Genomic DNA, 140,647 nt, shown 5'->3' on the forward strand with positions numbered 1-140,647 from the left:
CCACCCCGCATCTCTGCTGTGTTTTCTCTTTTGTTAATGGGGATTATACCCAGGGGTGATCTGCCTCAGAGCTATACCCCCAGCGCTTTTTATTTATTTATTTATTTATTTAATTTACTTATTTATTTTTATTTTGAAGCAAGGTCTCGTAAATTAGTCTACACTGGCCTCAAACCTGATATCCTCTGTCTCAGCCTCCAAAATACTGGGATTACAGGCTTGTGCCACCATGCCAGGGTTCTTCTTTCTGAGCACAGCTAGACCACATTTCCCAGCTTCCCTTGCAGTTAGGTAAAGGCAGGTGACTAAATTCTAGCCAGTACTTGTGAGAGGAAATGATCTCATCATCTCCAGGACTAGTTTATAAAAACCCCAATTACCTCTAAGTTCTTCCTCCTCCTGGCTTGACGTAGCTTGCCACCATACTGGAGATGGCAGAGCACAAAAGGCAGGAAGCCTGGGTCCCAGCATTGACACCCCACCAAGCAGACCATGGGTTTCAGATTTTATATCACTGAGAAATAAACTTTTATGGTGCTTAAGCCTTTACACTCTTTTTTGGTTTTTGGTACTGGGAATTGAATCCAGGGGGTACACCACTACTCCTTCTATTTTTATTTTATTATTTATTTTGGTGGAACCCAGGGGCTTTCTACCTCCGGGCTATACTCTCAGACCTATTTTATGTTTTATTTGGAAACAGGGTCTCACTAAGTTGCTGAGAGCCTCACTAAGTAGCTGAGGCTGGCTTCGAACCTGTGTGATCCTCCTGTCTCAGCCTCCTAAGCGCAGGCATTACACGCGTGCGCCACCACGCCCGGCTCTCCCTTTTTATTTTTGAAACCAAGTCTCAGTAAATTGCTGAGGGTCTCACTAAATACTACAGGTGTGTGCCACCCCGCTCAGCTCTTACATTTGGGGGTGATTTTGAATGGCAGTTAGCTTCTGCTGAGGAATGCTTACAGATGAGCAGAGAGTGAGCAGAGTGAGCCTCAGAGAACCACTAGAAGACGCCCAGCCCACATTCAAAGCCCATTCTTGACACAGCTCTCTCGCTGCAAGAAAACAAAACCCAAACCAAACCAAACAACATGAAAACAGAAACCCACCCAGTCACAGACAGATCAATGGGAAAGGTACTTCCCAGCCCGCAGGACCTGGGGAAGCAAGGACAGAGGCGCACCAGAGCCTCCGAGGGGTGTCGTCAGGTAGCCCTGTCCCCACACACGGCGGCCCCTGTCCTTGCACGGCAGCCCTTGCTCCTGCAGGCAGCCCTGTCCCCGCATGGCAGGCCTGGCCCCACACGCACATCTCTTCTCAACTGCAGCCTTCCTTTGCTTTCTCTCTGTCCTACTCACGGTGCTGACCCTGCCCTCGAGCCAGCTCTGGTCCAAACACTGCGGCCCCAGGGCCAGGCTGCACAGCGAGTGGTTTGGCTTGGCTCGCCTGCCGTGGCGGAGCTATCCCGGGTGGGAGCCTCCCCTGTCTACTTGGAGGGGTGCGGTCACACGGGCAGCTCAGGCTGCCTTCGGGGATCCCTCTCTACGTGGTCCTCGACACCTCCACCTGGACTCCCTGGCCCTTGATTGGCCTCCACACCTTGACCTACAGCCCCTCCAGAGCTGAGCCCCTCATCTATCCAGATCTAAAGCCAGAAATTGGGGGTTCAGCTGTGGCTCCTGACTGTCCCTCACCCCAGCTTGATCCCATCTCCAAGGCCTGTCCATGACGGCCCCACTCCCACCCTGGCCCCGCCTCTCGGTCTTCTCAGTAACCTTTCAGCCTCGGTCCTTCCCCTCCATCCCATCCCACACCAGCTTGTGGATGCTGGGGATTGAAACCAGGGGCATTCTATCTCTGAGCTACACACCCAGCCCTATTTCATTTTTTAAAATTTATTTATTTATTTATTTTTAATTTTTTTGGTGGTAGTGGTACTGGGGTTCCTGGAAGCTCTTCTACCTCTGGGCTACAATCCCAGAGCTATGTTTTATATTTTTATTTGGAAACAGGGTCTCTTAAGCCAGCATGGCTGGCTTCGAACCTGCGCGATCCTCCTGTCTCCGCCTCCCAAGCGCGGGGATTACAAGCGTGCGCCACCACGCCCGGCTTCATTTTTATTTTGAAACAGGGTCTTCACTAGGTTGATGAGAGTCTTACTACTTGCTGAAGTTGACCTCAAATCTGTAATCCTTCTGTTTCAGCCTCCCAAGTACTGGGATTACAAGTGTGGGCCACCATGCCTGGCTTCCCCACACCAGCTTCTATGGGAGATGTTTTTGGAGGGCAAGTCGCACCCCATCTCTCCATTACTTAATAAACCTCAGAGATTCGAGCCCAGTTTCAGTGACTTAATGAGGCTGTTTCAAAATTTAAAAAATTGCCAGGGTGGTGGCACATACTTGTAATCCCGGCATTTGGGAGGCTGAGACAGGAGGATCGCAGTTTGTGGACAGCCTCAGTTACTATTTAGTGAGGCCCTCTGAAACTCAGTGAGACCCTGTTTCAAAATAAAGAATAAAAAACAAAATAAAGAGTAAAAAAAATAGGGCTTGGGGTATAGCTTGGAGGTAGAATGCCTTTGGGTTCCATCCCCAGGACAGCAAAACTAAACAAAGCAAAAACAAAACAAAAACCTGGATGAGACAGGAGGATCACAAATTGGAAGCCAGCTTCAGCAACTTGGCAAGACGCTATTTCCAAATAAAAAATAAAATAGGGCTTGGAGTGTAGCTCAGAGGTAGAATGTCCCTGGGTTAACACACACACACACACACACACACACACACACACACACACACACACACAGCCTCAGTATAAGTTCTAGGCTGTTAACCATGCAACCAAGGTTCTTAGAGTCTGGGCCTCGCCTTTCCCACCTGCTCTCGGGACCCTCCAACTCTTCTTCCTATGATGCAGCTGTGCTCCAGGACTGACACACGTCCTTGGCACAAGGCTGAGGTTTCCTACCTCCTGCTCAGGTTGCTATCTATTCCTTTATTTATTTTTATTTTGTAGTAGTAGGGTTTGGAACAAGGGCTTCACACATGTCAGGCAAATGCTCTACCTCTGAGTTACACCCCTAGCCCGCCTTTCTTTCTTTCTTTCTTTCTTTCTTTCTTTCTTTCTTTCTTTCTTTCTTTCTTCCTTCCTTCCTTCCTTCCTTCCTTCCTTCCTTTCTTTTTTTCTCTCTCTCTCTCTTTCTTTTTTTTTCTTTCTTTTTGTGGTACTGGGAATGGAACCCAGGGGCATTCTACCTCTGAGCTACACCCCCAGGCCTATTTTTTTCTTTATTTTTGAAACAGGGTCTCACTGAGTTGCAGAGGGCCTCACTAAGTAGTTGAGGCTGCCTGTGAACTATGATCCTTTTGTCTCAGCTTCTCGAATGCTGGGATTTTAAGCATGCACCACCAAGCCCGGCTTTTTACTTTCTACTTTGAGACAGGGTCTTGCTAAATGTCCCAGGGGCTGGCCTCGAATTTATGCTTCTCCTGCCTCAGCCTTCTGTATCTCTGGGATTAGAGGTGTGTACCATCATGCTGGCAACCCAGGATGCTTTTATTTTTTTGGTATTGGGATTGAACCCAGGAAATTCTACCTCTGAGCTATAGCCCCAGGCTTTTTTATGAAACAGGGTCTTACTAAGTTGCTGAGGCTGGCCTTGAACCTGCGATCTTCCTGTCTCAGTCCCTCAAATACTGAGATTACAAGCGTGCACCCCCATGCCTGGCTATAAGCTGCTATAGGCTGCAACACCCTCTTATCCAAGCTTCCTTGTCCTTATGTGGGAAGATCTGCCTGCCCTCCATGCCCATCCTGGCCCCCTGGAGATAGGCAGGCAAGCAGGCAGACCTTCCCAGGGAGGAGGTACTTTGTGCCAGTCTGTAGAGTCAGGGAGTTGGGAAGAGCTCTGGGTCCATGGCAGCTGGGATGTGGAGAGGACAGACCCGCCCTTCAGACAGCCTGCTGGAGTCACATTGCCCTGGCTGCTTGTCTGTTGGGGGCAGGCCGCGGGACGACTGGGGCACAGGAGCGACTGGACAGTCAGTCCACTCGAGTTGGACTTGAGTGACTATTGGTTCAGGGGGAGCCTGCAGGGTAGCAGAGCAGGTAGGCTCGCAGACAGGTGTGTCAGCCTGCCAGGTGGGGCCACAGTTGTTGAAACTGCGTTTCCAGCCAGTGGTGGTTTAGAGTTAGGGTGTGGTGGGCTGGAGAAAGGAAACGGCCAGGCTGCCAGTGCAAACAATCAGGCCTTCGGGCCCTACCTTGTAGCAAACAGCTGAGGGCGGGGTGGAGTGGGAGAGCTTGGGATTAAGGTCCCTGGGGTAGATTAAGGTAGCCCCGAGAGGGGTAGAGGGATGGTTGGCCCCCAGAATGAGTGTCTGGGAGTAGTATCTCAGGTATTCAATTGCCTAGGGCTCCAGGTGTCTGGGAGAGAGGTGTCTAGTGGGGAGGAAGGGGCTCTGTCCTCAGCCTAGTCCTGCCTAACATGGTTCCTAGCAATGCAGCAGGACTGTCTGTGAACTGTGGTGTGGGAGGGAAAGGGACAGGGGAGAGATGCTTGGAGAAGCTGGACTTGAGACTTCTGAAATGTCAGGTTGGAGGCAGCACCGCCCTATGTCTGCAGCAGCAGGCTGAGACCCAGCCCATGTCCTATGCTGTGGCTGGGTCTGGATGACCCTTCAAAAGTGCCAGGCGGCCAGGTGTCCTCATTGAGTGTCTCGGTGCTCAGGAGCTATGCAGAGGAAGAGGAGACCAGTCCTTCCCAGAGAGCAAGAGAAAAAACATCAAGGCAGGCTGCGGGTGCACTGGTCAGGCTGGCTGGGAGCTGAGGCTGGCAGGAGAGGGCGCTGGGTGCAGCCCACCCCGGAGCTGCGGTCCTTGCAGCCCTAGTGAGGAGGATGCCGACGAGGCTCCCGTGCAGAGGCCAGCTTGGGGCCAGCGGGTTCCTGGTTCCAGCCTTCCCACCTCCTCCTCGAACCTGCGCCCCTTCTCCTGGCACCCCTAGGAGAGCGCACGGGGTGGGGGCTCTCCCTCGTCCCAGGCGCCTTGTATCAGGGACAGAATAAAGGAGGCGTGAACCCCCAGGACGGCCTCAGGGGCCCCTCAGCAGGAGACCCGCCGGTTCGGGGCTTTGGGCTCCCTGCAGCGCGGGGTCATCGGCTCAGACCGAGTTGGGAAGCGGGACGCCCCTCTGTGGACGGAGAGCGGGGAGGGATGGGCTCGGAGCCCCCCCGCGGCCGGGACCCCGCGGGAGGCGGCGGGCGGGGCCGGAAGGGTGTGAGCGCGGCCCCGCCCCGGGGAGGAGGGCCGCCGCCGCCGTCGGGGAGCCCCTGCGCCGCCCCCAGCGCCCGGCGAGGAGGCGGCCCGGACGGCGCGGACGGCGCGGGCGGCATGGAGGAGGCGCACCTGCTCCGGGCCGCCGACGTGCTGCGCCGCTTCTCGGTGGCGGCCGAGGGCGGCCTGAGCCCGGCGCAGGTGGCCGCCGCGCGGGAGCGACACGGCCCGAACGGTGAGCGCGGCGGGCGAGGACGGCCCCGAGGCCCCCGGGGCTCCCGGGGCTCCCCAGACTCCCGGGGCTCCCCAGACTCCCGGGGCTCCCGGGGCCCCCGAGGCTCGCCCACGCCGGGCGCCCCGGGCTGGGAGGCGGCCGCTGGCTTGGCAGGTGCCGACGGGACCCCCCCCCCGCCCGTCAGGGACGGCCTAGCTGCCAAGCTGCCCAGCTGGCCCGGGTCTCTCCCCAGGGCGCAGTGCGACGCCCTGCAAGGTGCAGCTTGTCAGCTGGTGGCTTTGGAACCTCCACCCGCCCCACCGCCGGGTCTTCCTCTTTCTGCTACCCGAAAAGGATGTCGCTGGTGGGAGTCGGTGGGGCCTTTGAACTGCTGCGGCCAGAGGCAGGAAACCCGCCTTCCCGGGTGGAGGGTCCCAGGGAGTTGCCCCCGGCCTTTCCCAGGCCGGTGACCTGGAGTGCAGCCCGGCCCAGCGTCTGCAGTTTGGCGGTAGGGCTGTCTCTCCGTCCTCTCCTCCTCCAGGGGAGTGTGGGACTCTTTTTTTCTGCTAAAAGGCACGGGCAATGCTACCAGGCACTGTTTAGATGTAGCCTCTAACATTTGGAAACTCCTAATGTCCCGCGGTCTTCTGTCCGGTGTCCTTTTTGGCAAGACCTGCCACCCCCCACAGCACTGGACAGAATCTGAGACATCCACAGAGAAATGTCCCCTCCGTTCCCAGAGTGCAGCCTGGGCTGGCGTGGTTTTGAGACTTGGGGACCTCACCCTTTGGGGTTCCCAGCCGACTGGAGAGGAAGGTACTCTGGCCTATGTCCCTCTGCTCAGGGCTGCCTGGGAAATTATAAATTGCTGTCAGAAAGGGCGCTTTAGTTTTGTATTGGTTTATGAAAACCACCTCTTATATAAATATTATTTTTCTGGAGCAGAAATCCTTTTTTAAAAAAAAATTAGTTGCTATATTTAGTTGAGCTGTGGGAGGAACTGGGGAGATAAATATTATTTAATACCCCTCATTAATGACTTGGCAGGGAGGATGCCCTTAGCTGCAGGAGGAGAGCAGCAGGGCCTGTCCCCTGGCTCTGGGGGAGGGGTCACAGTAGGCAGGTCTGGGGTCTCACCGCCTCTCTGGTACTGGTTGTGGCCTCCAGCTTGGGACTCTTGATTCCCAAGGGAAGCTGGAGATCCAGCCCTTGGTAAAGTCCACCCTTGCACAAGCCTGTCCCGCATCTTTCCAGCTCTGTGTCTCCATCATTCTAGTGGAGAATGAGCTGACCAGAGGTACCTAATCTCTTGACCCCCCCACCCCCCGTAGTTTTGTCTGGGTGAGGGGGGTCTTGGGGTGCCATGGTCCCTAACATTAGTGTGAGCCAGTGGGCAGAGAGGTTGACCTGGTGTGGTGTGCAGGTCCCTAGGCAGGTGGAGGCATGCGGACTTGTAGGAAGAATGGGGCGTGCATTGCTGGGCTCCCATGGTCCCTCTGTTCTCTGGCAGTATTCATAATGAACGCGCATGTTCATGAGTGCTTGCTGTATGCCGGGTGCTGTTCTTGGCGCTCTTCATCATTATTTCTTCCCTAAACGACTCTGAGGTAAGGACGACATCACTCCCCTTTTTAGAGGAGGTTGCACAACTTGACGGGATCACACAGCACGTTGTGGTGGACTTGGTAACAGGTGCCCAGCCCTCTTTAGGCTTCAGTTTCCCCTTCTCTGCAGGGTTTGGGACCCTGGTGTCAGTGCTGATGCTAAATTTTGGGGTGGCTGGGCAACAGTTATTCCAGCTTTGTCACCAGTCCCCAAGAGGCCCCAGGGGGGGGTTGCTCCCTCAGCTTCTCCCTGAGGGAGCATCTCAGGGCTTTGGAAATTGTCAGGTGAGCAGAAGGGAGCCAGCTGCCCCTGCCTTGTGTTCTCCTGGCCTCTGGAGGAGGCCCGGTTGCCCCTCGGTCTCAGTCGCTCAGCTTTGGGGATGGGGTTCTGTGCCGTAGTTCTGCCCTTCATAGCCGTGTGGTTCCTGATAAGACACTTGGCCTCTCTGGGCCTCTATCGTGTCATGCGCTTATAGTAAAATTCATCTCTTAGGGTTGTTTGTGCATATTTAGTGAGGCCACTTACACCAAGTCCTGCAGCAGAGGAGGTGGGGCGGGGCTCCTAGCCAGAAGCTGGTTGGTAGGGTTGTGAGGTCTGTGGGTGGAGGGAATACCCCAGGGACTAGTATCCCCCCACCCTAGACATCTATGCACCTGCAAGGTTGTTAGGTCTTGAAACCACAAGGAAGTCATTTGCTTAAGTCTAAAAGTTTGCAAATTCTGCCGGGGTGGGGAAAATGGAGGCTCCTTGTACTCTCCTGTGGGTGGAGCGGGAGTCTGGGGTGGAGCATCACCAGCACATTCAGTAGATGTGCAAAGCGGGGTCCTCGGTGCACACAAAACACCTCTGGCCCCACCTCATAGTAGAGATGGGTCCTCTGAGACCCCAGCAGGGTGGTGAGTGAGGAGGCACTTGGCCCCAGCACCTCTTGTGAACCACATTGGTAGATGCCAGAGGTGTGATTTATTTTTTTCCAGCACTGGAGATTGAACCCAGGGATTTTTTTTTTTTTTTTTTTTTTTTTTTTTTTTTTTTTTTTTTTTTTGGCAGGACTGGGGATTGAACTCAGGAGCATTCTACCTGAGTTATACCCCTAGCCCTATTTTAATTTGGGTCTTTCTAGGTTGATGAGAGTCTTACTACTTGCTGAGACTATCCTTGAATCTGCAATCTTCCTGTCTTAGCCTCCCAAGTGCCCAGGGATATGGGGTCCAGCTGGGACAGGCCTGGTACTGTTCCTGGGGGAGGAGCGAAGGCAGCCCAGCAGGGGCCTATGGATGTGAACATGAGGGTGAAGCCTGGAAGACACTGAGCTTCTGTTTCAGACCCAGCCCAGGCCCTTGGGACCTGAGGTCTCATTTCTGCTGTATTAAGGGGAATATGGGGGCATAGAGAGGCAAGTCGGCCCGAGTCCACTCTGATGGCCCCTCATCCTGCTTACCCCATTCCGCTGACCTGGTTTCTTGGGGTCATACCTCTGTGTTTCCCCATTTCTGGTGCCAACTGGGGCCTCGGCTGAGGGCAGGAAATAAGGCCACAGTCAAGACATCACCAGAAGGAATTCAAATCGAGGCCAGCCTGCCCACCCTGGGGACTTCTCATCCTTTGCAGACAGGCATTGTGAAGCCAAGAAGGCGAGGTCTAGGCTCAGCAGCCCCTCCATAAGCTCCCCTGAACAGGGACCACCTGCCATCTGGCCTGGCCCGGGTCAGCCTCTCCAGGGTCTGTAGGTGCAGGGTGGCGTGACAGGACATACCCAACCCGGCCCTTGGTACATGTCCAGCAACGGAATGAGCGGCCTGTTCACTGACACATCGAAACTGGATGGCTCCTAAACCTACAAAAAGACATCTAACCTCGGCCGTAAAACAGAAAAACATAAGGAAATCCAAGAGAGGACACTTCTATCGACTGACACAGACCAAGATGTCAGCTGACACGCCTTGCAGGATGGGCAGGGCTGTGGGTGCCAGCCTTGGGGACAGTGACTTAGAACAGCTGTCCGGTCTGCAAACATACTCCTTGCACACTGTCATTCCACTCCTAGGAATTCACACGTGCATGACATGATGGGGGACAAGAGTATTTCTCATCCTCTCTGAGTGGTCATAGCAGAGGCTGTGAACAACCCAACCGGCCCCTCAGAAGTAGGGGAAGAAACGCTGGGGCAGGCCATGACGGGCCCCTTGTGCTGCAGCAGGAAGCCCACAGAGGGCTTATGGAAGCCTCTCAAGAATTCTGCTTCCAGCCAGGCATGCGGCACACTGTAATGGCAGGACACACGGATGTTTAGTGAACTGTGTCTAGTGCCAGGTAAGCTGGGGGCCCGGCAGGGCCTCTGCAAGCAGGACCCACTTCTCAGGCCTCCCCGGTGCCCCCCACAGAGCAGGGCCAGGCTGTCCACTCTGGCTGGAACCTGGAGACCCAGGGAGGGCCAGGTGGGCTGAATGGGCTCATCCTGGCGGGGCCTGTCCCTGCCTCTGAAAGTGATGATTTAATTGCTCTGTAAATTTACCTTGGAGGAAGACCTTGCCTGGAACTGACATTTAGAAGCCGAATTTCCAGTTTCCAATGTGGAGAGAAGGAAGGCGTTCAGGGGGATTAGGAAGCAAGTGGTGCGTGGAGCCTGGGGCGGCCCTGGCCCTGTACCCCATTCTCTGTGGCTCTGGGCCATGTGCCCGGGGGCCCCATCCTGAACCCATGAGGCAACTGAATAAACAAAGGCCAGCAGGGCTCAGTGTGGACCTGGGGATGACTCAGCCCTGCCTGCCCAGAGGCGTGCCAGTCTGTAGCAGGGAGCCCGCGAAGGGCAAGGCGATGAGGTGGCAGAGAAGGCTTCCCGGGGAAGTGGGGTTCAGATGCTGAGATAGTGGGGTCCTCTGGACAGAAGGAATGACGCCAGCAGAATTTCAGTGGAAGAAAAGCTTCAGCAAACTGGGTGGTGGCGGTAATCCTGAGGCATCGCCCTGGCTGGGCGAAGGGACCCGCAGTTAAATATGGGTGTGATTCTGGAAGAGCTGATTGGCCACATCAAAGCCGTGAAGGCCGCACTGAGGTTGATTGTTGCTCCTCAGGCAGATAGCTACCGCGAAGGCGTCAGGACCCCATAGAGACAGCAGCACCCTCTTGTAAAAGCACAAGCCTTTACTGAGTACCTACTATGTCCTGGGCACTTATGGTCTTATGACTGTTAACGCTAATGCCAGCTGACTGTGGGCTGCGCATTGGGTACTTTGTGCGTGTCACCGGACTTCCATAGTTACTCTAGAAGGCATTTCTGTTATTACTCGTTTTGTACAGATGGGGAAACAGACACAGGGGCTTGATGGCTGGCTTGTGGCCATGGCACTACCCAGAGACAGGGCAAGGCTTGAACTCAAGCCCTTTGGACCCAGTTCCTTGCTGAAAGCCACAGAGTTTTTCTTTTTTTTTTTCTTTTTTTTTTTTTTTTTTTTTTTTTTTTTTTGGTGGTACTGGGGATGGAACCCAGAGGCTTTCTACCTCCGGGCTATACTCCCAGACCCAATTTATATTTTATTTGGAAACAGGGTCTCACTTAAGTTGCTGAGAGCCTCAGTAAGTAGCTGAGGCTGGCTTTGAACCTGTGTGATCCTCCTGTCTCAGCCTCCCAAGTGCAGGGGTTACAAGCGTGTGCCACCACGCCCAGCTCACAGAGTTTTTCTAATGACTGCCCTAGGTCCACAGGCCAACTCCCAGGATCCTCAGGAACAGCCCACAGGAACATCAGTGGGCACGGGACTGCTCTGTCCACAATAGTGACTGGAAGCAGAGCAGGCTAGGAGAGGTCACCATGTGAGAGCCCCAGACAAGGGGAATGCTTGGGGTCACATACCCCTGGGCCAAAGGAGCAGTACTTGTTACTCTCTTTCCCAGTAGACAGCATCAAGGTGGGCATGGCCAGGCACTCCCTCACTCAGCAAACGGGACATCTGGCACCGCTTAGGGCCCAGAGCCACCATTTCAAGGGAAACTGGCTCAGCCTCCATCTTGGAGTTGGAGATAGCCAGGGGCACAGGGGCCCAACAGCTCTGTGTGTGTGTGTGTGTGTGTGTGTGTGTGTGCGCGCGCGCGCGCGTGCGCTCATGTGGTGGTACTGGTATCAGGGACAGAACCCAGCAGCATTCTACCTCTGAGCTACCCCTCAGCCCTATTTTTTATTCTTTATTTTGAAACAGGGTCTCACTAAGTTGCAGAGGGCCTCACTAAGTAGTTGAGGCTGGCCACAAACTTGTGATCTTCCTGTCTCAGCCTCCCAAGTACTAGGATTACAAGCATGTGCCACCATGCCCAGCCTTATTTTTAATTTTGAAACAGGGTCTCACTAAGTTGCTGGGGCCTCACCTAAATTGCTAAGGCTGGCCTTCAACCTGTAATCCTCCTGTCTCAGCCTTCCAAGTACTGGGATTATAGGTATGTGGCACCATGCCCTGCTCTAGAATTGACATTTGAAGCTTATGGGCCTGGGCAGGCAGGGCCTAGTGGCCCCAAATACCACCTGTGTGGTGTCATTTGGATAGGATGATTTTGATTGGTGGCTCTGGACTGGCTGAAGGGATGAGGGCATCTAGCCCAACGATCAGGACACAGGGCACCAGTTTTTGTCTGGTGTCCTTAGCTGGGTGGTAAAGGGGCCAGAGGAGGGAAGGCAGGAAAGTCGAAGAGTTAACATGGCAGATTCAGAGTAGGGTTTTGCGAGCCGGGCTGCCTGAGCTCAAAACCCTTCTCTGCTGCTTCCTGGCTGTGTAACCAGAGGTAGTTACTTAATCGCTCTGTGCTTTAGTTGTATACTCTTTAAAATGGTGATAATAATAGCATCCTCCTTCTCAGAGCGCTTGAGACTCATAAAAGAGTTGGGTGCCCTGGAAGTTAGCATGGTGTCTAGACACAGTCGAGGCTAGTTGCTGCTGTTGCACCATGTCATACATGCCGAGCACCTCCTGGGTTTGGTCCCAGTGTCTTCCCACTAATCCTCTGGACATATGTGGGTAAGTCCCTGGTATACTGCTTGGCACATAGTAGGTGCTCAATTAAGTGGTTCCTGAAGACGATGATGGGCACAGAGCCCTCAGGTGGTTGTGGGCCCCCCCATTTGCCCAGTGGGGCTCAGGGCCCCACAGGGAGTCTGCAGCTTCAGCAGGATGAGAACCATGTGTGTGCCCTCTGCAGGAGTGGCAGGGCACGCCCTCTGACTGAGGCAGACCAAGCCTCCTGCGTGGAGTAGAAAGGCCCTCAGTGGTAAAAGCCAGGTCTGAGTAGAGACGAATGTGGCAATAACCACCATACAATCTCAGTGCCTGGCTGGGCATGGTGGTGCATCCCTGTAATCCCAGCTACTTGGAAGGCTGAAACAGGATTGCTACTTCAAGGACAGCCTGGGCAATTTAGCAAGACCCTACCTCAAAACCAAACCAAAACACCAAAACTCTCAGTGGCTTAAAAGAATATAAAAGAATAGGGACTCAAAGCTGGGTGTGGTGGTGCACTCCTGTAATTCCAGTACTTGGGAGGCTGAGACAGGAGGGATTGTAGGTTCAAGGCCAGCCTCAGAAACTTAGACCCTGTTTCAAAATAAAACAAAAATTAGGGCTGGAGGTGTAGCTCAGAGTTAGAGTGGGTTCAATCCCTAGTACCGGGGGAAAAAATAATAAAACAGACTCATTTCTTGCTCCCCTTGTATGCCAGTGGCAGGCTGGTGAGCAGGGGCTCCGTGCCCTCTTTGCTCTGACGCAGGATGACGGAGCAGACGCCACTTCACAGCTTGCTGCTGCTGCAACAAGGTCACAAGTTCCAGACCCGCTCAGTCCAGTGTGGCAACCACCAACCTCATGTAGCTGTTTACATTTAAACAAACAGAGCAAGTAAAATTTAAAAAGTAGTTCCTTGGTTACCCAAGACATGTTCCAAGTTCTCTGCCCTATAGTTGCATGGGGCCTGGGGCTGGTATACTGGCCAGCACGGGCAGAGAATACCTTTATCATCATACAGCATTCTACTGGCAGTGCCTTCCTGGAGAGTCTCGTATCCCAAGTTCAGTGTTCCAGGCTGGAGCTAACACACATCCTTCTGGACATTCACAAGAGGACAGAGACGTGCAAACTCACTATGTGGCCGTAGGGTAGGGAGAACCAGCACAATGACCTCCAAAGAGTGGGCCCCGGGTCAGGGAGCATGGAGGAGTGCCAGGTGGACAGGTAGAGGCCGCCTGGGACAGGCAGGCGGTGTCTTGGGGAGAGGGGCTGGTTGTGTATCCCTGTGACATCGCTCCTAACCCCATGCCTCACCTTTCCCAGGGTACCTGTCCCAAAGAGCATGGCAGCCTAGGGCCTTCATGCCGCAGGGAGGGCGGGGCTGGGGAAAGCAGGAGGGATTCAGGTTAGTCTAACAAATGAACTCCGCCATGGTCGGGATCACAGAGAAGGTGAATGTGTGCCACAAGGTTGGCACCGTTCTCTGTGAGACTGGGGCATGGCTGCGGGGACCCCAAAGGACCCTGCTGCATCGGAGGCTTGGCCCAGAAACCAGGCCTGGCCCTGCCCCCGCCTTTCCTGTTCGCCTCGGTTAAATAGATCAGAAGGAAAAAGTCTGTTTGATTTTAATCTCGGCGCAGGACACTGGAGATTACATTTTCCACGGAAAATGTCAGCCGCTGCCTAAAATAGGTCTGTAGAGAAAATGCTAGAAAGTGTATTTTTAGGTTATATGTTTTCCTCCTGGATTCCTGCAGTCCAGTGGGCTGATGATTCTCACCATGGTTCAGCTGCCAGGTGCAGACCACAAACCTTCCAAGCAGATGGTCTGGAGAGAGAGCTCTCAAGGGAAAACTTAGCTGATGGGCCAAGAACAGGTGGGCAGATACAAGGACCTGGTCCAGGTGTCAGGAAGCGGCGGGGACCTCAGTCAGCTTGCTAGCCAGTTCCTCGGGGGGCGAGCTGATACTGAAGAGCGAGAGGAGGCAGGAGGCACCAGTCAGGCTGTGGCCAGGAGGTGCTGGCTTGGGAGTTCACCCTCCGAGGCCCCACTCCCAGCCCTTGCACAGCCATACATGCACTTGCTGTGTGACCAGGCTCCAGTGTTTGTCCTCAATGTGTGAAGTAGGTCTAGAATTCACATACTGCCTCCCCTTCAGGCTACTGCAGAGATTCAAAGACAGCCAGCTCCAGCTGGTACACAAGGTGCTTCAGGAAATAGAAGAGATAAAAAAAAAAAAAAAAAAAAAAACAGAATCAGCAGGTACAGTGAGGTACTTCTGGTTTTTGGAAATAACATTCTTCAAAATGTTGTGTGGGAGCTGGGCTTGGTGGCATACACCTGTAATCCCAGTACTTGGGAGGCTGAGACAGGAGGATTGCAGGTTCAAGGCCAGCCTCAGCAACTTAGGGAGACCCTGTTTCAAAATAAAAAAATAAAATAGGAGCAGGGTGTGGTGGCTCATGCTTGTAATCCCAGCATTTGGGGGGATCTGGGCCGTGGCTAGCCTCAGCTACTTAGTGAGCCCCTTTGCAACTCAGTGAGACATGACTTCAAAATAAAGAATAAAAAATAGGGCTGGGGTGTAGGTCAGAGGTTAGAAGGCTCCTGGATACAAGCCTCAGTTTAAAAGAAAAAAAAAAGTGATGTTGTGTAGGACTGGGCATGTGGAGAGGGGTTGGTGTCTTCCCTGAGCACGTCCTGGACTCTGGAAGGTTCCTTGCTGTCTGGGTTGCTGGTTGCTGGAGGCTGGTCCAAGGGAGCCCTGGGTAGGGTGGGGCCCCATGGGTGTGTCTAGCTGCTGACCTTGTCCAGATGGCCCCAGGAGGAAAGGGAGCTTAGGCGCCCTGACCGTTAGAAGGGGCTCCTGAAGGTGGGTGCGGTGCACACACTTGTAATCCCAGTACTTGGGAGGCTGAGACAGGAGGACAGCAGGTTAGAGGACAGCCTCAGCAAACTAGCTGGACCCTGCTTCAAAAAAAGCCAAGTATGGTGGCTCATGCTTGTAATTCTAGTACTTGGGAGCCTGAGACAAAAGGATCCCAAGTTCACAGCCGGTCTCAACTCCTTAGTGAGGCTGTCTGCAACTTAGCAAGATCTTGTTTCGAAGTAAAGAATTAAATAGGGCTTGGGGTATAGCTGGGAGGTAGAAGGCACCTGAATTCAATCCCCAGGACCACACACACACACACACACACACACACACACACACACACACACACACACACACACACGGGCTGAAGGTGTAGTTTGGAGGTAGAATGCCCCTGGGTTTAATCGTGTGTGTGTGTGTGTGTGTGTGTGTGTGTGATATTGGGGATGGAATGGAACCCAGGGGCATTGTACCTCCAAGCAACACCCTCAGCCCTATTTTTTACTCTTTTTATTATTTGAAACAAGGTCTCACTGAGTTGCAAAGGGCCTCGCTAAGTAGCTAAGGCTGGCCACGAACCGTGATCCTCCGGTCTCTGCCTTCTGAATGCTGGGATTACAAACATGTGCCACCAGGCCCGGCCTCCCTGGGTTTAATCTGTAGTTCCAAAAACATATATATTAGAAAATTAGAAGGGGTGTCTCTGCCTCCCTCTCTCTCTCTCTCTCTCTCTCTCTCTCTCTCTCTCTCTCTCTTGTGGGTCTGGGGATGGAACCCAGAGGCATTTGACCTCCGAGGTATACCCCCTGCCCTATTTTTTATTCTTTATTTTGAAACAGGGTCTTACTAAGTTGCAGAGGCCTCACTAAGTAGCTGAGGCTGTCTGCGAACTGCGATCCTTCGGTCTCAGCCTCCCGAATGCTGTGATTATAAGCGTGCGCCACCACGCCCGGCTAGAAGTGTCTCCATTACCGGGATGAGGTAGAGTGACCAGGACAGGGGGGCGTCTGTGGAAGAACTGTACAAGGGCCAGAGAACTAACTGCCTGCTCTCTGTGCAACTTCAGGGGTTCCTCTGTCCTCCAGGCCTCAGTTTCCCTTCTGTGAATGGGGAGACCTCATCCTGAGCTGAGCCAAGTCACACTAGCCTCACTTAAGCAGAGTGGGGCGAGGATGGAGGTGGAGCCTGTGGCTCTCTGGCTGTCCATTCAGTGACCTCCGACAGGTTGTGAGGCAGCTGGGCGGCAGGGTGGCGAGGAACCTCGAGACTAACCCTGTCTCTTATCTCTCCACGCTCCCGGCTGCTGGATCCTGCAGAGCTCCCCACGGAGGAAGGTGAGGCAGACAGGCCAGGCTTGTGGGCTGTTCACTGTCAGGTTGTGACTCTCCCTGCCCGGCAGGGAGGCCTTGCCAGGCCCTAAGCATCGCCCCCCACACACCCCGGAGCCTCCAGGGCTCCTCTCTTTGAACTGCAGGTGCCGGCCGGGACCTGCAGAGAGCGGGGGCTGGGAGGTCCCCACTGCCCTGGGGCTGGACCTCACGTGGCTCTCTTGTTCAGGAAAGTCCCTGTGGACGCTGGTGCTGGAGCAGTTTGAGGACCTCTTGGTGCGCATCCTGATGCTGGCTGCCCTGGTCTCCTTTGTAAGTCAGCCCTGCCTGCCATCCTGCCTGGGAGGGAGAGCTGGGGCCGGTGGCCCTCAGAGGCCTGGGCCCTGTCTCCTCCGGCACTAGCGCCTGCTCCTGGCTTCTCTCGTCTGAGCCTTCACAGTTCCCACCCTGGACCCCAGCTCCTCTCTGATCTTCTAATCCATCTTACACACTGGCTGAGCCAGGCATGGTGCTACACACCTTAGTCCTATGTACACTTTAATCCTAGTACTTGGGAGGCTGAGACAGGAAGATTGCAGGTTCGAGGTCAGCCTCAACAACTTAGGCCCTGTTTAAAAAAAAAAAAAAAAAAAAAAAAGCTGGCCATGGTGGTGCTTGTAATCCCAGTACCTGAGAGGCTGAGACAGGAGGACCACAGGTTTGAGGCCAGCCTCAGCAGGTAGTGAGACTTTTGTCAACCTAGTGAGACTCTGTTTCAAAATAAAAATAAAATAGGGCTGAGGTATAGCTCAAAGGTAGAATGCCCCTGGCTTCAAACCCCAGTACTAAAAATAAAGAAGGAAAGACATTGGAGCTTTGCCCTCTCTTAGCCTCCCTCAGCTGCTTCTTTCCTTGACTTCCCACCTCCACCAGTGCCCCCACCCCATTCCTGCTGCCCAGACCCCTTCTGGAGTGGGCCAGGCCCAGGGCGGACACCTGGCAAGAGACCATGTTTGCCTTCTGTGACTGAGGAGCAGGGACTTGAGGTTGATGCAGGCTGGAAAGTGGCCTTAGGGTAGACAGTGGCCCCTGCTCCCACGCTCACAGGCCCTGGGGCGGGTGATTAGTGCTCCGGTAGAGGTGGGCAGGCTCTGGGCTGGGGTCATTCTCCCAGGCCTGGGCTCTGTAGCTGGAGTGACACCCCTCCAACCCACAGGCCTGGCACATGAACACACCTCAGAATCACCTGGCTTGTCAGATTATTGCCCACCCTCGAGATTTTGACTCAGGAATCTGGGCCAGGCCCTGACAGCCGTGTTTCCGCCTAGGCTGTCGGGCTGGGGACCTCACTCTAGAAGTGCTGGTGCACGGGCTTCTGGCTGCCCGCCCTGGAGGGCAACCTGGGTGGGATGTGGGCTGTGACACTCGTGTCTATGAGGTGGGCATCCTCAGCCAAGACCCTCTCAGGAGAGTGGCCCTCCGCACCTCAGGCCTCCCCTGGGGTGTCTTCCCAAGCAGCAGCGGAAGCAGGGGTCCCAGGGTGCCAGGAACACAGAGGACAGGCCGGGGCCCCGAGCGCCACCCCACTGACTGGCTCTGACCCTGCAGGTCCTGGCCTGGTTCGAGGAGGGCGAGGAGGCTTCAACAGCCTTCGTGGAGCCGCTGGTCATCGTGTTGATCCTGGCGGCCAATGCGGTTGTGGGCGTGTGGCAGGTGGGTGGGGCTGGGCTGGGCTGGCCCTGGGGCCCTTGGCTGTTAGGCTGACCTCCCCCTGTGGTTTCTGCCATTTGCTCCTGGCTCAGTAAGAGGATGGCCTGCTGGGGCAGCAGGGACAGACCTGTCTGCCTGTGTTCTGCAGGAACGCAATGCTGAGAGTGCCATTGAGGCCTTAAAGGAGTATGAGCCTGAGATGGGCAAGGTGATCCGTGCAGACCGCAAGGGAGTGCAGAGGATCCGTGCCCGGGACATAGTGCCTGGAGACATTGTAGAAGTGGCAGGTACGCTGGTCCCCCTCCTTTCATCACAGATGCCAAGGATCCCTGCCTCTCTGGGCCTCCATCTCTTTAGTTGTCTACAGGGCATGATGGCTGTCAGGTCTCTCCAATCAGGAGACTGGGTTCCCTGGGAGAAGGGGTTCCCTGAGGGTGCGCAGCCCAGCCTGGGTTCCTGGAGCCCTCCTAGCTTTCCTGGGGGTGGGGCCCAGACCCACCCTCAGCCCAGCCATCACCCCTGTGCAGTGGGAGACAAAGTGCCTGCAGACCTCCGGCTCATCGAGATCAAGTCCACCACGCTGCGAGTGGACCAATCCATCCTGACAGGTGAGCCCCAGAGGCTGGGCCGGGTGCACGTCAGGATGCGCACATCTCCAAGTGGGCTTTCATATCTGATTCTCTTACCAGGTGAATCTGTGTCTGTGACCAAGCACACAGATGCCATTCCAGACCCCAGAGCTGTAAACCAGGACAAAAAGAACATGCTGTTTTCTGTAAGTTCCTGGGGGTACTTGAGGCCTTTGCCTGGATGATAATAATAATCATCATCATCATCTACAGCATTGAGCCAGGTGCAGTGGGAGTACTCTGTACAATCTCAGTACTTGGGAGGCTGACACAGGAGGATCACAGGTTCAGCAATTTAGCAAGACCCTGTTTCAAAATTAAAAATAAAAAAGTTTGGGGGTATAGCTTGGAGGTAGAATGCCTCTGGGTTCAATCCTTAGTACTCTTACCATACACACACAACACTAATGTCCACAGGATAGAACCTTATCAGTTATCAGCAATGTTTGCAAAGTTATAATAATAATGATAACTTGCAGTGTGGTGTGATAGCACACTCCTGTAATCCCAGTACTTGGGTAGCTGAAATAGGAGGATTGCAAGTTCGAGGCCAGTCTCAGCAATACAAAGAGATCCTCAACAACCTAGCCAAACCTTGTTTCAAAAAAAGTTTTTTTCTTTTGGTGGTACTGGGGATGGAACCCTTCTACCTTCCGGCTATACTCCCAGACCTATTTTATATTTTATTTGGAAACAGGGTCTCTTAAGCCAGCACGGCTGGCTTCAAACCTGTGCAATCCTTCTGTCTCTGCCTCCCAAGCGCGGGGATTACAAGCGTGCGCCACCATGCCCAGCTTGTTTCAATTTTTTTTTTTTAATTTAAAAAGGAATGGGCATGTAGCTCAGAGGTAGAATGCCCCTGAGTTCAATCCCCAGTACAAAAAGAAAAAAAGCTTGTGTGTACTGAGGCCTGTGTGCTTGGCAATGTTTCAAGCCCTTTACACATATTAGTTTATTTAATTACCACAACAAATCTTTGAAATAAAGTTATCTGTATCTTGTTATTTGGATTTTCCAACAAGGAAACTGGCCCAGAGAGGTTAAGTAAATTGCCCAAGGTCTCCACCTGGCTCCAGAGCATTTCCTCTTTCCTGTTAGACAACCAGTCTTAATCCAGAGAGGGACAGTGCTTGCCATTAATCAGCCAACAGAAAGTCCTCTAGAAGGAATAGGGTTGCGAAAGCAGTGGAGGGGCCAGAGGGGTAGCCCAGTGGTAGAGCACTTGCCTAGTGTGTGTGAGGTCCTGGGTTCAATCCTAGCACCGCAGGAAGAAAGGAGAGAAGAGAAAGGAAGAAAGAGGGAGGGGGAGGTCGAGACAGGAAGATTGCAGGCTCTTACTAAGTTGTGGAGAGCCTATGTAAAAAATAGGGTGAGGGGTAAAGCTCAGAAGCAGGATGCCCCTGGGTTCAATTCCTAGTACCGCAAAAAAAAAAAAAAAAAAAAAAAGGTCGTTGAGGGTGGTAGGAACGACCCCTTTCTTAGATGGTTAAACCAGCACAGCACTAAGGCTTTCTTGGGGAGAGTGGTGGTTTGGCTTTGGAGGGAGGGTGGTGGGTTCTGCCCCCACGGCCTCAGAGGGAGTTGGTGGAGTTGGCAGGTAGTTCTCCTAGCCACAGTCCAAAGCCAGCATGGAGTATTTTGGTGCCATAAGAATCGGGCCAGTTTGAAGGTGGCCCAGGGCACCCAGTTTTCAGGGGCTAGAGGCCTCCCTAGAAGCAGAGAGATGTAGAGTGCAGTGTTCACTCAAAGCAGTTGCTGAGAATGGGTCCCTGCCTGGTCACGGATGCTTGACCAAGCTGCTCTGTGGGGAGGGAGGCCCATGGAGGCCTCTGCCACTGTCCGACCTATCACTAGAAAGCTCTCTGAGGGTGGTGTGGCTCATCGCTGGCCATTTCCTTAGCCGGCGGGCTGCACGGAGGAGGGGGGGGGGCAAGCTGCGCTGCTCAAGGCAGAGGGGAGATGGGGCTGCCACCACTCTGCCACGTGAAGGGGCACCTGTGCTCAGTCTCCTTGAAGCACTGTTCTTGGGCCTCTGTTGGAACTTTCTGCAGAGGAGGACAGAGGCATAAGACTGTCTGTCCTTTACACCAGGACTTGGTCATTTTACTGGAGTCTTGGGGCTAGATGAGCTCAGTTTCAAGTTGTCTGGATTCTTCATTAAATACTATGGACTAGACTTATGGTGTAGTGGCGTGGGCTTATAATCCCAGCATTTGAGAGGCTGAGACAGGAGGATTGCGGTTTGTGGACAGCCTCAGCTACTTAGTGAGGCCCTCCGTAACTTTGTGAGACCCTATTTCAAAATAAAGAATTAAAAATAGGACTGGGGGTGCAGCTCAGAAGTAGAATGCCCCTGAGTTCCATCCCCAGTACCGCAAAAACAGACAAACAAAACTTATAGACTGCTCACCTGGAATCGTTGCCATCTACACCCCTGTGTTGGCCATAGTGGTTGTTTCTGAATTGCATTTTGCATGCATTTTGGAGGAGGATACTGAAGATAGAACCCAGGGGCATTACTCTGAGTTATACCCCCAGCCTGTTATATTTTTTTGTTTAGAAATAGGGTCTCACTCCTGTTTCAGAATAAAGAATAAAAAATAGGGCAGGGTCTGTAGCTCAGAGGTTGAATGCCCCTGGGTTCCATCTCCAGACCCGCAAAAAATATATATAAATAAATAAATATAATTAAAAAAGAAAAAGAAATAGGGTCTCACTAGGTTGCTGAGAGACTTACTATGTTGTTGAGACTGTCCTCAATCCTGGGATCCTCCTGTCTAAAACTGAACTACTGGGATGATAAGCATGCGCCTCTACACCTAGCTCTGAATTGCACTTTGATGGGTCTGATGGGTTGGTGGCCAAGCCATGCTAGTTGATCTTAGTGTCAGTATCAGCCTTGGAGCCTTCTTTGATTTTTTTTTTTGCAGTACTGGGGATTGGACCCATGGGTATTCTACCTCTGAGCTAAACCCCCAGCTCTGTTTTTTATTCTTTATTTGAAACAGGGTCTCACTGAGTTGCAAAGGGCCTCACTAAGTAGCTGAGGCTGTCTGCAAACTGTGATCCTCCTGTCTCAGCCTCCAAATGCTGGGATTATAAGTGTGCACCACCATGCCCAGCTCTGGAGCCTTCTTTGTATCAGACCCTGTGGTAGACACCAGGCATACAGGGACCAGCATACATCTTGGGAGAGCTCACAGTACCAGGGAAAGACAGCAATGACCTAATAAACATAGAATCCCATGAGTCTGCATGCACTAGTAATGTGAAGAAAAGGAAAGCCCAGTAGGAGTGGGAAAGGTCCTGGACCCTGGATGCAGGCTGAGCAGCTCTTCCCTTGTCCCTCCTTGGCAGGGCACCAATATAGCCTCGGGCAAGGCGGTGGGTGTGGTGGTAGCCACAGGCCTGAACACGGAGCTGGGCAAGATCAGGAGCCAGATAGCAGCAGTGGAGCCTGAGCGGACGCCGCTGCAGCGCAAGCTGGATGAATTTGGACGACAGCTGTCCCATGCCATCTCTGTGATCTGTGTGGCCGTATGGGTCATCAACATTGGCCACTTTGCTGACCCTGCCCACGGTGGCTCCTGGCTCCGTGGTGCCGTCTACTACTTCAAGATCGCTGTGGCCCTGGCAGTGGCTGCAATTCCCGAGGGCCTCCCGGCAGTTATCACTACATGCCTGGCACTGGGCACGCGGCGCATGGCCCGCAAGAACGCCATCGTGCGGAGCCTGCCCTCTGTGGAGACCCTGGGCTGCACCTCAGTCATCTGCTCTGACAAGACAGGGACCCTCACCACCAACCAGATGTCAGTCTGCCGGGTAGGTGGCTGCAGCCAGCTTGGTGTCCCACAGGGGTTTCCATGGATGCTGGGCAGCCAGGCTCACTCTTGGACCTTTCTGTTGTGGAATGGAGAAGAGAAGCTGACGGCTTATCTCCTGGGTGGGAGGCAGGTTTCACAGGGCTGAGCAGGTTGTTGCAGACAATGGCTGGCTAGATGTGTGTCACTGGGACCCATGTTTACTGTGAGGCCCTGGGTGGACCGCTGCTGATCTGTGGCCTCAGTCTGGTCTTCTGAAGCTTGGGTGTGCCATCCCAGTGCTGGCATGTTAGCCAAACAGGGCCCTGGGCCCGGCTCTCTGCTGCTCCATCACGACTGTAGTCGACGCCTGTCACCAGATACGCCAGCTCCAGTGACCTGGGAAGGGCCAGGGCAGGAATTATTCATTCCCTGGCACTTGATCCCACACCCTGAGCCACTGCTCACATGTTCCAGGAATTCTGGTGGAGACTCCAAAGGGCAGAGGGTGCCTCCTGACCCAGCAGAGGAAGGTGGAGAGAGGGCAACGGCTGTGGGGTTCTCACCCTTACCAGGCTCCCCAGCGCTCCTCTGCACCCATGGCCTGCCCACTGGGCCTTAGGAAGCCGGGCTCAGTCTTCTGAGATCTTAAGGTCCCAGAGGCTGCTGCATGGGAGAAGCGCTGGCAAGCTTTCCTGCCCCACAGCCCCTGGCCTGCTAAAATTTCTAGTGGGGTTTTATCTGAATGGAGCATTCCTTGGCTGAAATAAAGATTTGCAAAGCACAGGATGGGGAAGTTGTAATGGGATGTGCTTGCTGGAGGGATGCTTCTGGGACAGAGAGAAGAATGAGAAGGAAGGGACATTGTTGAACATCTAATGGGTGCTGGGCTGGCCTTGCACCCATTAGGATGTCCAAGGTGGGCTCCTGGAAACAAGGAGCCCTGGGGGACAGGTGAGGTCTGGGTGACCCCATAGCCTCTTGGACAGAGATCCCTCCTAGGACACCTCTGGGCCTGGGAGCATGGTGTGAATTTCCTCCTTTGAAGGTCAGTAACTCATCCCCTTGAGGAGAAAGGAGAGGCTGCTGAGGCGAGCTCCCCTTCCTCGGGTACCAGTAGAGAAGCGGAGGCACAGGTGCTTGGCTGGGTTCACAGAAAGGTGGGCAAGGATGCATACTTCCCACACATCTCAGGGCATCCTCAAGCCAGTGGCTGATTCTAAACATGGAAGAATTGACCATAATTCCTTTCAGGAGTCAAGAGCAAATGGCCAGGCCAGAGCAGAACACACCTGGGCAGAGCAAGTCAAAGCTTCGGACTAGACCCTGTGCTCATTACTGCCCCACCTCGGTGGGGAAAGGATGACCGGGCAGCTCTTGGGGGGATGGCACAAGGCACTCTTTGGGGTCAGGCTTTATTCATACTGGCTACCCAGGGAGAAGGAAGGTGACCCACCTCTCCTGAGCACACCCATCTGCTCCCCAGATGTTCGTGATAGCAGAAGCAGAGGCGGGCTCCTGCCGTTTGCATGAATTCACCATCTCGGGTACCACATATACCCCGGAGGGCGAAGTGTGAGTGCCCCGGGCAAGGAAGTGGGGTGTGGCTTTGTGTGGGCATGATGACGGTGCAGATATGGGCGTGGTCTTGTGTGTGGTGGAGCTAAGCCAAAACCTAGTACTGATTGTCCCCATTCCACAGGCAACAGGGGGAACAGCTGGTCCACTGTGGGCAGTTTGATGGGCTAGTGGAGCTGGCGACCATCTGTGCCCTGTGCAATGACTCGGCGCTGGACTACAATGAGGTGGGGCCCCAGCCCCTTTCCTGACCTCCCTAGTTTCCAAGTGCTCCAGACAGACTTTTCCCCAGAGCCTCTTATCTCCCCAGGTTGGTGGTCTTTGTCATGGGTGGGCCCCAGGCCAGGAACATGGCTACCATTACACGTTCTGCTACCCTCCCTCCCTCTTTCTCAGACTGGCCCTGGAACCCTGTCCTTAGGGCTTTGGGGCTGTGGGAGACACTGCATTGTAAGGGCCAAGGATGCCTGCAGAAGATGGGGGGGGCAAGAAGAGGGAAGGTATTTAAAGCAGAAGACACAGTCCAGGAAAGGCCCAGGTGTGGCTCAGGCATTGAATGCTGTTGCCACTATGTGAGCAGGTCATCACTGGGGCATTCTGGAGAGTACTCCTGCTTAAGGGAAAGTATTTGTCTACAGCAAGTCTGCTGCCATGCAAGCTGAGGGCAGTAGAGAGCAAGTGAGGGACGGAGAGCCGTCAGTTCTCCCAGCCTCTGCAAGGAGAGTAGCACAGACAAGGCAGGACCAGAGGCGGAGCCCTGTGTGGATGTACTGGCCAGAGAGATACAAGCAGAGCCCCAGCAGGAACCTCGGAGGGAGGGAAAGGCCTGGGTCAGAGAGAGATTTAAGAGTTGAGATCCTGCGACTCGGGCTGGATAGACAAAAGGGAAGAAGGGGCCCTGAAGTTACCAACACTGGGAGAGGAGGAGGTGGCCTGAGGGGTCCTCAGAGAACAGGGTCCCACAGACAGCAACTGGACCTGTGGGCTTGGAGCTCCGGAGAGACGTCTTCACCAGGCAGGCTCATGAGCACTGGAAGATGGTGGAGGCAGGAGCATCTGGGAGAGGGGGAGAGGAGGAGCGGGGCTTGGGCAGTGGGGGGCTGTGAGGGAGTGGACCAGGATGGGGTGCAGCCAAGGATTGGGCTGAGGGGTGAGTGTCAGTGTCAGATACCCTCTACCCCAAACCCAGCTCAGCCGGGCTGGGAAAGGAGGTTTGCACAGGCGTGTGCAAAGGAGGTTACAGGAACTTTGACAGGGAATCTCCAGGGGAAAGGGGTGGGTGGGAGCTGAGGCTGGAGAGCCTGCGGGGGCAGCCCGCCCTCACTCCCTGTCCTGGTCCTCACCAGGCCAAGGGCGTGTATGAGAAGGTAGGAGAGGCCACTGAGACAGCGCTGACGTGCCTGGTGGAGAAGATGAACGTGTTCGACACGGACCTGAAGGCCCTGTCCCTGGTGGAGCGAGCCGGCGCCTGCAATGCAGTGAGAGGGGGCGCAGGCCGCAGTTGCATGTTCAGGGTTCCTGGGGCAGCTGGAAAAGGGGGAGAGGGAGGCAAAACCTTGAGAGGCTTCTGAGAGGAGGAGGGACCTCAAACCCCTAGTGAATCTCAGCTGTGGAGCAAAGAGAGAGGAAGGTAGGTGAGCAGAGGCCTGGAGCTAGAAAGTGGTGGGGAAATGGGACCACACGGAGAGGAAGGTAGCGCCTTGGATGCCAGGCTCTGGCAAGGGCGGGGGTGATACCCGTACAGAGCAAGAGGCTTTTCTGGGAGCCAAGTGCCTGGTGAGAAGCAGGCCAGCCTTCATGCCCTCCCTGCCCACATCCACAGGTCATCAAGCAGCTCATGAGGAAGGAGCTTACCCTGGAGTTCTCGCGGGACCGGAAGTCCATGTCCGTGTACTGCACGCCCACCCGCCCTGACAAGGCCCAGGGCAGCAAGATGTTTGTAAAGGTGGGGCTCCTGGGCACCTGGTCCAGTGCTCCGAAGCACTAGATTCTGCAGCTGCTGGGGACTAAACTAAGGGGAAGAGGAGCAATTGTCATGGTGATGAGTCCCTGGGGTGGGGGTCAGTGCCACATCTTGGGGAAGCAGGAGCAGCAGCAAGTATGCTGGGGATAAGCCTGGGCTGGGGCTGACACCCCCAACTGTGCTCCTATGGGCCTTGTCCCTGTGGGCCTTGCTCCCCTGTGGAGAGTGGGGTCAGGCAGGAAGTTTTCACAAGCCCTTTGTGTAGCTGGTTGGTAGTGTTGAAGCAGTTGGCGCCCAACAGTGATGCCCCCTTTTTTTTTTGGAAGCTGAGTCTCCCGGAGGGAAAGAAGCCAGCTCCTTCCAGACTGCCAGTCACTGCTTTCTAACTCAAAGCAGGAACCACAGCCCTGACTTCATCCCACAGGGAAGCTCCAACCCCTTGTGAAATACTAGCAACTTAGCCACTTTTGAAAGTTAGCGGCCAAGCCAGGCACAGTGGTGCACTCCTGTATTCCCAGTACTTCAGAGGTTGAGACAGGAGGATCGAAGGTTTGAGGCCAGCTTTAGCAACTTGACAAGACCCTCGGCAATTTAGTGAGACCCTGTTTCCAAATAAAAAATGCTGGCTAGGGTGTAGCTTGAAGTAGAATGCCCTGAATTCAAAAGGAAAAAAAAATGAAAGAAAGAAGGAAGGAAAGAAAGGAAAGTTAGCCACTGATGGAGCACTGAGGCCTGGGGTGAGGGACAGGGCAGGCCCCGAGGCTGCTAAGGGGAAGGTCCTCACCAGTGCCAACAGTACCTTCCTGCAGCCACACACACACACCCTCTGGCTACACCTTGAGCCTGCTGCTGACAGCCCTACAGGATTGTGGCTTTAGTGGCAGCAGCCATGCAGGGGCGCAGGGCCTGCAGGGTGTGGCTCCCCCGTGCCCACCACTAAACTCTGCCACGGCCTTCTCAGCCATAGACCGGTGGAGGGAGCTGCCTGGTGGGCTGTGACCCCACCTCCCCGTGCCCTTTAGGTGGCTCCCCTTGAGACCCACTTGGTTCCCCATCCTTTCCAAGGATGGACCCCAGTCCACGACTCGTGTCTACACTTGGATGGCCTTTCCCTGTACCTGGTCTCAGTTTCTTCACTTGGGTAGGAGGGCGGTGTGTGGCCCCGGCTGATGGAATTGCCTCTTCTCCCCTCCCCTCTGCAGGGGGCTCCTGAGAGTGTGATTGAGCGTTGCAGCTCAGTCCGCGTGGGGAGCCACACAACACCCCTGAACGCCACTTCCAGGGAGCAGATCCTGGCAAAGGTCCGGGACTGGGGCTCAGGCTCAGACACACTGCGCTGCCTGGCACTGGCCACCCGGGATGCGCCCCCGAGGAAGGAGGATATGCAGCTGGATGACAGCAGCAAGTTTGTGCAGTACGAGGTGGGTGCCAGGAGCTCCTTGTTCCCCTGTGGCTGCTGGGCAGGTCGCAGGTCAAAACAGGCTCAGGCCCCTCTCACCTCTGCCCCTCCCTGCAGACAGACCTGACCTTCGTGGGCTGTGTGGGCATGTTGGACCCACCGAGGCCTGAGGTCGCCGCCTGCATCACCCGCTGCCACCGTGCGGGCATTCGCGTGGTCATGATCACTGGGGACAACAAGGGTACGGCCGTGGCCATCTGCCGCCGGCTTGGCATCTTTGAGGAAGCAGAGGATGTGGCAGGCAAGGCCTACACGGGCCGTGAATTTGATGACCTCAGCCCTGAGCAGCAGCGCCATGCCTGCCGTACTGCCCGCTGCTTTGCCCGAGTGGAGCCTGCACACAAGTCCCGTATTGTGGAATACCTGCAGTCCTTCAATGAGGTCACGGCCATGGTGAGCTTATGACCTGAGCCAGGGAACAAGTTGGACTCCATCACAGCTGAAACCTGGCTCTTAATCTGACCTTTGACCTCCATGCCAACTTGGTCCCTCACCTCAACCAGCATCATTTTTTGCTACCTCTGAGCCCCACCCCAGTCCCTTCAACTCTATCTTAATTTCATTATTTGGGTGGTACTGGGGATCAAACACTCTGAACTACACCTCCAGCCCTATTTTTATTCTTTGTTTTGAAACAGGGTCTCACTGAGTGGCAAAGGGGCCTCACTAAATAGCTGAGGCTGGCCATGAACCTGGATTCTCCTGTCCCAGCCTCCCAAATGCTGGGATTACAGGCATGTGCCAGCACGCCCAGCACTTATTTTTAATATTTTATTTTGAAACAGGGTCTTGCTAAGTTGCTGAGGCTGGCCCCAAACCTGAAATACCCCGTCTCAATCTCCCAACTACTGGAATTATAGGCATGTGCCACCATACCTGCTATGACGTCCAGTCTTGACCTGGACCCAGAATTAATCCCTGACATTCACTTTGACCCCACATTCCATGAAAGAGTTTTATGTTGACCTCAACTTTGACCTGGCCTCCCATCTTGACCTTGGCTGCAGCTTCCAGCTCCAGACCTGATTCTTTTTTTTTGGGGGGGGGTTGTCTGGGGATGGAACCCAGGAGCATTTTACCTCCAAGCTACACCTCCTGCCTTATTTTTTTATTCTTTATTTTGAAACAGGGTCTCACTGAGTTGCAGAGGGCCTCACTAAGTAGCTGAGGCTGTCTGCAAACAAGGATCCTCCTGTCTCAGCCTCACGAATGCTGGGATTACAAGTGTGCGCCACCACGCCCGGCTCAGACTTGATTCTGATACCACGCCTAATTTGGGCAGTAACGTTGATTTGGTTACTGACTTTGAATTGACCTCTACTTTCATCAGTTTTTTAATCTCGAGGAGTCTAGTATTGAGTCTGACCTTCACTTTGACCCCAACCTTGGCCTGACTCCTACACTGTCTGGCCCTGACCAAGGCCACTGCCTTGACCTCATCTCTAAACCAGCCTCAGTTCCCTGTCCACCCTGGAGCCAACCTGAGCTTCATGCTGCGCATGCCTGTCACCCTTCTCATCTTCTCCGAGCCGCACCCATCTTCTCCCCAGCTTTGCACTGTCTCCACCCCTGTCTTCTCGTTGGCCTCATCCTTAGCCTGATTCTCAAAGTTTATTCTCGAGGCTGTCATTGTTCTGAGCAGCTCTCTGCTCCCTGGGAGACGTCCCCCAAGACTGGGTGTGGACAAAGTGAGAGAGACATGGGGAGATGGAAGGGAAGTTTCCCAGATCTGACCCTGCCCGCCCTGGCCCACAGACTGGCGACGGCGTGAATGACGCACCCGCCTTGAAGAAAGCAGAGATCGGCATCGCCATGGGCTCCGGCACGGCCGTGGCCAAGTCGGCAGCAGAGATGGTGCTGTCAGATGACAACTTCGCCTCCATTGTGGCTGCGGTGGAGGAGGGCCGGGCCATCTACAGCAACATGAAGCAGTTCATCCGCTACCTCATTTCCTCCAATGTGGGCGAGGTCGTCTGGTGAGGCTCTGCGTCCTTGTCCCGCTCCTCTGGACTCCTGTGTTCCTGAGACACAGGGTCCTGTTTCAGGACATTATTCCCAGAAGCATGTGCCCTAGTCCCCAAAGAAGTGCAGGAGCATCCCCACCTTCCTCCCCACCTCCAGACCCTGAATGAGGGGGCCAGCCCCACCTTCAGGCAGCGGTGTGTCCATGCGCGCACACGCATCAGAGTTCATGTGCCTGCGTGAGGCTGTGCGTCTGTGTTCCTGTGTGTGAGCTCGTATGCATCTTTGGGGGTAAATACAAGCGGCATGAGCTGGAGGTGCACCTGTCATGTGTGACCCACCCTCATCCGTGTCCCACCTCGTCACCCCACACTCCATCTCCTCCCAACTTATATTCCCATGTGAGAGCTATGTGGGAAGTGGTGAGCACATGTTTGCTGGACACATGTGGAGTCTGCATCTCCGCACACTGGGATAAGGAAGTAGGTGTGTGCTTGTGTTTGAGAGAGTGTGTGGCAGGTACTGGGTTTTTGCACATATCTGATGGCTGTGCATCACTGTGTGTGTGGGAGCACATGTGTGTATTTGGCCTCTCCTGGGCCTAAGGAGCAGATATGTTGCTGGGCATGATGGACCATGGATGTAATCCCAGTACTTTGAGGCTGAGGCTGAGGCAGGAGGATTGCAAGTTCAAGGTCAGGCTGGACAACTTAATAAGATTCTATTTTTTAAAAAGTAGGACTAGGGTAGAGCACCCCTGGGTTCAGTCTGTAGTACCAGAAAGGGGGGGGGGGAGAGGAAAAGAATATGCATGAATGAGAATGAGAAAAGACCTTAAGACGTGTGTAGGGTCCGGAGCTGGGCCTGGGGGAGGCAGTGCTGTGTCACATGTCAGAACCAGCAGGGGAAGAGGGCTGCCAAGGAGATGGTGGTGGCCCCAGCTGAGCTGGAACAGAGGCCAGGCCCTCTGTCTGGTGGAGGCTGGCCTGCTGGGGCTAGAGCCCATCACTCTGGTTCTAGCATCTTCCTCACAGCAATTCTGGGCCTGCCCGAAGCCCTGATCCCTGTGCAGCTGCTCTGGGTGAACTTGGTGACAGATGGCCTACCTGCCACAGCCCTGGGCTTCAACCCGCCAGACCTGGACATCATGGAGAAGCTGCCCCGGAATCCTCGTGAGGCCCTCATCAGTGGCTGGCTCTTTTTCCGCTATCTGGCTATTGGAGGTATGCAGGGCTCCAGATGTCGGTGGGCTTCCTAGGAGCCCATACCAGTTAGACTTACAAACTGCAGTTGGTGCAGTTCATCCAGCTCATGCCAAAAGCAACTGGGGGCTCTTGTAACTCACAAATCTAGAACATTCATCAGATATGTTAGATCCAGGCCTCAGACTGTATCACTTATATATTGGTTCAGCCGGCAAGTATCCCTCAGGGTGGCAGAATGGCTGCTGCAGCTCCAGCCCGCATGCTCACCTTATTTACCCCAAGTTCAACAGAAGAGAGAGCCTTTTATGATAAAAGTCTCAAGCCTACTCTCATTGAGTCACCTGTTCACCTCCCAGCCAGTCACTGTGATCAAGGGGCAGAGGCTGATTGCAGGTCGGGGCCCACCACTGTCACCGAGTATGTGTCTGCGCGGCTTAGTGAGAGAGGGCGGTTCCCTGATGGAGGTTGAGGGGATGTGGATGCCTGAGCACCACAAACTCCACGACAGCCAGTCTCCTCCCTCCTGCAGTGTACGTGGGCCTGGCCACAGTGGCTGCTGCCACCTGGTGGTTCCTGTACGATGCTGAGGGACCTCACATCACCTTCTACCAGCTGGTGAGCAATTGGCCAGGGAGGCTGTTGGGTAGACCCCAGGCAGAACTTACAGCTTGGGTTGAGATGGAAGTTCCATGGGAGAGGGGTCCAGCACCCAGGGCAGCCCACTCTCGCCTTCCACCTAAGGAGCCTGGAAACCCAGAAACCCCGGGGAGACCCTGCTGTGTCTCCCCAGCTGTTGGGGGTGGGGGTAGGAGGTATAATTGCCTGGCAGGAAGGAGCGTGCCAGGCTTTCCTCCTCTGATAACATATTTCTCAGGGATGGAACCCACTGATTTCAAAGTCCCCTGCTGTCTGTCCTCTGTCCACACAGCAAAACACATCTCTGCATCTTTGCTGAGTAGATTTCTGGTTGACAATGGAGAGCTGTGAGGTCTCAGGGGTTTCTTGGTGAGCAAGAGGTGACCCAGTTGCTGGCAGCCAGCAGCCCTCAGCCTTTGGGGCGGTCCCCCTGGCAACAGCGCAGAGCATAGGCCCAGGCCCTGGTCCCCAGAGCTGGCAGCCTTCTCGGTCCTGCTCACGGCCTGGGCTCCGTCAGCCTTGGTACTTCTGCCCTTTGGGCTCCTGTGGGAGTGAGAGCTGGAGTAGGGGATGTGCCATCTCCCTCCAGCCCTCTGTTACCATCCTTTAGACTAAGCACCCCAAATCTCCAGGACCCCCTCTCTTCTGAGCCCAGCCCCATACATCCAGCTGGCCTCACCTTCCTCCATGCCCCTCAGGCATATTGCCCCCAAAGGCCTGAGCCACCACTCACCCATCCCTCTCCTCTGCCACCTCCACTTCTACTGGCTGCCTGGTTCCCTAGATCAACACCTGAGAGCCGTGCTGACCCCCTGCACTCAGCGCCCCTCAGCCTAACACCACTGTCTTCACGGCTGTGAGGCCACCCACTTTTTACTTAGCCGCTTGATCAGACCTGACTGTTAAGTACTCACTGTGCACTGAGGTACTAAGTCCCCTGGCGGAAGGCCAGAAAAATGGGCCATCGTGTCCAGGGTGGGAAGTGCTTCAGCAGAGGAAACGGTGGCTAGAAGACTCAAGGTTAGACCTGGGGTAGAACTTTTAGCTCAAGTTGGTGAATTTCAAAAGAGGGAGTCAAAACCCTCTTTTGGGTTTCTGGAGGAAGTTTCTCCAGGGTTTCTGGAGGAAGCTGCCCAGAGCCTGCAGGGTGGTTAGGAGCCAGGGGGCTGGGCCCTCAGCAGCTCAGCAAGACCTTGTTTCAAAGTAAAACTAAAAAGGGCAGGGAAGCAGGGCGTGGTGGCCCATGCTTGTAATCCCAGCATTTGGGAGACTGAGACAGGAGGATCACGGTTCATGGGCAGCCTCAGCTACTTAGACCCTTTGCAACTCAGTGAGACCCTATTTCAAAATAAAAAATAGGGCTGGGAGTGTAGCTAGAAGATAGAATGCCCCTGGGTTCCATTCCCAGTATTCCCCTCCCCACCAAACCTAGCTAAACCTTGGCATAATTTCCTTTCCTGCAGTGGGAGGAGAGGGAGGTGTACGGAGCTGCTGTACCTGCTGCACTTACACAGTGGGCTGATAGCCTGTCATCTCACAGGTTTCTCTTGCAGGGTCATTTTTAGCCCCAATTCTCCTTGAAAAATCTCTGTTTAGTTGGGTGTGGTGGCGCACACTTGTAATTCCAGTACTTGGGAGGCTGAGACAGGAGGATCTGGGTTCGTGGTCAGCCTCAGCTGCTTAGTGAAACCCTCTGTGACTTTTTGAGACCCTGTTTCAAAATAAAGAATAAAAAATAGGGCTGGGGTATAGCTCGGAGATAGAATGCCCTTGGGTTCCATCCCCAGCACCACCACCAAAAAAAAAAAAAAAAAAAAAAAATCTGTTTCCAGTTGTGGTGGTGCACACTTGTAATCCTAATATTTGGGAGGCTGAAACAGGAGGATAGCAGGTTTATGGCCAGCCTCAGCTACTTAGTGAAGCCCTCTGCAGCCTAGGGAGACCCTTTTTCAAAACAGATAATAAATAAAAAGGACTGAGAGTGTAGCTTGGAGGTAGAATGTCTCTGGGTTTATTTTCTAGTACCGCAAAAGGAAAAAAAAAAAATCTCTGTGACAGGGTACAGGGACTCACACCTGTGATCCTAGTACTTGGAAGCTGTGTCAGGTGGATTTCAGGTTCAAGGCCAGATTCAGCAATTTAGTGAGGTCCTCAGCAACTCAGTGAGAGTTTGTTTTAAAACCAAAAATAAAAGCTGTGTGTGGTGACACATGCTTGTAATCCCAGCATTTGGGAGGCTGAGACAGGAAGATCGCGGTTCTCGGACAGCCTCAGCTACTACTTAGTGAGGCCTTTTGCAACTCAGTGGGACCCTGTTTCAAAATAAAGAATAAAGGCTGGGCATGCTTGTAATCCCAGCATTCGGGAGGCTGAGACCAGAGGATCGCAGTTCACAGACAGCCTCAGCTACTTAGTGAGGCCCTTTGCAACTCAGTGAGACCCTGTTTCTAAATAAAGAATAAAAAATAGGACAGGAGGTGTAACTTGGAGGTCGAATGCCCCTGGGTTCCATCTCTAGACCCGCAAAAAATAAATAAATAAATAAATAAATAATTTAAAATAGGGCTAGGGGTGTAGCTCAGAGGTAGAATGCCCCTGGGTTCCACCCTCATTACTGCTATTAATAAATAAATAAATAAACAAACAAACAAGCAGAGGTTAGGCATGGTGGTATACACCTATAATTCCAGTACTTAGGAGGCTGAGACAGGAGAATCACAGCTTCAAGGACAGCCTTAGTAATGTGGCAAGACTCTATTTCAAAGCAAAAATATAAAGGAGTCTACATGTTGAGATTAGACTCTCAAGTGTAGATTGTTTAGTAAACCAAGCTGATGGACAGCTATGAACATGGAAGAGAATGAGACAGAAGTTCTCCCAAAGGTTTTCAGTTCAGCATCTCATCACAGTAGATTGTAGGAAAACTGCCTGGGTAAAAGGGGGTGGGGTCAGAGCACGTGCTCATGTCAAAAGCAAACCGTGGATCTGGTAGAGCTTTTTTTTTTTTCTTTTTTGCGGGTCTGGGGATGGAACCCAGGGATATTCAACCTCTGAGCTACACCTCCTGCCCTATTATTTATTCTTTATTTTGAAACATGGTCTTACTGAGTTGCAAAAGGCCTCACTAAGTAGCTGAGTCTGTTGTCGAACCGGGATCCTGGTCTCAGTCTCCCGAATGCTGGGATTACAAGCGTGCACCACCACGCCCGCCCAGCGAGTAGAGCTCTTTTTTTTTTTTTTTTTTTTTTTTGGTGGTACTGGGGTTCCTGGAAGCCCTTCTACCTCTGGGCTACACTCCAAGACCTATTTTTTTATTTGGAAACAGGGTCTCTTAAGCCAGCGCGGCTGGCTTCAAACCTGCGCAATCCTCCTGTCTCTGCCTCCCAAGCGTGGGGATTACAAGCGTGCGCCACCACGCCTGGCGATTAGAGCTCATTTTTAATGGCAGAATTGTTGTAAAGGAATGGGCTCCCAAGTACTGGGGTTACAGGAATGTGCCGTCATGTCTGGCTAGGAATGGAATTTTCTTCCTGTCTGTCTTCCTTTCTTTCCCTCCTTCTCCCTCCCTCCTCTTTCTTCTTTCTCTTTCTTTCCTTTCCTTCCCCCTCCCTCTCCCCTCTTTCTTTCTCTCCCCTTTCTTCCTTCTTTCCCCCCCTCCCTCCTCCTCCCTCCCTCCTTTCCTTCCTTCCTTTTTTCTTTTCTTTCTTTCTTGGGATTGACCCCAGGAACATTCCAACTCTAAGCTACACTCCTGGCCCTATATATTTTTATTTTGAAACAGGATCTCACTAAATTGTGGAGGCCTCACTAAGTTGCTGAAACTGTCCTCAAGCCTGGGATCCTTCTCTCTCAGCCTCCCAGGTACTGAGATTCCACTATGCCCCCAAGCCCGGCCCCAGGCAGCGTCTCCCCGAGTGCTCAGTGCAGCCCCTCTGGCCCTGATATGGATGGCACCCCTCTTGGGCTCCCTGGGCCCACCCCTTGGCAGGGCTCTGCCTGCTGCTTTTCCTGCGGGTGGCCATTCCCTCTCTCACTCACCACCCACCATACCCACAGAGGAACTTCCTAAAGTGCTCTGAAGATAACCCCCTCTTTGCCGGCATCGACTGTGAGGTCTTCGAGTCCCACTTCCCTACCACCATGGCCTTGTCTGTGCTCGTGACCATTGAAATGTGCAACGCTCTCAACAGGTAGGCTGGGGGCCTGCGGGGTCCAGGATTGGCGTCCAAGGGCCAAAGGGGACCAGCATTGGGGTGTGAGGGCCAGAGGAATCTAGGATTTGGAACCTAGGGCCAGAGGGGTCCACCATTGGGGTCTGAGGACCAGAAGGAGCCAGCATTAGGAACTGAGTGTCAGAAAGGTCTAGGATTGGCATCCAGGGGCCAGAGGGTCCAGTGTTAGGGCCTGAGGGAAAGAGGGGTCCAGAATCAGGGTCCCAGGATCAGAAGAGTCCAGCATTGGTGTGCAAAGGTCATAAAAGTAGAGGATTGGGGTCAGGAGGTCAGGGGTCTGGAACTGGGGTCCAGGGGTCAGATAGGTCTGGATTTGAGATCTAATTGTCAGAGATGCCCAGAAGGAGTTTCCAGAGTCAGATTCAGCATCGAGGGGACAAAGGAAGCCAACACTGGGCTCTGAAAAGATGGACCAGGATTGGGCCTGAAGGACAGAGAAAGGGAGTCCAGGCTCCAGGATAGGACAGGCCGGAGGCCGAGCTTGCAGGGGTGACTCATCCAGCTCTGCAGCGCAGTGGCAGAGGTGCAGAGGTGATACACACAGCAGGCCCCGGCCTGAGCGAGCTCCTGTGCCCTTGGCAGTGTCTCAGAGAACCAGTCATTGCTGCGGATGCCGCCCTGGCTGAACCCCTGGTTGCTGGCTGCCGTGGCCGTGTCTATGGCCCTGCACTTCCTCATCCTGCTGGTGCCACCCCTGCCTGTGAGCTGCCTCTTTCCCTCCCTCAGTCCTTAGGGGACCTGGGTGGGCCTTGCTGTAGAAGCTGCTTCGAGGGCAGGGAGGTGGGAGGTCTGGCTGGCTCCTGTCCTCCAGATGTGTCCCCACCTTAGGAGCCCCCTGACTTGGGGACAGAACAGGTGGAGACCCTTGCTGAGAGGAGCGTGCAGCCTGGGGTGGGGACAGCCTCAAGCCTTTCCCAGCCCATACTCCCTCCACTCCCCCCACAGGATGGGTGGGATTCATTCCTGTGGGTTTCGGGGTGGGGGTGGACTTCTGCCAGAGGAAACCCAGTGGACAAAGATCTGGAGATGGGATGTCAAGGAAGATCTTGAAGCCGAGCATGGTGGCACATACCTTTAATCTCAGGATTTGGGAGGCTGAGATAGGAGGTTGCAGGTTGTAGGACAGCCTCAGCAAGTAGTGAGATTCTTATCAACCTAGTGAGACACACACACACATACACACACACACACGCACGCACACACACGCACACACACGCACATACACGCACACACTGCTTATGGAAGCCAGAAATGCTGCTACATACCTGTAATCCCAGTACTTAGGAGCTTGAGACAGGTTAGAGGACAGCCTCAGCAACTCAGTGAGACCCTGTTTTAGAATTAAAACTAAAACAGAGCCAGGTATGGTGGCGCACGCTTGTAATCCCAGCATTCGGGAGGCTGAGACTGGAGGATCGCTGTTCCCAGACAGTCTCAGCTACTTAGTGAGGCCCTCCACAACTCAGTGAGACCCTGTTTCAAAATAAAGAATAAAAACTAGGGCTGGGGGTGTAGCTCAGAGGTTGAATGCCCCTGGGTTCCACCCCCAGACCTACAAAATAAATAAATAAAACATTACTGGGTGTATCTCAAAGACAGAATGCTCCTGGGTTTAATCCCCAATCAATAACCCCCCCCCAAAAAAAAAAGTGCTGGCAGAGTCCATTGGAGTCCAGGTGGCAGAAGCGGGGCACTGGGGCCCAGGCTGGCCTTCCAACCAGACCCCTTCTCTCTGCCAGCTCATCTTCCAGGTGACCCCACTGAGTGGGCACCAGTGGGTGGTGGTGCTCCAGATTTCTCTGCCTGTCATCCTGCTGGATGAGGCCCTCAAGTACCTGTCCCGGAATCACGTGGAGGGTGAGTGATCCTCCGCCCTGCTGTCTGCAGCCTGCCTCTGCTGCTGAGCTGTGAAGGCCACCAGGGCCTAGTGGCCTTGGGTGGTCCTGCTCCAGCCCCCTCAACACATGCTCTTGAGTCATGAATTGAAAGACATGGAAGGGCTCTGGTGGCTGTGATCCCAGCTGGCTCGCGGGCCATGCTGCCATGCTTCCCCCACTTGCCGCCATCCTACATGGCCAGGGCTTGTGTTTGCTCTGGCCTTGGCCCTGACCTCTCCACCTGTCCATCCAGGCCTGGCGGGGGCAGCCGCTGACCACCTCCTGAACCCTAGAACACACCTGGTTGGCCTCTCCGGTGTCACCTTGGGGTGGTACACGGGGAGAGTCTATCTTAACCAGGAGGGGAGGACGGAGGCAGGGCTCAGGCAGGGAGGGCCATGCACAGGAGCAGGCTGGGCTGGGCCAGGAAGTGGCTGAGGCTTGCTTTGGGCAGCTGGGCCTTTGGGGGCTACTTCTGGCAGGAATGTGTCCCAGTCACAGAGCAGTGGGGGAAGCTATAAATATATCACATGCTTGTCATTCCATAGGGCTCAAGGCAATCAATTGGCTTCCATCTCCCATGCTGACCAGCCCTGCTGGGTGCTGCAAATAATTACTCTCCTCCCCCTCCTCCCTGCCCTCTTTTCTTTATTCCTCCAGTACTGGGATTGAACCCAGGAATGCTCTGCCACTAAGTTACACCCCCAGTCCCCAGGGTCTTGCTAAGTTGCTGAGGCTGAGCTTGAACCTGCCATCCTCCTGTCTCAGTCTCCCAAGTACTAGAATAACAGGTGTGTACCACTGTGACTGGCTTGTCTTTTTTTTTTTTTTTTTTTTTTTTTTTTTTTTGCGGTACTGGGGATGGAACCTAAGGGGCATTAAACTTTCAAGCTACATCCCCAGCCCTATTTTTTTTAATTCTTTTTGTGTGTGTGTGTGTGGTACTATGGGTGGAACCCAGGGGCTTTTCTACCTCTGGGCTATACTCCCAGACCTATTTTATACTTTATTTGAAAACAGGGTCTCACTAAGTTGCTGAGAGCCTCACTAAGTAGCTGAGGCTGGCTTCAAACCTGAGCAATCCTCCTGTCTCAGCCTCCCAAGCGTTGGGATTTCAAGCATGTGCCACCACACCAGGATTTATTCCTTATTTATTTATTTATTTATTTATTTATTTATTTATTTATTTGTGTGAGGGTCTGGGGATGGAACCCAGGGGCATTCTACCTCTGAGCTACACCTCCAGCCCTATTTTTGTTCTTTATTTTGAAACAGGGCCTCACTAAGTTGCAAAGGGCCTCACTAAGTAACTGAGGCTGTCTGTGAACCACAATCCTCCTGTCTCAGCCTCCCGGATGCTGGGATTACAAACATGTGCCACCACGCCTGGCTTTATTTCCTATTTTGAAACGGGGTCTCACAGAGTTGCAGAGGGCCTCACTAAGTAGCTGAGACTGTCCACGAATTGCAATCCTCCTATCTCAGCCTCCCAAATGCTGGGATTACAAGCGTACGCCACCATGCCTGGGTTGTCTTAACTTTTTGTGTCACCATGCCAAACCTAATTTATTTGTTAAAAGGGCTGGGGCAGCTAGGTGTGGTGGCACACACCTATAATCCCAGTTCTTGGGAGGCTGAGACAGGAGGATGGCATGTTAGAGGCCAGCCTAGGCAATTTAGTGAGGACTGTTTCAAAAAAAAAAAGTTTTTAAAGGGGTGGAGGTGTTGGTTGGAGATACAATGTCTCTGGATTCAATCCCCAGTACCAAAATAACAAAAAAACAGAGGGCTCATGTTTGGGTTTTAGCTTAATGGTAGAGTATGAGCTTTGCATGCCCTGGATTCCATCCCCAGCACTGCAAACAAACCAAAAAACTAGGGAGTGTGGTGGTGCATGCCTGTGATCCCAATACTTGAGAGGCTGAGACAGGAGGCTCATGGGTTTGAGGTCAGTCTCAGCAATTTAGCAGGACACTGTTTCAAAATAAAATATAAAAAGTGCTGGGCGTGGTGGCACACGCTTGTAATCCCAGCGCTTAGGAGGCAGAGACAGGAGGATCGCACAGGTTCGAAGCCAGCCGCACTGGCTTAAGAGACCCAGTTTCCAAATAAAAATATAAAAATAGGTCTGTGAGTGTGGCCCAGAGGTAGAAGGGCTTCCAGGAACCCCAGTACCACCAAAAAAATTTATATATATATATATGTATATGAGCCGGGCATGGTAGTGCACACTTGTAATCTCAGCATTCAGGATGCTGAGACTGGAGGATTACCGTTCGCAGACAACCTCAGCTACTTAGTGAGGCCCTCTGCAATTTAGTGAGACCCTGTTTCAAAAGAAAGAATAAAAAATAGAGCAAGGGGTATAGCTCGAAGATCAAATAACCCTGGGTTCCATCCCCAGACCTGCATAAATAAATAAATATAAAAAATAAAAATAAAATAAAAAGGGCTAGGGATGTGGCTTGGAGGCAGCATGCCCCTGAATTCAATTTCCAGTACCCAAAACAAACAAAATAAAATTTATTTATTGTGTGTTGTGTGTGTGTGTGTGTGTGTGTGTGTGTGTGTGTGTGTGTGTGGAACTGGGGTCCCTGGAAGCCCTTCTACCTCTGGGCTACACTCCCAGACCTATTTTACATTTTTAAATTTGGAAACAGGGTCTCTTAAGCCAGCGAGACTGTCTCCAAACCAGCGTGATCCTCCTGTCTCCACCTCCCAAGCATGGGGATTACAAGCGTGCGCCACCATGCCCGGCATTAGACCTATTTTTTTTATACTTTATTTGAAACAGGGTCTCACTAAGTTGCTGAGAGCCTCACTATGTAGCTGAGGCTGGCTTCGAACCTGTGCCATCCTCCTGTCTCAGCCTCCCAAGCGCTGGGATTACAAGTGTGCGCCACCACGCCCGGCTCAAAATAAAATTTAAAAAGGCCCAAATGCGCCAGTGTCTCTGGAGGAGCTGGCCACCACAGATCTGTCCAGGGAGTGACCAGACTCATGTAGAGCCCCCGAGAGGGCAGAGGTGGGTGCTGAGGACCTGCTGCAGCCCCTGGGTGGGGTTGAGGGAGCTGGACTGGACCATTCTGCCTTCCAGCATTGTTCTTGCTGGCTTAACTTCTGTGGACACCCAGGGAGGTGCCGAAGAGGAAATGGGTCTCACCCGAGACTCCCCACAAGGCCCCAAGGCCTCCCAGCTCTGCCAAAGCACAGGTGTGCCCTCCCAGAAAATCTCTGACCAACCCTGGCTGTACCGACTCACCTGCAGAACCAGGGATGTGGGAAGCTTGGGTCACTCCTTGTTCTTCCTCAAAGAGACTTCCCTAGTGGCCATGATTGCCAGGGAGTTTGGGAAGTTTTCTTGGTAAAATTTAGAAATGAGAAAAGTCGGCTGTGGATAACATTCTCGGCCAATGGGTTAAAACCTGTCTCGGATGCCATTCAGTGCCACCCAGTGCTGGCTGCTAGGCAGGATTCCTGGTTCTGGCAGGAAGAGTAAGCGTAGCAGGATGGGGAAGATCAGAAGGGCTAGGAGGGGGCACTTTCTGCCAGGCTTGGTTTAGGGGTGGTATCTAGACGATTTGGGCTTAAAGCAGAAATTTGAAAGGACCAGAATGAACCTGGAAGGGAAGTGGCTAGGCCTGTCTCTGTTAGAAATAAATTTCTGGCCAGGCGTGGTAGTGGCGCATGCTTGTAATCCCAGCATTTGGGAGGCTGAGACAGTAGGATCCTCGTGGACAGCCTCAGCTACTTAGTGGGGCCCTCTGCAACTTAGTGAGACCCCGTTTCAAAATAAAGAATAAAAAATAGGGCTGAGGATGTAGCTCAGAGCTCGAATGCCCCTGGGTTCCATCCCTAGACCCGCAAAAAAATAAAAAAAGAAGAAAGAAAGAAAGAAAGAAAGAAAGAAAGAAAGAAAGAAAGAAAGAAAGAAAGAAAGAAAGACATTTTCATGGTATTATAAGAGAAGACACATATTTGGAAAACTGGGTGTGGTAGTGTATTCTTGTAGTCCCAGTACCTGGGAGGCTGAGACAGGAGGATCACAGGTTCTCACCAGCCTCAGCAACTTAGTGAGGCGCTCTGCAACTTAGTGAGACTCTGTTTCAAAATAAAGAATAAAAAATAGGACTGTAGTGTAGCTCAGAGGTAAAATGCTCCTAGGTTCAATCTTCAGTACTGAAAAAAAAAAGACATATTTGAAAGCAGCTCAACAAGGTGAATTTTACTTTCTTGCAAAAAAGTATCCTGCTTCCCTGCGCTTGGGAGGCTGAGACAGGAGGATCACACAGGTTCGAAGCCAGCCTCAGCTACTTAGTGAGGCTTTCAGCAACTTAGTGAGACCCTCTTTCCAAATAAAATATAAAAAAGGTCTGGGAGTATAGCCCGGAGGTAGAAATCCTCTGGGTTCCACCCCCAGTACCACCAAAAAAACAAAAAACAAAGAAAGGATCCTGCCACAGTAAGTCAGGCACACAGGAACAGCATGGTGGAAAACTGCTGGCCATTCGTTTCCGGTGGGGGCTTCTGCGCTGTGCTCCTAGTCGTGGGAACATGGCTTCACAGTCTGAATGCCATTGGCTAGAGGGGGTGCCAGGGGGAAGGGCTGGTACTCACAGTTTCCAGAAAATGCTATCTTTACAAAAATACAAGCATACATAAGGTTACATAGTGGCAGTTTTACAAAATGGAGCATAAGTCAAGGAATTCATTTGATAGAAAAGATCTAATTATATTCTCATATCTCTAATGAGATGAGGCCGGGGTCAGCAGGAGTCTTGATGCCAAGGTAGAGGCCTGGACATCACCCTTGGCACAGTGGGTAAAAGGGTAGAAGGCCTGTGGCAGCCATGAAAGGCCGACTGGAGAGGGTGAAACTACAAACAGGAAAGCAGCCAGGCATGGAGGCGCACGCTTGTAATTCCAGTACTTGGGAGCCTGAGACAGGAGGATCGCAGGTTCCAGGACAACCTCAGCAGGTAGTAAGACTCTCATTAACCTGTTTCAAAATAAAAATTAAACAGGTGTGGTGGTACACACTTGTAGTCTCGGTACTTGGGAAGCCGAGACGGGAGGATTGCAGGTTTGAGGCCAACCTCATCTACTTAGTGAGGCCTCCACAGCTTACTGAGACCCTGCTTCAAAAACAAACAATAAAAATAGGGCTGGGGTTGTAGCTCAGAGGTGAAATGCCCCTAGGTTTAATCCCCAATACTGGAAAAAAGGGAAAAAAAAAAAAAAAGCAGCAGCAAGGCTGTTGAGTCCCATCCCACTGGTCTGGGGAGGAGAACAAGCCCTGCCCCAGGATGAGCTGGTCTCAGGCAACACCTCTGCCTCCACCATTGGCTAGAGACATCCACTACAATCTCTGGGAAGTTTGGCTGGAAGGATATTACCTGGCTATCAGGAGGGACCCAGGCTGGGGTGAAGAATGTTCCCTGAAGTCCAGACAGCTTTGCCCTGGGCGGACAGCGGGCAGCTACAGTCCCTTGGGCCTCCTAGAGCCAGGCAGGGCAGGGGTGAGAGAGGGGACCCTTTATTTCCTAAGCCAGCCAAGTGGCCTTTTAGGGAAGTTTTGCTGAGGCCTGTTGCTGTGGCTTCCATGTTATTTATGAGGGATGACTTGGATTGTCCTGGGAGAACTCTGGATGCCAGGGCAGCCCGAGAGAGCCAGGGCAGCTCCGCCCCTGGCTCTGCCAGGTGTGGCTGAGCGGCCGTCAGGCTGAGCAGGGAGAGGGCTGCAGGGCTGAGTGGGACAGACCCAGGAGGGTCCTTGAAAGGGCTTCCGACAGATGGGATCCAGAGAGAGGCCACGGGAGAAACGGAGGGTGGAAGGCAGCCTGGAGCACTCTCCACACATACTTCTTTTCCTTTTTTTCCTTTTTTCTTTTTTGGTGGTACTGGGGATTGAGCCCAGGGACATTCTACATCCGAGCTATACCCCAGCCCTATTTTTCATTCTTTATTTTGAAACAGGCTCTAAGTTGTGGAGGGCCTCACTGAGTAGCTGAGGCTGGTCGCAAACCTGTGATCCTCCTGTCTCAGCCTCCCAAGTACTGGGATTACAAGTGTGCGCTGCCACGTCTGGATGCACACAAAGCTCTTAACATGCTCTCTGGCTTTTCTTCCAGAAAAAAAGGACCACAAGTGAGAGCTGGGGACAGAGCTGAGTCTCCAGTGTACACCTCAGACTGATGCCGCCCAAGCCTTTGTCCCCGTCCCACTCTGCCACTGTGCTCACCCTTTGCCTGGGCCACAGTGGCCACACCCAGGCTCAGTCCTGGGTCTCTGTCCCCACGTCCACGTGACCTGGGGCTCTGCAGTTCATGTATCCTGGGAAGAGCCCCCTTTCCCCGAAGCCTTGGCCCAGGAGCTGAGCCTGGGGCTGCCAAGGGGCTGCCAAGGAGCCAGAACAGGCAGCAGATCGGCGACGCGGAGCCCCACCCGCTCATCCAGCAGGTTCCAGGGCATGATGTCCTTCCTCCGAGGCTGGGCATTTACTTGGTGCCCGGAGCCTCTGCACTGGCAGAGGTGTCCAAGAGGGCCGTTTGGGCCCAGCTGTGCAAAGCAAGGCAGGCAGCCCCTCCACTTGGCTCAGCCTCCACCAAGTCGGCTCCTGAGAGCTGGAGCCTGTTTCTGTTTATATGCACAAGCCGGAGGGGGCGGTGAAGGGTCAGAGAGGGGGGGGACACAGGAGCGGGGGAGGGGCTGGGCTCCACCCACTTCCCCAGCTCAAGTTTACTCATCCTAAGCAAACAACTTGGCGTTGCCTGCTTTGCCAAGCAGAATCAAATTTGTTGTCCCTGTCCTTGGTGCCTGAGACCCCAGACATCCTTAGCGCCACTGACCGCTGTGTCCTCCACCCAGCCGGCCGTGCCACTATCTCTGCACAGCTGAGTGGTTCTGAGTCTGCTAGACTCTCGGCCTCACTCTTTGCTCACCCCTGTACACATACACTCTCTCTCACATGCTCTGAAAGAATGTCACAAAAGATGGCTGTCACCCAAGGCCACTTCCTCTCCCTCCCTTCTTGCCAGAGGCTCCATCTCCACATGGTTCCTGTGTCAGATGGTCGGAAGATAAATTCCATCCATAGGATTTTCCCTTAACTTAGCTTTTGTTCCTTTGGCAAAAACTAGCTAAGTATAGCAGAAAATAGTAAATACCTGTCTGTATCTTTGCTCCTCCTCGAGTGTACAAAATGATTATTTGAGACATAAATCAAGACTCACATCCCTGTCCAGTACCAGAATCAAAATCCCATCAGCCTACCTTACAGAGAGGGTTCCACATTCTGTCTCCCCTTCCCCTGTACTTCCTCCCTCTCTTTCTTGAAGGTTCTAGAAGGGCTGTGAGAGAGCTGGGGGTGTCCTGGCAGGGAGAGGGCCCTGTACCCACCTGCTGACTTGCTGTCTGGTAGAGAAATAAAGGTCGCATGCCTGGGGCTGCCAGCGGTGTTTTCTGGAGTGTGGGCCCACCCATAACCCATACCCACAGCCACTCAGAAAAGCGAAGGCCTGGGGTCCCTGCATCACCAAGATCGGTCTCCTCCAAGACAAATCTCTGGGGAGGCCCTGACTTACCCAGAGCCACACCCCCACGGCAGGTGCAGAGGATGAGGCCGACTTCTCCCATGAACAGTGCTTAGGTAGAACACAAGCCCGAGGCCTTTGAACCTTTTTATGATTTGTATGCACTGCTAAGGAAACCAAGGTTGGGAGCAGGGGTCCATGGTAGCCGGAGACAGGGCTGGGCCTGAAAACTGAATTTCAGGAGAAGCCCTTGCTCCCCATAGGGAGTCCCCCCAGCCCCGGCAGTTCTGTAAGTCCTGTGCTCTCCCTGAACTTCCTCTTTTGCTCTTTCCCTCCCCTCAGTCCTCAGTCCTCATCTGCCTCTGGCCCTTCTATGACCAGCTCCAAAGGGTCTCCCACCTCCCAAGGCTCCCTCAATTCTCACGGTCTTGGGGGCCTCTGCGAGGCAGCTGAGATGATCTGGGCTGCCCAGGTGGCCCTGCCTTCTGGAAGCAGGCCCCGGGGGGAGCAGCCATGGCTTGTTTCTCACCTCTGGAGGGAGGACACATCACGAAGGCCTCGTGTTGTCCTCTAGCCAGTTGTCCTGGGAAGGAGGCTCAAGCACTGCCCACGGGGCCACGCAGGCAGAGCCAACTGCATAATTTGCAAAGCCCATTGCAAAATGCAAACATGGAGCCCTTTGTTTAAAACACTGAGACATGTCAGACACAGTGGTCCATACCTGTGATCCCAGTATTTGGGAGGTTGAAACTGGAGGATCACAAGATGGAGGGCAGTCTACACAATTAGCAATATCCTGTTTCAGACTGAAAGATAGGACTTGTGTAGCTTGGAGGTAGAACCCTCGGAGTTTAATTTGCAGTACCAAGAATAATAATAAATGATAATAGTTACAGTGATAGGCCATGCGTAGTGGCACGCACCTGTCATACCAGCTAATCAGGAGGCTGAGCCGGGAAGATGGCAAGTTTGAGGCCAGCCACAGCAATTTAGTGAGACCCTGTCTCAAAAAGCAACAAGGGACTATGGAATGTAACTCAGAGGTGGAGTGCCCCTGAGTTCCATTCTCAGTACCACAAAATAAATCAATTCAACAGTGATGGCAGAGCATTTTTCTGAACATGAGCCTGCTGTGGCCACACGGCCACACGGCACTTGTCTGTGAAGCTAGCCAGGACCAGAGGAGACAGGCCCTGACCGAGGGGGCTCCTGGTTCCTTTGCCTTTTCAGGAAGTTGGGGGGGGGGACATGGAAGGGATGCAGAGCTCACAGCAGGAGCCAGGGAGGCAGAGGTCTGTTTCCACCTATAAGACACCATGTCTCCGCACACTCATCTCACAGGGTCTTCAACCAGCCTGTCCACGCAGCCTAAGCTGGATTAGGACACCATTTGAAAGAGGAGGAACCCAAGGTGTGCTGCCTGCCTTCCCAGCAGGCCCTGGGCTCCATGGCCAAGGCTGCCTTGCTCCCCCACCCCCACCTGCCCACGTCCAGCTCTGTCCAGCCCACAGCTTGAAGTCCTCGGGCGAGGACAGGGCGTCCAAGGTAAACAGCTCTCCTACCTCACAGCTGCTCACCCAGGAGGGAATTCCCGGGCAGGCCCCAGCACGCTCCTCTGGCTCAGCTGCCCCAATGCCCGCGGGTCCCCATGCTCCATCCCTCTCGGGGCTGCAGGGCAGAAATGAATGAGCAGGGGCAGGCGAGAGGAAGGAAGGTGGGTCACCCAGACACCTGAGCCAGCTGTCTGTAGTGGATTTACTCATTTCAGGACCCCAAAAGTCCAACAAATGGATAAACAGTGGGATGCCCACACAGCAAAATAGTCCTCAGCAGGGGCATGCAGAGGAAGCTCAAGTCACTGTGCTGGGTGAGAGGTGCCAGGCACCAAAGAGCTCATTCTGTGGGCTTCCACTTCTATGAAGTTCTGGAAAAGTCAGGACATAGCCACAGTAACAAAGTAGGTCATTGATTGCCCAGGCCTGGGGGCCAGGTAAAGACAGACTGCTGTAGAAGTCCAGCCTTCTACAAAATGATCAATTTGGGCGATCACTACATGGCATTTGTCAGAATTCATTGAAAATAGGTATATTTTACTTATTTATTTTTATGGTACTGGGTGTGGAACCCAGGGGCTTTTCTACCTCCAGGCTATACTCCCAGACCTATTTTTATATTTTATTTGGAAACAAGGTCTCACTAAATTGCTGAGAGCTTTGAATCTGTGCAATCCTCCTGTCTCTGCCTCCCAAGTGCTGGGATTACAAGTGTACGCCACCACACCTGGCTTTATTTTATTTTTGTTGCTGGGGTTTGAACTCAAGGACATTCTGTCTTCAGACTACACCCTCAGCCCTTTTTGGTTTTCATTTTGCAACAGGGTCCCACTAAGTTGCCAAGAGTCTAAGTTGTTGAGGCTGGCCTTTAACCTGTAATCCTCCCATCTCAGCTTCCCAAGTCACGGAATTACAGATGTGCGCCATCATACTTGGGTACATTTTATTGTATGTCAATATACTTCAACCTAGTTTGATTTAAAAGAAAAGATAAAGCTGGGAGCTAGAGAGGTGGGTGGGTGTGTGACTGCCATGTGGGTAGGGAGGGTTCCACATCCTCAGGAGCTGAGGAGACAGAGCACCCCAAGTGTTCAGAATTGGAGAGGCCATCCCCAGCATCCCCAGGCCATCCCCAGCAGCTCCCTTATTCCACGGGAGGCTGGGGCCTAAGGGATGGAGGGTGGTCAGCAGGGCCCGGGACACTGGGGAGGATGGGCTCCAGCCTGGGTAAGGGTCAGAGCCAGGAGGAGTCCCATTTCCGCCGTGCCTGAGGGGCACTGAGTTCCTGCGACACTGACAGGCCCAGATGTTGTTAGAATTGAAGTGAGGTGTGGTGCAGCGTCCTTGGGACGTGGATGGCCGAGGAATGTGGGGGGCCTGTGCACACACCCCTGAGGGCTCGGGCTGGCCTCCAGACCTGGGCAGTGGCTTCGGGATGGGCACCAACCCCCTCCACAGAACTGCTAAATTTAGCCAGACAGGGGCAGCCATCCTGGGGCTGAGTGCTTGGCAGCTGGGTCCTGTCTCCCTACAAGGCTTGGACCAGTCCCCGAAACGGCCACTCAGCCTTTGGGCTTATAAGGCAGGCCTGGCGGATCTCAAGAGCCCGAGTCTTTGAGTGGGCCCTGGGCCAAGCCTTCAGAATTTGGGGAGCCTCCTTTCTAGCCACCAGCAGACATGAGAACTATCCATTCTGACCTTAGGCCAGGTAGTCAACTTCTGGAGCCTCAGTTTCTGCATCTGTAAAATGGGGATTCTACATCTACCTCGTAAGACAACCCAAAGACCTCCAGTGTGCGGAAATCTGACCACCCCACCACACCGAGAATAAACCTAGAAGCCTGTCCCTGAGGATGCTGGCGACAGGGCCCAGGGCAAGAAAGATGCATTTTAGAACCAGTGGGAGAGACCTTGACCCCATGGGCCGGCTGGCTGACTCTTGCAGGGCGATTAGGAAGAGAAGAAACTTAGGTCTTTGGTTGCACATTGTATCTGCTAATATCTCCAGACAGCTAGCTCTATCATCCACGATGGTCTGGTTTCTGAATGGCAGGACCAGGCTGTTACAGATGCATAAGTGTGTGTTCAAAGCAAGTCTGATGTCCATTGGTCCATCTGTACATCTGCAGGCCTCACTCCTTAGAGGGGAAGGAAAAAGAGAAGGGGCAGGAGGAACAGGAGGAGGAGGAAGGAGAGGCAGATGAGGAGGAGGAGGAGGGGGAGGAGGGGGGGAAGGAGAAGGAGGAGGAGAAGCAAAAGGAGAAGGAGAAGGAAAAAGAAGAAGAGGACAAAAAGATGAGGAAGAGGAAGAAAAAGAGAAGGGGGAAGAGGAGGAGAAGGGAAAGGAGGAGGAAGAAAGGAAGAGGATGGAGAGGAAGAGGAGGGAGAGGGACAGACAGAAGTTGAACACTGTCTGCCTCCCTTCCTCCTCCTTCCTCCCTCCCTGCTTCTCTACCTTCTTCCTCTCCTTCCCTCTTTCTCCCCTTCCCCTGCTCCTTCATTTGGTGCGGGCTCCTCTTCAGAACATGGTCCCAGAGGCCAGGGAGAAGGGCATCCAGAGGGGCACGGGGATGGCTGCTCCTGTTCTGGGTCCTGGTGTTCCAGTGGCGTGGATCTGCTGGAGAGAGGCCCTTTTGTTTGGGGTCAAGATCAGGCCAGGGAGAGTGCCGCCAGCTGCGGCCCCTCTCCGTGCATCTCTGGATGTTTTCCTATAAAACGTACAGGATGTGGTTCTCGCCCCCTCAGAGGCGGCGGTGGACAGTCGGGAAAAGAGATCCCCACTGGATGGCTGATGTGCTGGATGAGGAGCTGGGCCCAGAGGCTGGAAGGGGGGCCCTGCCAGTTCAGGAAGCAGCTCAGCACACACAGGTTCTGGGACCACCAGCATCCCCAGCCCAGGGCCTGCCCCAAAAGGCGTTTTCTTACCTGCACTTAGGATGGGGCAGCCTGGCCTGTGGTGCAGGAGCGGGCTGGTGGGACTCCCTGCTTCCAGCTTGGACTTCCATCTGCCCATAGGGAGCTTAGGCCGCTCACATCCCCTTCTGAGCTCCATCTGCAGAATGAGGAGTGGGTGAGGCAGCCCTGCTCAGGGCCAGAGTTACATTGAGGAGGACAGGGCCACAGAGGGTTTGGACCCGGAGCCCAACAGTGGCCTCAAGTCCTTGGTCCTCGGGAGCAATCCCCCAGGCGCCTCAGCCTCTGAGGAAAGTGTCACGATCGCTCTTTTAGAGATGAGGAAGCCGGCTCCGAGAAGCCAGGTCCCCAATCCCACCCACCCCAGCTCATGGCAGAGCTGGGACAGGATCCCATGACAACGTGTGGCTCAGGTGGCCCTTGCTGTATCTAGACATCTGCCTCCCTCTCCTCCTTTGCCGGCACAAGTGGGGGTCAGCTGGCATGGCCGAGGTAGGACAGATGCAGGAGAGAAGGGGGTGCCAGCCTAACACTGAAGTTGGTTGCACACAGGCCAGGCTTGGGCTTGGAGGGAGCGGTGGTGAGAAGCGCCTGTGGGTATGGGAGGGAAGGTCAGGACCCACGGCAGCTCTCTCCCCTCTTCTGGCCTCCAGGGACTGAGCCACCTACCCTGGGAGTGTCCTGTGGTTATGGTCAGTGGAGGGTGGCACAGGTCCCTGGCTCTGAGGGGGTTCTAGCCTCAGGCCGCCCCAGCTTCCCCCCAGGCCCTGGCCAGATCCCCAGCTCTGTCCTGACAGGTTCATGGGTGGGGGTTGGCTGATAACTTTATCTCTGCCTCAGTGACCAGGGGCTGGTGGTTTCCGCAGGCCAACAGCCTCTGTTTCCGGAGGCCCAGCAGGGCCCAGGCGGAGCCATGAGGGGCTGTGGGGAGGGCCTGAGTGGCCCCACTGGCCCCGCCTCTGTCTATCTTTGGGAATTTATTTGTCCCGGGGCACGACTGGCCTGCACTCCATTGCCGGCTAGGGGCGAGAGCTCCTCTGAGTACCCGAGATTCTCCCCCGAACCAGTGCGTCTCCAGCTAGCCTCTGACTCCTGGCCTCAACCCCACCGCCTTGCCCTGCTCTCCCCACGGGGTCAAGAAGCCCCTGGAACTCTGCCACCAAGACGGCTCCCACTGACAGCAGAGGCCGCCAGAGGCTTGGCCTGCGCCCCAGTCGGGCCCACCATGGCACGGCGGCTGCAGGATGAGCTGGCTGCCTTTTTCTTCGAGTATGACACCCCCCGAATGGTGCTCGTGCGCAACAAGAAGGTGGGCGTCATCTTCCGGCTGATACAGCTAGTGGTTCTGGTGTACGTGATCGGGTGAGTCTGGGACCCCTGCAGGAGCCTCAGCCTGTCCCCCAGGTTCTGAGGTGCCCACGCCCTGTGACATCAGGAGCCCCTCTTCTTTCCCATCCCCTGGGAGGCCTTCTTCCTGGCCAGCCTCCTTGCTATTGGGAAGAATGGCAGAGGACACTGTCAAGATGGGGACACTGAGGCAGGAGGGGACGCCTGCCTGGGGGGCACTTGGTGACCAAGAGTCTGCTCTGGGTTCTGAGGCACTGACTGAGCGGTGCTCACCACCAGGGCGCCTGTACCTCCATCCTGCAGAGACCGACGTCACACCCTATTTTTAAGTCGGAGACGAAGCTGGGCGTGGTGGCACGCACTTGTAATCCCAGTACTTGGGATGCTGAACAGGAGGATTGCAGGTTCATGGTCAGCCTCAGCTACTCAGTGAGGCCTTCTGAAACCCTGTCTCAAAATAAAGACTAAAAGAGGGTTGGGGGTGTAGCTCAGAGGTAGAACATCCCTGGGTTCATCCCCAGTACCACAAGGAAAACAAGCAACAAAACCGTGTAAGCCAGGGGCAGGTTCCACTGCCACCTCCCCTCTAAGTGAAGGGCATCCCGGGATGTTGGTGACTCTGGGAGAAGAGTCACATTCTGAACCCCTGGTGCCTCGATGGGTTCATGAAGATGGAGGTCAGGTCTGTTTCCGGGGATGGTATCTCTTTCCTGGGCATCTCTGACATGTCCCATTGTGTCAGGAGTGCAGGGTAGAGCAGGGAGGACACCCTCTGCTGTTGGGCTGGTCTGGGGACCACGTAATAAGTGCTTTTTCCTGAAGTTGGTATAATTGTCCCAGAAGCCAAGATTGGCCCGGCAGAGGCCTGGCACACACGTGAACATGTTTATGTGCATGTATCATGTGTCGTGTGGGTATACACGTATGTGCACAGAGTTCTAGGTCCATGCACGTCCTGTGTACCTGGACATGTGCCCAGCGGGTGTGGCTGCTGGCCACGGCCCTGGGGCTGGACCGCCGTGTGTGCGTGGCTGTGCCCACGTGTGTAGCATGGTCCTCGTGTGTAGCATGTCACATCCACTCACAGTGACCCGCGGACCCAGCAGCCAGGGCCTGACTCCAGTGTGTCCCTCTGAGAACTCTGTGCTCTGAGCTCCGCCTCCCCAGGTTTGCTGAGGTTCCAAACTACGGCTGCTGAACAGAACCGGGTGGGCTGACCAGCGGCCCGAGAAATGGCCACGTAGTTCTGGTCCTTCCACAACTCTGGCATCCAAAATAGTCTTTCCTCTGCCCTACTCATTCCCCTAAGCCGCACAGCTGGTCAGGTGGAGCCAGGGCCAGGGCCCCTCTGGCGCCTGGCCGCCTCCTGTTCACAACCCTGTTTGACATCTTCAATGTTGGTTGAGCTTGGCCGGGGAAAATGGCCCAGAGAGGAGCAGCAGGGTTTCCAGGTCACTAGGAAACCAACCTTCCTTCCTTCCTACCTTCCTTCCTTCCTTCCTTCCTTCCTCCTAGGGATTGAACCCAGGGGCATTCTACCTCTAAGCTATGCCCCCAGCCCCTTTTACTCATGAGTCTCACGAGGTTGTTAACAGAGTCTCACGAGGTTGCTAAGAGTCTTGCTAAATTGCTGAAGCTGGCCTCAAACCTGTGATCCTCCTGTCCCAGCCTCCCAAGTACTGGTATTATAGGCGTGTGCCACCATACTCAGCTTCTAGAGCACTTTTTTTTTTTTTTTGGTAGTACTGAGATTCCTGGAAACCCTACCTTTAGACTACATTCCCAGACCTAATATATATATATATATATATATATATATATATATATATATATTTTTTTTTTTTTTTTTTTTTTTTTTGAAACAGGGTCTCTTAAACCAGCACGGCTGGCTTCAAACCTGCGCGATCCTTCTGTCTCTACCTCCCAAGTGCAGGGATTACAAGCGTGCGCCACCACGCCCAGCTCTAGGGCACTTTCTAATGGGCATCGATAGCAGGACACCAGGCACTTGTGGAAATACAGTTCTGAGCTGGGAGCAGTACTGCACACTTATAACCCCGGTACTTGAGAGCTAAGACAGGAGGCTCACAAGTTTGAGGCCAGCAAGCAGTTAACAGTGAGATCTTAGGAGGCTGAGGACAGAGGAATCCTGTTCGCGGACAGCCTCAGCTACTTAGTGAGGTCCTCTGCAACTTACTGAGACCCTGTTTCAAAATAAAGAATAAAAAATAGGGCAGGGGGTGTAGCTCAGAGGTCCAATGCCCCTGGGTTCCATCTCCAGACCTGCCCCCCCCCAAAAAAAGATAAAACCCCAAAGCACTGAGGGTGCCACTCATATAACGCCCAGTGCCCCCCATACACAATCTGTGGGCTGTTGTTTTTTTTTTTTTTTTTTTGTACTACTGGGGATGGAACCTGGGGGCATTCTACCTCCAAGCAACACCCCAGCCCTACTTTTTTTTCTTTATTTTGTTATTTTTGTTGTATTTTGTTTTGTTTTGTTTTGTTTTTGGTGGTACTGGGGGTGGAACCCAGAAGCTTTCTACCTCCGGGCTATACTCCCAGACCTTTTTTTATATTTTATTTGGAAACAGGGTCTCACTAAGTTGCTGAGAGCCTCACTAAGTAGCTGAGGCTGGCTTCGAACCTGTGATCCTCCTGCCTCAGCCTCCCAATGCTGGGATTACAAGCGTGCGCCACCACGCCCGGCTACTCTGGTTTCTAGTACCCACTAAAGTTGTGCCACCATCACCATTATCTAGTTCCAGAACATTTTCATCACTCAAAAAAGAAATCCTGCGCCCCTTAGCCACCACCCCTTTTCCAGCCGGCGCCTACTTTGCCTGTTCTGGGCATTTCACATAAAGAGAATCATATGACACGTGCCCTTTGCAGTTGGCCTTCTTTCACTTGTTTTCAAGGTTCGTCCATGTCGGTTATCACTTGGGTCTTTACTTCCTTCCTCTTTACGGCTAAATAATATCCCGTTATGCGGATATATATTACATTTCTGTTTTTTAGCCATTTATCTGCAGAAGGACGCTTGGGCTGTTTCCTTTTCTTGGTTCTTATGAACAGCGCTCTCCCGGTGTTTGTGTGGACGTGAGTTTTCATCTCTCCTGGTCTGTACCTAGTAGTGGGATTGTTGGGTCAAGGAGACATCCATATCTAACCTCTTGAGGAACTATGGAGTATTTTCCAAAGGGTCCGTTGTGCTGTCTGCGCACCGTGAGGTGTGAGTCCCCAGCTGGAAATGCAGACACTTACTTACAGCGGGTCCTCAGTGCAGGGCTTTGGTCGTCTCATTTCCCTATTTTTATCTAGAACAGTGCTCGGCACCTAGTATGGGCTTGACACGTGTTTGTTGAATGACTAAACAAACATGTGAGATTAAATCTTGGGGAGAATGCAGATCTAGAGGAAGGAGTCTGGGGGACAGCAGAAGTCCCAGGTGTCGTGCACGTGTCCATGACAGCTCAGCTAAGAATGGAAGCCAGGGTGATGGAGGTTGATGGGAATGGGGAATTACTGGAGGAGGACCAGACACAGAGGGAATAAGTCTTAGTTTTCATGGACCTGCAGTCTGCCAGTGTCCTTAATGAGAACTCATAGTAACTCCTCCAGCAACTGCCTACATGTGCCTTTGTCTGCGGAGGGCCCAGCTCCGGGCTGAGTCCTGGCCTTGCTGAACAGACACCGAGTGAATAGCACCATTGAGGTAGTGCCTTGTTTCACAGAGAAAATCGGGCTCGGAGAAGTTTAGCCTTTAACCTGAAGCCACACAGTAAGAAGCAGGACTAGTACCTGAACCCAGGAGGGTTCCTCTCCCACAGAGCCCCAGGAGGGTGGGAAGCTGCGAAAGATTATTTCTGGAAGATGAGGGACTCTGGGTTTGACTTCAGACCTCCCTGGGGGCCTTCCTGGGGCGGCACTACAGGGCCAGGTCAAGGCAGGCTTTGGAGGGCAGGCTGGCCATGGTCTGTCTCTTAGTCCAGAGCCGAGGTCGCTAATGCCAGATTTGACTTTCTCCTTTGGCCCCAAGACCGGCATCCCCAGGGACAGCCCCAGCCCGAAACAAGTCCCACTCACAGCCTGTGGGAAGGGGAGCTCCTGGCCGGGAGACTAGACGTGCCGGTGCTGGTGCGGCTGGGTGGAGGGGACCAGAGTCCTGGGCAAGAGCCTCGAGCCTGGGGTCCGGTCCCTGCTTGACCTCTGGCTTTTGAGAGGGACATTGCCCCAGGCCTCAATTTTCCCATCTATGGTATGAAGATTTGGGATTGGGCAAAAAAGGGAAATGCCTTCTGGGACGTCAGGACGGGGTGCCAAGAGGGGAGGCAGCAGGCGGGTTGGGAATTTGGGGCCGTGTCCCCTCCCCTGGAGCAGCTCCTCTGAGCTTGGGTGCAGCGCCAGCGGCTTTCCCAGGGTGGATGGGGCGCCCCTCCCTGATGGCACAAAACTGCGAGCCTTTGTCACGCCTCACCTGTTGGGGCGGAGACCTGCAGGGGGCGGCAGTGACAGCTTAGGCTGGGCCTTGGCGCAGTGCAGGCCACGAGTGGGGATCATCGAGGAGAGAAGAGGACCTTGATGGGCTGCCTTCCTGAGGCCTGGCGCAAGCAACCCCCCCACCCCCCACCCCCCCACACACACCGGAGGAATGGCAGCTACCCTGGGACTAAGAGGCCTGGAGTTTTTTTGTTTTGTTTTGTTTTTTGTACTAGAAATTGAACGCAGGGGTGTTCTATCTTCGAGCTACATCCCCAGCCCTTTGGGGTTTTTATTTTGAAACAGGGTCTCCCTAGGTTACTAAAGCTGACCTTGAACCTGTGATCCTCCCTCTCAGCCTCCTGAGCACTGGGATTGCAGGTGTGCACCCCATGCCCAGCTTGGCCTGAAGAATTTTGTAACTGGGCCTGAGCTCTGGGGCACGAGTTAGGGGAATACTTGTTCTTGAGTTCTGCTGCCTGTCTAAGTGAGCTTGGGGAGAGGAGGGGCATCATTCATTTACCTACAGTTAGACTCACGGATTGTCCCTACACACTTTAATGGGCAACACACACACACACACACACACACACACACACACACACAATTACTTACTTAACCTGAATCTATGGGAAGAATGTCTTCTAGCTGGGCATGGCGGTGCACACCTAGAATCCCAGTACTTGGGAGGCTGAGATAGGAGGATTGCAAATCCAAGGTCAGCCTCTGCAACTTAGTGAGACTCAGCAACTTAGACCTTGTTTTAAGACCCTGTTTCAAAATTTAAAAGGGGGATGGAGGTACCAGGGATAGAGGTTTAATCCCTGGTACCTCCTTCAAAAGAAAGAAGGAGGTACTAAAGAAAGAGGGCCACCCTTCCTGGAGAAAAGTGTTAGCCATGATTCTCTCAGATATAATCAGCAGAAACCCAAACCAAAACTGGTTTACATAAAGGAGAGCTTAATTTATTGGCTTATGCAACTTAAAAGTTCAGAAATAGATTTTTCAGCATGCTGCAGGAGTCTGCCCTTCTCCACCCATCTCCTGGTGTAGCCTTCCTCAAGGCTGGCTCTATTCTCAGGCTTGCTCTGTATTTGAGGTGGCAAAGACAACTAACCACAGTTTTGGTCTTGCTACCACCCTGCTTAGATGTTTCTTTCGCAGTAATCCTGTCTTCATCGCTGATACTACCACCCCACCACTGGGCATGCGCCATCCTCATACCCCTCACTGCTGCCCACCAGTGGGACACCGGTTAGCAAGCAGTGATCATGTGCCCACCCTGGGACCGGGAGGGATGTCAATCCTACTCAGCCTCCCAGACTAAAAGTGGAGGACCCAGCCGGGCGTGGTGGCACATGCTTGTAATCCCAGCATTTGGGATGCTGAGACGGGAGGATCCAGGTTTGTGGACAGCTTCAGATACTTAGTGAGGCTCTTTGCAATTCAGTGAGACCCTGTTTCAAAATAAAGAATAAAAATATTAGGGCTGGGGGTGTAGCTTGGAGGTAGAATGCCCCAGGTTCCATCCCCAGTACAGAAAAAAATATTAAAATAAAATAAAATAGGGCATGGTGGCGCACGCACACTTGTAATCCCAGCACTTGGGAGGCTGAGACAGGATGATTGTGCAGGTTCAAAGCCAGCCTCAGCTACTTAGTGAGACCCTGTTTCCAAATAAAATATTAAAAAATATGTCTGGGGGTGTAGCCCACCAGGGGTAGAAAGCCCCTGGGTTCCATCTCCAGTACCACCAAAAAAAATTTTTTTAAATGCACTTCTTTAAAAAAATAAAATAAAAGTGGAGGATCAGAAGGGACAGGAGTTTTCAATGCTGGGAGTGGAAGGCTGAACTTCCCAAGAGATCAGGAGGCCTCTCCCTGAGCCAGCCTGAAAGGGGGAGGCCAGGGGCTGGGTGCCTGAGAAGCCTTCAGAGGCCCTACCCCATTTCCCTTCCTGTCACTTCCTGGGGCTCCCAGCATGGTTGAGATTGGGACTAAGAAAGGAGGATCACAGGTTTATGACCAGTCTCAGCAGTTTAATGAAACTTGCAGCAACCTAGCAAGACCCCGTTTCAGAACAAAACAAAAAAAAAATTTAATTGGGGTGTGTAGCTCAGAGGTAGAATGCCCTTGGGTCCAGCCCCCAGACCTCACAATAACAATAATAATAACAGCGAGTGTCTATGCAGCCCCGGCTCCTGCCAGTCCCCACTCTGTTTTTCATATGCTAACTTATGTAACACAAACAAGCACTAGTATCATTCCCATTCTAGAGAAGAGAAAGGGTGTGCATGGCCCACAGCCAGTGAGGAGTGGAGCATGGGTTCAAATCCAGACTGTTGGATGCCAATAGCCAGACCCAGAGTCATCGAGCTGAGCATTTTTCTGGGGAGGAGCTCAGAAAAGAAGGAACATTCTGGGAAGGAGGGGACCTTCAGGCCCCCACAAACCCTGCTCTTGGAAAAGGATTTGGAGGAGATGTTCAGTAGGCCTCTTTCCTGGGACTAGTGTTCTCAGAGCAAAAAAGACAATGGAGCGGGGAGTGATGGTACACACCTGTAATCCCAGTTTTTGGGAGGCTGAGACAGGTAGATTGGAGGTTTGAGGCCAGCCTCAGCAACTTAGTAAGGCCCTCAATAATTTAGAGAGACTCTATTTCAATTTTTTTTTTTTTTTTTTTTTTTTTTTGCGGGTCTGGGGATGGAACCCAAAGGCATTCGACCTCCGAGCTACACCCCCTGCCCAATTTTTTATTCTTTATTTTGAGACCGGGTCTCACTGAATTGCAGAGGGACTCACTAAGTCGCTGAGGCTGTCTGCGAACTGCGATCCTCCGGTCTCAGCCTCCCGAATGCTGGGATTACAAGCGTGCGCCACCAAGCCCGGCTTTATTTCAAAAATTAAAAAAAAATGTTTTTAAAGGGATGGAGGAGTTGGGTGTGGTGGCACACACTTGTAACCCCAGCATTTGGGAGGCTGAGACAGGAGGATCGCGGTTCGCAGCCAGCCTCAGCTACTAAGTGAAGCCCTCTGCAACTTAGTGAGACCTTGTTTCAAAATAAAGAACAAAAATAGGGCTGGGGGTGTAACTCAGAGGTAGAAGGCCCCTGGGTTCCATCCGCAGTACTGCAAAAATAAAATAAAATAAAACAATAAAGTAAAATAAAAGGCTGGAGGTGTAGCTCAGAGGTAGAACACCCATAGGTTAAATCCCCAGTACCACTAAGAAAAAAAGGAAAAAAAAAAGTGGTGAAACCTTAGGCATAGGCCAGCAGGGGGCAGGAGAGGCTGTCCTGCTCAATACTCAGGAGCTTCAAAGCAGAAAATTGCTGAGAGAAGAATCTGGGGAAGGTAAATAAAAGTCCAAGAGGGGTTCAGTAAGGACAGAGGCCCCCACAACCAGGGGTCATTCCCAAATGCCCTGCCCAGCTCTAGCCCAGAACTGTAACTCCCCTGTGTCCCCATCCTCCACAGGTGGGTGTTTCTCTATGAAAAGGGCTACCAGACCTCCAGTGGCCTCATCAGCAGCGTGTCTGTGAAGCTCAAGGGCCTGGCTGTGACCCGGCTGCAGGCCCTCGGCCCCCAGGTCTGGGACGTGGCTGACTATGTCTTTCCATCACAGGTGAGCTGGTTTGGGGTGACCTCCAACCCTCAGGACCTGGCTCAGGGCCCAGTGGGGCTCTGTCCTACCTCCTGTAGGACACTCCAGATCGTTGCAATCTATGGGCCTCAGTTCCCCTAGGTGTGATAGTACCTGCCAAGGTACTATCACCCCACTGTGACATGTTGTGATCTTGCCCCTCACTTCCAGGGGGACAGCTCCTTTGTGGTCATGACTAATTTCATCGTGACCCCCCAGCAGGCTCAAGACTACTGTGCAGAGGTGAGGATTTCTCTCCCTTATTGGGCCCATAGGGGAAGACAGCATGGAAGGGCTGTCCCCTGGGCACTGGAGGTGAGGTGGGACAGGCCCCCGCAGGGGCCCAGGGGTGGAGCGTCAGGGGTAGATTCACAGAGTAACCAAGCCTTGGCAGGCCGGGCCTCCCTCCTAGGCTGGGCAGGGCGCTGAGTCCCAGCACCTGCCGCTCTTCAGATTCCCCCCCCACCCCCGCCAGCTCACACCAGCAATGGGTAGCTGGGCGTGAACCCAGAGGGTCGAGACTCGGGGAAAGGAGACTGTGAGCAGGGGGCACCCAAAGGTACCCCACACCTTCTGTAGGTCCTGGGGGTAGGAGGGGCTCTTCTTAGGACTGTACCCAAGGGACCTGGGACCAGCAGCTCTCTCCTCTTGCAGCACCCAGAGGGGGGCACATGCAAGGATGACAGTGGCTGTACCCCTGGGAAGGCAGAGAGGAAAGCCCAAGGTAAGGGCAGCCTGCTCCTAGCATTTCGCGGGGCCTCTCCAGGCCCGAGCCCTCAGACTTTCCTGGGCGTGTGACCCTCCTCCCACCCATCCTGCCAGCCTGTCCTCCTCCTGCTCCTTCTTCCACCCTGGCTTGGTGACCCTGAAAGATTTCTGCTTTTCTTGTGGGTGCCCCATCACTGGGGGCTCCCACTGGAGGGGCCTGGGGACTTCCTCTGTGCCCCCAGCTTGGGGTGGGCACCCAGGGGCTGCTCCCTGACTCCAGGCATCCGCACGGGCAAGTGTGTGGCCTTCAACAGCACTGTGCAGACCTGTGAGATTTTTGGCTGGTGCCCTGTGGAGGTGGATGACACCGTGCCCAGGTAACTAGTGCCCCGTCATTCCCAAGAGCTGGGGCTCTGCACAGAGCGGGGAGGACAGGGGGTGCACTTGGAGCCCCTCACGGACTCAAAGGCCTCTTGACCACGGCCCAGGGGATCCTTTGGCCTGGGCCACACAGGTGTGATCAGACAAAGTGGGAACAGATCTTTTAGATGCAGATGCCCTTGTCCCAAAGATCTGTCCCCATGAGGCACTGGAGGACATCCTGGGCCCCTTGGCAGCTAATGAGTGCGTCTCCTCCAGCCCCGCCCTTCTCCGGGAGGCCGAGAACTTCACTCTCTTCATCAAGAACAGCATTAGTTTTCCCCGCTTCAAGGTCAACAGGTTTGTGAAAACCCACAGGCAGTTTCCCAGGGCGTGGATCCTCCACACGCTCTTTCCCTTTGGAGGAGGCAGAAGCCTGGCCTGGGCCCCTTCGTGGCTTACCCAAGGGACATTCTGGAACTGCCAGGGGTCAGCAGAGTGGTGACCACCCTCCTGGTTGGCACATGGCTGCTACCAATGCCTCTGGCCACACAGGCGCAACCTGGTGGAGGAGGTGAACGCCAGCTACTTGAAGAGCTGCCTCTACCACAAGGCCTCGCATCCGCTCTGCCCTGTCTTCAACCTTGGCTACATCGTGAGAGAGTCTGGCCAGGATTTCAGCCGCCTGGCTGAGAAGGTATGGGGGTGGGGGGCAGGCAGAGGGCAGGGCTGGCAGGCTGGGGTAGAGGACCAGGTAGAGGGTGGGGCTGGCGGGAGTTGGGGGCCTAGGCAAGGCTTTTCAGGGCCACTTTATCCTCCTAAGTTCCCTGGTACAGGCCAAGTATATCTATGAACCTGTCCCTAATTCTAGGGCCCCCCAAGAGTCAGTTGTTTTCAGCAGGACCTCAACTAGGTGCCCAGAATGAATGGATGTGGGCAGACAGCGTCACCCGGATGTTTGCCAATGTCTTGCTAATTTTTATTTTACTTTATTATGGTTCTGTGGATTGAACCCAGGGCCTGGCACATGCTAGGCAAGTGCTCTACCACTGAGCTACACCCAGCACCAGTGACCTATTTTTTAAATATTAGGTAAATTGGACAGGGTGGCTCATGGTTGTAATCTCAGTACTTTGGAGCCTGGAGACAGGATAGCAGGTTCAAAGCCAGCCTTAGCAACGTAGTGAGATGTTGGGGTTGTTTTTTGTTGGGATTGAACCCAGGGGCATTGTACCTCTGAGATACACCCTAGCCCTATTCTGTTTTTATTTTGAAACAGGGTGTCCCTAGGTTGATGAAAGTCTTACTACTTGCTGAGGCTGTTCTTGAACCTTTGGTCCTCCTTGCTCAGCCTCCCAAATGCTGGGATTATAAGTGTGTACCATCACACCTGGCTGAAGACCCAGTTTTGAAACAAGAAATAAAATGGCCAGCATTTGGGAGGTGGAGACTGGAGGATCACAGTTCTCAGACAGCCTCAGCTACTTAGCGAGGCCTTTTGCAACTCAGTGAGACCCTGTTTCAAAAATTAAAAAAAAAGACTAAAAAAATAGGACTGGGAGTGTAGCTCGGAGGTTGAATGCCCCTAGGTTCCATTATCAGTACTGCAAAAAATAAATAAATAGATAAATAAATAAAATGGGATGGGGTATAGCTCAGAGGTAGGAATACCTCTGGGTTCAGTCTCCAGTGACAGTAGTAACACACACACATACACACACACACACACACACACACACACACACTCTCTCTCTCTCTCTCTCTCTCTCTCTCTCAGAAGGCAGCTCAAATCTTATAACATGTCCTTAAAAATTCTTGTGCCAAGCCGGGTGTGGTGGTACATGCTTGTAATCCCAGCTTTTGGGAGGCTGAGACAGAAGGATTGCACAGGTTCGAAGCCAGCCTCAGCTACTGAGTGAGGCTTTCAGCAACTTAGTGAGACCCTGTTTCCAAATAATGTATAAAATAGGTCTGGGAGTATAGCTGGGAGGTAGAAAAGCCCCTGGGTTCCATCCCCAGTACCAAAAAAAAAAAAAAAAAAATTCTTGTGCCAGCCACGTATGGTGGCACACTCTTGTAATCCTAGCATTCTGGAGGCGGGGACTGGAAGATTGTAGTTTGTGGACAGCCTCAGCAACTTAGCAAGGCCCGTTGCAACACAGTGAGACTCTGTTTCAAAAAAATTTTAAAAAAAGACTAAAAAATAGGCCTGTGGGTGTAGTTTGGAGGTACAGTATCCCTGGATTCCATGCCCAGTACTGAAATAAAAAATTCTTGTGCCCTGCTGGGCATGGTGGCACACTCCTGTAATTCCAGTACCTGGGAGGCTGAGACAGTATTGCAGGTTTGAGGACAGCCTCAACAAGTAGTGAGACTCTCATTAACCTAGGGAGACCCTATTTCAAAATAAAAAATATAATAGGGCTGGAGGTGTACCTTGGAGGTAGAATGTCCCTGGGGTTCAATCCCCTGCACCAACACACACACACACACACACACACACACACACACCCCGTGAGCCTTACAGTCCCTTGGAATTCTGGGAGGAGCAGTCCCTCATAATAAATACAAACCTGGCAGAGTGGGTTTGAATCATGACTCTGGCCCTTAGCCAGCAATGTGAAGGGAAGCCACACACAGTTCCAGGCTTGGGGTGTCTCCGGGATCACGTGCTCTCCTACCTGAGGCAGTGCCTCACTGCCTGGCATGGGGCGCTGCTTTGTCCGGCCCCCGCTGCTCCCCCAGTGGCCTGTTCGGGGGGTAGGAATCTGTCCCTTCTCTGTGATGCTCAAAAAACCCCCACTGATGACACACTTGTCTGCGGCAGAGGTCAGCCAACTTTTTCTTTCAAGAGCCAAATAACTGTTCTCAGCTTTGTAGGCTGCATGTCCTCTGTGCCAGCTAACCAGGGCAGCCGCTATGGGGCAGAAGCACCCATGGGTGATGTTCACAGTGGGCACGCCCAGGGTCAGCCTGTGGGCCCCAGCTTGCTTAACCCTGCAAGTAGTTTACTTTTATTCTTTTTTCTTTTCTTTTCCTTTTTTTTTTTTTTTGTGGTACTGGGGATGGAATTTAGGGGCATTCTACCTCTAAGCTACACCCCAAGCCCTATTTTTTATTCTTTATTTTTGGAACAGGGTCTCATTGAGTTGCAGAGGGCCTCATTAAGTAGCTGAGGCTGTCGGCAAACCCATATCCTCCTGTCTCAGCCTCCCAAATGCTGGGATTGCAAGTGTGCACCACCACGCCTCTCTTAAGCCCTATTTTTTATTCTTTTTTTTTTTTTTTTGGTGGTACTGGGGTTCCTGGAAACCCTTCTACCTCCGGGCTACACTATCCAGACCTATTTTTTATATATTTTTTATTTGGAAACAGGGTCTCTTAAGCCAGCAAGGCTGGCTCCGAACCAGCGCGATCCTCCTGTCTCCGCCTCCCAAGCACAGGGATTACAAGCGTGCGCCACCACGCCCAGCAAGGGACATGTTTTAATTAATTAATTAATTAATCTATTTATTCATTCATTTTTGTGGTACTAGGGATTGAATCTAGAGCGTTCTACCTTAGAGCTATACCCCCAGCCCTATTTTATTCTTTATTTCTCTTAGTAAGATAGCATCTTACTAAGATGCAGAGGGCCTCACCAAGATGCCGACACTGCCTGCAAACCTGTGATTCTCAGCCTCCCAAGTACTGGGATTTTAGGTGTGCACCACCACACCTGGCTCCGGGGACATATTTTAGATTGGTGTGGTGGGGAGGGAAGCCTTCTTAGGATGTGTGGAAAAGTGGAGAAATAGCATGTGCAGAGGCCTGACATAGGAAGAACTTGGTGTATTGTAGAAATGGTTAGAAAACCAGAGGGCAAGTTGCCAGGTGTGGTGAATCAAGCTGGTAATCCCAGCGCTTGGGAGGCAGAGACAGGAGAATCTCAGGTTCTGAAGCCAGCCTCAGCAGCTGAGTGAGGCTCTCAGCAACTTAGTGAGACCCTGTTCCCAAACAGAATATAGAATAGGTCTGGAGGTATATCTCGAAGGCAGAAGGCCCCTGGGTTCTATCCCCAGCACCACACACACACACACACACACACACACACACAGAGAGAGAGAGAGAGAGAGAGAGAGAGAGAGAGAGAAGAAGAAGAAGAAGAAGAAGAAGAAGAAGAAGAAGAAGAAGAAGAAGAGGAGGAGGAGGAGGAGGAAGAGGAGGAGGAGGAGGAGAAGGAGGAGGAGGAGGAGGAGGAGGAGGAGGAGGAGGAGGAGGAGGAGGAGGAGGAGAAGAGAAGAAAAAGGAAAAGAAAGCCAGAGGACAGAATGTGGAGGATGGGAGGGGTAAGGCTAGAGAGGTTGGCAGAACTTCTACTCCAAAGCAGTATCTCAGTGTATTTTTTCACATAATAATAATGAATGGCCAGGCTTGGCAGCCCACACCTGTAATCCCAGTACTTGGCAGGCTGAGACAGGAGGATCACAGGTTTGAGACTAACCTCAGCAACTTAATGAGACCCTGCTTCAAAATAAAAAATAAAGGGAGGGTAGCTCAGAGGTAGAATGCCCCTGGGCTCAATCCCCAATACCACAAAATAAAAAGTCTTTCCTCTTTGAGAGTCCTGAAACCCTAGATCTTACATACCCGTGTCTCTGGCAGGGCGGGGTGGTGGGCATCACCATTGACTGGAACTGTGACCTGGACTGGCATGTACGGCACTGTAAGCCCATCTACGAGTTCCATGGACTGTATGGGGAGAAGAATCTGTCACAAGGCTTCAACTTCAGGTACCTGCCAGTTTTCTCCACCGGTGCACCCTCCCTCGGGGCCCTGCTGGCTGCGCATGCGTCTCCAGGGGGAGCAGAGAGTCCTGTCCTGTGCAGATGGCCAAGCAGGAAGCCAGCAGGGAGGAGAGGAGATCTTGGAGACTTGAGGTCCACAGGTCAGGACTGTCTGGGGAAGTGGCTGGCAGCAGAGGTTTGGACAAGGGTCCATTGTGGCATTCCCGGAATGAGGCTTCCGGTGTCCCTCTGTACTGCGTTGGGGGTTCCCTGCCACCCTCTCCTGTGACCTTCCCTAAGGTTTGCCAGGCACTTTGTGGAGAACGGGACCAGCCGCCGTCGCCTTTTCAAGGTGTTTGGGATTCGCTTTGACATCCTGGTGGATGGCAAGGTGAGTGCTTAGCGGGAGGGTGATGGCCACTGAGGCCTCCTCTTGCCTTTATGCGTCTGTAGTTGTGGATGACAGGAGGTTGGGTGGGATGGGGTCCCTCTAGCCGGTCTACTTCTAGGGTGAGGGTTTACAGTCACTGGGCTTCTCCCTGAGACCAGGGAGGCAGAGTCAAGGTCAAAACCTACATCTGAGCTGGGTATGGTGGTACACACCTGGAATCCTAGTACTCAAGAGGCTGATATAGGGGGATTTCAGGTTCAAGACCAAACTCAGTAACTTAGTGAGCCTCTCAGCTTTCTAGGGAGACTCTGTTTCAGAACAAAAAATAGAAAGGGCTGGGGTTGTAGCTTGAAGGTAAAATGCCTCTGGGATCAATCCCCAGCACCAAATCAAACCAAACAACCAAAAAATCCAGGTCTGAGCTTACCGGTAGAGTACTTGCTAGCATTCTCCAGGCCTTGAATTCCACCCCTAACACTACAAAACAAAAACAAAAATAATCCCAGGCCTGCGGGCCAGAAGCTCACTTCCCATGGAAAGTAGAGCCCTGGGCAGTAGGCCATGGGGACCGTTCCTAGCAGAGGACAGAGGGCTGGCCAGAGAAACCCCAAGCCTAGCCTTTTCCAGCTGGGCTCCTTCTGGTTGTTAACCCTTCTCTCCCTTGGGCCCTGCCACCAGGCTGGGAAGTTTGACATCATCCCCACTATGACCACCATTGGCTCTGGGATTGGCATCTTCGGGGTGGTAAGTGCCGGGGTCGCCGGGTCACTGTGCTGGGGTCAGTCTCTTATCTTCTATCTCTCAGTAGCAGGAACAAGACCTTATCCACAACATGACTGCAGTTGCCCATTACTACAGAGGCTGCAGATGTCTGCCTCACCACCCTAGACCCACAGTACACCCAGGGAAACTGAGGCTCAAGCTGAGGCTGGAGAGGCAGGATGGGATTGTCCTGGTGGCCTAAGAGTCTTGTAGCCTCACCACCCCTTCCCGGAAACTGAGGTCCAGAGGCTCGGGGCTCAGCCAGGGCCACACACAGTCAGTAGGCAAGGCAATGGGGTCTGGAAGGTTCTGACCTGCCCCCAGCTTGCTGTGCTCCATCTGCCCCTGCCTGCCCCAGGCCACTGTTCTCTGTGACCTGCTGCTGCTCCACATCCTGCCCAAGAGGCACTACTACAAGCAGAAGAAGTTCAAGTATGCCGAGGACATGGGGCCAGGCGAGGTGAGAGAAGTCCCTGAAGACCTTGGGCCCCTTTGTCTCTGGGGGAGGGTCAGCGGCTTCCCCAGGGCTGACTCGCGTCTCCTCAATCCATACACAGGGTGAGCGTGACCCCGCGGCCACCAGCTCCACCCTGGGCCTGCAGGAGAACATGAAGACCTCCTGACCCTCAGCCCCGACTCCAGATTGGTTGCAGCATGAGGGCTCAGGCTGGGGCCCTGGTGGGTGCCAGCCAGGGTGAAGGGGTCTCCTTAGAGCGTGTCCTGCCAAGTGAACACACTTTTGTCCACAAAGGCTCAGGGCAAACACTAAGAAAGACATGTGCAATTTAGGGCCCCAACTCCATACCATGTCCAGACAGCCCTGCCGCAGTCTCAGCTGCTCCTGTCACAGAAAGCTGGGATGGGCAGGGCCCAGCGCACATGGGCACCCTGGCTTTGTGTTTACCTCCTGCACCCTTCATTATCCATCTTGTTGGCTCAGTTTCTCTAGATCTGTGCTCTCCATCAGGGCTGCCATTAGCCACAGGTGACTATTTAAATTTAAATGAATGAGCTGGAAGCTTGTGATCCCAGCATTCCAGACGCTGAGACTGGAGGGAGGATCTTGGTTCACAGACAGCCTCAGTTACTTAGTGAGGCCCTTAGCAACTCATTGAGACCCTGTTTCAAATTAAAGAATAAAAAAATAGGGCTGGGAGTATAGTTCGGAGGTACAATGCCCCCAGGTTCCATCTGCAGTACCACACACACACAAAAAATTAAATGAATGAATGGAATAAAATGAAAAATTCCTCAGTGGAACTAGCCACATTTCGACTATTCAGTAAGATACATGTAGCCACTGGCTGCCATGTTGGACAGCACAGAACGTTTTGTCATGGAAGAAAGTTCTGTGGGGCAGATCTGCTTCAGCCCCTTTTCCACCCAGCTTCATATTTTCCTGGGGAGCAGGTGCCTGGGCCCACCCCTCAGCTGAAAGCTTCCAGGCTGGCCACATAATCTGCACAGATGGCAACCATCTAGGCCGTTTGAGGTTTAAGAACTGCTGTCTTAGCTGGGCGTGGTGGGGCATGCCTGTAACCACAGTACAAGGAAGGCTGAGAGAGGAGGGTTGCAGGTTTGAGGCCAGCCTCAGCAACATAGCAAGGCCCTCAGTAACTTAACGAGACCCTGTTTCAAAATAAAATGGGGTTGGGGTGTGCCCTTGGGCTCAATCCCCAGTACCTAAAAAGCAAACAAAAATAAAAAACACCAAAACCCCCCTGCTGTCCTAGAACTTTCTGACTCTGAGCTCCTGATCAGGTGTCAGACTTATCCGGGGTCTGGCCCACCCAGAGGGTGTGGGCACTGAGCAGGGTCCCAAACACTCTCAGCAAGTATATAGTGTGTTCACATGCCACTTGGTGACCCATGCACCACACCGCATGCATGCCCACCTACCCACACAGCCCACTATCTTCACCATGCATTTGAACTCCACGGGCCCCACAAACACAATCCCTGACACCTACATCCCCAAGTCCATGCTAGGTCACCATCATGGGGAGATGCTTCTTCCCCAGTGGGCCAGGCCAGGCCAGTCCTTCTGGCCCCGGACTCTTACTCAGCTGCCCCAGGCTGGCATGGGAGCCTGTGCCCAATCTAGGCTTTTTGCCTGAGCCCCAGCCCAGCTCCTGCCTGGCTCTGTCAGGACCCAAGGTCTGGGGAAAGGGAGGGGTGGCGTACAATAAAAGGAGTGAGACTACCTGTGTGCCTTCTTTGCCTTCTTCCCATCATGTGTGCCTTCTTTGCCTTCTTCCCAGGCCTCTCTGAAACTCAGCGTGGCCATCTGTGAAGTTCAAGGCTGAGCAATCGCGAGGCTCTCTGGGTCTGCTGATGTAGGTAGTGATCTGGGCCAGCAGGATCAGTCCTGGGCTGTTTGTGCCTGTCCGTGGACATTGTCCTGGCAGAGCCCTGGACACTGGTGCTCTTCCCAGTCCTCCCAAGGCAATGAGGACTGGCACTGGGCCAAGTTCAGGAGCCCGGGAGTGACCTCATGCAACGGGGTGAGGAGGGCACTGCCTCCTAGGAGTGGGATCTGAGGGCGTCCCAAGGAGGGACGAGGGTCTTGCCTGCAACAAAAACTTAAATGTGTCCAATGTGAATGTGGAACAACTTTTACTATACTTACTTTTACTTCATTTATTTTTCTGTTTCAGTTTTTTTTTTTTTTTTTGAGTACTGGGAATTGAACTTACAAGAGTTCTACCTCTGAGTCACACACCCAGCCCTATTTTTATCTTTTAGTTTGAAACACTCTCACTAGATTGCTGAGAGTATCATTACAGAGGCTGTTCTCAAACCTATGATCCTCCTGTCTCAGTCTCCTAAGTACTGGGATTAGAAGTGTGTGCCATCACACTCGGTTTACTATATTTATTTATGTGTGTGTGTGTGTGTGTGTGTGTGTGTGTGTCCGTGTGTGTGTGTGGTACTGGGGATTGAACCTAGAGGCATTCTACCTCTGAGCTATACCCCCAGTCCCTAAAAAAAGTTTGTTTTGTTTTGTTTTGAACAGGGTCTTGCTAGGTTGCTGAGGCTGGCATTGAACCTGTGATCTTCCTGTCTCAACCTCCCAAGACCCAGAATTACACCCAGCTCTGGCCTTCATTTAAATAGCTCTATGTGGCCAGATGTGATGGCATGCACCTATAATCTCAGTACTTGAGAGGCTGAGATAGGAGGGTCTCAGGTTTGAGGCCAGCCTGGGCCACTTTGTGAGATTCTGTCTCAAAATTAAAAATGATGTTGGAAGCCAGGCATGGTGGAGCATGCTTGTAATCCCAGCATTTGGGAGGCTGAGACAGAAGGATGGTGGTTTGGAGACAGCCTCCGCTACTACTTAGTGAGGCCCTCTGCAACATAGTGAGACCCTGTTTCAATATAAAGAGAATAAAAAAGGTGTAGCTTGGGCTTGGAGGTAGAATGCACTGGGGTTCCATCCCCAGTACCGAAAAAAAAAAAATGAAGTTGGGCATGGTGGCACATGATTGTAATCCTAGTACTTGGGAGGCTGAGACAGGAGGATCGCACAGGTTCAGAGCCAGCCTCAGCTACTTAGTGAGACCCTGTTTTCTTTCTTTCTTTCTTTCTTTCTTTCTTTCTTTCTTTCTTTCTTTCTTTCCTTCTTTCTTTCTCTCCTCCTCCTCCTCCTCCTCCTCCTCCTCCTCCTCCTTCTTCTTCTTCTTTTTCTTCTTCTTCTTCTTTCTTCTGTACAGGGGGTGGAACCCAGGGGCATTCTACCTCCAAGCTACACCCTCGGTCCTATTTTATAGTGTTTTTATTTTTATTTTTATTTTGGTGGTACTGGGGGTAGAACCCAGAGGCTTTCTACCTCCGGGCTATACTCCCAGACCCATTTTATATTTTATTTGGAAACAGGGTCTCACTAAGTTGCTGAGAGCCTCACTGAGTAGCTGAGGCTGGCTTCGAACCTGCGCAATCCTCCTGTCTCAGCCTCCCAAGCGCGGGGATTACAAGCGTGTGCCACCATGCCCGGCTCTCTTTTTTTTTTGAAACAGGGTCTCACTGAGATTCCAAGGGCCTTGCTAAGTAGCTGAGGCTGTCTGCAAACCGTGATACTCCGGTCTCTGCCTCTTGAATGCTGGGAATACAAGCGTGTGCCACCACACCTGACCTGGGACCCCGTTTTCAAATAAAATATATAAAAAAAATAGATCTGGCTGGGCGTGATGGTGCATGCTTATAATCCCAGCATTCAGGAGGCTGAGACCAGAGGATCGCGGTTTGTGGACAGCCTCAGCTACTTAGTGAGGCCTTCCTCAACTTAGTGAGACTCTGTTTCAAAATAAAGAATAGAAAATAGGGCAGGGGGTGTAGCTGGGAGGCCGACTGTCCCTGGGTTCCATCCCCAGACCTGCAAAAAAAAAAAAAAAAAAAAAAAAAAAAAAAGAAAGAAAGGTCTGGGGTGAGCCCAGAGATAGAGTTCCCTGGGTCCATCTCTAGTACTGCAAAAAAAAAAAAAGGTTGAGGTTAGAGCTCAGTGCCCCCTGGGTTTGATCTTCAGTAGAGCAGAAAGAAAGAAAGAAAGAAAGAAAGAAAGAAAGAAAGAAAGAAAGAAAGAAAGAAAGAAGAAAGAAAGAAAGTCATATGTAGTTAGTGGCTACCAGATTGTACACTTGACCGTCTGCTGCCTCCTCCTCAACCAATAACTGTGGCTCATATTTATTTATTTATCCATTCATTTAATTTTGTGGTACTTGAAATTGAACCCAGGAGGCTTTCCACCTTGGAGCTACACTTTCACCCCTATTTTATTTTTATTTGAAAATAGGGTCTCATTAAGTTGCTAAGGGTCTTGCTAAGTTGCTGAGATTGTTTCAAACCCTGCAGTCCTCCTGTCTCAGTCTTAAGTATTGGTATTGCAGGTGTGTGCCACCATACCTGGCTCCGATTTTACAATACAGGACCTCCTCTCAGTCTTCCTTTCAGCCCTGCCTGTCCCCTTCCCTCCTGCAAGAGCAGAAAAGTCCTCTTCTCTCCACCCAGCCAGAGAGCTCCAGCAAGGGCCGCAGCCCTCCCCCAGGCCCACACTCCCTCATTGCCACCTCCCAGAAAGACCAGTTTACTTTCCTTTGCAACTGGCTTCTACCACCACCACTTCTAGGTACCCTTGCCAAGGTCACCAGCAGCGTCCTTGCTGGCAAAACAAAGTGGGGACTGGCTCATCAGCATCTGACACGTGGCTCAAGCCCTCCTTGTTCAGAGGTTCCTTCCCTCAACTCCTCGATCCGCCCTCTCCTGATCTCCCTGCGGGCCTGGCATGCAGGACAGTAGGGCGTCAATTGCAGGTCTGTCACAGCTCACTGTGTGGTTGAGAAGGTTGCTTAATGCTCCAGTCCCCTCTGTGAGTCAGGGATAATGACAGCCTCTGTAGGGCTGGGTAAGATATGTGCAAATATGTCCTGCACCGAGCATGCCACACAGGGCTATTCTCCTTAATCCCACCCAGCTGGCCCCAGGTGTCTCTTTTCCTTCTGGGGATACAACCCTTGCTTCTTGGTTGGACATGTGGTTGCTAGGATGTAAGTTACATTTCCTGTTCTGCCTCTTGCAACTGGGTCTGGTTGGTCATACAACTAAGTTCAAGCTAAGGGCAAGTGCCCTGTGACACCTGGGAGCCTTTCCTTAAAAGAGCATTGGCGCAGATCCCTTACCCTCTTTTTCATCCCACTACCTGCATTGCATCCATGACGGCTGGAGGTCTAGCCCGGCTCTAAACTTTGAGCACAGGGGCCACACCCAGAGGGCTGGAGCGATGAGTGGAAGAGCCACTTCTTTTTTTTTTTTTTTGGTAGTACTGGGGGTAGAATCAATGGGCTTTCTACCTGTGGGCTATACTTCCAGACCTATTTTGTATTTTTATTTGGAAAAAGGGTCTCACTAAATTGCTGAGAGCCACACTAAGTAGCTGAAGCTGGCTTCGAACCTGTGTGATCCTCCTGTCTCAGCCTCCCAAGCACGGGAATTACAAGCGTGCGCCACCATGCCCGGCAAGGAGGAGCCACTTCTGGGAGGTCTGTGGAGCAGTCATCAGCCCAGGACTGCCTTCCTGGGGCTTAGATGTGGCATTTCTGTTACCTAGGTCAGAATTCTGATTCTACCTGGTACAGAATTCTTTAACCCTTACAAGCAAGTACTTTGTCCTTGGCCCTATGGCTCTGTTTACAATTGGGGTCTTTTCTGAAACTCTCAAAACTGTCTTTTGAAGGCTAGAGGTATAGCTCAGGGTTGGAGCACTTGCCTAGCATGAGTAAGGGCCTCAGTACCCAGCATCTCAAAACAAAACGAAAGCACAAAAGTTCCTTTTGCCTAGCCCTCTTCCCTGAACTCCAGCCCCTTAGATGTTCAGCTCCTTCCAGTTGTCATATCCTATGTTATTCATTCGACAAACATTAATGAGCACCGTGAATGTGTCATGTTGTGCTGGGTGGATCAGGCGCAATCCCTGCCCTCTAGGAGCTCCTAGTCCAGTTGGGGAACAGGCATATAAACAGTTGCTGGGTACAAGGAAGTTCCTAGGAAAGGCCGTGCATAGAGAAGGTCACTGAAAGGTTTCCTGGTAGAAGCAGCATTGAACTTAAACCAGAAGGACAAGCCAGAGTCAGGCAGGCAGCTGGTTAGGAGTGAGGTTATGGAGGGCTTGACTGGACCTATTCTCAGGGAGTGGTGAGCCATGGAAGATTCCTAAGCTGAAGCTGACTAGTTGGACTTGTGCTTCTGAAAGACTGCTCTAACTGCCAGGTGGAGAAAGGCCAGGGGGAAGTGAGACTGGAGGGGGGGGGCAAGGGAGGTTGCTACTGCAGCAGTAGGGTGCAAGATGGTGGTGGTGGCCTGAGCCAAGGGAGGGGAAGGGGGTGGATATATTCCAGGAGCATTTATTGAGGAGGCAGGATGGCAGGGCCTGGTGCTAGACTGGTTGGGGCAGGAAATAGGTAGGCTGCAAGTGACCTGCAGGTCTTTGAGTGCAGTTTGAGACAGGGACACGAGAGGCTGGATTTGGGGGGTGATATGGTGCTCTGTTTGAGGCAGGTGGGAGTTGACAGGCGATAGCACTTAGAAGAACTGAGCGGGGTGGTGAACCCCCCAGGGGAGAGGTGAGGGGCAGAGCCCCCAGGACAACCACCGCTAGGCACTTCTTCCTGTGGGATTTTCTCTGTTCCCTAGGCCCCAGCTAGGTTTTTTTCTGCCATCTGCTCAAAGAGACCTTCGCCATACATGATCCCACTGGACCCCAGCCTTTGCTAAATCTCCTCCGGGCCTCCCTACAGCCCACTCAGCCCAAGGCTAAACCCTTGAGGATGCATTCAAGGCCTTTCTTCCCCAGCGACGGCCTCGGCCTCGGGCCTCGTCTGTGCTCCGCACGCCCCTCCCTAGCACGCTCCAAGCCTCACCCCAGAGGGAGGGGGCGCTCTTGCGCCTACAGGCCGGGATTGGGGAGACTAAGGCTTCAGGGGAAGCACCCGTATTTTCCAGGCCCCAGCTAAGGGGTCTGCGACGCGGCCTGAGGGGTTTCGGGGGATCCCAGACAGCCTGTTCGCGCGCACAGGGGGCGTGTCAAGGTTCGGCAGGGCCTCGGGGCCCCTCCGGAGCCACCACCCGCCGCGGCCCCTCCCCTCCAGAAGGGGCGGGAGTCTCGGGTTCTGATTGGACCGTGCTGGGGGGCCGCGCGGCCCGACCAATGAGCATGGGCCGGGCGCGGCGGAGGGCGGGGAAGGAGCGCTGTCTGGAGCGGCGGCGCCGGCGGTCGGAGCTCGGCGATCCCGGCCGGGCCAGGCGGGCGGGGCGGGGCGCGCGCCGCGGGGGCGAGCCCGGCCTCCTCGGGGGCCGTGGAGACCGTCGCCCGGCACCGAGGTAGGGTCGCGGGCGGGACCCGCGGCGGGGAGCTGCAGTCGGAACGCTGCAAGCTTGCTGGGGAGAAGGGTGGTCTGCGAGGCCGCGTCCATGGGGGCAGCTAGGACCCGGTCCATGCAGGGATCCTCCGCCTCTATCTGCGGGCCGGGTCTGTGGAGTGTCTCCCCGATCCTGCTTGGGTCTGAGCTGGCAGCCAGGTCTGCGCGCATCTAGGCGGGCGCCGGGCCATCTGCGTCCGTTCCCCAGCGATGTCCGCGGGACTACGTCCACAGCCGGCTCACTGTCCACCCCGCCCAGGCTCTAGGTGGAGACGGCGTCTATGCAGCGTGGGTCCCGACGCGTGCACCCACGTGTGAATCTCCGCGGCGCGCTCCTCCCACGGCCCTGGGGTGAGTCTTCCTCCCGGAGCGGGGGGCGGGGTGATGAATGGGACGGATGCGGCGTGCGGCTTTCCTGCGCAGCCTTTCCCTGGCCGGGGGCGGCGGGGGGCGGGCGCTGCGGCTCTGGGCCCCGCGGGCGCAGGGTGGTGGCTCGGAGAGCGCACACGTGCGCGGGAAGCCGTGTGGTGTTTGGAGGCGGGTGTGTGCGTGTCACGTGGACGCGGGAGTGTGCCTGTGTGTGTGAGAGGGGAGCTTTTCAGGATGGAGTGGCTGATGAGCACCGGTCACGCGGACGTGGGCGTGTGCGTCTTGCGGGCGTCGCAGGAGTGTGCTAGGAGGGCTGTGGCGCAGCCCACAGGTCCCAGGACCGTGCTGTGGTGGGTGCCCGGGGATGAGCATCTGCGGGCGGGCTCAGGAGCCTGCAACATGAACACAACTTTTGTCCTTGAGCATCCCAGGGAGCAGGTACTGGCCTTCCCCGCAACCCTCCTCCGCGCCTTCATTCAGCACGTACAGATAAGCACCTACTGCGTGCCAGACTATCCTAGGCAAAACACTGTGGGGACCCTCCGCCTGCTCTTAGGTTTTCGCTCTAGTCCCCGCAGCCAGAGTCATTTTAAACCTCATCCAACTGAATCATTCTCCTGCCGGACTGCCCTCTGCCCTGATGGTCTGGTGTTTGTCCACAAAGCCTCGCACTACCCCCAAGCCAAGCCCTGAGTTCCAACCAGGAAAGAGCCCTCGCAGTGTTAACGTCCATCGTTTCCTCCTGAAATCCTACTCAGTGGTCAAAAAGGAACCCTCCAAGAAAACCATCCCTGAGACTAGCAGAGTGGACTGGGCCTTCTCTCCAGATGTAGCTCCTTCTGTCATCCAGTACCTCCACTCCAGCCACCTCATCCTTGTCCCAAAGAACAAGCACCATCCCACCTGATGGCTTTGGCACTTGTTGCCCCTCTGCCTGAAATGCTCTTCCCCTGGCGCCATGCTGCTCCCTCCCTAACCCTGCATTGGAAAGGCCTCCTCCTCCTCCTCCTCCTCCTCCTCCTCCTCCTCCTCCTCCTCCTCCTCCCCTACTGGGGATGGAACCCAGGGGCATTCTACCTCCGAGCTACACCCCCAGCCCTATTTTTTATTCTTTGTTTTGAAACAAGGTCTCACTAAGTTGCTGAGGGGCTCACTAAGTAGCTGAGGCTGGCTGTGAACTGAGATCCTCCTGTCTCAGCCTCCCAAATGCTGGGATTACAAGTGTGTGCCACCACGCCCAGCTTGGCCCCTATTCTTTTTTTTTTCTTTTTTTCTTTTTGCAAGTCTGGGGATGAAACCCAGGGGCATTTGACCTCCAAGCTACACCCCCTGCCCTATTTTTTATTCTTTATTTTGAAACAGGGTCTCACTGAGTTGGAAAGGGCCCTTACTAAGTAGCTGAGGCTGTCCCCGAACCGTGATCCTCCTGTCTCCACCTCCCAAATGCTGGGATTACAAGCCTGTGCCACCACGCCCGGTTTTGGCCCCTATTCTTGATCTTCTTTACTGCTGTGGTTTTCTTCACAGTGCCTATGACAGCCCCTATTAGAAATCAAACTGTGTGAAAGCAGTAACTTTTTTGTCATTTTGGTTTGCTGTACCATCTCTTGGTACCCAGCACCATGCCTGGCATATAGAAGGTGTTCCATGTATTTATGGCACAAATGAGTAACTCTGGATTTGCATCCCAGGAGCCCGTGTCTCTTGCTGTTCTTCAACCGGAGGCTAGGTGTCCTGCTTCCCTGCCTCACAGACTCCAAGTTCCTGGAAGACCAGGTCTGGGAGAACTATAGCCATGTTTGCATGGTAGAAATCCTCCTATTAGCTGGGCGTGGTGGTGCACACTTGTAATCCCAGTATTTGGGAGGCTGAGTGAGGCCCTCCACAATTTGGTGAGACCTTGTTTCAAAATAAAGAAGAAAAAATAGGGCTGGGGATGTAGCTTAGAGGTAGACTTCCCTGGGTTCAATCCCCAGTACTGAAAAAAAGAAAGAATGAATGAATAAACAAAAGAAAGAAAGAAGAAATCCTCCCATTAGCAACTGTTGTGGAGAACGGAGTGGGGTGGAGTGGGAATAATGAACCTGGAGGCAGGGAGGCCCGTGTGGCCAAAGCAGGGAAAGGACTGTGGAAGTCAGAATCTGAACTTTTATTCCCCTAAAACCTGGACTTTTTAAGAGGTTCAACTTGGTGATCTCACGCAGCTGGCAGTGGTGAGATCAGAGAGGGCTTCAGAAGAGAAGAGAGCTGAGTTGTCCTTCAGGCTGCAAGGGAGAGGGAGGCGTGTTCCTGGCAGAAGGCACAGCTTGTACAAAGGCCTGGCAGCAGAACAGAGTCTGCAGTTTGAGAGGCTCCGAGCAGCCAGAGTGGAGAGTAGGTGTAAGGTGGGGGTGCCTGGATGACAAGGGGGAGAGGATCCTCTGGCTCTTGGGTTTCTGGCCTGGGGCCAATAAGAGCTGGGAGGTTGTCGTTTCCACCTCTGCAGTGGAGATGGAGGAGGAAGAGCAGGTTTGGGGGAGGATGCTGCTTTGACTTGGGGCCCTGTTGGAGCCTAGCTACCCAGGAACAGAAGGGGGAGGAGGCAGCTTGTTGGAAAGGGGTGAGCTGGAGGCACTGGAAGGGAAGTGGTAGAGAGAGGGTGGAGGACCATCATCCTCCCTTGGTGAGCCCTGGGGCTACAGGGACACTCTCAGGGTGGCTGTGGCAAGGCAGACTCAGAGACTATGTCGGGGCTCAGGAGCTCCCAGGGGTGGTAGAAGGGCGTCCTTGCAGCAGGCGTCCTCAAGCATGACTTGGCATCAGACTCTGGGCCTCCCTCCAGGGAACTGAGTCATCCCAAGCGGGGGCGGGGGCAGAAGATTATGTGGAGACCATCATGGGGGCCATCAGACCCTTGTCAGGAGCATAAACAGAGTCATAGTGGGCAGACAGTGGGTTTTGCCAGGGTGGCCACCAGCCCTCTGCAGCTTTCCTTTACAGCCAGGCCTTGCTGGTCAGGGTCGCTCATTCTTGGCCTGTTTGGTAGCTAGTCCCCTGCCTCAGCCTGGCATTGGGGTTCGCAGCATCTTGCATTTGCAGAACTCAGAATGAAATTAGCTCGGACAGGCTGCTTGAGCCCGCATGAATGATGGCAGGGTCTGTCTGCTCTGGGGCTCCGTTGAGGGACGTACCTGGATGGGGCATGTTCTGACGAGCTTGCCTACTTGGGAGTGGTGGATGTTTGTGGGGGCAGCCTAGCGGAAGAAGCCTGGTGTGTGTGGGGGTGCTGGTTTTCAGTTTGCATACCAGGGCTTCTAGAAGTGGAGATGTCAACCTTATATCAGTCACAAACTGCTTCAGTGTCCACAACTTCACTGACTTTCTTTCTTGTCTCTCTGGGAGCAGACAGGATGCTGGCCATGTGTTTGATTCATATGTGAAGAAACAGGCTCCCAGAAGCCTGGTGACTTGTTTAAGCCTGGGAGGACAGGGTCAGAGCTCTGTCCAGTGAGGGCGGGCCTATGTCTGACCACCCTTGGGCATGGTGCCAGGCCAGCCCCTAGGAGGCCCCTGTACTGACAGGACTCATTGCCGGGCCTGGCTTCCTGCCTGCCTGTCCAGTTTCCTGTTTGCCCATGTGGCCTCTCAGTTTCTGCAAAGGTGTCCACTGTGGACTCAGCTTGGGCAGGGCTTTGAGAGACCCCCTGGATGAGCCCCTAGGGAAGGCTGGGCTCCACCTGGGACACAGGCCAGGCCAGTAGGACTGGTGACCCATGTGTGAAGTTCAGACTTAACCTTCTGTAGTGGGGATCCCAGAGACCCCCAGGGGTGCAGGCCCCCAGCCCCAATCCTGGGGCATGTGTTCATGTGGACCTCAAGGTACGCAGGCTCACTCGTGTGTGCACGTAGACCACATCGAGAGCATTCAGTCTCCACACACATGTGCTTAAGGTGTGGATCTGCAACACACACAGACACACAGCGTGCTCAGCACACAGCTCGGCTCCAGCATTCTCTCTCGCTTGGACACATGCTCAGCCTTGGGTGCCAAGCCCTGTCTCCCGGACACGCGGCAGGAACCTCGGGCCTCCCCGGCTGCCTCCCACTAAATGACAAGCTTAGTCACCTGAATTTGATCCAGGCGGTGGGGAGGGAGGAGGGATGGATACAGGGCCTGACGTCAGCCCTCACAGTCACCTCCCCGCTGCCGCCAGCGCATCCATCTGGGCTCAACTTGTCCCAGGCAATCACAACTCACTTCTAAGAAGCTTCCTTCCCAGCTGGCTTTGTTCTGAATCCCCAAAGGGTGTCCACTTCTTTGTACCTCACAGCCCCGCCCCCTGCCCTGGGAGGGAGAACTGAACCCCTCCCACCTTTGCTTCATGACAGCACCCCCCACCCCCAAAAAAGGGCAAAGGGAGCTAAAGCAGGGTGGCCTCTTGGGGGAACAGCTACCTCAGGGAAATCATATGCAAATTGTATGGGCATGGGGAGCCTGTGGCTTCTGGCCCTGGTGCCTCTCAGTCCCTTGGCCACTGCCTGGGACGAGAGGGCAGAGCTGCAGAGCTGACTCTGCAACCCCATCCCTGTATGTGTCCTGGAGCCTGAGGCTAGTTACGCTGCTTTCCCATCTGTGTAATGGGAACAGCGCTGTGATGATCACTGCGCGGGCAGTCATGCAAAAAGTACTTATTGAGCCACACTGAAGCCCACAGCCATCTCTAGGAGACTAGGCAGAAGAGCCCTCAGCCCCTGGTGGGGGAAGCTGGCAGGAGCAGTCTTGCCACCTCCTTTCTGGCTGCCCCCTTACCTCCTCCAGGAAGGTCTCCCTGGTGCTCCAGCCTTATACCCCCACCCTCTCACTCCTCTAGGTCCTGTTTCTATGTCTTTTACTGGATCTCCTTCCTCTCCCTTTCTGCATGTTAGCATCAGCTCTGTGACCTCCAGGTTTCCATTCATTCAACATTCTGACAGGCAGAGGGTCTGAACCATGACCTTACTCCCATTAAAGCCCCAAGCCATGCTGTGAGCCTAGGAGGTCTGGGGAGGGATAGTGTCTGTATAGATGGGGAGGCTGGGGCTCAGGGTGGGGAAGGTACTTGCCTGGGAACCTGTAGGAGCCCAGCCCAGGCTCCGCCATGGCCAGTGCACTCCAGCTGCTCATCCCCCTTATCTGTCAAAGCAAGGAGGGTGAAACAGGAGTCATACTCCAACTCACTGTGCAGGCACAGAGGAAGTTACCAACTGACAGGACTCCCTTCCTTCCTTGAGAAGATGCTACTTCCAACCCAGGGAAGAGCAGGGCTCTGGCCTGCTAGGGTACAGCCTGGGGGCAGGGTGTAGGCCAGGATCCTGGCTGGAAGGGGTGGGGCTGGAGCTGGGGCCGCCAGCTTGTGCTGGGCTCAGTCAGCAGCAGGGCAGGGCAGTTGTGAGGCCAGACTTGGGGAGCATTTCAGCCAGAAAAGATGTGGCAAATGTTTTAGCCAGGTGAGCAAACTGGAAGGACTGATTGTGTGTGTGTGTGTGTGTGTGTGTGTGAGAGAGAGAGAGAGAAAGAGATTGAGAATTGAACCCAGAAGCATTCATTTTATGCCTCTGAGCTACATCCCCAGTCCTTTTATTTATTTTTTTTTTATTTTGAAACAGGGTCTCAATAGGTTGCTGAGAGTCTCACTAAATTGCCAAGCAATCCTTCTATCTTAGCCTTCCAAGTACTGGGATTACAGTACTTGGCTTGGACTGACCTCTTAGTGCAATAAAGTCTTGCTTGGCAGCAAGACCAAAATGGCAGCCTCCTCCCTTAGCTGGCCTTGTACTTTCTTGCTGGGGTGGGGCAGGGAAGAGAGCAGCTAGTCTCGCCTCTGCATTACCAGTGGCCAAGCCAGCCTGCAGATCCAGTGTTGGGATGCTCTGCCTTCAAGGGTGGGACTGCTGAGTCACTGGGCAGCCCGGCGGTGCGGGCCGAGCTGGCTGTGCTTGTGGCTTCTGTCCTAGTATTGCTGGGCCTCCCGGCATTTTCCCTGGGTCTGTCTGTCCTGACTCTGGAGTAGCAGATTCACTGTGCTTCCCTGGTGAAATGACAGTGCCTGTTTACAGGTGGGGACACAGGTTTAGGGGCTGGCGTACAGCACAGCCACACGAGGTTCTGGAATTCTCTCAGTAGGAACAGACCTGAATTTTGGTGCTGGTGACTTGGGCAGAGAGAACAGCCAGGGAAAAGGCGTGACTGTGGGACCCTCAGGCTGGCGCTACCAGATTCTGCTGCCTCTCTGCGGCCGTCCTGACCCAGTGACGCCTCCTGTGTCCTCTCTCAGGTTCCCAACAAGGCTTCGCAGAGGAACCCTGCCACCAAGGCCATGGAGGGCGGCCCAGCTGTCTGTGGCCAGGACCCTCGGGCAGAGCTGGTTGAACGGGTAGCAGCCATCGACATGGCCCACTTAGAAGAGGCAGATGGAGGCTCGGAGCCTGCCAGGAATGGGGTAGATCCTCCGCCCCGGGTCAGAGCCGCCTCTGTGGTCCCTAGCAGTGCTTCCAGAACCCCCTCAGCCCGGCCTGGCCTCTCAGCTCGAAAGTTCTCTCTGCAGGAGCGGCCAGTGGGTAGCAGCCTGGAGGCCCAGGCTGGGCCTTATGCCACTGGGCCGGCCAACCACATCTCCTCCCGGGCCTGGCGAAGGCCCACCATTGAGTCCCACCACGTCGCCATCTCTGACGCCGAGGTTAGTGGCACAGAATTAGGGGCTGCTCATGAGCCCCCCAGTAGGCCTCCATGAAGGCCTGTTTCTATCCCCCCCCCTTTTTTTTTGCGGTACTGGGGATTAAACCCAGAGGCTTTCTACCTCCGAGCTATACCTCCAGCCCTATTTTTAATTCTTTATTTATTTACTTAATTTTTTGCAGTATTGAGGATGGAACCCAGGAGCATTCTACCTCTGAGCTATACTCTCAGCCCTATTTTTTTTTTTTCAGTACTGGGGATGGAACCCAGGGGTGTTCTACCTCTAAGCTATACCCCCAGCCCTAATTTTTAGTCTTTATTTTGAAACAGTGCGTCACTGATTTGCAAAGGACCTTGCTACGTAGCTGAGGCTGCCTGAGAGAACTGTGATCCTCCTGTCTCAGCCTCCCAAATGCTGGGATTGCAAGTGTGTGCCACCACGTCAGGCTTGATTCTTTCTTTCTTTTTTCTTTCTTTTTTTTTTTTTTTTCTTTTTTTGTGGTACTGGGAGTGGAACCCAGGGGCTTTCTACTTCTGGGCTATACTCCTAGACCTATTTTCTATTTTATTTGGAAACAGGTCTCACTAAGTTGCTGAGAGCCTCTCTAAGTAGCTGGGGCTGGCTTCGAACCTATGCAACCCTCCTGTCTCAGCTTCCCAAGCGTGGGAATTACAAGCGTGCGCCACCATGCCCGGCTGCTTTCTTCATTTTTTTTTTTTTTTTTTTTTTTGTGTGTGTGTGTGTGTGTGGTACTGGGTATGGAACCCAGGGGCAGTCTACCTCCAAGCTACAGCCCCAGCCCTATTTTTTTATTCTTTATTTTGAAACAGGGTCTCACTGAGTTGCAAAGGGCCTTACTAAGTAGCTGAGGCTCTCCGCAAACCACGATCTTCCTGTCTCAGCCTCCCAAATGCTGGGATTACAAGCATGCGCCACCACTCCTGGCTTTCTTTTTTCTTTCTTTCTTTCTTTCTTTTTTTGGTGGTACTGGCAGTGGAACCCAGAGGCTTTCTACCTCTGGGCTATACTCCCAGCCCTATATTATATTTTATTTGGAAAGAGGGTCTCACTAAGTTGCTGAGAGCCTAACTAAGCAACTGAGGCTGGCTTTGAACCAGCGCAATCCTCCTGTCTCAGCCTCCCAAGTGCAGGGATTGGCCTGGCTTTGAGTCTTTATTTTTTATTTATTTATTTTATTTTGTGGTACTGGGGTGGAACCCAGGGGCTTTCTACCTCTGGGCTATACTCCCAGCCCTATATTATATTTTATTTGGAAACAGGGTCTCACTAAGTTGCTGAGAGCCTCACTAAGTAGCCGAGGCTGGCTTCGAACCTATGTGATCCTCCTGTCTCAGCCTCCCAAGCGCTGGAATTACAAGTGTGCGCCACCATGCCGGGCTGATTCTGTATTGTTGAAACAGAGTCTTATTAAGTTGGAAAGGGCCTCACTAAGTAGTTGAGGCTGGCTTCGAACCTGTGATCTACCTGTCTCAGCCTCCCAAGTACTGGGGTTACAAGCATGCACCACCACACCGGCTCATTTCTACCCCTTCTGAACCACCTAGTTGTCTAGCTTTGGTTTGCATACCCTCAGACCTGGAGAGCTTACCACCTAAAGTATGGTCTTTTCCTACACAGGAAAGCTCCATCTGAGCCAAAACCTGCCTCCTGTGAATCCTGCCAGCCCAGCTCAGCCCAGGAAATAGGTCTCTCCCTTGTCCCCTAAGAAGTCTTCTTAGAGATTTAAAAATAGATGATATATATCTCCACCCCCTAGTCTTCCCCAGCTCCAACCCCTCCTTCCCCCCTAATCCTGACTTAGAGTCTGCTGTGACTCAGAAGACACCAGCATGCCTCCACCCTCTGGGCTGCTGCTGGCCCTGTCCTTGCCATTGGATCTGAAAGTAAACTCTGCGACTGAGCACAGTCTGTGATATCAGAGGCTGAGCTTTTTGTGCCTGAACCAAGGCCCTTAGTCTTGTGTCCTCATCCTTCCCTCATCTTTCTCACCCACCTGCTCCTGGAAGTACTCGCTCTTGGGCCCAGCATCCAGGCAGAAGTTCAAGCGTGTTTCACTTACGCTTAGGGATCAAAGCATAGCCAGGCCTCTACCATTCATGTTTTCAAACATTATTAACCAGGATGGTGGCAGACATCTGTAATCTCAGTACTTGGGAGGCTGAGACAGGAGGATCACAGGATTGAGGACAGTCTCAGCATTCAGTGAGACCCTCAGTAACTTATTAAGACTCTTTCAAAACAAAAAGGGCTGGAGGTAGCTCAGAGTTAGAATGCCCCTGGGTTCCATCCCCAGTACCAAACAACAAATAAGAAACATTATCTAAGGCTCTCATCACTTAAGGTGGCCACGGCACCACCAACCTTCTCCATCCACACTTGAGAGGATGGTGAGACCTGGGGACCTGGGGTCAGTGTAGCCTGTGGATCAAGCTGTAGCCAATTCCCCAACCCATTTCCTCTAGGACTGTGTGCAGCTGAACCAGTACAAGCTGCAGAGTGAGATTGGCAAGGTAAGCCTGGGGCAGACGAGGGCAGTGGGCCTTTTGGGCTCCTGATCTTCGCACTCTCTTTCCTCCATGGGTGGGAATGGGAAGCAGAGCCAGGAAGGTCAGGGGGAGGTGGGGGGAGATGATCCTGCTCTCTGACTCCCCAGAGTTCATGATGGATGACAGGAGGGACTGAAGGAGGCAGTCTGGAGCTGTGCTGAGCCAGCACAGAAGTACCCTCGCCATCTTAGAAATGTATACCTAGGAGACAGCGCGTGGTGGGTGGAGATGGGCTGCGGGACAGGGACCAGAGTTCTGAGGCTCAATTCCTGAGCTGCTCCTGTGGGAGGTGTCCCTGCCTGGGTGGGGCTAACCAATGCCTGTCTACAGGGTGCCTATGGCGTGGTGAGGCTGGCCTACAACGAAAGTGAAGACAGACACTATGTGAGTCTGGGGATAGGAGGGAAGTGTTGTGCAAGCTGGGCCCTAGAAGCGGGGGTTTGGGGGTGGGGGGCATAGGGCAGAAGTGTCTGGAGAGAGAGGACAGGGCTTCCGGTAAGGGAGTGAGCCCCGGCCCCTAGGAGTGTGCAAAGGGAATGAGCTTTCTGACCCTGGGGATGTGCAAGCCAGAGTCTGGTTTCCTCTGAGGCTTACTGAGGGAGAGGAGAAAGGCCTAGATTCAGATGTGGCCACCTCTTACCCCAGTCTCACATACCTGGGCCTCATGCTCAGTCCCAGTGGCAGATGCCTGTGTTCATTTCTGCACCTCGACCCACACATAACCAGCCTCTGCTGGCTGCACACAAATGACACTTCTGTCCGTCTCTCTTTAGGCAATGAAAGTTCTTTCTAAAAAGAAGTTACTGAAGCAGTATGGCTTTCCACGTAAGCGTCTATCTGATCCTGTCCTTGGGAGCTGCCAGCCTGGGGCAGAGGAGGACTTGTGCTTTCTCTAGCTAGTTTGGGTTAGATGGGAAGGTGGGGGGCAGTATGAGCAAAAGCTGAGGACTCTGTGTGCTCCGTGGGTTGGGACAAGATCATGGTCTTGCAAGATTCTTGCTTGACCTATGTGTAGTGGTGCATGCTTATAATTCCATTACTTAGGACACTGGGACAGGAAGATCACAGATTCGAGGCCAGCCTCAGCAACTTAGGGAGATCCTAAAAATATAAAATAAAATTGGGCTGGGTTGTAGCTCAGAGGCAGAAGGCTCCTAGATACAAGCCCCATTTCCAAAAAAAAAAAAAAAGAAAGAAAAAAGTTGTGTGGGGCTGGGCATGTGGGGAAGGGCAACTTAACAAAGCCTTTAGTAATTCAGCAAGACCCTGTTTCAAAATAAAAAAATAAAGTTGGGCATGGTGGTACATGCTTGTAATCCCAATACTTGTGAAGCTGAAACAGGTTTGTAACCAGCCTCTGAAACATAGTGAGACCCTGTTCCCCCCAAAAATAAAATAAAATAAAATAAAATAGGGCTGGGGTGTAGCTCAGAGGTAATATGCCCTTGAGCTCAGTCCTTAGTACCACAAAAACAGAACAAAAAGATAAAAATAAAATAGGGCAGGGGGTGTAGCTAAGAGTAAAACAACCCTGGGTTCAGTCCCTAGTAACACACACACACACACACACACACACACACACACACACACACATGCACACACACACACACACACACACACACACACACACGGATTCTTGCTTGAGGCTGGTCACAGGGTTGTGAAGAGGCCCAGCTCATGGAACAGGGGTTGACTGCCCTTCCTGGTCCTAGGTCGCCCTCCCCCGCGAGGGTCCCAGGCTGCCCAGGGAGGGCCGGCCAAGCAGCTGCTGCCCCTGGAGCGGGTGTACCAGGAGATTGCGATCCTGAAGAAGCTGGACCACGTGAATGTGGTCAAACTGATCGAGGTAGGAGGTGGGAACCACTGTGTCCTGAGTCTCCTGTGAGCAGCCCTGGTGCTGGGGATGCTCAGTGTTCAGTGCTCGGTGCAGACCTGGCGAGGGAGCAGGGTGGCTGAGGCCTGAGGCAAGCCAGACTTGGGTTGGGGGCTGCAGGGAGGGATTAGGGGTCAACTCTGGCTGGTCAAGGGTGTTTTCATTGAGTGTGAGGCAAAAGAGTGAGCCCCTTCTTGCTGTAAGAGGGGAGAAGGGCTGGATGCATGTAGTGGGCCAGGACTTGGGGGTCAGTGATTCTGCTGAGACCCCATCTGTCTGGTACCTGTGTAGTTCCTGCTCTACATTTGGGCTGGCTGCAGAGCATACTGGGGGTGCTGGGGTTGGTAAGGCCATGCCCCATCCCATGCCTCCTCAAGCCCCACCCCCACGTCTGCTCCCTCTGACCAGGTCCTGGATGACCCAGCTGAGGACAACCTCTATTTGGGTGAGTGACCCAGTTTATTCCACAGCGACTCACCTGGGCTGGTCCCAGGGCTCCCTGGGGATGCACGTGACCCTCAGGCGGCCATGTGAATGCCCTGGGTTCCCTTGCCCAGCCCTGCTGAGTGAGGCCTAGAATAAGTAGAGTCAACGAGTATTCCCAAGTCCATGCTTCATGCTTCCTGCCGACCTGCAAGACAGTGGATCCGATCTGGGCCTGGACACTGGTCCCCAGACCACCTAGTAGCTCTGTGCCTCAATCCCTCATCTCTAAAAGGGAGATAATCCCAGTACTTGGGAGGCTGAGACAGGAGTACTGTAGGTTCAAGGCCAACTTCAGTAACTTAGACCCTGTTTCAAAATAAAAAATATAAAACGGCTGGGGATGTAACTTGAAGGTAGAATGCCCCTGGGTACCATCCCCAGTATCAAAAAACAAAATAGCAAGGTTAACAGGATTGGGTGTATTGCTCAGTAGTGAGGGTTTGCTCAGCATATGTGAAGCCCTGGGTTCACTCCCTAGCACCATGAAAATGAATAAATAAATACTCAATCACAATAAGATTTTTTTAACGAGATAGCCATGTCATTTACTTCACAGGATTGATATGAGGAAATGACCTATTATATGTAAAGCACATTAGTTATCCTTAATATTATTACTAATGTTAACATATTAATATTAATGTTATATTGAAGTCCTCATGCCTGCTTTAGGACGTGCTTAGAGGAGGCTTCAAAAAATGGGACAGGAGAACCAGTTTTAGGAATGAGAGGCCAAAGTGTTAGTCTCTGCTCTGTATCCTGCCTGCTTGTCTGCTCTGCCCTTTAGGCCAATTTCTGCCCCTTGTCTGAGCTTCAGTCCCCTTGAGAAAGGGTTTGTACGGATGGTCTCACTTGGTTCCTGTAATAAGGCAGGTCCATAGCAGACTCTACTCTGATTCATTTACTTCCTCCGGTATCCTTAGACTCCTGTCCTGCCCCTCCGTTAATATGCCTGCATGCCTCCCCTCTCCTGCCCTTCAGAACAGACAGGGACCTGGGCATCTACTGTCTTGCCAGCCTGGCTACACCTTACCTTTTCTTTTCTTTTCTTTCAGTGTTTGATCTCCTGAGAAAGGGGTGAGTTCCCCGTCCTGATCAGGCAGGTCAATTCTCATCCAAGTCTCCCTTTCCCTCCCTGTGTCCCCCAGCCCCAGGGTCAGCTACTGTAGGAGAATCAGAGTCTTAGGCCCTGCCTTCAGGAGCTCTGGTCACAGGGCTACAGGGGTAGAGACCAAGAGGACCATTCTTTGAAGGCTTGTGGGGGTCACTGAGGCCGGAAGAGTCAGGAAGGCCTTTGGAAGAGGGGTGGGTTTGGAGGAGCCCTTGAAAAACTGGGAAGATTTGGATGGAAGCTTGTGAATTGAGTGAGTGGGACTCTATTTCCTCCCATTTATGAGAGTGAAAGAATGGATCTGAGGCTAAATGGCTTGCCCAAGTTACACAGCAAGTTGCTGGTGGAGGTTGGGGTTCAAACATGCATCTACCCTGTTTGACTTTTTAGAATATTTGCAGAGCAGCTGAGGAGTAGTGGGCATGGGGTTTGGGTGGTCAGTACCCTCACTTCCAAGCCCTACAATGTATCCTGTTCTCTGCCCGGGTGTTTCCTAAATACCAATCTGGGAAGTGGGCATGGAGTGGTGACACTTTAAGATTCTGGGGATATCCAGGTGAGGTGATAACAAACCTGTAAACCCAGTATTTGGGAGACTGAGACAGGAGGACCACCAGCTCAAGGACAGCCTCAGTAAGTTAGCAAGGCCCTCAGAAACTTAGGGAGACCCTGTTTCAAAATTAAAAAATAGAGCTGGGAGTGGTGGTGCATGCATGCTTGTAATCCCAGTACTAGGGAGGCTGAGACAGGGGGATCATAGGTTTGTAGCCAGACTCAGCTACTTAGTGAGGCCCTGTTTCAAAATAAAAGAATAAAAAGTAGAACTGAGGGTGTAGCTCAAGGTAGAATGCCCCTGGGTTCATTCCCCAGTACCCCAAAAAATAAAAATAAAAAAGTAGGCCTTGTGTGGTATTTCACACCTGTAATCCTAGTACTTGGGAGGCTTAGAAACCTAGCATGACCCTGTTTCAAAAGCAAAAAATAAAAAGGTCTACTGGTGGAGCTCAGAGGTAGAGTGCCTCTGGGTTCAATCCCTAGTGCCCCTACCCACACACACACACAGGGCTGGGGGTGTAGTTCAAAGGTAGAACACTCCTGGACTCAATCCCAGAACACACACACACACACACACACACACACACACACACACACTCACACACTTTAGTATTCTTTCAGGCATTCAAAGCAAGAAGTATAAGTTTATATTGCTATCCATACTATAAATTAAACTAAAAGTTTTATAAACTAGTATAATTATTACATGTAAATTAAATATATTCTACTTCATTAGAAAAAAAATAATTGCCACCCACTAAATTGATTTCATGACCCTTCATTGGATCTGGATCCAGAGAAACACTGCTTTAAATGGCACCTTTGCAATTATTTGATTATAGATAATTAAATCTTTGGAAAAAAAATACAAGCCAATGGAAATTAAGATAAAGCTGATTTGAAGTTATGATTGATAGGGGCGTGCACGCCTGTAATCCCAGTACTTGGGAGGCTGAGATAGGAGGATTGCAAGTTCAAGGACAGCCTCAGCAGGTAGCAAGAGACTCTCAGCATCCTACTAAGACTCTGTTTCAAAATAAAACATAAAAAAAGAGGCTTAGAAACCTAGCATGACCCTGTTTCAAAAGCAAAAAATAAAAAGGTCTACTGGTGGAGCTCTACCAATGAAGGTAGAATGCCCCTGGCTTCAATTTCCAGTACAAAAGAAAAAAAAGACAAGGGAGTATAGCTGGGTGTTGTGGCACATGCCTATAATCCCAGTACATGAGAGAGACTGAGACAGAAGGATCACAGGTTTATGGCCGGCCTTAGTAAGGTCTTCAGTAATTTACAGAGACCCTGTTTTAGAATTTAAAAATAGGGCCAGAGGTGTAGCTCAGAGGTAGAATTTGCCTGGGTTAAATCCCTAGTACCACACACACACAAAGAAAAGGGATATTTATGTCTATGTGTGTCTGTTTTACAATTTTCCTTATAATGGGCCCGCAGCCGTGGTGCACACCTGTAATCGCAGTACTTGGAGGAGGATTGCAGGTTGGAGGGCAGTGTGGGATAACTTAGTTAGACCCTGATTCAAAAGAAAGAATAAAAAGGACTGAGTGTAGCTCAGAGGCAGAGTCCTAGGCTCTAGCCCCAGTCCTCCACCCCACCCCCACAGGTGTTTTTGTTTTGTTTTGTTTTCTTTCATTATATGGGACAAGAGGCTAATCTTGGTTCCTTGGGACCTTTGTGAACACAGGGCTCCCTGGAGGTCCTGAGGGGCCTGAGTGGCCAGCCCCTGTCCCCTTTCTCCTGCCTCTGCCTTTATTCATCCTGATTCCCACTGAATACCCCTCCCCACTCCTTTCCATAGGCCAGTCATGGAAGTGCCCTGCGACACGCCCTTACCAGAGGAGCAAGCCCGCCGCTACCTGCGGGATGTCATCCTCGGCCTGGAGTACTGTGAGTGAGGGGCCGCCTGTCCCCTGGGCCCGGGGCTAGGGGATACATAGGGAGCGTCTAGCAGAGCAGGCCTGGAGCCATTTCTGTCAGCCATCATCTACCTGCCAGTCAGCATTAGTAGAGGTGGGGCATTTGTCTGTGGGCAGAGCTCATGCCACATTTCTAGGCCTTTGCTGGCTCCTTTGATGTGTGGTCTTCACAGCACATGGGAGCGGTGGGTGCTATCTCTCTCTTTTCTCTGCTAAGTCCTTGGCCAAGCTTAGCCTTTCCACGGGTCCTTAATAGATGTAAAGTGGGGGAATTCTTCCTGGGGAATTCTTCTTGGGGAAGAGTATGTCCTGGTAGAGGTCTGGGGGTGGTGGCAAGGTGAGTTCAACTGTGTGGGGCCCCAAGGTGCTGAACAGAAAGGAAATTGCCAACTTAGCCTCTGAGTCTGAAATTCATTTACTCACCTGTGCATTCATTGCATTTATTCACTCCATTCACTGATGAGTACCTACTATGTACCAGTTAGGATGCTAAAATGATAAAGCTCCAGACCTTACCTCAAGGTTCTTACAGCCCAGGAGAGGCAGGTACCTAAGCGGGCAGATAATATAGGGTGAGGTTTGACACGGCTAGGAAGGCACTGGTTCCAGGGGAAGCTTCCTGGAAGAGGCCACTTGTGACCTGGGTCCCAAAGGAAGAGCAGGAGTTCATTGGCCGGGTTTTAGAGGATGAGGTAGGAGAGAGAGTGCCAAGCAGAGGCAGGAGGGGAGTTGAGCTATGCTGTTTGGAATGGGGAGAAGTTGGATCTGGTTGAAGCATCCAGTGGGCAAAGGGGTCTGATTAATGAACAAGGATTCTAGAAACATTGTCCAGGCCATATTGTTAGAACCGAGAATGCCTTGCTGAAAGGCCCTGAGGGCTCTGTGCAGGGGAAGGGTGTGATGGGATTTGCATCTTAGAAAGCTCTGTCTGGCAGCTGTGTGGTAGCTGGATCTGAGGGCAAGAGCTGGCCAGCTGGCCAGAGAGGGGGCTGTTTCTACAGCTCAAGTGACAGATGGCAAGGTAGAGATTAGAGCAGTGCAGTGGGGAGGGATATGAAATGTCCAGCACGGGGTGGCTGACTGGCCTATGGAGAGGAGGGCCACTTAGGGCTCTGTCTGGTTGGGGACTAGGGGTGTTGACCATCTCTAAAATGTTAGCTCGAGCCAGGCACAGTAGTGCATGCCTATAATCCCAGCAACTTGGGAGGTCGAGGCAGGAGGATCCCAAGTTTGAGGCCAGCTTGGGCAACTTAGCCAGACCCTGTCTCAAAATAAAAAGATAAAAAGGGCTGGGGATATAGCTCAGTGGTGAAGAGCCACTAGGTTCAGTTCAGTACTGAAACAATAAAACCTCCTTGCTCAGTTTTCTGGGAGCATATTCTTCCTGGGGGTTGAGTGGAGACCTTATTCAAGCAACAAGAACAGGGCTGTCTGCGTTGTGCTTCAGACTCTCCAGGGTCCTCAGATTATTTATTCTCTTTGTACAAAAGGGGAAACTGAGGCATACAGAAGGGAGGGATTGGCAGGTAGTTTGTAGCAAGGGCCTAGAGGTATAGGATGGGGAGGGGAAATTTTATTTTCATATGATCAGTGGCAGGCACAACCCTGCCTAAACTTGGCAGAGTTTCAAAATAAAATGAAAAGGGCTGGAGGTAGCCAGGTGTGGTGGCCCATGCTTATAATCCCCAGTACTTGGGAGGCTGAGACAGGAGGATCGCACAGGTTTAAAGCCAGCTGAGGCTCTTAGCAACTTAGTGAGACCCTATATCCAAATAAAATATAAAATAGGTCTGGGAGTATAGCCCGGAGACAGAAGGTCCCTGGCTTTTATCCACAGTACTATCAAGAAAAAGAGAGAGAGAGAGAGAGAGAGAGAGAGAGAGAGAGAGAAAGGAAGGAAGGAAGGAAGGAAGGAAGGAAGGAAGGAAGGAAGGAAGGAAGGAAAAAGAAACAAGAAACTGGGCGTGGTGGCACATGCTTGTAATCCCAGCATTTGGGAGGCTGAGACTGGAGGATCATGGTTCGCAGACAATCTCAGTTACTTAGTGAGGCCCTTTGCAACTCAGTGAGACCCGGTTTCAAAATAAAGAATAATTTTTTTAAAAATAGGGCAGGGGGTGTAGCTCAGAGGTTGAATGCCCCTGGATTCCATCCCCAAACCCGTTTAAAAAAAAAAAAAGAAAGAAAGAAAGAAAAGAAAAGAAAAAAAAAAAGAAGCTGGGTGTGGTGGCGCACACTTGTAATCCTAGCATTGGGGAGGCTAAGACAGGAGGATTGTGGTTTGCAGACAGCCTCAGCTACTTAGTGAGGCTCTTTGCAACTCAGTGAGACCCTGTTTCAAAATAAAGAATAAAAAATAGGGCAGGGGCTGTAGCTCAGAGGTCAAATGCCCCTGGGTTCTATCCCAAACCCGCAAAGAAAAAAAAAAAATAGGGATGGGGTATAGCTTGGAGGTAGAATGCCCCTGGGTTCTTTCCCCAGTACTGCAAAAAAAGAAAAGGAAAAAAAGCTAGAGGTATAGCTCAGAGGTAGAATGTTCCCGGGTTCACTCTCCCGTCCAAAAAAGATGATTTTTGCTAGGTGTGGTGGTACATACCTATAATCCCAGTACTTGGGAGGTTAAGATTAGGAGGATCACAGGTTCAAGGACATCTTTAGCAACCTAGCAAGACCCTGTTTCAAAAACAAAAAAATAAGCCGGGCGTGGTGGCGCACGCTTGTAATCCCCGCGCTTGGGAGGCAGAGACAGGAGGATCACACAGGTTCGAAGCTAGCCGCGCGCGCTGGCTTAGGAGACCCTGTTTCCAAATAAAAATGTAAACATAGGTCTGGGAGTGTAGCCCGGAGGTAGAAGGGCTTCCAGGAACCCCAGTACCACCAAAAAAAAAAAAAAAAAAAAAAAAAATAGGAAGGGTTGGGGTATAGCTCAGAGGTAGAATGTCCCTGGGTTCAATTCCCAGTACCACATACGAAAAAAGGAGGGCTTCCTTGAAGCAGGGCTTAGTGTCTAGGCTGATGGGTAGAGGAACTAGGGAGGCTGAAGACCTGCCTGTGATTCTGGCCCTAAGAAAGAGAGTTGAGGCTGCCCTGAGAGTCCTCTGGGGTCAGAGGGGCCCAGGCCTGGAGCTCAGCAGGGGGTGAGTGCAGCCATGCAAGTGATGGAACCAGCCCAGCTGGTCGGACCTATTTAGAACTCAAGGGCACTGATTGGAGGTCTGGGGGCAGGAGTTGAGGATGGTCCCCAGGCTTTGGTGACTGTTAATGTGGCTTTAACAGAATGGGAGAAACTGGGGGAGGAATAAGAGTTTTATGTTTTGTTTGCTTTTGTCGGTGGTAGGGGTTGAGACAGAGAAATTGAGTTATGAATTAGACATATTATTGTAATACATTGACTCACATATTGATCTGTCTGTCCATCCATCATTATGTCTGTTGGAAAAAGAGCCTGGAGTTGAGAATGAGGCTAGGGTTTGAAATAGACTGAGACCCTTTCTGTGATCAAATCTTCAGCGTCCTGACCTGTGCTCTCATGAGTGTGTGTCCAGTTCCTTGTGTGCCAGGCACATAGGGCAATCAGTAAAGGGCTGTTAGTTCTGTGGTTATTGGTGTACGGTGCTCACCCTCAGCCCCCGCCTCTTCTCTGCTTCTCCCTGCCCCTTTCCCTCCTCCCCGTCTGTCTTCCCCTCACTCCAACATGCTGGGCTTTGCTGGTCCAGTGGGGGAGAGGATTTGCTGAGGAGGGAGCCCACAGTGGGTGATCGTGGGTGGGGTTGGCGCCTTCTTTCTCTGGTCATCTCAGCTTGAGCCACCTGTCACTTCCCAGCAGTGCTGGACAAAGAAAAAAGGGCAGGCTTGTAGCCTTCTACGCCATTTCTGATTCCAGCTTCATCCTAAGAGAGGAGGGTTTACCCTCATCCTACCCATATTCATCCTCATTACCCCAAGGCCTGGGGTGCCTTACCTGTCTGAAACTCCATCCTTCCACATCCCTTGGGTAGAAACCATGCATCCATAGGCTACCTTGGTCCCCACAATCCAACCCTTATGCCAGATGGGACTGGGGGGATGGGACTGGGGAAAAGTTTCACTGGGCTTTGGGCCTGTAGACAGCACTCTGATGGGATAAGCAGAGACAGCCTAAGGAGAATCTCCCTGGCTCAATTTCCTTTGACCCCTGCCGCTCCCCCTCAGAAACAGGTGCTTTGTCATGGAGAGCTTTGGACTTGGAGTCCAGTGACTCCTAAGAGTCCTCCCTTGGGTCTGCTGCTGAAAGCCTGGGTGGAGCTCAGCGTCTTCAACTGCATACTAAAGCAGATGTTCCAACTGTCCCCTTCGGGCCTCACGAGACTAGGGAGTGTATGGGCTGGGAGGTGCCGGTGGGCCTCCCTGGCCATGGCAAGGAGAGGTGAGGGGTTCTGGGCAGCAGTCCCCCAGGCCAAGCGCTCCAGCTGCTTCTCTCTGCAGTGCACTGCCAGAAGATTGTCCACAGGGACATCAAGCCATCCAACCTGCTCCTGGGCGATGACGGGCACGTGAAGATCGCCGACTTTGGCGTTAGCAACCAGTTTGAGGGGAATGACGCTCAGCTGTCCAGCACGGCGGGGACCCCAGCATTCATGGCCCCCGAGGCCATTTCTGATTCTGGCCAGAGCTTCAGTGGGAAGGTGACTCCCAGGGCCTGGGATGGGTGGGGGTTCAGGCAGAAGGCAGAACGGCTGGCAGCAGGATCCAGCATCTTAAGCCTTAAGGTGCAGGGTCCTTGCGTCTAGGAGTGACATGCTTGCCTCTTCTTGGAGTCTGACACATTCCCCAGCCTTGACCTCCTCTCATTTTCCAACAAAATGGTCCTAGAAGCCAGGCATGGTGGTGTATGCTTGTAATCCCAGTATTTGGGAGGCTGAGACAGGAGGATCACAGGTTCAAGACCAGCCTTAGCTACTTAGTGAGGCCCAACACAACTTAGTGAGAGACCCTGTTTCAAAATAAAGAATAAAAAAATGGGCTGGGGTGTAGCTCAGAGATAGAATGCCCTGGGTTCAATCGCTAGTACTACAAAAATAAAAATAAATAGGAAGAAAGAGAGAAAGAAAGGAAGAAAGAAAGAAAGAAAGAAAGAGAATAAAAAGAAAAAATGGTCCTAGATTTCCCCTGAAGATGTTACTGCCACTTGTTTTATGCTGGTTTCCGGGTTGGGCTATGGAACAGGCAGAGCCAAAATAGCCCTGCTAGCCAGGCATGATGGCACATGCCTGTATCCCAGTACTTGGGAGGCTGAGACAGGAGGATCACAGGTTTGAGGACAGCTGTAGCAGCTTAGTGAGACCGTCACCAACTTAGTGACCCTATTTCAAAATAATAAAAAGGGCTGGGGATATAGCTTGGAGGTAGAATGCCCCTGAATTTAATCCCCGGTACTCAGACAAAACAAAACAGAACCTTCTCCCCACCCTCCTGCATGCTGGCAAGGGCAGGAAATATCATAGTTAGGGAGGCTCCCTTGGTTCTGGGTTGTGGCAGGGTCTGAACTGGGCCATGAAAAATGGGGAGGATTTGAGCAGGAGGTGGAGCCCAGAGAATGTTTGAGCGAATTGAGAGGCACAGGGTGGGCAGGGTTTAGAGGACCTGGAGTCTAGGCTTTCTCCTAAAACACAGAGGTAGTAGGCAAAGCTTTTTGCATAAGGGGTTGCCATAGCCAGTGTCCCCTCCCTGCCCCAGGATTTGAGAATTTTAAAGACACTCCTGAAATGTCTTGGTTTGACCTGTGGGACTCACTGCCCCACTGTGGTCCACCAAAGAGGGGAGGTCTGAGAAGTACAGGGCTCTGAAGCTCAGGGATGCAGGGTATGTTTGTGTGTGTGGTGTTTGGGTTGAGCCCAGCGGCATTCTACCTCTGAATCACACCCCCAGCCCTTCTTATTTCTTGTTTTAAAACAGGGTCTAGCCAGGCATGATGGCTGTCGCACACTTGTAATCTCAGCATTTGGGAGGCTGAGGTAGGGGGATTGCCGTTCGCAGACAGCCTCAGCTACTTAGTGAGGTCCTTTTCAACTCAGTGAGACCCTGTTTCAAAAATAAAGAATAAAAAACAGGGCTGGGGGTGTAACTTGGAGGTAGAATGCCCCTGGGTTCCATCCTCAGTACCGCAAAAATAAATAAACAAATAAATAAATAAATAAATATGCCGGGTGTGGTGGCGCACGCTTATAATCCCAGCATTTGGGAGGCTGAAACCGGAGGATCGCGGTTCGCAGACAGCCTCAGCTACTTAGTGAGGCCCTTTGTAATTCAGTGAGACCCTGTTTCAAAATAAAGAATAAAAATAGGGCAGGGTATGTTGCTCATAAGTCAAATGCCCCTGGGTTCCATCCCCAGACCCAAATAAATAAATAAATAAATAAATAAATAAATAAATAAGATGGGCGTGGTGGCACATAGTTGTAATGAATCGCAGTTTGCAGACAGCCTCAGCTACTTAGTGAGGCCCTCCGCAACTTAGTGAGACCCTGTTTCTATATAAAGAATAAAAAATAGGGCAGGGCGTGTAGCTCAGAGGTTGAATGCCCCTGGGTACCATCCCCAGACCGGAAAAAAAAAATTAATTTAAAAGAAAATGTCTATCTGGGTTGCTGAAAGTCTTTCTAAGTTGCTGAGGCTGGACTTGAACTTACTATCCTCCTGTCTCAGCCTTTCAAGCACTGGTATTATAGGCATGTGCCACCACACCCAGCTAGGTTTTTTTATTTGGGAATGAGGGCATAGCTCAGTGGTAGAACGCTCACCTAGCACATGTGAGACATTAGGTTTGATCCCCAGCACTGCAAAAAAAAAAAAAAAAAGCCCCAAAACAAAATACTTTTATCTTGATATAATTCTAAATTTGCAGAAAAGTTGTTAGAAAGTACAAAGAAATCTCATAAAACTTTTTGCAACACAGATTTGCCATTTGCTATTTTGCCCCATTTGATTTTACCTTGTCTCTCCCTGTTTGCATTCCTGTTACATTCTTCAAGCCATCTGGGCTTATGTTGGAGACATCATGTCCCTTTTATCATTGCATACTTTAATGGCTATTTCCTTAGAACATGACATTCTCTTATGTGACCTCAGAACAATGATCAAAACCAGGAAATTTATCACTAATAAGACATAATTTGTAATATCATTTAAATTGTTGCAATTTATATCTAAATTTTGTCAGTTACTCCAGCATTGTGGGGTGTGTGTGTGTGTGTGTTACACTGGGCGTTGAACCCAGGGACGTTCTACTTCTGATCTACACCCCCCCACCCTTTTTATTTTTTGTTTTGAATCAGGGTCTTCCTGAATTCAGTCTCACTACTTGCTGAGGCTGGCTAAGAACCTTAAACTCTGTCTCAGCCTATAAGTACTGGGGTTACAGGTGTGTGCACCGCATCTGGCTGGTGCTGTCCTTTATAACTTTTTCTGTCCCTGGATGTAATCCAGTGTCACGTAACATCCACTTGTTCAGTGTTTTTGGTGTCCTCTGACCTGGAAGCTCCAGCCCTGGCCTCTCATCATTCCCGACCTTGACTTTCTTTCTGTTTCTTTTGTGTGGTGCTGGGGACTGAGCCCAGGGCTTCATGCATGCAAGGCTTTACCACTGAACTAGAGCCCCAGCCCTCTGATCTTGACATTTTTGAAGAGAAGGGCTTTTATTTGGTAAAATTATAAAATTTGGTAGTTTGTATGTGTCTGGTGTTCCCCACTGGCTTCCAGTGTTGCATGTGTGGCAGAGATATGTAGGTAGAGATCTGAGAATTGCTCTCATAAGACAGAAAGTAGATGCCAGGAGAAGAACTGGGGGGGTCTGCAGGGGAAAATGGAGAGAGAGCACATTTGAGGATCCAGGGCAGGAGGAGCCCCTTAGTGCATGAGAGCAGGGTGGACAGGGCCTTGCTATGGGCAGGGGCTGCTTTTGGTGATAGGAATAGGGTGGATGGTGGCTTCTTTAGGGAATGAGTAGGAAGAAAGACAACCCTTTGAAGCAGAGCTGGTTTAGTGAGTGTGACTTCAGTGCTTACTTGTCATTTCTGGGTGCATCTGTGTCACAGAGACAGCAAACGTGGCCCTGTGGATGGAGGAGGCTTTTCTGCTGAGTTGGAAGCACATTTGGTTTGCACCTGTCCCAAGGAGACTCAGAACCTCTGAGAGCAGGTGTTCTGTTCTGGTCATCTCTATGTTCTCAGGGCTCAGCCTACAGCCCAGCATGAGGCAAGCACCCGGGAGTGTTTATTGAGTCAATACATGACAGAGGAAGAAGGGTCCCTTCAGGCCCTTTCCACAGCCCACTGGAACTGGGTGTGCAGCGGGTGGTGGTTTCTCTTGGGGACTGATGTGAGCATGTTTCTTTCCAGGCCTTGGACGTGTGGGCCGCTGGGATCACACTGTACTGCTTTGTCTATGGGAAGGTGAGTACTGGGCAGCTTGCAGAGCTGAGGCAGGCCCAGACCCTGGGCACTGTGGGCTGGGCGCAGGGGATGGATGTGGGTCCTTCCTTGGTGTTTTTAAGTAGAGTGGCTTTTGATAGAAAGTCACCTGGCGCAGAAAAGGCTGAGTGAGAAGCGGTTTTCTTCTTTTCCCCCCATGCCCTTCGGGAAGAATTGATGTGAAGGATCCCGAGACAGCAGACATCCAAGGGAGGTGGTGGTGGTGGTGCTGCCTCTCTCCGTCCAGCGTGCCCCCTGGCCCTCTTTCCCTCGATGCCATTCATTCATTTATCCATGCATTCACGCAATCATTTGTTCACTGAGCAAAGTGTCTTTTGTGCCTACTCTGGATCAGACTGGGCCCCGGGGACATCCCATGCTGACACAGCTGAGACTCCTGCCCCAGGCGCTTCTGCTTTGGAGTCTGCACGAGGAGCAGGAGGGAATCTCAGTGAACACATCCCCAGACGCCAGCCCCTTACGGCTCTACCCAGTGTGGGTCAGGCCTCTGCCCTGCATCCTGTCTGTCTCTCTACTTCGCAGTGCCCCTTCATTGATGATTACATCCTGGCTCTGCACAGGAAGATCAAGAACGAGGCTGTGGTGTTTCCTGAGGCGTGAGTGGTGCACGGGGTTGAGGGCTCTGTATAGATGTGCCTCTGACGCCCAGCATCGGGCAGGGATGACTGCGGGTCATATGTTCACACCATTCCTTCACTGCAGGCGGGCATGGCGGCCGTGGCACCAACCCCAGCCCCATACGCTCAGGGAACCTCCACTTTCACCACATGGGATGGGGGCTTCAAGATGCCAGCATGCTTCCCATTTCACAGACAGAAAAGTGGAGGCTCCAGTTACCAGTGGGCTAGGATTCGAAGTGGCACTTTGGCCCGAGTTTCTGGCTCCTCATTCTTCAGGGCCCTTTCCCCATCCACCTAAGTGGCTGGAGCAGGACAGACACCAAAACTGGAGTTGCCCTCCATGGTTCCTGCTGTCTTGTTCCCACTTCTCCTGTGATCCCCAAGTCCTGTTGAGTCCTCTTCTTACCCATCATTGAGCCTCACTGCCCCCTGTGCCCCCTGACTATGTCACCTCAGTCCTTTCTGGTCTCCTTCCAGTCCAGCCAACACGACCAGGCTGGGGCAGTCCTGGTAAAGCACAACAAATCTGGCCATATTCCTGCTTATAGCTTGTCTGAAGCTCCCCAAATCCCGCAGGACAAAGGCTGCGCCCTGGTCATGACGATCAAGAGCCCCTGGGTTCTGCCATCACTCCTGTCCCCTGAGCCCTAGCCGACTGGATTTGGCCCATTTCCTTTTTGTCCGTTAATTTCCTGGCTCTGCGCCTTTCTTCTTGCTGTACTCCTTGCCAGGGATAGCTTGCTCTTTAGCCCAGGACTTTGCAAAGAGATTAAACATCTAAGACAGCAGAGGAAACCCAACTCAGCACACTCCCGGGTGCTTGCCTCATGCTGGGCTCTAGGCTGAGCCCTGAGAACATAGAGATGGCCAGAACAGAACACCTGCTCTCAGAGGTTCTGAGTCTCCTTGGGACAGGTGCAAAGAATAATTTTCTCCTCCCCAGTTTTAGATGGATAGGTCCTCCCAAGAACATTGGTAGCAGAAGACCCTGGAGTTTAGGCAGAGATGACCCAGGCTGCTGCAGGCTTAGAGTGCCATGTCCCTCCCCGGCGTCCCCATCCCTGCCCACACTCTTCTCAGAGGTGCTGTACCAACCTACTAGCCTCCCTGGGCCACCTGCAGGGTGGAGGAAAGGATAAGATGGTGAGAGGGAGGGAGGCCCCGCAGGCCCATGAAGCAGCTCTTCCCACATCATTCTCACCTCACTGAGTCCCAGGGCGGCCAGCCCCTCAGAACTCTGCATGTGGTCTCTGCCCTGGATAGACAACTTCATGTCCAGCTCAGGAAAGAGTTTCACTTGCTGTGAAACTCTCCCTTTCTGTTCCCCTGGGGGGCCCTCCTGCTCTTCCTGTCTACGGGTTGGATGTGTCTCCCATCCCAGGGCAGGAAGGGTGAGTGGACAGGAAGTGGTCCTCATCAGGAGTCTCACCCTCATCACTGGCATGGTGGCCCACTCCTGTAATCCTAGTACTTGGGAGGCTGAGACACAAGGTTCGGGACCAGCCTCAACAATGTGGTGAGACGCTCAGCAACCTAGCAAGACCCTGTTTCAAAACAAAAAATAAAAAGGGCTGTAGGTATAGCTTGTAGGCAGAACACCCCTGGGCTTAATCCACATTACCACAAAACAAAAACAACAGGCTCACCATCATCTTCTTTCTTCCCCTTTTTAGACCAGAGGTCAGCGAGGAGCTCAAGGACCTAATCCTGAAGATGCTAGACAAAAATCCTGAAACAAGAATTGGGGTGCCAGACATCAAGGTCGGGGAACAAGAGGGCTTGGGCTGGGCTGGGCCATAGAAAACAGGCCTCACTTTCCCCTTCCTGGAGAGACCTATACCAGGACATAGGTTTATAGGTTTGGGTTTTGGGTCTGTGGGCTTTGGACCCCTGGTCATTGCTGTCGGATGCCTAAAGTCCTTTGCTGATTGGCTGTCTGTCTGCTTGAGGTCTTAGCCCCTCCCTCTGGCCTCTACAGTTGCACCCTTGGGTGACCAAGAATGGGGAGGAGCCCCTTCCCTCGGAGGAGGAGCACTGCAGCGTAGTGGAGGTAACGGAGGAGGAGGTGAAGAACTCGGTCAAGCTCATCCCCAGCTGGACCACGGTGGTAAGAGGGTGGGGACTCAAGGCTCCCCTGTCCTGGGAGGGCTGAGGAGGGCGTGCCCATTGCCTGAGACTTGCTCTGTGCTTGGCCCTGTTGGAGGCAGAAGGCTGCCTGCTCGCCAGCCATGGTACAGTGTCACAAAGGTCACTGTTTCGCTGGAGGCTCACAGAGATAGAGGTGGTTACTCAGTAGGAAGACCAGGAGCTTGTCGAGTAGAGTGAGTGACAAACGAACATGCTGGCTGCCAGGTATGGTAGCACACACCTGTAATCCCTGTACTTGGGAGGCTGAGATAGGAGGAGCATAAGTTTGAGCCCAGCCTCAGCAACTTAGCAAAATCCTCAGCAACTTAGTGAGATGCTGTTTCAAAATAAAAAATAAAAAGGGCTGGGAGTGTATTTCAGAGGTAGAATGCCTCTGGATTCATTCCCCAATAGGAAGGAAGGAAGGAAGGGAGCGAGGGAGGGAGGGAGGGAGAAAAGAAGGAGGGAGATGGATACAAGGCCAGCTCCAGCACTTTAACGAGACCCTATCTCAGAACACAAAATAAAACCGGCACAGTGGTGCCTTCCTGTAATTCTAGTACTTTGGAGGCTAAGACAGGAGAATTGCATGTTCAAGGACAGCATCAGCAACTTAGGCCCTGTTTCAAAATAATAAATAGATCAGTAGATCGATTGATCGGGAGGTGTAGCTCAGAGGCAGAACAACCCTGAGTTCAATCCCTGAGTTCAATTTCATATATAAATAAAATTAATAAATAAAAAGCACTGGGATGTACCTCAGTGATAAAGTATGCCTGAGCTCCTAGTGGAGAAGGAAGGCTGGATGGATGTGGCCTTGCTGAGTGGCAGGACCCGCTGCGGCCAGAAGGGGCTTTTCTTCTTCCACGTGTGCACTGGACTTGTGCTGCCCCTCGGCCCTGCACTAGGTGCAGAGCATGACAGTGAGAGGCTTGGAAGAACTTTGATCTGGAGCAGTGGCTCCGGAAACCCCGTGTGTCAGTTGGGCTCCCAGCAGCCCCCTCAGGGAGTCGGAGCTGCCAGGGCCTGCGCTCCTCACCCTGACCTGTGCTCCCCAGATCCTGGTGAAGTCCATGCTGAGGAAGCGCTCCTTTGGAAACCCCTTTGAGCCCCAGGCACGAAGGGAAGAGCGTTCCATGTCTGCGCCAGGAAACTTACTGCAGTGAGTACTGGTGGACCGAGGCCTGTGGGTGCTCTTGGGGTGAGGGAACATTTGCACCATAGTGGGGCTCACAGGTGAGCCCAGGGCTTGTGAACACAGCCAGGTCTCAAGAGAAGGGTCCCACTTGCACCTCTGTGCTCCAGACGACTCAGAACTGGAAGGGCCCTGCCTGTGCCAGCCCTGCTCCAGTCCAGGCCCAGCACCCCTCACTCTCACCCCTCACACTGCCAGGACTGACCAGCTCATGTGGCCCTTCCAATGGGCAGGAAGACCTCACCCTCTCCCGTTGAGTTGAGCTCATGCCTCTAGCTTCAAAGCTGCAACTCCCTCTATCTTTGCACCTAGAAGAGGTTTATAACTAGGCATGCCTGCCCCTTGTGGAAGGCTGGATGGCCCACGGAGTGCCAGGCTGGATGGCCCACGGAGTGACAGGCCCTGGCGCCCACTTTCCTAGCCCTCGGGTGGGCTGTTGGCCGCTTTCCTGAGTGGCCCGTGTCACCTGCGGCCGACACCTCGTAAATGCTTGTCCAGCAAGTCAGTGTGGACAGATTGGTTGCTGGGCTGGGGGGAGGAACCCCCGTTTTCTGGGGGTCTTCCTATTGTGAACCACACATGTGGGTTTTCCACCTCCTGGGAGAGGCCAGAAGAGTAGTTTCCCAAACCTCTGTGAGCTTCCTCTCAGGCTTTTCCACTAGAATCAAAATCAGTTTGAGCTGAGCATGGTGGTGCATTCCTGCAATCCCAGCACTTTGGAGGCTGAGTCAGGAGGATTGCGGGTCCAAGAGCAGCCTCACCAACACAGCAAGACTTTTCCGCAATCTTAGCAAGACTGTGTTTCAAAATGAAAAATGAAAAAGGGCTGGGGATTTCGCTCAGAGGTAGAATGCCTCTGAGTTTAATCCCTGGTAACACACACACGCACAATACCAGGTTGGGATGCTGCCAGGGCTGCTCGAGTTTGAACACAGACCTGCAGAGAGAATTGGGAAGGGTCCTGGTCCTGGGGGGAGTTCACTTCCTCTGGCCTGTGAAGGGAGCTGCAGGGTGGGTAGATTGGCAGGAGCCAGGCCTCCTGGCCTACTTAGTGATCAAGCACAGCCAGGGAGGCGAACGTGCTGCCCAGGTGCCCCCGCCTCTCAGGAAGCAGCACTGCCACTGTCCTTCCGAGGGACCTCACAAGGAGGGGTGGAGGTGCGAGAGGCCTGGCATCTGAGCTGCAGTGTTCTGGGCTGGGGGGCAGGGGTTCCCCGAGCTCAGGTCTCAGGGCCCTGGTGCTGGAATGATGCTTAGCATAGGGGTAGTGTATAGAATTTGACATCTCAATGGGGCCGCCCCTGAGAATGAAAGGAGAAGCTACTAGTAATCACACCAGAAGCTGGCACAGGGGCACATGCCTGCAGTTCCAGCACTTGGGAGGCTGAGACAGGAGGATTGCAGGTTCAAGGACAGCCTCAGTAATGTATTAAGACTCTCAGCAACGGGATTCTAAATAAATAAATAAATAAATAAATAAAATAAAGCTGGGGATGGTGGTGCATGCTTGTAATCCCAGCGCTTGGGAGGCTGAGACAGGAGGATTACTCAGGTTCGAAGCCAGCCTCAACTACTTAGTGAGGCTCTCAGCAACTTAGTGAGACCCTGTTTCCAAATAAAGTATAAAATAGGGCTGGGGATATAGCCTGAAGGTAGGAATGCCTCTGGGTTCTATCCCCAGTACCGCAAAAAAAAAAAAAAAAAAAATCTGAGACAGTAGCTGGGAGGTAGAATGCTCTTGGTGTGAAGCCCCAGAACATACATTCATACATGCATAGATACATACACCAGAACAACTAATAGAATCAGGATCATGCCCAGAAAATTGGACATCTGGTCTCAGTAGCTCAGAGCTGTGGCCCAACGCCCCCTAGTGGCAAGACAAGTAGGCCACAGGTTAAGGATAAAGACCTAATCTGTGACCCCGGCCAGCGTGCAACGACTGGACTCAATACTTTCCAGTCATAAAATCCTATCATTCCATGACCCAACTTTAATTTTGAAAGCAGATTTTACCTCGTCACCGAGTCTCAACTTTTGTCCTTGACAGACTCCATATTTTACACTTTGGTATTGTTTTAAAAAGACAGGTCTTAGCCAGCTGTGGTGGCGCACGCTTGTAATCCCAGTGCTTGGGAGGCTGAGACAGGAGGATCGCACAGGTTCAAAGCCAGCCTCAGCTACTTAGTGAGGCTCTCAGCAACTTATTGAGACTCTGTTTCCAAATAAAGTATAAAATAGGTCTGGGAGCGTAGCCTGGCCCCTGGGTTCCACCCTTAGCAACACACACACACACACACACACACACACACACACACACACACCCCAAAGACAGAGCTTAGCATGGGGGGAATCAAATACAGGAATCCCCTGAATATGTAACCGAATCCCAAGACAGCTCTGCTCTATGAGCAAGACAAAGAAAGGGCAAAGAGAAAGCCCCCTAGCCAGCTGTGGAGGGGCCTTGAACTACTGATACTCCAAGCACGCAGGGAGACCAGCTGACTTCGGAGCCCCGCTGAGATGTTTAGATTCCTTCTCAGAGAACTGGGGAGCCATGGAAGGCTGAGGCTGGGAGCAGGGAGACCAGCCAGATGTGACTGCCATAAGGTGGGGCCCGAGCTTGGGGAAGTGGGTAAAGAGGTATTTGGGAGATTGTGGGATCCGAATGCCTGTGTGTGTGTGTGTGTGTGTGAGAGAGAGAGAGAGAGAGAGAGAGAGAGAGAGAGAGAGAGAGAGAAAGAGAGAGAGAATGTCTGACGCCTGAGATCCTTCTGGCCCTTGTGTCCCCTGAACAGGAAAGAAGGATGTGGTGACGGAGGTAAAAGCCCAGAGCTGCCCGGTGTCCAGGAAGACGAGGCTGCGTCCTGAGCTCCTGCATGCGCCCAGGGCCACCCAGCAGCACGCTCATCCTGCGCCTTCCGAGGCCCCCGCCCTATGTGACAGCCGCCCCTGCGGGCAGGGGGCTAGGGGCTGTGGCCCCTCTCCCGGCTCCCTTTCCGTGCTGCATGACCCCCGCGCACGTCCAGGGACAGAATTGGAATGTGTGTCATCTGGGGTGGGGCGCCTTCCTCCTCATCCCGGCTCTCTCTTATCCTAAGCTATCTTGTGGGAGAGCCAGGAGGCCATGGAACCTTAGAACCCCCACCTGGCTGGTTGGCAAGGCCTAAGGCAGGAGGCAGGAAACCAAGATGGCAGGTGGAGGCCCGGCTTGCTCCAACTCAGAGACCTCCTTCTGGGTCCAGGGGGCCCTGACTCTGCCGCCACAGCACATGGGGGAGGGGGTGCCAGAGCTCCCGTTCTGAGTGCTGGTCTGAAGGCCCTGGCCTCTCCCGGAACACCTGGGCCCCACTGGAGAGAGGACTAGAATATTGGAAAATGCGGGTTCCTTTTTTGTTGTTTTTTATTTCACTTTTTTAACCTGGAGGGCTAGGGGATGATATTCTTATCATCAGGGAGCATCTGATGAGCTTTTTTACACCTTTGGGTACCTCCCAGCACACCCAATGGGACTGGACTGACCTTCCTGTTTTGTACTTGACACTATCTGGAAAATGAGCTGAACTGAAATCAAGCTCAGAGCACAGGCCTGAAGGAGGAGCCCACACCTTTTACCCCTTTCTGCCATGGCTGCAGGAGAGGCAGCAGAGCGACCGTGGCCGAGGGCTGTGGACTCTCAGGGCCTGGCCTTGCACATGCTGAACTCACTGGAATCCAATCTCTGATCCCACATGGGTTACCCATTTCATTCCTATGGTGAAGGGTAAACTGCCTGGATTGGAGCCCTCGCTGGATGCAGCTGGGGTGCGTCCTGGCAGGCAGCCTCTCTGCAACTCCTCACCTCCAGGAGAGGTGCCAGCCAGCCTGCCCAGAGCTGGGGGTAGTGTGTGGGCACGCCCTCCTGAAGCAGGCTTTGCCTTCTCTCTGGAATCCATGTCTGGCTGGCCAGCTTCGTGCTTACTTGACCAAATGCTCAGAGAGGTGGATCCCCAAGGGAAATAATACAGGACTCGATACTCCCCCGAAAGCACAGCTGTGCGAGGAAGTTTAGCCACCTGCGTGGGTTTCCTATTGCAAAAGGGCTTGTTTGGAGAAGAAAAGGGAGGCGAGGCAGGAGGAGGGCCGCGTCCTGGCACATCTCTGCCTGTGGGTGTACATCGCGCCTCCATGTACACATGCATGTGCGTGCCCATCTGCTGCACACAGCGCACTAGCACATCTCGCACCAGTACATGCATCTGTAATATAGTTTCTGTGTCTATTTAAGACTAGGAGCAGAGTGTGGCCCTTTTGTCAATGGGCCCACATTTCTCCCCAGCTCCTCTGCATTGAGATGGTCAGTGTGACCCAGGGCTTAAGAAATAACCCACTTTTATAGAGTGAATGGGAGGCAAGTTAAAAGCCAGTCACTGGTCACTGTTGTGTCTTTGTCTCCCCTGGAGCCTGGAGGGCCAGAGCTTCAGGGAACTTCATGTGTTGACCCCCCAGGGCAGAGAGGATGGGGTCCTGACCCCACTGCTGAGGGTTTGGGCTGACGTCATTGTTTCTGAATGTAGCACAAGTGGTGAACAGACTCCATAAGAGTGCTTTAAAAAGTATCTTCCCAGGAAGCGAGTTAAAAATAATAAAAGCCCATTCTTGAATTTTGAAAAAAAGCTTTGTGTGTATATTTTCTGCATCTGTTCTTTCTTACCAGCTGCGCCGCCTGGTTTGGCTCACTTTTCTGGAAGGATCTGAGGTCTAAGTCCCTGAGCAGGGCAGTAAGGAGAGGCGCTCAGGAGAGGGGAGAGGGATGGATAAAGAAGGGCCAGCTCAGGAGGCTGCAGAGCCTCTGGGCAGGTCCCGTGGTCCCTCCTCGAGAAGAACTGGGTATTGAGAGCCAGCGGGCTGCAAGGACAGAAGTCCCTGTGGAGCCTCATGGGAATCTCTGTGGCACAGATCTGGCGCCACCTTAGCCGCGGGCACTGGTGCCCTGCCCATAGTGAGGCCTCTAGAGCAATGACGGCCTTGAGTCTGACCTTTGTTGTCACTTTTGGGGGGCTTTATTTGTTTTGTGGTACTGGGGATTGAACCCAGGGCATTCTACTTCCAAGCTACACCCCAGCCCTTTGTATTTTTTTTTTTTTTTTGAAGCAGAGTTTTGAACCTGTGATCCTCCTGTCTCAGCCTTCCAAGTACTGGGATTAGAGGCCAGCGCCACCACACCCAGCAGCTATCCAGTCATCTTTGGCTCAGTTTCCTTATTGGTAGGGTGTGAATAATGTCAGCATCTCCTTCATGTGACAGTAAATGAAGTCCTTGTACCAGGCAACTGGCACAGTGTTTGGCAGGCAGTAAGTACTAAGTAAATGGGACCCTTAAAAGGGAAACGAGCCAGACATGGTGGTGCACGATTGTAATCCCAGCGTTTGGGAGGCTGAGACAGGAGGATCGTGGTTTGCGGACAGCCTCAGCTGCTTAGTGAGGCCCTTTGCAACTCTGTGAGACCCTGTTTCAAAATAAAGAATAAAAAAAAATAGGGCTGGGGGTGTAGCTTGGAAGTAGAATGCCCCTGGGTTCCATCCCCAGTACTTTAAAAAAAAGGGGGAGGGACATGGAGTCTGGACCCAGCATGCCCTGTATGATTGGTGTTTGCCCAGCTGTTGAGCTTTCAGATGGGTGAAGCTGGAGACAGGGCAGAGGTCCTGGTGCTGAAGGCCAGGAGGGAAACCACGCCAGAGGCTCCCCAGTGTGGCAATCAGTTTTTCCATCTGAAAAAAGGAGACCAACCTGCTCCTGACTACTTTCTGGTTGTCCTGAGGCACCAAGCCCTCTCCAGGAGGGGCGTTGGCGCCAGGCAGAAGTTTCTCGAAACACCAGACTGGTAAGGGTTCCTACTTCCTCCTCCTCCTGGGGCCCCATGTCTCGTCTCCTCACCGGCCTCCTGGTTGTGGCCATCAGCCTTCCAACATGCACCCGGGCCTGTTGCTTGGGGGATCTTTCTGAGCACCCACCCAGCCGGGACCTAGCCTCAGCTCTTTGGGCCCAGCGTCCTGCAGGACTCTCCACATGCCCTTCTGGCTCAAGCTCCATTCACCCACCTCCATTCAAGCCCACTGCCTGCCAAGCACAGAGGCACATGCCTCTGATCTCAGTATTTGGGAGACAAAGACAGGAGGATCTCAAGTTCAAGGCCAAGATGAAACTGGAGGCAGGGTGGGGCTGGAGAAAGAGTGCTGAACCATCACTCTGGCTCCTGTGCACAAGAGGGATGGAGCAGAAGAACCAGAAAGACAGAGACCAGTAATCGGATCACAGCAGTGTCCAGATGAGGGACGACCTGGTGGTGGTCAGGGTGGAAGCAGAAGGACAGGAGGCCAGAATGACCAGATGTGAGGCTGGCCACGGGGTAGGGGGGTCAAGGTGGCTCCTGGCTTCCAGGCTTGCCCACCATGGGGGACACAGGGTGGACCCAAAGGATGAGTCTGCTATGCCTTGAGACATTCAAGATGTCTGGTAGGAAGACAGACATGTAGGTCTAAGTCTCAGAGGAGAGGGGAGAACTAGAAATGGAGCCCGGGGTGCTCAAGGTGTGGAAGGTTGGTGATGTTGGAAGACAGTTTAGGGTGAGCCTTGGGTGAGAAGAAAGAGGAGGAGGAGAGGAACCTGCAACAGCTCTGGAGCAGGAGCAGCCGGGAGGTCAGAGGAGAAGCAAATGCAGTGGTACGGAAGGGTGCACATGGGTTTGAGAACCACGAGTGGCCATCAGCATCCATGATACTGAGGGGTCTAGGGAAGTGGGGGCGGAGGGAAAGTTTTTTTTTAAAGAATTTAGTTATGAGCTAGGGATGGCGGCAAATGTCTGTCATCCCGGTACTTGGGAGGCTGAGACAGGAGGATTCAAGACTGACCTCAGCAAGTTAGGGAGACCCCATTTTTTTTTCTTTTTGTTTTGCTGTGGATGGAACCCAGGGGGATTGCACCTCTGAGCTACACTCCCAGCTCTATTTTATTATTTTATTTTGAAACAAGATCTCACTAAGTTGTGGAAGGCCTAAGTCACTAAAGATTCTGAGAAGATTCTCGATCTGAAAATCCTTGTACCTGAGATCCTCCTGTCTTGGCCTCTCAAGTATAGCATCACAAGTGTGTGCCACCACGCCTGGCGTGAGACCCTATTTCAAAGTAGGAAATCAAAAAGGACTGAGGATGTAGCTCAGGTGTAGAATGCCTCTGAGTTCAATCTGCAGCAGCGCACACATGAATTCAGCAATGGAGGTGAGGTGACGGGGCAGAAGCAAGGCTCCTCTCCTGTGGCTGGTGGCTGGGTGCCTCATGATCCTTTCTTCAACTGTGGAAACCCTTCCTTAACTGGTGTCCTCTACGCGTTCTAAGGATGGAAGTGAGCAGGGTGCAGGAGATGTCTGTGCCCGATGTAAAACTGTACTGAAGAGCATCCCTGCTTTAATCAGCAGGCATCACCCCAGGCCAGGGGACCAGGGGACCAGGGGACCAGCTCTCAAAGCATCTGATTTCACCTTTGGAGCTTAAGTTACCTTCTAATTACTTTGCCTTTTGTCATCCCAGGAGACACAGGCTTCTATTATTTCTATTCCTCTCTCTTCAGATGGGAAAGAGAGGGGAAATGGAATAGAGGCAGACAATTCCAGTTAAAGAAGAAGCAAAAGCCGGGTGTGGTGGCGCACGCTTGTAATCCCAGCACTTGGGAGGCTGAGACAGGAGGAATGCACAGGTTCAAAGCCAGCCTCAGTGAGCCTGGCGTGGTGGTGCACGCTTGTAATTCCAGCATTCGGGAGGCTGAGACCTGGAGGATCACGGTTTGCGGACAGCCTCAGGTACTTAGTGAGGCCCTCTGCAATCCAGTGAGACCCGGTTTCAAAATAAAGAATAAAAAATAGGGCAGGGGTGTAGCTCAGAGGTCAAATGCCCCTGGGTTCCATCCCCAGACCCGCAAAAAAAGCAAAACAAAACAAAACAAAACAAAAAACAAAGCCAGCCTCAGTTCCTTAGTGAGGCTCTCAGCAACTTAGTGAGACCCTGTTTCCAAATAAAGTATAAAATAGATCTGGGAGTGTAGCCTGGAGGTAGAAAGCCCCTGGGTTCCACTCCCAGTACCAACCAACCAACAAACCAACCAACAAACAAACCGGATGTGGTGGTGCACACCTGTAATCCTAGTACTTGGGAGGCTTAGATGAGAGGATCACAGGTTCAAAGCCAGCCTCAGCAATTTAGCAAGGTTCTCAGCAGCCTAGTGAGACCCTGTTTCCAAATAAGAAGAAAGAAACAACAAGTAAACCTTTTCAAAGACCCTGCTGGTACCCTCCTTTCACAAACTTCTGAAAAGAGTTCTCCACATTGTTTCAGCTGTTTCTTCCTTTCCTCCCTTCCTTTCTCTCTCTTTTTCTTTCTTTTCTTTCTTTCTTTTTTTTTTTTTTTTTGTGTGTGTGTGGTACTAGGGATCAAACCCAGGGGCATTCTACCTCCTAGCTACACCCTCAGTCCTTTTTTGAGTTTTTGTTTTGAAACAGGGTCTCAGTAGGTTGCTGAGGCTGTCTTCAAACCTCCCAAGTACTGGGATTATGGGTGTGTGTCACCACATCTGACCTCAACTTTCCTTTTTTTTTTTTCCCAGTACTTGTGATGGAACCCAGGGGCATTCTACCTCCGAGGTACACCCCCAGCCATATCTTTTCTTCTTTATTTTGAAACAAGGTCTCAATGAGTGGCAAAGGACCTCACTAAGTAGCTGAGGCTCTCTGTGAACTGTGATCCTCCTGTCTCAGTCTCCCCAGTGCTGGGATTATAAGCGTGGGCCACTACGTTTGGTTTCAACTCTCTCTTCTAATCTGCTTTCCCCTATGGACATTGGGCTCCTCAAAGTCACCAATGGCCAATAAAACTCTAGATCCAAGCCAAATTCCTCTGTGAATTGGTGGCTGCATTTGACACTCATCGACTCCTTCCTAACCCTCTGCCCCCACCAGCTGTTACAATGCCCCACTCTCCTGATATCCTCTGTTAATAAAAGCCATTCAGACTTTGGAAATAGGGAAAAGGATAACCCTGGGTAGTGCCAAGTGTAATCAGACATGCCCTTTTTTCTTGGGGATCACCTGATTCTCCATGATGTGTTCTATTGGTTAGGGTATTTTACAACTCTTGAGAGTACAAGCTAATTTAACAAATAAATAATTCTTGCCCAATAACAAATAAGTAATTATTGATTTTCTTACTAATTCTTCTCCATAACAAATAATCTTGTTCCTTACTTATTAATGAATGGATAAAAGGCCTGGGAATATAGCTCAGTGGTTGAGTGCCTGTCTGGTATGCATGAGGCTCTGGATTCTGTCCCCAGCACTGCATAAACAAACAAAAGAGCTTTGGCATAGGTTTACTTTATATCTGTCTGAGAGTCATGCCCTCCTGAATTCTGCATGGCTCCCCTCAGCAGGATGCACTGAGGACAGGAATGTGGTGGTGAGCTGAGCGACCAGATAGGGGAAAGCACAAGTTGGTTTCCTGAAGGCAGCTGGGGAACCTTGGTATTTGACTGACTGTCTTACCCCTGGCTGGATTCCTAAGGCGCGGCTGGCTGCAGTCCCCCAGCTCTCCTCCTGACTGCACTGAACTATGCACGGAGTCCTTCCTGCAGAGAGTTCTCCAGTGGCATAGTGTCCTCTCCGCCTCTGTGCTGGCCTCCTGGTGCCCACAGGTGACACGGGACTGCTTCCTTCTCTCCCAAGGGCCACTCCACTCTTAAGGGCCTAGAAAGTAGTGAGACCGTGACTTCACAGCTGGCTGCTGTCACAGCTGGCCATTAAAGGCACAAACTTTCTTATTTATTTATTTACTTGTTTGTTTTTTGTGGTGCTGGGGACTGAACCCCAAGGGTATTCTAACTGAGCTATATCTCTATTCCTATTATTTATTTATTTATTTATTTATTTATTTATTTGGTGGTACTGGGGATGGAACCCTTCTACCTCTGGGCTATACTCCAGACCTATTTTATATTTTATTTGGAAATAGGGTCCCTTAAGGCAGTGAGGCTGGCTTAGAATCTGCACAATCCTTCTGTCTCCACCTCCCAAGCGCGGGGATTACAAGTGTGCACTACCACGCCCGGCTCCTATTTTATTTTTTAATTATGTTTTTTGCAGTACCGGAGATGGAACCCAGGGTGGGGGGTCTACCTCTGAGTGACACCCAGCCCAATTTTCTATTTTTTTACTTTGAAACAGAGTCTCACTGAGTTGCAAAAGACCTCACTAAGTAGCTGAGGCTGTCTGCAAATCGCAATCCTTCTGTCTTGGCCCCCAAATGCTGAGATTCCAAGAATGTGCCACAATGCGCGACTTATTTTTTATTTTAAAACAGGGTCTTGTTAGGTTGCTGAGGGTGCTATGTTACCAAAGCTGGCCTTGAGCCTATGATCCTCCTGTCTCAGCCACTGGTTATGGTGAAATACGTCTATAATCCCAGTATTTGGGAGGCTGAGATTGGGGGTTCAGCTCAGAGGTAGAGTGCCCCTGTGTTTAATCCCCAGTACCAAAAAAGAAAAAGAAAACCAGTATAATGATGGAGTCTGCAACTGTCATTTATAGCTGGCCACTCCAGGCACAAATTTTCTTTGAAACATTCTTTAAAGCACACATAAATACATTCAACCCATTTTTTAACTACTTTGTGTCTTTTTCATCAAGCAAAATCAGCCTTCTAAAGAGTTCCATTTTATTTTTGTCCTGTGGTTTAGCCCAGATTTAAGAAAAACTGTGAGGTACTATACCACTTCTGTCAGGCCCTCTATATATGCAGAGTTATCTCATTTAATCCCCACAGCTCCCTACGGAGGTGGATAACATTGTTCCACTTTACTTAAGAAGGTGCTTGTCCAGGGTCACAGATTGTGTGTCTGATTCTGATCATATTCTTCCTTGGTTTATAATTATTTATTCCTTGGTGAACAAAGCTGGCAGGGCCTTGGAGACTCTAGGGTGCTGCCTACCCCTTTCTCATATGGAAAGACAGATTGAAAAAAGGCCAGAACTAGACTCCAGGAGAAAAATGCAAAATCAGGACTCAAGCCAAGACTGACATGAGAAACCCTCTGGAAGCCTAGACATACCCTCTTTCTCAAGGAGGCTTATTATAACTCACTACCTGCAGGAAATTGTGTTTACAGGTATAGGGTGACTGGAACCCCCAGGAGTCAGGAAACTGAGGTCCACGTTCTGGACTTTACAAAGGTCACTACTGTTTTGGAGTGTGTGTGTGCGTGCGTGCGTGCGTGTGTGTGTGTGTGTGTGTGTGACTGGGGATTGAACCACCCTGGTGCATTCAACCTCTGAGCTACATCCCCAGCCCTATTTTATTTTGAAACAGGGTCTCACTAAATTGTGGAAGGCCTCACTAAATTGTTGAGACTAGCCTCAAACCTGTAATCTTCCTGTCTCAGCCTCCCAAGTACTGGGATTACAAGCATATGCCACCATGCCTGGCACTAAGGATTGAATCCAGGGGAGTTCTATCTCTGAGGTACACCTTCAGCTCTTTTTATTTTAAAACAAGGTCTTACTAAGTTGCTGAGGGTCTAACTAAGTTGCTGAGGTGGCCTCGAGCCTATAATCCTCCAGTCCCAGCCTCCCAACTACTGAGATTACAGGCATGTACCATCAGTGGCAGGTTACAGAACTGTTTTGTCTCTTAAATAATCTGTATCTTAGCCAGGTGTAATGGCACTCATCTGTAATCTCAGTACTTTGGAGGGTGAGACCATATGATTGCAGGTTCAAGGACAGCCTCAGCAAGTAGTGAGACTCTCATCAACCTGGTGAGACCCTGTTTAAAAATGAATATAGTTGGGCGTGGACGCCAAGAGGCTGGGAGGCTGAGGCAGGAGTATTGCAGGTTATTCTCAGCAATTTAGTGAGGCTCTCAGCAACTTATTGAGACCCTGTTTCCAAATAAGAAATAAAATAGGGCTGAGGGTATAGCCTGGAGGTAGAGGTCCCCTGGATTCCAACCCCAGTACCATAAAATAAAATAAAATAAAATAAAATAGTGCTGGAGGTGTAGCTCAGAGGTAGAATGCTCCTGGGTTCAATCTTCAGTACAAAAAAAAGGTCTGCTTCTTGGGTAATTTGTGTGTGTGTGTGTGTGTGTGTGTGTGTGTGTGTGTGTGTGTGTGTGGTACTGGGGTTCCTAGAAGCCCTTCTACTTCCGGGCTAGGGATACACTCCCAGACCTATTTTTATATTTTTTTATTTGGAAACAGGGTCTCTTAAGCCAGCGCACGCAGCTGGCTTCGAACCTGCACGATCCTCCTGTCTCCGCCTCCCGAGCGCAGGGATTACAAGCGTGCGCCACCACGCCCGGCTTGGGTAATGATTATTATCGTACTGGGTACCCAGGGGCGTTCAACCTCTGAACTATATCCCCTGCCCTGTTTCATTTTTTATTTGGAAACAGGGTCTCGATAAGTTGCTGAGGCTGTTCTGGAACCTGTGATCCTATCTCAGCCTCTCAAATACCGGGATTACAGGCGCGTGTGCCACCTCGCCCGGCTTGGCTGTTTTTAGTGCCTGTTTCCTCACGTGTCAGAGGAGGTTAATAATATGTAATTCATAGTAAGCAAGCGCGTGCAAGTGTCTGGCACAGAGCGATCGTTTAGTAGTTAGCTTTTAGCGCAGGTGTAGCTATTTTGCAGCCTCAGACGTCGCGGGTTTCAGGGCCCGCCCCTTCTCACCAGGTTCCTCCGCACGCCGGCCTGCGTTCCTCCTGCCACCAGGGGGCAGCGGCACCGAGGGCGGCTCTTTTCTCTTTTTAGCCGGAACAGGCGACGCTCTAGATGACGACTGCCGTCTCGGTGGCCCGCGGCGGCGGCGCTCTAGCCGGCGGGCGAGCAGGCGGGCTGTCGGCGGTGCGCCCGGCAGGCAGCGATGGCGGCCGTGCGCGGCCTTCGAGTGTCGGTGAAGGCGGAGGCCCCGGCGGGGCCGGCCTTGGGGCTCCCGTCGCCGGAGGCGGAGGCGGGCGTGGAGCGGGGCGAGCCGGAGCCCATGGAGGTGGAGGAGGGCGAGCTGGAGGTGGTGCCGGTGCGGCGCTCGCTGAGGGAGCTGGTCCCGGTACGCGGGGCGCGGAGGGCCGGCGGGGGCCGGGCCGAGCCCGGAGTGCGTGCCCGGGCGGGCAGAGCGGCCGAGGGCTGGGCCCGGCCGGCGGGGAGAGCGGGGCGCGGGCTGGAGACGGAGGGGACCCCGGGAGGGGCGGAGCGGAGCGCCGCGTCCGGGCTGCTGGTGGGTCCTGCTCCGGTGTCGCCAAACATGGCACTCGCTCTTTCTCCTGGGAGGGCCGGACCTGTCAGCAGCAAACACTGTGCTGCTGTTGTGACCTGAGGGGTGATCTTGCCCCCACGCCCCGCCACTGTTGTGTAGCACTTAACAACCGTGGCTTCGGCGTCTGACCCGCAGTGGTCCTTGATCTCTCTTTTACCACAACGGGGATGGTGAGTGGTGTTTTGCGTGTGGTTTGCTGGTCATATGCCCAGGTCTTAGAGCTGGTCTCAGGTCTGAATAGCTCAGTTTCACATATGACATGAACACATGAACTTTATTATTATTTTTTTTACTACATATTAGCAAGACTTGCTTTTGATCTGAAGTTATGGGTGTTATGTGAAAAAGCTAAGAAGATAGCAACGAGTAATTGCGGTAACAGTGAATATAATTGTATTTTTCATTTATTACATTTTATCACTTAAGTGCCACTGCAGTTATTACATAGGCATACTCGTCCATCCATTCAGTTTAACATGTAGGTATTGCAACCTCCCTCTCCCAGTATATGTTAGGCATAGTCCTAGATGCTTGATCAAGATTAGACTTCCTCCTGGAGTTTTCTAGTAGGGGACACAAGCAAATAATTGATTTCCATTAACATTAAGTGCTGTGAAGAAAGTAAAACATGTTAATGGGATAGAAAGTACAGGGGCCAGAGGGCATGCAGAGCATGAGGCAGAGTGTGTTAAGATGGGCAGGGAGGTCCTCTGAGGTAGTGACATTCAAGATGAACCCTAATTGACAAAAAGGGACCGACTATGTGCAGACTGGAAGGGAATGTACCCAGCAGGGCAACAGCAAGCACAAAGGCTCTGAGATGGGAACAAGATTGTTTTGTTATAGAAATGTTAAGTTCTGTAGCACAAAAGGGAGAGCAGAAAAGGAATAGGCAGATACCACAGAGAGCCCAGAAGTTGTCATGGAATCATACTTTCAGTTGATGGAATCACTTAAGGTTTGGGTAGGCTAATGTCTAACAAGTCTTCTCCTTCCAGTGCTTGATTGCTACTATGTAGTCAGAGGGATGGGCCTAGTAGTAAGGGCTTGTCAGGGGTTGGAGAAGGAATGCTTTTTTGAAAAGAATGACTATTTGAAAAGAACCAGTTGTCAGGCGCCTTTTGTCATGGATTTTCTCTTAGTTGCTGTCAGCACTTCTTGCCCTTCTTTGTGTTAGGACACAAGTAGAAGATATGAAAACAAGGCCGGCAGCTTCATCACAGGAATTGATGTCACTTCCAAGGTAAGACCACAGTTTGTTTTTTCATTTTGGTAAGTGGATACTCTCAATGAACTTGGTCCTTAGGACTTAGGCAGAACAGTGAGAAAAAAAAAAAAAATCTCCTTTTTTCTTTTGTTGCTGAATTAAAGAAAAAAAATTTTAAATTTCTTGTTTTACAGTGATATCTTCATATATCCTGAAAACATCCAGGTAGCATTTTTGTATTCCTGTGTCCACAAAAAGATAAATTTGCTACCTTTCTATGCTTAACCATTTCCAAGGAAGAGTTCTGCACTGAAATATTTGTTTTGTTTGTTTTTTTGCAGTAGTGGGATTCAAACCTGAAGGTGCTCTACCCAGATATTTTTATTTTGAGACAAGATCTCACTTAAGTTGCTTAAGCTGGTTTGAATTTGTGATCTTCCTTCCTCCTGAGTCACTGAGGTTACAGACCTGTGCCTGTCTGGAAATGCTTTTTTAATTTAATGCTGTGCCTGTCCTTTAAAAGTGTTTCATTTATTTATTTGTTTGTTTGTTTATTTATTTATTTATTTTTGGTGCCAAGGATTGAACCTAAGGGCATTCTATCTCTGAGCTACATCCCCAGCCCTTCTTATTTTAAAACAGGGTCTCACTAAATTGTTGAAACTGGCCTCAAATTTGTGATTCTCCTGTCACACTGGGGCACTCCTAAGTACTGGGATTATACCATTCCTTGTTTATTTCCACTTCAGGTAGAACAAACCATGAATAGCTCTTAGTACATACTGGGTCCTTAGTGAATGTCTTTATTTCTCACTGGTTAAAAACTTTGAAAAATAGTGTTTCCTGATTGTGTGTCTGTCTAAACCTTGAAGGCAAGTCAAGTGAATTATTCTCTGTACCTGAGAATATTTCTCCTTATCTAGTGATTGCTGTTGCCATAACATCATCTTCATTGCAACACTTTAGAGTGAAACCTGTCATTTTCCTTATAAACTGTCAGTTTATATTTGTTGTTCTAAGCCATTTTTCTGATTTAAATGTGTCTGATTAAGTTTGGAACAGAATTTTGAATTACAGTTTTGAATAGTAGTATTTATTGCTATATTGGATACCTAAAATAAATAAAAATAAATATGTTGTAATTACCATTTTATAGTTTACCTATGTCTCAGTCTGTCTCAGATTATTTAAAGGCCAAAAGAAAGAACTGATCATTTTCTGGACAAGAAAATAGTATAAAGTGAAAGTGTTTCCTTATTGTATTTGAGAAACAGACTGTTCTTAGTCCTGCATCAGTCCCCTTATGTGAAACAGGTGTATGCGGAAAGAGCGGCAGTCCCAGAGTTGGTATTTAAATTGTCACTAAAGGAAAGTAGATTGTTGTTTGTACTAGGAAGACTTCAGTGAAGAGAACTAGCCTAACTATTGGGAAATAGCAAAAATGTTGCTGCTTTACCGACCCTCATAAGCTTTCTATAGTTAGATCTTCAATTAGTGTGGTAAAGTCAGTATACAATTAGAGAAGGATTCCTAACCGCCCGCAGGAAACAGCATTTGGATTTGTATTTATTTTAGCTTTTGGGAGAGACTTAACAAAACAAATTATTTTTTCATTGAAGCACCGATGCTTCTTGCACTTAAAAATGAAAACTGGTAATTCCATGGATACAAGGCTGGAATAGAGTGTCTTTGCTCCAGTGCTATTTTTAAACAGGGAACTAGCTTTAGGGAGTGGACTATTCAGGCAGATATAATGTAGAAGAGCATGGTAGGTGTGATTACCCTTTGCGATGTAAAGTGATAGTGGTGGTGAGAAGGCTGCTAGAAATAGCACTGGGATCAGAAGAGCTGCCCCCTTATCTAGAGCTAACCTAAGTTCCTCCAGCAAACCTTTTTTTTTCTTTTTTCTTTTCTTTTGCGTGGAACTGGGGGGTTGAACCCAGGGCCATTCTACCTTGAGCTATACTCTCAGCTCTATTTTTTATTCTTGATTTTGAGACAGGGTCTCACTAAGTTTCAGAGTGCCTCTCAAAGTAGTTGAGGCTGGTGGTGAACCTGCCATCATCCTGTCTCAGCCTTCTAAGTACTGAGAGTACAAGCTCTGCCACCACGCCCTGCTTCCAGCAAACCTTTTTACTTTCTTGTCCCTCGATTTCTGCATCTGGAAAATTGAGATGCTAAGATTGTGTAGTTTTAATTTGTTGGTAAAATTGTCAATAATGTATGAAATGTCAGAAAACTTCGTAAACAAGTACTTACTGAATTTCTGCTACATCCAGGCATTATGATAGGACAGAGGTGACTAGAAATTATAGCAGTGTTACTCTGTTGCCCTCATTAAGTGTGATATCTAATTTTCTGCAAAACTCAATGAAGTTATAGTGTTGCTTTATTTTTCTGATTTATTTTAAGGGTGTCACTGATGCTTCATGTTGTACTTATAATTAAACTTTCTTCCTCCATGTTTTACCTCTTTGACTTTTCCTATACTTTCTAGGAAGCAATTGAAAAGAAAGAACAGCGAGCCAAGCGCTTTCATTTTCGATCAGAAGTAAATCTTGCCCAGAGAAATGTAGCCTTGGACCGAGACATGATGAAGAAAGGTACAGAATACTTTGGGAAGAATTTCTCACATTTCCCCAGAGAGTGACTTTTCCCTTCTCTGCCTAAGTATACTTCCAAAGGAAGAGACTTGTGAAGTCCCCGCTAGGAGGTCATCTGTTGAAAGCTGAGGTTTCAGCTCCAGCTCAGATGTTAGATGTATAAAAAGAGAGATTGTCTTCTCTGAGGAAGCCTAGAGAAAGTTTCCAGTTAGTGGGAGAGACAGGAGTACCTGCACCCATTTTCTGCTTTTAACATAGAGATACTAACTTTTGTTGGCCTTTAAATGTAGTAGTATATCACAGTGAGACCTTCTTTTGGGGAATTGGAGCAATTTTGGGATTGGTGTGGGAAACCTTTTTCTTTTTTTTTTTTTTTTTTTCAGTACCGGAGATGGAACCCAGGGGCATTCTAACTTCGAGCTACACTCTCAATCCTATTTTTTATTTTTTATTTTGAAACAGGGTCTCGCTGAGTTGCAAAAGGCCTCTCTAAGTAGCTGAGGCTGGCCGCGAACCGTGATCCTCCCGTCTCAGCCTTCCAAATGCTGGGATTACAAGTATGTGCCACCACACCAAGTTTGAAACCTATTGAAACTTTTATTGATAACATGAGTAAATAGTAAATACAAACCACCCAGTAATAGCCTGTTGTAAGAGCTAAGGTTTTAAACCTTCCCTACAGTTGGACTCATTACCTCATATTATTTTTGTGGGTTTTATTTTTTATACTTTTATTAGTAGCTTGCAATTATATATCATATTGATATTCAAAGTCACACACACACACACACACACACACACACACACATATACATCACTTTGGATATTTCCTTCCAAATCCCGTCCTTTCCCCTCCTCCTTCCCTGTATGTATTAGTGAGATTGATAGTGACACCTTCCTAATGGACATAACATTATTTAAACTGTTTTTTCTCCATCTTCCTTTTTACTCTTCTCTTGTCCCTTCCCCAATCCCCTTGCGTTATTCAATTGTTCTCTATCCCTCAGTGGTGAACACTTGTGTAGCATGTGTGTGACCCTGGGTTTGACTGTCCAGCACTGTTTTATTAGAGTATTTTGCTTCTAGAACTCACCCTGAGTTATATATAGTAATTTGCCCAGTGTTACTAAAGCAATTTATAAATAAAAGAGAAAATTATTCCTTTTTAGTGAGTCTACATCCTATTCCACTCCAATGTAAATCCATGAATGCAAAAAGCCTCCCTCTGTCGATTTGCAAATTTGGATGTTTATAAAGGGTTCACTGGGCAGCCCTCTAAATGCATGTTAAAGGTCTGCTGTGTTCCATGAGTTTCTCCAGCCTTGCTTGATTGATAAAAGCAAAAGCTCAGTAAACATGGGGAATGAATGAAAGCATAGCTTCTACTTGTTGGAACTTGCTTTCTTACCAGGCAGTGTGTTAAGCTTATTACATATTTATTTCTTATAGCACACCTATGAAGAATATTTTTTCACTGTTTTGCAAAAGAGGAAGGCTCTGGAAGTCCGATATATTCCCTGGGGCTACACAGCTAGTAAAAGTAGTCAGGATTCCAATCCAGGATTATCTGATTTTAAAGTCTTGCTCTGTTATTGTAATTCCTTTGCTCTGTTAGTGTGTAAAATATGATATGATACTATAGACCCAAACTGTCCCTCCTCAGTCAGACTTAGTAGATGAGTAGCTTAGTTGCAGAGCTCAACTCTGGAAGCTGCTTGACTCTTTCCTGCATTGTGAGTTCCTTGTGGGAAATATGACCTTACTTTCTTTGCTGGCTGGAGTACCAGGTATATGCTTGAATGGATTTCTGTTTCAGGAAAAGTCCATTGAAGGCCAGGAACAGCTGTGCAGCGTGGCGTGCATGGGCTTGCACCATTTGGGCCAAGCAGACCTCTGAGTTCTCTCTCACATCTCAACCTTGGAGGCCCCATAAAGCAAACGTACCTGTTGGCTTCTAGCCCCCACTTCTGATACTGCCTTTTCCTCTGCTCATGCTCTTCCTTGTTCCATACCTCATCTCGTTCCAATGTCCCTTCCTCCATAAAGCATCCCAGTGGCACACTCAGAATTCTTTCCCATTTCTGTTACAGCTCTTTCAGAGTGGCAAACACTTCTGAATCCTGTTCTCAGTTCCTTGTGACTAAGACATTATTGAAACTTTTTTTTAAAATCTCAATTTCTTTGTCAGAACCCAGGGGCATTATACCTCTGAGCTACATCCCCAGCCCTTTACTTATTTATTTATTTATTTATTTATTTATTTATTGTTGTACTGGGAATGGAACCCAGGGGTATTCTACCTCCAAGCTATACCCCCAGCTCTATTTTTTTATTCTTTATTTTGAAACAGGGTCTCACTGAGTTGCAAAGGGCCTCACTAATTAGTGGCTGAGGTTGGTTGTGAACTGTGATCCTCCTGTCTCAGCTTTCCAAATGCTGGGATTACAAGTGTGCGCCACCATGCCTGGCTTATTCTTTATTTTAAAACAAGGTCTCATTAAGTTGCAGAGGGGCCTCACTAAGTAGCTGAGGCTGGCCCTGAACCCGTGATCCTCCTGCTTCAGCCTCCCAAGTACTGGGATTACAAGGGTGTGTCACCACGCCCCCCTATTTTAATTTTGAAACAGGGTCTAAGTTGATGAAAGTCTCACTAGTTGTTGAGGCTGTCCATGAACCTGTGATCCTCCTGTGTCAGCCTCCCAAGTACTGGGATAACAAGTATGCGTTATCACGCCTGGTTTATTCTTCTTTATTTTGAAACAGGGTCTAAGTTGCAGAGGGCTCACTAACTAGTTGAGGCTGGCTGCAAACCTGCAATCCTCCTGTCTCAGCCTCCTAAATACTGGGATTACAAGCATGCACCACCATGCCCAGCTTCAGAAGATATTTCATTTATTTATTTATTTATTTATTTATTTATTTAATGGTACTGGGAATGGAACCCAGGGGCCTTTTACCTCTGGGCTGCACTCCCAGACCTACTATATATATGTATATATATATATATATTTTTTTTTTTTTTTTTTTCCCTGGAAGCCCTTCTACCTCCGGGCTCCACTCCCAGACACCTATTTTGTATTTTTATTTGGAAACAGGGTCTCTTAAGCCAGCGCACCTGCCTGGCTTCGAACCTGCGCGATCCTCCTGTCTCTGCCTCCCAAGCGCGGGGATTACAAGCGTGCGCCACCACGCCCGGCTATTTTTTTTTTTTTTTTGAAACAGGGTCTCTTAAGCCAGCTGAGGGTGGCTTCGAATCTGCATGATCCTCCTGTCTCAGCCTCCCAAGTGCGGGGATTACAAGCGTGCGCCACCACGCCCAGCTATTTATTTTTTTATTTGGAAAGAGTCTTGCTAAATTGCTAAGAGCCTAAGTTGCTGAGGCAGGCTTCAAACCTGCGATCTTCCTGTCTCAGCCTCTCAATTACTGGGATTACAAGTGTGCCTCACCACACTCAGCTTCTGAAGATATTTCTAAAAAAGCATTCATCCTGGGATGTCAGCTGGGGAAGGTTATTAATTTTAAGATGTAAACTTATAGCTGGGCCTGGTGGCACACCCTTGTAATCCTAATACTTGAGAGGTTGCGACAGGAGGATCATGGTTCACAGACACCTTCCACAACTTAGTGAAACCCTGCTTCAAAATAAAGAATAAAAAAACAGGGCTGAGGATGTAGTAGCTTGAAGGGAGAATGCCCCCTGGGTTCAACCCCTAGTACAGGAAAAAAAAAAAAAAGATGTAACCTTAAAAATGCACCTTAGCTGGGTGTGGTGGCGCACGCTTGCAATCCTAGTACTTGGGAGGCTGAGACAGGAGGATTGCACAGGTTCGAAGCCAGCCTCAGCTACTTAGTGAGGCTCTCAGCAACTTAGACCCTGTTTCCTAATTAAAAAAAATAGGTCTGGGAATGTAGCCCAAAGGTAGAAAGCCTCTGGGTTCCATCCCCAACACCAAAAAAAAAAAAAAAAAAGTACCTTAGACTAGACTAGGCATGGTGTGTCTATAATCCCAGTATTTAGGAGGCTGAAACAGGAGGATTACAAGTTTGAGGCAGGTCTCACCAATGTAAGCAAGACCTATTTCAAAATAAAAAGAGCTGGGGTATAGTTCAGAGATAGGGCACCCCTGGGTTCAGTCCCCCATGCTGCAAAAAGAAAAAGTGCATCTTAGACAGGATGGCCTAAAATGGTGTCCCTGAACCCTGAGGAACCCTGCTGCCCAACTCAGATCAACTTAAGTTAGAATTGTGGGTAGGTGGGTTAGATAAGTCTGGAGGTATTGTTTTTTATTTTCCCAAGTAGTTTTACTGTGCAGTGGGATTGAGAACTCCTGATTTTGTGGTTTTGAGCAAAGGTTTTGAAGCCCAACTGCCTGGTTTAATGACCTATCATTTTCTAGCTCTATGGCCTTGAGCAAGTTATTTAGTCTCTAGGGACCTTGATTTCCTCATCTGGAAAGGCAGATAATGGGAGTTCAGACAGAGTTGTTGGAGGCTCTAGTAAAATGTTATAATATTTAGAATGGTGCTTGGTACATAGTAAGTGCCCAGGAAATGTTAGTTTTCATAATTATCTGGCATTTTCTTTTCCCTCCTCTTTTCTTTTTTGTGGTAGTGGGGATGGAACCTGATGGCATTCTACGTCTGAGATACACTTCCAGCCTGGTTTTATTTTTTACATTTGAAACAGGGTTCACTAACTGAGACTAGCCTCAAACCTGTGATCTTACTGTCTCAGCCTTTTCAGTACTAGGATTATAGCCACGTCTTCCCACGCCCAGCTTCTTTCCTAATAGCACTTGGCTAACATTTTCTTAATTTTTTTTTTTTTTTTTAACTAGGGACTAAACCTAGGGGCATTTTACCTCTTGAGATATACCCCCGGCCCTTTTTATTATTTGTTTTGAAACAAGGTCCTACTACTTTGCTGTGAGCCTCACTAAGTTGCTGAGGCTGGTCTTTAACTTGTGATCCTCCTATCTCAGCTTTCCAAGGCTGAGATTCTCCTTTTTTTTTCTTTTTTTCTTTTTTTTTTTTTTTTTTTGTAGGTCTTGGGATGGAACCCAGGGGCATTCTATCTCCAGGGAGTGTTCCCTGCCCTATTTTTTATTCTTTATTTTGAAAAAGGGTCTCACTAAGTTACGGAGTGCCTCACTAAGTAGCTGAGGCTGTTTGAGAAATGCGATCCTCCAGTTTCAGCCTCCCAAATGCTGGGATTACAAACCTGTGCCACCACGTCCGGCTTGAGATCCTTCTATCTCAGCCTTCCACCATGCCTGGCCACATTTTCTTCTAAGCAGTCGTCTTAGAGACCAAGCCTCTTGGGAAAATGGGGAAGTTGGAATAAACATCTTGACTCCTGTAGCCACACCAGGCATCAAGTTATTTATTCTTATTATTAACAAAAATAACAAAAGATATCATTTGTTAAATGGTTACTGTGTTCCAGCTGTTATGTGTATGGTTAACTTTGTTTCAGCAATTCTCTGAGAGGAAAGTATTTGTCATTTCCATTTTACTGATGAGAAAGCTAATGTGCTCTGAGGCTGAGAAACTTATGGTCCTTTAGGTAGGTAAGTAGCAAGGCTGGGACCTGGAGGCTGGGCTGACAGAAGCCTGTGTTCCTATCACTCTACCAGCATTCAAGGAAACCATTTGGGACATGCTACTTCAGACTGTTCTGTATCAAGAGTGATTTGCTTACACACACAATTTGACTTACTGCTTTTAAATGACTTGGAGGTCATCTAGACCCACTTCCTGCATAGTACTGCAGGCCCTTGGCTAAGTTCCTCTGCTTGAATATCTAGTGGTGACATAAGAACCATTTGTGAGGCAGACGTCTTTGGATATTTCCTTGTGTTAAGCATTGCTTTCTAGGGATTTCTGACTGATGATTGCAGTATGACTCCTAGAACAACATTGCTAGTTTGTTTCTTTATTCATACAATAACCCTTGAAGTGATGGAAGTACAGGTTTACTGGCCCTTCTCTAAACTTCCTTCACAGGACATGACTTTCAGGGCTCCCTTTTCTACCCTTTCCAGTTTCTGAATGCCTTTCCTAAGAAGAGATGTAGATTCCAGAAATGGTTGGATTCATGGAGAGAGACATGACTATTGCCAACTTGTCATCTGTCTGATTGGTTCATAATATTATACTTGGCTTCTGCTTACGCAGGTCTTTTCTTTAGGAATTGGCCTATCAGAACAGACTTTTTCATGTTGTACTTGAAGCACTTTAAAAATTATTATTATTAGCCGGGCGTGGTGGCGCACGCTTGTAATCCCCGCGCTTGGGAGGCGGAGACAGGAGGATTGCGCAGGTTCGAAGCTAACCACGCTGGCGTAAGAGACCCTGTTTCAAAAATATAAAATAGGTCTGGCAGTGTAGCCCGGAGGTAGAAGGGCTTCCAGGAACCCCAATACCACCAAAAAAATTATTATTATTATTTTATTATTATTATATTATTATTATTATTATTATTATTATTATTTATTTTGTGGTACTGGGGATTAAACTCAGAGGCATTCTACCTTTTAGCTATACCCCCAGCCAGGTTTTATTTCTTATTTAGAAACAGAGTCTCTCTAGGTTGATGAAAGTCTCACTACTTGTTCAGGCTGTCCTTGAACCTGTGATCCTCCTGTCTCAGCCTCCCAAGCACTGATATTACAGGTGTGCACAAGCATGCCTGGCTCTAAAAATTATTTTTAAATTTTATCCCTATTAAATTACATCTTACTAATTTCAGGGCTCCATCTTTCAGGCTGTTCATTTTCACCTTCACTCTACCTTTTACTTTTTTACCCAGATTCCTCACATGTGTCTTCTTTGCCTTAATATGTATGGCTTCTACTTCTCACCCACTGTGGTGAATGTTGAATAGTGTATTCCTGTTCATGTCATGACACAGATGGATTTATTAAAAGTTTTACACTCTTACCAGGGCCACATTTCATGTTATTGTCAGGATAAACTGGAGTGTATAATGAACTCGGGATGGAACACCATCTATGATATACTCTGAATTTTTTGACCTAGTAATCCTGTCAGAAAAAGCAACGAGGTTAGTATGGCTTTCTTCTCACTGAACTCATGTTATTTCCTATGGGAAAGACTTGGTTTCTTAAGGGATCATAGATTGTGTTTAATAAGCTGCTACTTTTAAATTTCAGAGACTGATAGTGAACTTTTCAGTCTGTGGTTCAGGAATTTCTCTTTTCTTCTTTTATGAAAATCAGGACGGGATTAGTCCTTAAGCCTTTAAAGTACTTCTCTTCCTTCCATGCTACTCTTTAGAGATTATAACCTAATTCTTAGGTCCATGTTTGAGTTAATACATTGGGATATAATTCTGTACAGGATGGTTTAAATCTATTAAAATGAATTCTTAGGCTACCATCTCCTGTCTTAGGTTTTGATTTTTTTCTTTTTCTTTTGGTGGTACTGGGAATTGAACCCAGAGGCATTCTACCTCCAAGCTACAACTCCAGTCCTATTTTTTTTTCTCCTCCTCCTCCTCCTCCTCCTCCTCCTCCTCCTCCTCCTCCTCCTCCTCCTCCTCCTCCTCCTCCTCCTCCTCCTCCTCTTCTTCTTCTTCTTCTTCTTCTTCTTCTTCTTCTTCGTACTAGGAATGGAACCCAGGGGCATTCTACCTCTGAGCTAAACTCCCAGCCCTATTTTTTACTCTTTATTTTGAAACAGGGTCTCACTGAATTGCAAAGGACCTCCCTAAGTAGTAGCTGAGGCTGTCTGCGAACTGCGATCCTCCTGTCTCAGCCTCCTAAATGCTGGGATTACAAGCATGAGCCTCCATGACCATCTTATTCTTTATTTTATTTTATTTTGTTTTTGTGGTACTGGGGATGAAACCTGGGGGCAGTCTACCTCCAAGCTATACCCCTAGCCCTATTTTATTCTCTTTACTTTGAGACAGGGTCTCAGTAAGTTGTGGAGAACCTTGCTAAATAGCTGAGACTGGCTCAGAACCTGGATCCTCCTGTCCACAGCTGTCAAGTATTATCCTTCCCTAGAGGTAACCACTGTTATCAGTGTAGTGTGAATTGTACCAGGCCTTTTTCTAGGTATTTGTATATATAATATGTATCCTGAGAAAGTTTGTGGTGGTTTATTTACTTTTATTTATTTATTTATTTTGTGGTACTTGGGATAGAACCTAGGGGTATTCTATTTCCGAGCTACACGTACCCCACCCCTGTTTTTCTTTTTTGTGGTACAGGGGGTGGAACCCAGGGGCTTTCTATCTCCGGGCTATTTTATATTTTATTTGGAAATAGGGTCTCATAAAGTTGCTGAGAGCCTCACTAAGTAGCTGAGGCTGACTTCGAACCTGTGCGATCCTCCTGTCTCAGCCTCCCAAGTGTGGGGATTACAAACGTGCGCCACCACGCCCGGCTTATTCTTTATTTTGAAGCAAGGTCTCACTGAGTTGCAAAGGGCCTCACTATATAGCTGAGTCTGTCCATGAACTGCGATCCTCCTGTCTCAGCCTCTAAATGCTGGGATTACAAGCATGTGCCACCACACCCAGCTTGGTTTATTTACTTTTAAATCTCATTACATCATATGTAATTTTCTACAACTTTTTTCACTAAATAATATATCTTAGAAAATTTCTGTGTTATATAATAAATTGCCTCTTTAATACTTGGGACTGAACTCAAGGGTATTCTACCTCTAAACTATAACTCTGGCCCTATTTTATCTATTATTTATTATTTATTATTTATTTTTATTTGTTTATTTCTGGTACTGGGGATTGAACCCAGAGGCATTCTACCTTCAATCTATACACCCCCCTCCCCCTATTTTTTTAACCTTTATTTTGAAACAGGGTCTCACTAAGGTTGCAGAGAGCCTCCACTAAGTCTTAGCTGAGGTCAGCCATGAACCTGCGATCCTTTTGCCTCAGTCGCCCAAGTACTGAGGTTACAAGCATGTGTCACCATGCTTAGCTTTCATCTTTTTATTTTGAAGCAAGATCTTGTCAAGTTACCACGTGGGCCTCAAACCTGTGACTCTCCTGTCTCAGCCTCCAAGTCCTGGGGTTATAGGTATTTGCCATTGTACCTGGAGCTCTCTCTCTCTCTCTCTCTCTCTTTTTCTTTTCTTTTTTGTAGTACAAGGGTTGGACCCCTCAAGTGTTAAATCTCCAGGCTGTCCCCCAGCCTTATTTATTTTTTGTTTTGAAACAGGGTCTTGCTTCATTGCTAAGAGCCTCACTAAATTGCTGAGGCTGGCTTTGAATCTGTATCCTCCTGTCTGAGCCTGCCACACACAGATTTCAGGTGTGTGCTACCACACCCAGCTCTTTGATTATTTTTTACTTGATTATATTTTATAATGTGGATAAGCCATGATTGATTTAATACAGATAAGCTATAATTTGTTAGTTTTATAGCTTCTGGATTATTAGAAATAGTGCTGCACGAAGTATCTTTGTGTGAGCTACTTTGTGAGTCCATATGTTAGAGTGGTACTGAGGGATAGAATTTCCAGGTATAAAGGGTGTTTGCTAAATTACATCCCAGTTTGCCCTTCAGAGTGGCTATGTCAATTTATACTACCATTGGCAGGAGGGCGAACTCCCCCCAGACTCAACACTTCATTCCAAAAGACATAAAATCTCAGTGGAAACAGCTATCTTATTTTAATGTGAATTTTCCTGATGAGCAGGAAAGTTAACTCATCTCTTCATATGTAGTTCATTTTGGATAAATTCCTGTTCTGTCCTTTGCCCACATTTATTTATTTGTTTATTTACTTATTGTGCTGGGGATTGAACCCAAGGACTATACCCCTGGGTTCTGAGAGCTAAACCCCCAGCCCTATTTTTTATTTAGAAATAGGGCCTCACAGCCGGGCGTGGTGGCGCACGCTTGTAATCCCCGCGCTTAGGAGGCAGAGACAGGAGGATCGCGCAGGTTCGAAGCCAGCCGCGCGCGCTGGTTTAGGAGACCCTGTTTCCAAATAAAAATGTAAAAAGAAGTCTGGGAGTGTAGCCCGGAGGTAGAAGGGCTTCCAGGAACCCCAGTACCGCCAAAAAAAAAAAAAAAAAGAAAAGAAATAGGGCCTCACTAAGTTGCTGAGGGTCTTGCTAAATTGTTAAAGCTGGCTTTGAACCTGCAATTTTCCTGTCTCTGCATCCCAAGCACTGGGGTTACAGGTGTGCTCCACCACTTCCAGGTTCCCACTTTTATTTTGGACTGTCATTTTCTTATCTATAGGATTTCTGTACTGTGGGTTCATGCTGCATTTTCTACCCTTTTTTTGTGTGTGTGGTACTGGGGACGGAACCCTTCTACCTCCGGGCTACACTCCCAGACCTATTTTATGTTTTTTATTTGGAAACAGGGTCTCTTAAGCCAGTGCAGCCGGCTTGGAATCTGCGCGATCCCCCTGCCTCAGCCTCCCAGGCACGGGGATTACAAGCGGCACCATGCTGCATTTTCTTTAGTTTCATGCTTTGATACATCCAAAGGCAGTTTTTCTTCTTTCAGAAGAAATATAGAGGATGCATATTTCTCTTTGACATGCATTTTAAAATTTTAGAATTAGTTTCTCAGGTCCTGTGAATAATCATATAGAACATGGTGTTGCTTTAGGTTAGTGTGAAGAAGTATATCTTGTACTTTATCAGCACCATTTTTCTACTCTATGAGCCCAATATGCATGTTTGAAATTGAATAACTTGTGTATTCGTTGATAAAAATTAAGTTTACCTTACCATTGTGTCTCTTGTTCTTTTGAAATAATAATTTCTTTCAGCTTCTTTTTTTGTGTGTGTGTGGTACTGGGGATTGAACCCAAGGATGTTCTACCTCTGAGCTATACCCCCAGACCTGTTAATTATTCTTTATTTTGAAACAGGGTTTAAGTTGTGGAGGGCCTCACTAAGTAGCTGAGGCTGGCTGTGAACCTGCAATCTTCCTGTCCTGTGCATCACACCTGGCAGCCTATTTCTTTTCTAAATGCATGTTATCTGAACTGTTAAAAAGGAGTAGTAGAAGCTGGGAGTGGTGGCACATGCTTGGTGGCACATGCTTGTAATCCCAGTACCTGGGAGCCTGAGACAGGAGGATCGCAGGTTCACAGCCTCAGCTACTTAGTGAGGCTGTTTCAAAATAAAGGATAAAAAATAGGGCTGGGGTATAGCTTGGAGGTAGAATGCCCCTGGGTTCAATCCCCACTACCGCAGGGGGTGGGGGGGGGAAGTACTAGGTGGGATGTGCAATAGCAATGGGAAAATTCTTTTATCCCTTGTGTTTAACACTTTTATTTATTTAATTTTTTTTTAGCAATCCCCAAAGTGAGACTGGAGACAATCTACATTTGTGGAGTAGATGAGATGAGTACCCAGGATATCTTTTCTTATTTTAAAGAATACCCTCCAGCTCACATTGAATGGTTGGATGATACCTCTTGTAAGTACACTCAGGTTTTCTTATGAATGTGCTTTCGTTTATAATTTTTATTAGAGTTCTTGCTATCTGACATGATGAATGATTGTGACCCAAATTCCTTGTTTATGCCTAACCTCTGCCTTTAGTGTAGGAGGAAAAAATTACCCACTGATGAGAATCAGCCTGCTTTAACCCATGAGTATTCCAGGTGAGCTTAGAGGTAGTAACCCAGGCTCTAGGAGGTTGCTTTCTGCCATCTGAGCCTAGTATACATGACTGAGGACTCTATTTCACACAGTTTCCCAACAAAGGGGTAGATCTGACTGCATGGGCTTTGGGCTGTGTTTTTAGGGCTTTGGATTATAATATTGCTCCTAGCCATATTAAGAGGTTGTTTCTGCCTCAGTGTTCTACCTCTAAAACCTAGAATTAGATCAGAATGTTGACACTGTAGCAGACCTCTCACCTTTACTTGCCTTGAACATTGTTTTCTGAAACATCACCTTCTTGCCCTAAACTGTGAATTATCTAGCTTGTGAGCCAACTATCTTTTTTTATTTTTATTTTTAGTTTTGTGTGGTACTGGGGATGGAACCCAGGGGCATTCTACCTTTGAGCTACAACCCCAGCCCTATTTTTCAATTTTTTTTATTTGTGAAACAGGGTCTCACTGAGTTGTGAAGGGCCTCCCTAAGTAGCTGAGGCTGTCAGCGAACTGCGATCCTCTGGTCTCAGCCTCCTGAGTACTGGATTATGAGTGTGAGCCACCACGCCCGGTTTTTAACTTGCCTACCCAAGCCATGTCTGGCCTGACCTCTGGTAATCACTATGCTGGTTTCTTGTCTCCACTCAATTCTACTCTGGCTTTACTTGCTACCAGCTGGCTGACCTACAAGATAGTACCCGATACACCAGCTGACTTTCTCTGCTTTTTTTTTTTTTTTTGTTGTTGTTGTTCCAGTGCTGGTGATGGAATCCGGAGGCATTCTACCTCTGAGCAACACCCCGAGCCCTATTTTTTATTCTTTATTTTGAAACAGGGTCTCACTGAGTTGCAAAGGACCTCACTAAGCAGCTGAGGCTGTCCTTGAACCGCAATCCTCCTGTCTCTGTCTGCCAAATGCTGGGATTACAAGTGTGCACCACCACGCCCAGCATCCGTTATTTTTTGAAGATGTCTTTTCAGTGTTTTCATTGAAAGAAGATGCGTGACTGAGCAAAAGTGTTTGTTTCTGCTTACTTTTTCTTTAAAGGGTCAGATAGTAAATATTTTAGGCTTTATAACCATATGGTCCCTGCCGCCTATTCACCTTTGCTGTGGTAGCATTAAAGCAGCTACAAACAGTATATAAACTAACAAGCCTGACTATTTTCCAGTAGAAATTTCTTTATAAAAATAGGCGGTGGATGTGTACTTCATTGAACATTAATTCTAAATAAAGCTGGTATAAATATAAACAGATGGCAGCCCATGGTTTATAGTTTGCTAACCCCTGATTCAAGTCATTAAAGTTATAACTAAGGAACCAGATGTGGTGGCACATGCTTGTAATCCCAGTACTTGGGGAGGGGGGGCTGAGACAGGAGGATTGCACTTTTGGGATTGCCTTGGCAACTTAGTGAGGCCCTCTGCAACTTAGACCCTGTTTCAAAATAAAAGATAAACTAGAACTGATGGTGTAGCTTGGAAGTAGAATGCCCCTGGGTTCCATCCCCAGTGCCACACACACAAAAAAATACTATAGCTAAGGGGTATTAGAGTTGGATAGACCCTTAGAATTATCTAGTTCAACTACCTCAGAAACAAAGACAGAGCCAGGCACGGTGGCACATGCTTATAATCCCAGTACTTGGGAGGCTGAGACCAGAGGATCACAGGTTCAAGGCTAGCCTCTTTGAGGCTCTCAGCAACCTAATGAGACCGTTTCCAAGTAAGAAATCAGGCTGGGGTGTAGCTTGGAGGTAGAATGCCTCAGAATTCAATCCCCAGTACCTAAAATAAAATAAATAACAGATTTTTAAAAAAAATATGTTTCCAAGGATAGTGAGCCTGTTAGTGACAAAGTGAGAATCTTTAAAACTTTGTTTTCCAACCTGAGAGAGATCTGCAAGTTTTCTTAAAACCTTTTTCTTGCTTAATTATTTTTATTTTCTCTTTCTTTTTTTTTTTTTCCTTCTTGGTACTAGTAATGGAACCCAGGGGCATTCTACCTTCAAGCTACACCCCCCAGCCCTATTTTTATTTTTTATTTTTTATTTTGAAACAGGGTCTTACTGAGTTGCAAAGAGCCTAAGTAGCTGAGGCTGTCTGCGAACTGTGATCCTCCTGTCTCAGCCTCCCAAATGCTGGGATTACAAGTGTGTGCCACCATGCTCAGCTCTTAACTTCTTTCTTTCTTTCTTTCTCTTTCTTTCTTTCTTTCTTTCTTTTTTTTTTTTTTTTTTTTTTTTTTGTACTAAGGATTAAACTCAGGGTTATTCTACCTCTGAGCTGTAACTCCAGGCTTTTTTGCTTTTAAATAGGGTCTCACTAGGTTGCTAAAAGTCTCGAAAATTTTCTGAGGCTGGTCAAATTTGTGATCCTCCTGCCTCAGCAAATCCTGGGGTTATAGTCATATGCCCCTGAGCTCTGAGCTCTGCGAATTATCTTCCTTAAAGAAATAAATTAGTTGCTACAAAACCAAGTGGTTGTTAAGTCTCCACTGTATATAGCCTGAGACTACCTTCCTCTTCCATACTTGATGATGGGGAATTTATTTATTTATTTATTTATTTATTTATTTATTTATTTATTTATTTTACTGGGGGTAGAACCTGGGGGCTTTCTACATCCGGGCTATACTCCCAGACCTATTTTTTAATATTTTATTTGGAAACAGGGTCTCACTAAGTTGCTGAGAGCCTAACACTAAGTAGCTGAGGCTGGCTTCGAACCTGTGCGATCCTCCAGTCTTAGCCTTCCAAGCACGGGGATTACAAGCATGCACCACCACGGCCAGAATATCATTTGGTATGTCTGTGTAACAAAGAATAGAGAGGGTTCCCCTGCAGGGGGCAGTAATATAATGGATAATCCAGATTTACTGACAATTACCATCAAGAGCTGCTAACATTTAGCTGGGTGTGTAGTGTATGCCTTTATTTCTAGCTACTTAGGAAGTTGAGGTAGGAGTATTGTTTGATCCCAGAAACTTGGGGCAAGTATGGGTAACATAGTGAGACATAGTAAAAAACAAAAAGCCCATTAACACTTATATAGCACTCACTGTGTTCCAGTTTTAATATAGAGAATTCTAGCCAGGCACGGTAGAGCATACCTGTAATTCCAGTACTTGGGAGGCCAAGACATGAGGATAGCAGGTTGAAGGCCAACCTCAACAACTTAGTGAGACCTTCAGAAACTTAGATCCTGTTTTAAAATAAAAAATAAGCCAGGTGTGGTGGTGTATGCTTGTAATCCCAGTACTTGGGAGGCTGAGAAAGGAGGATCTGGGTTCATGGCCAGCCTCAGCTACTTAATGAGGCCCTCTGCAACTTAGACCCTGTTTCAAAGTAAAGAATTAAAAATCGGGCTGGGGTATAGCTCAGAGATAAGGTAGAATGTCCTCAGGTTTGATCCTGAGTACCACACCAAAAAAAAAAAAAAAAAAAGGGCTAGGAATGTAGCTTAGAAATAGAATGCTCCCAGTTTCAATCCTCAGTACCCTTCCCCTCACAACACAGACACACACACACACACACACACACACACACACACACACGCAAAATCTTTTTTCATAGAATACTTAATAGTTACTTTGTGGAACCCGGTTTGGGAATACAACTCTAGGTTAAGTTCATCAAAGAGGTTTTACCATTGCTTTTGTTTGTTTGTTTGTTTGTTTGTTTGTTTGTTTTGCTCCTGGGGGGTGAAGGCCAGGGCCTCCAAGCTACTTCTCACTGAGTTGCAGAGGACCTCACTAAGTTGCAGAGGCTGGCTTCAAACCTACAATCCTCCTTTTTCAGCCTCCCAAGTACTGGGATTACAAGTATGTGCCACCATGCCTGGTTTACTACTGCTTTTATACATTACTTGGCTTGTACATTTATTGTGCCTGTCTGTAGCTAGATGAGACTGTGGCAATGAGTGTGAGGCATAATCTACTCAAGAAATCACATTTGGATGCAATATAACATTTTGTTTTAGGTAACGTGGTTTGGCTGGATGAAATGACAGCCACTCGAGCCCTTATCAATATGAGCTCTCTGCCAGCCCAGGATAAGATAAAAAGCAGGGATGCCAGTGAAGACAAGTCATCTGAGAAAAGTAAACAAGGTAACAGCACAAAGGAGGCGACTGGCCTCAAAGTTCTGTTCTTTACACAGTCTTGTTTTGGGTCTTTGCTTTCTAAGCAGAGATTATATAGCATCTTATCCCCACTGTTTCAGAGATGAACTGTGATGCTTTGGATCATCAGTAATTAGGAATAGAAAATACTGGACTTTTAAATATATGAGATGGCATTATAATAAGGTTCATCTTGTCCCTCACATTCTATTTTAGACAGGCAGGAAGACAGTTCAGATGATGATGAGGCTGAAGAAGGAGAAGTTGAAGATGAGAACTCAAGTGATGTAGAGGTCAGTAATAGGACAAAGATGTTAGGTTTTATTGTTAAAAAAAAATAAACCTTTGCTTACTGTCTTTTTAAATTTAAGGCTTATAGACTTTAAGTTGTGTTTTTCCTCTTTTACACTGAAACTTTCTGAGCGTGGACCAGACTGTTGGCCTTTAAGCTTGAGCAGAATGAATGCATTAGTTTATCTTGAGATCTTAGAGTAGTACTCACACTTTTACATGAAAGATTTTTGTGTGTATGTGTGTGTAAGTGTATAAAAGACTATGAAGTGTTATCCAATCAGTAAAATTTAGAAAGAAGTAGCTGTGTGGTAGAGCACCTACCACCGAGTGTAGTATGTGTGAGGCCCTGGGTTTGATCCCCAGCACCACAAAAAAGAAAAAGCAAGTAATGGCATCTACCTACCTACCTACCTTCCTTCCTCCCTTCCCTTCCCTCTCTTCCTTTCCTTACTTCCTACTTCCTTCTTTTTTGTGGTATTGGAGATGGAACCCAAGGGCATTCTACTTCTGAGCTACACCCCCTAGCCCGCCCTTCCTTCCTTCCTTCCTTCCTTCCTTCCTTCCTTCCTTCCTTCCTTCCTTCCTTCCTTTCGAACCCAGGGCCTTTTCTACCTCCAGGCTATACTCCCAGACCTATTTTATACTTTATTTGGAAACAGGGTCTCACTAAGTTGCTGAGAACCTCACTAAGTAGCTGAGGCTGGCTTCAAACCTGTGTGATCATCCTGTCTCAGCCTCCCAAGCACTGGGATTACAAGCGTGCACCACCACGCCCAGCTTTATTCTTTTATTTTTTAAACAGTCTCACCAAGTTGCAGAGGGCCTCATTAAGTAGCTGAAGCTGGCTGTGAACCTGCAATCCTCCTGTCTCAGCCTCCCAAGTACTGGGATTATAAGCGTGTGCCATCACTCCCAGCAGTAATGACATATTTCCTAATGGATTTTTTTCCTTTTTTTTTTGGTGGTACTGGGGATGGAACCCAGGGGCCTTCTACCTCTGGGCTACATTCCCAGACCTATTTTATATTTTTATTTGGAAACAGGGCCTCTTAAGCCAGCAAAAGCTGCTTGATCCTCCTGTCTCTGCCTCCCAAGCGCGGGGATTACAAGCATGTGCCACCACACCCGGCTCTTAATGGATTTTGTACTATTGTTAGAAATATTAGAGTATATTCATTTTAAATATTTAAAGACTAGCTGGGCATGGTGGTGCACGCTTGTAATCGCAGCATTTGAGAGGCTGAGACAGGAGGACCTCAGTTCAAGGACAGCCTCATCTACTTAGGCCCTTTGCAACTCAGTGAGACCCTGTTTCAAAATAAAGAATAAAAAATAGGGCTAGATGCTGGGTGTGGTGGCGCATGCTTGTAATCCCCGCGCTTGGGAGGCAGAGACAGGAGGATCGTGCAGGTGTGAAAGCCAGCCACGCTGGCTTAAGAGACCCTGTTTCCAAATAAAAAAATAAAAAATAGGTGTCTGGGAGTGTAGCCTGGAGGTAGAGGGGTTTCCAGGAACCCCAGTACCACCAAAAAAAAAAAAAAAATAGGACTAGAGGTATAGCTTGGAGGTAGAATGCCTCTGGGTTCAGATGGGCGTGGTGGCACACGCTTGTAATCCCAGCGCTTGGGAGGCTGAGACAGGAGGATTGCACAGGTCCAAAGCCAGTCTCAGCTGCTTAGTGAGGCTCTCAGCAACTTAGTGAGACATTGTTTCCAAATAAAGTATAAAATAGGTATAAGAGTATGAGAGTATAGCCCAGAGACAGAAAAGCCCCTGGGTTCCACCCCTACTACTACCACCAAAAAAAAAAAAAATGTCCCTGCGTTCAGTTCCCAATACCACATAAATAAATACATACATACATACATACTAAATACCTGGTATAGGTATATACCAGATCCTAGATGCTAGGGATATACCATCAAGCAAAACAGTCCTTGCCCTCTTAGAACCTACAGTCTAGTGGGAAAGATAAGATGATACACAGACACAGGCATATAATGTTAAAAGGTGATGAATAGCAGGAACAGTGGTACACCCCTGTAATCCCAGTACATGGGAAACTTAGACGGGAGGATTGCAGGTTCCAGGTCAGCCTCAGCAATTTAGTGATGCCTTTTTTCAAAATAAAAAATATAAGCTAAGCGTGGTGGCACATGCTTGTAATCCTAGTACTTGGGAGGCTGAGACAGGAAGGTTACAGTTTTGTGGCCAGTCTCAGCTACTTAGACCCTTTTTCAAAATAAAGAATAAAAAATAGGGCTAGAGGTATAGCTCTGAGGTAGAATGCCCCTGGGTTCCATCCCCATTGCTGCTAAAAAATAAAATAAAATAAAAAATATAAAGGCTAAAGGTGTATGGCTCAGAGTAGAATGACCCTGGGTTCAGTCCCCAGTACAAAAAAACAAAAAACAAAAAACGGGGCGGTATGATGGATGCTATTATGAAGAAAAGAAAGGTAATGGCTAAGAGTGATGAAGACTATTTTTCTAAACAAGGAAGTCAACGAAGACCTCCGTCTTTGAAATTCAACTGTGGAAGTAGTGCTGATGGGTATTAAAGGTAGAATGCTTTCTTTCTTTTTTTCGGTATTGGGGATGGAACCCAGGAGCATTCTACCTCTGAGCTACACCCCTAGCCCTATTTTTTATTCTTTTGAAACAGGGTCTCACTGAGTTGCAAAAAGCCTCACTAAGGGCTGGGTGTGGTGGTGCACACTTGTAATCCCTGCGCTTGTGAGGCGGAGACAGGAGGATTGCGCAGGTTCGAAGCCAGCCACACTGGTTTAAGAGACCCTGTTTCCAAATAAAATGTATAAAAACAGGTCTGGGAGTGTAGTCTGGAAGTAGAAGGGCTTCCGGGAACCCCAGTACCAAAAAAAAAAAAAAAAAAAAAAAAGCCTCACTAAGTAGCTGAGGCTGTCCATGAAGTCCATGAACCTCATTCTTCCTGTCTCAGCCTCCCAAATGCTGAGATTACAAGCATGTACCACCACGCCTGGCTTTAGAATGCTTTCTTAATGGTAACTTGTCTACTGAATAAATATTAAAATACTTTAATTTATTACACTGAAAATGTTTTTTTCTTTTTAAGTTGGACACATTGTCTCAGGTAGAAGAAGAGTCTCTGTTAAGAAATGATCTCCGTCCAGCCAATAAACTTGCAAAAGGAAATAGGTTATTCATGAGATTTGCCACAAAAGGTAAATTTGACTTTTGGTATTAATTTTTTGGGGTGGTGGTGGTTCTGGGGATGGAACTTAAGGGCATTCCACCTCTGAGCTACACCCCAGCCCTATTTTATGTTTTTATTTTGAAGTAGGACCTCACTAAGTTGCAGATGGCGTCACTAAATTGTTGAGGCTGGCCACAAACCTGTGATCCTCCTATCTCAGCCTTGGAAGTACTGGGATTACAAGCATGTACCACTACACTTGGCTGACTTTTGGTATTAATTTTTGCCTTCAATCAAAATTATTAATCATTGATTGAAATCTTTGTCTTTTGAATAGAACTTAGATCAAGTCATTTTCTTCAAAGCTGGGCGTGGTGGTGCATGCTTGTAATCCCAATACTTGGAAGGCTGAAATAGGAGGATCCCAGTTCATGGACAGCCTCAGCTACATAGGGAGGCCTTCCACAACTTAGTGAGAACTTTTTTCAAAATAAAGAATTAAAAAAAATAGGGCTGGCATGTAGCTTGGAGGTAGGATACCCTAGGGTTTCATCACCAGTATTACCAAAAACAAAAGTTCCCTTCAAACTATAATATTTTGTTTTTGTTCTTTTGTTTGTTTGGGTTTTTTTTTTTTTTTTTTTTGGTGGTACTGGAGTTCCTGGAAGCCTTTCTACCTCTGGGCTACACTCCCAGACCTATTTTATATTTGTATTTGGAAACAGGGTCTCCTAAGCCAGCATACACGGCTGGCTTTGAACCTGTACGATCCTCCTGTCTCAGCCTCCCAAGCGTGGGGATTACAAGCGTGCACCACCATGCCCAGCTAATATTTTGTTTTTATGAAATAATGACTTACAGACTGAGAGGAATTTCTGACTTTGAAAATTATTTTTAGCCGGGCGTGGTGGCGCATGCTTGTAATCCCCGTGCTTGGGAGGCAGAGACAGGAGGATCGTGCAGGTTCGAAGCCAGCCTTGCACGCTGGCTTAGGAGACCCTGTTTCCAAATAAAAATGTAAAAATAGGTCTGGGAGTGTAGCCTGGAGGTAGAAGGGCTTCCAGAAACCCCAGTATCACCAAAAAAAAAAAAAAAAAGAAAGAAAGAAAATTATTTTTAGCTAGGCATGATGGTGCAAGCCTGTAATTCCTGTCCTTGGGAGGCTGAGACAGGAGGGTAGCAGGTTCAAGGACAGCCTCAGGCAAGTAGCGAGACTCATTAACGTAGGGAGACCTTGTTTTCAAATAGGAAATAAAATTGGTCTGGGAGTGTAAAATTTTTGTGTTTTCTGGCTAAAGTAAGTTGCTTTCTGTTAAAGCTAGTTTGCCTGTTTTTCAGCCAGTTATCATCTGAACTATGAAAACTTTTTAAAAAATTATACTTTTTAATTTATCATGGCACATCCTCATGGATGGACATCACAAATATGCCCTTCAGCTCTGAGTCTCTCTCTTTTTTTTTTCAGTACTGAGGATTGAACCCAGGGGCATTCTACCTCCAAGCTACACTCCCATCCCTTTTTTTTTTTTTTTTTTTTCTTCTGGTACTGGGAGTGGAACCCAGGGGCTTTCTGCCTCTAGGCTATACTCCCAAAACCTATTTTATACTTTTTTTGGAAACAGGGTCTCACTAAGTTGCTGAGAGCCTCATTCAGTAGCTGATGCTGGCTTTGAACCTGTGAGATCCTCCTGTCTCAGCCTCCCAACTGCTGGGATTACAAGCGTGCGCCACCGTGCCTGGCTTCCTATTTTTAATTCTTTATTTTGAAACAGGGTCTCACTAAGTTGCAGAGGGCTTCACCAAGTAACTGAGGCTCCTGTCTCAGCCTCTCAAGTACTGAGATTACAAGTGTGCACCACCATGCCCAGCTTCTGATTCTCTCTCATAAGACTTTATACACTGATTTTTGGTAGGCATTAAAAAAATATCCACATATTTATATATATATTTTAATCATTTGCAGGTGTTAACCCTTTACTCTTAAATACTTTAATATGTATTTCTTTTCTTTTCTTTTTTTTTTTTTTTGAGGTACTGGGGATGGAACCTAGGGGCATTCTACCTCCAAGCTACACCCCTAGCCCTATTTTTCAGTCTTTTTATTTGTGAAACAGGGTCTCACTGAGTTGTGAAGGGCCTTGGTAAGTAGCTGAGGCTGTCTGCGAGCTGCGATCGTCCTGTATCAGCCTCCCAAATGCTAGGATTACAAGTGTGTACTACCACGCCTGGCTTGAATATGTATTTCTGAAGACCAGGGACTCTGTTTTATCCACAACACAGTGATCAAAGTCAGAAAACTTAGTATTAATACCATATGTAATAACTAACCCATTGTTCATGTTTAACAGATTTTATCAATATTAAAAATAGGCTTTCTGTAGATTATCTCACCCTATAGATCTAAGATCTACACTGGGATTGATATTTAAGTATGTCCTGTTTCTTAATTTCCCTTACTCTCTGGAACTACTCCTTTGCTTAGTTTTCTTGATTGAGACATTTCATTAATTCATTCATGAATACTGGGGATTGAACTCAGCAGCATTCTCTCTTTGAGCTACACCCCCAGGCAGATTTTATTTAATTAATTTTATTTATTTTTTGCG

General features: G+C 50.5%; 4 protein-coding genes across 5 annotated transcripts in view; all 4 read left to right on the plus strand.

The window, feature by feature from the left end:
- Positions 1 to 5,394: 5,394 nt before the first annotated feature.
- On the plus strand, positions 5,395 to 50,395 carry ATP2A3 (ATPase sarcoplasmic/endoplasmic reticulum Ca2+ transporting 3; the record flags this gene model as incomplete). The annotated part of the gene is made up of 22 exons (XM_080713976.1): positions 5,395 to 5,512; positions 16,274 to 16,291; positions 16,515 to 16,597; positions 17,873 to 17,977; positions 18,123 to 18,261; positions 18,502 to 18,582; positions 18,664 to 18,749; positions 21,961 to 22,425; positions 23,890 to 23,978; positions 24,106 to 24,208; positions 25,328 to 25,459; positions 25,804 to 25,926; positions 27,147 to 27,365; positions 27,461 to 27,796; positions 29,159 to 29,379; positions 30,386 to 30,588; positions 31,100 to 31,185; positions 35,263 to 35,396; positions 36,021 to 36,138; positions 37,178 to 37,295; positions 37,569 to 37,631; positions 50,337 to 50,395. 22 exons carry the CDS (start codon positions 5,395 to 5,397, stop codon positions 50,393 to 50,395), a joined length of 3,099 nt encoding a protein of 1,032 aa, XP_080570102.1.
- Positions 50,396 to 50,538: 143 nt separating this feature from the next.
- P2RX1 (purinergic receptor P2X 1) lies at positions 50,539 to 66,394 on the plus strand (the record flags this gene model as incomplete). Its single annotated transcript, XM_080712770.1, has 12 exons — positions 50,539 to 50,675; positions 58,619 to 58,766; positions 58,956 to 59,027; positions 59,439 to 59,508; positions 59,773 to 59,869; positions 60,132 to 60,212; positions 60,408 to 60,549; positions 64,497 to 64,624; positions 64,919 to 65,009; positions 65,688 to 65,753; positions 66,130 to 66,231; positions 66,329 to 66,394. The coding sequence occupies 12 exons, from the start codon at positions 50,539 to 50,541 to the stop codon at positions 66,392 to 66,394; spliced, it is 1,200 nt and encodes a 399-aa protein (XP_080568896.1).
- Positions 66,395 to 76,294: 9,900 nt separating this feature from the next.
- CAMKK1 (calcium/calmodulin dependent protein kinase kinase 1) lies at positions 76,295 to 104,549 on the plus strand (the record flags this gene model as incomplete). Of its 2 annotated transcripts, XM_080712771.1 has the most annotated exons (16): positions 76,295 to 76,423; positions 80,344 to 80,745; positions 83,229 to 83,276; positions 83,643 to 83,696; positions 84,086 to 84,137; positions 85,025 to 85,158; positions 85,594 to 85,630; positions 86,727 to 86,748; positions 89,151 to 89,239; positions 93,733 to 93,932; positions 97,644 to 97,697; positions 98,259 to 98,332; positions 100,030 to 100,117; positions 100,335 to 100,463; positions 101,542 to 101,645; positions 104,477 to 104,549. In XM_080712771.1, exons 2-16 carry the CDS (start codon positions 80,386 to 80,388, stop codon positions 104,547 to 104,549), a joined length of 1,518 nt encoding a protein of 505 aa, XP_080568897.1. In that variant the 5' UTR covers positions 76,295 to 76,423; positions 80,344 to 80,385. The 2 variants fall into 2 exon arrangements, with proteins under 2 accessions (XP_080568897.1, XP_080568898.1); XM_080712772.1 differs by lacking the exon at positions 76,295 to 76,423 and having other exon boundaries at positions 80,347 to 80,745; positions 104,447 to 104,549.
- Positions 104,550 to 114,622: 10,073 nt separating this feature from the next.
- Positions 114,623 to 140,647, plus strand: part of NCBP3 (nuclear cap binding subunit 3) — a gene marked incomplete at both ends in the record, with an annotated part of 42,556 nt that continues 16,531 nt past the window's right edge. Inside the window, 7 exons of the mRNA XM_080714212.1 lie at positions 114,623 to 114,805; positions 116,190 to 116,255; positions 118,717 to 118,822; positions 130,142 to 130,267; positions 134,433 to 134,561; positions 134,790 to 134,866; positions 137,961 to 138,069. Coding sequence (XP_080570338.1) covers positions 114,623 to 114,805; positions 116,190 to 116,255; positions 118,717 to 118,822; positions 130,142 to 130,267; positions 134,433 to 134,561; positions 134,790 to 134,866; positions 137,961 to 138,069 — 796 coding nt within the window. The remainder of the gene's footprint in view (positions 114,806 to 116,189; positions 116,256 to 118,716; positions 118,823 to 130,141; positions 130,268 to 134,432; positions 134,562 to 134,789; positions 134,867 to 137,960; positions 138,070 to 140,647) is intronic.

The sequence above is a fragment of the Muscardinus avellanarius genome, assembly GCF_963383645.1.
Source record: "Muscardinus avellanarius genome assembly, chromosome: 16".
In the NCBI taxonomy this organism is placed as follows: Eukaryota; Metazoa; Chordata; class Mammalia; order Rodentia; family Gliridae; genus Muscardinus; species Muscardinus avellanarius.